Source organism: Salmo trutta, chromosome 33, assembly GCF_901001165.1.
Source record: "Salmo trutta chromosome 33, fSalTru1.1, whole genome shotgun sequence".
Classification (NCBI taxonomy): domain Eukaryota; kingdom Metazoa; phylum Chordata; class Actinopteri; order Salmoniformes; family Salmonidae; genus Salmo; species Salmo trutta.
Genome location: NC_042989.1, coordinates 22,496,481 through 22,619,989, shown reverse-complemented (window position 1 = coordinate 22,619,989; position 123,509 = coordinate 22,496,481). Strand labels below are relative to the sequence as shown.

General features: G+C 43.0%; 4 protein-coding genes across 7 annotated transcripts; 1 reads left to right on the top strand and 3 right to left on the bottom strand.

The window, feature by feature from the left end:
* Positions 1–4,419: 4,419 nt before the first annotated feature.
* On the bottom strand, positions 4,420–33,117 carry LOC115172663 (inverted formin-2). 4 transcript variants are annotated; one of them, XM_029730324.1, is made up of 23 exons: positions 32,899–33,107; positions 23,091–23,502; positions 17,989–18,104; positions 17,346–17,505; positions 14,701–14,734; positions 14,330–14,471; positions 14,072–14,204; positions 13,319–13,897; positions 13,029–13,171; positions 12,850–12,911; positions 12,661–12,763; positions 12,468–12,553; positions 12,155–12,255; positions 11,243–11,313; positions 10,262–10,369; positions 10,043–10,113; positions 9,816–9,936; positions 9,521–9,685; positions 9,280–9,382; positions 9,000–9,152; positions 5,990–6,775; positions 5,649–5,702; positions 4,420–4,825 (listed from the first exon to the last, which is right to left on the bottom strand). In XM_029730324.1, the coding sequence occupies exons 2-22, from the start codon at positions 23,485–23,487 to the stop codon at positions 5,650–5,652; spliced, it is 3,687 nt and encodes a 1,228-aa protein (XP_029586184.1). In that variant the 5' UTR covers positions 23,488–23,502; positions 32,899–33,107; the 3' UTR covers positions 4,420–4,825; position 5,649. The 4 variants fall into 4 exon arrangements, with proteins under 4 accessions (XP_029586184.1, XP_029586185.1, XP_029586186.1 ...); XM_029730325.1 differs by lacking the exon at positions 5,649–5,702; XM_029730326.1 differs by lacking the exons at positions 4,420–4,825; positions 5,649–5,702 and having other exon boundaries at positions 6,197–6,775; positions 9,056–9,152; positions 32,899–33,108.
* A 17,332-nt stretch (positions 33,118–50,449) lies between these two features.
* Positions 50,450–111,085, top strand: dnajc17 (DnaJ (Hsp40) homolog, subfamily C, member 17). Its single transcript, XM_029730320.1, has 11 exons — positions 50,450–50,659; positions 68,440–68,509; positions 72,349–72,407; positions 72,531–72,618; positions 72,747–72,823; positions 77,729–77,855; positions 81,259–81,308; positions 84,197–84,274; positions 86,365–86,445; positions 87,127–87,264; positions 110,665–111,085. The coding sequence occupies exons 1-11, from the start codon at positions 50,576–50,578 to the stop codon at positions 110,782–110,784; spliced, it is 972 nt and encodes a 323-aa protein (XP_029586180.1). The 5' UTR covers positions 50,450–50,575; the 3' UTR covers positions 110,785–111,085.
* LOC115172661 (cdc42 effector protein 2) lies at positions 98,895–102,682 on the bottom strand. Its single transcript, XM_029730321.1, has 3 exons — positions 102,301–102,682; positions 102,063–102,190; positions 98,895–99,800 (listed from the first exon to the last, which is right to left on the bottom strand). The coding sequence occupies exons 2-3, from the start codon at positions 102,085–102,087 to the stop codon at positions 99,106–99,108; spliced, it is 720 nt and encodes a 239-aa protein (XP_029586181.1). The 5' UTR covers positions 102,088–102,190; positions 102,301–102,682; the 3' UTR covers positions 98,895–99,105.
* A 2,179-nt stretch (positions 111,086–113,264) lies between the features above and the next one.
* On the bottom strand, positions 113,265–115,876 carry gchfr (GTP cyclohydrolase I feedback regulator). The gene is made up of 3 exons (XM_029730322.1): positions 115,743–115,876; positions 114,851–114,945; positions 113,265–114,482 (listed from the first exon to the last, which is right to left on the bottom strand). The coding sequence occupies exons 1-3, from the start codon at positions 115,776–115,778 to the stop codon at positions 114,353–114,355; spliced, it is 261 nt and encodes an 86-aa protein (XP_029586182.1). The 5' UTR covers positions 115,779–115,876; the 3' UTR covers positions 113,265–114,352.
* Between the last annotated feature and the right edge of the window lie 7,633 nt (positions 115,877–123,509).

The following is a 123,509-nucleotide window of genomic DNA, read 5'->3' as shown; positions in this document are numbered from 1 at the left end:
AGTCATTTACGACATTAACAATGTCTACACTGTATTTCTGATCAATTTGATGTTATTTAAATGGACAAAAAATGAGCTTTTCTTTTAAAAACAAGGACATTTCTAAGTGACCCAAACTTTTTAACGGTAGTGTGTGTGTATATATAGTACCAGTCAAACGTTTGGACACACCTACTTATTGCACACTATGAAATAACACATATGGAATCATGTAGTAACCAACAAAGTGTTAAACAAATCAAAATATATTTTAGTAGACACCCTTTAAAAGCCACCCTTTGCCTTGATGACAGCTTTGCACACTCTTGGCATTCTCTCAACCAGTTTCAACTGGAATGCTTTCCCAAAAGTCTTGAAGGAGTTCCCACATATGCTGAGCACTTTTTGGCTGTTTTTCCTTCACTCTGCAGTCCAACTCATCCCAAACCAGGTCACTCCATCACTCTCCTTGTCAAATAGCCCTTACACAGCCTGGAGGTGTGTTGGGTCATTGTCCTGTTGAAAACAAATGATAGTCCAACTAAGTGCAAACCAGATTGGATGGCGTATTGCTGCAGAATGCTGTGGTAGCCATGCTGGTTAAGTGTGCCTTGAATTCTAAATAAATCCCTGACAGTGTCATCAGCAAAGCACCATCACACCTCCTCCTCCATGCTTCACGGTGGGAACTACACCTACTCTGCGTCTCACAAAGACACAGTGGTTGGAACCAAAAATCTCAAATTTGGACTCTTCCGACCAAAGGACAGATTTCCACCAGTCTAATGTCCATTGCTCATGTTTCTTGGCCCAAGCAAGTCCCTTCTTCTTATTGGTGTCCTTTAGTAGTGGTTTCTTTGCAGCAATTTGACCATGGAGGCCTTATTCACACAATCTCCTCTGAACAGTTGATGTTGAGATGTGTCTGTTACTTGAACTCTGTGAAGCATTTATTGGTGCTGAAATTTCTGAGGCTGGTAACTCTAACTTATTCTCTGCAGCAGAGGTAACTCTCGGACTTCCTTTCCTGTGGTAGTCCTCAAGAGAGACAGTTTCATCATAGCACTTTATGGTTTTTGCAACTGCACTTGAAGAAATTTTCCAGATTACCTGAACCTTATGTCTTAAAGTAATGATGGACTGTCATTTCTCTTTACTTATTTGAGCTGTACTTGCCATAATATGGACTTGGTTTTTTACCAAATAGGGCTATCTTCTGTGTACCACCCCTACCTTGTCACAACACAACTGATTGTCTCAAATGCATTAAGAAGGAAAGAAATTCCACAAATTATATCTTAACAAGACACGCCTCTTAATTGAAATGCATTCCATGTGACTACCTCATGAAGCTGGTTGAGAGAATGCCGAGAGTGTGCAAAGCTGTCATCAAGGCAAAGGGTGGCTACTTTGAAGAATCTCAAATATAAAAAATATTTTTTAACACTTTTTTTGGTTACTAGATGATTCCATATGTGGTCTTTAATAGTTTTGTTGTCTTCACTATTATTCTTCAGTGTAGAAAATAGTAAAAAAATAAATAAATTAGTAGGTGTGTCCAAACTTTTTACTGGTCCTGTATATATTATTTTGCATTCCCTCACTAAGCTAACTACCTTCACAACCAAGAGGACATAGACAAACAGCCTTAGGTAAGTGTCCTTTTGTGTTGTAATTTCACATTTAGAAGGTGCATTGAAACTATTAGCATGATTATATCATTTCTAGCACAGCCAGCTAGCTACCTAGCAAGCTATATGAATGATGAACTAAAATGAGCTACTCTTGAGGGGATCACTATTGTTGGTAGTTATGAATAGCGATAACTTGATAATAATGGCAAAGTTGTTTCCTACAAAACATTTGCCTATTTTAGCAATGTCATCATATGTCCATGCCCCTATAGTGTAATTTAGATGAAACAGTCATTAGCCTCCGTCTATCACGACTTTTGGGCACCACTATGGCGCCGCCGGCAGAAGGCGGCTTGAAAACGTTCATAACAATGGCATGACGTGACCCAGTGACGGAAGTGCAAGCTATGAATAGCAACATTTGTCTAATTTCCCCAGCTTTCAAACTGTGTCTGTCTGTCTGTCTGTAGGAGTTCCTACTGGAGGAGTGGTTGTGGCCTTGGAGGGCAACTTTACTGGAGCACATGTGGGTGCTCATTGTCATGGAGTTAATCTATAACAGCTGATACAAGTAGGTATCCCATGTTAGCTAATATGCCTGTGCTAGCTAGCTAGCTGGAACATATGGATTTACAGTACTAACTCATATTTCATTAATGTACATGGTTCACTTTGACCCAAGAGAACACTCCAGACTAAGACTTTTCAAAAGAGGTGGAGGCCGGTGGGAGGAGCTATAGGAGGGCAGGCTCATTTTTATGCTGAAATATAATTAATGGTATGGAGTCAAACATATGGTTTCCATATGTTTGATGTTTTTGATACCGTTCCATTCCAGCCATTACAACGAGGCCGTTCTCCTATACCTCCTCCCACCAGCCACCACTGTGCAAAAGTTAAGATACTATTATATGGACAGAGTCGACCTGATCCTAGATCAGCACTCCTACTCTGATGGTAAATTCTCTCTCTCACTCATCCTTTCTAGAACTTTTTTCACCCCCTGTTCTATGATAAGTAGATGTGGGTGAGTGGACATACACATCTGGGACTAGCCTAGCCACAGATGTTCTTCTCGGCAAGGAGTATTTTGACACCCAATCACCATGAAATATGCTTTATTCTGCATTCAACACTTCTATTGCAGGAGAGCTGAGCACCTATCATATCCTCTGCTGTCCTTCACCCCTCGGTGCAGTCTGCTGACCATCGCTGGGGCCAGGAAAAAGTCTGTCAACTGAAGTAGGAGCCAAGTTTATCACCATGCAACACTCTACCGAGGTAGACTATGCTTTGAGTAGCAACTGACTGACTGACAGTCAGGCAGGCAGAGACACACTCAAATTTGACTTGACATTATATTGACAGAACTTTACTCAGAGATACCCCCACTCTAATTCATCTCCACCCTAGGTTCCAGGTGATCTCCCGTCTTCTTCATAGTGGCCTCAGCTGGACTCCACTGCATAACCTCTTGGTCAGCTGGAAACCCACCGCATAACCTCTAGCCAGGTGAATCAAGAGCTTCACTAGAGACGGAAGAGGAAGCGAGACATCCTGGCGTTCCTATGTCACTGCCTTATCCGCTTGTTGCCCTAGTACATTGTTTCCCTACTCCAGTCCTCCATCAGTACACATTTGTATTGTAGCGCCAGACAAGCACATCTGATTCAACTTGTCAACTAATCATCAAGCCCTTGAGTTGAATGAGGTGTGTTTGTCCGGGGGCTACAATGAAAATGTGTACGGTTAGGGGTACTTGAAGACCGGAGTTGGTAAACAACGAGGGAGTTCTATTAACCTGAGCCGCGGTGCACTGGTCTATGACCCACGACGTGAAAGGGAAAAAGCGGTGAGGGAAGAGTGCCCTTCTCAAATCTAACAGTAATTTGTGCCACTCTGTCATGTTGTCGACAAGGCAGCAAGGTGCATCTTTCAGAAACATTTTTTCCCATAAAATATGCTTCAATTTTCATTGTGATTGCAGATAATGCGTTTTTATCAAAAGCAATCACTTTCACATGTGAAAACACAGTCCTACTCATTACTCCATGTGCTTAGTCTAGCCTACAGTAGGCTATCTCTTTTCACCCGCTGCAAACTGCTCCCACTAGGGCAACCCAGGCCAATAATCGAATCCCTGCTCACATTTTAAGCCACGCCCACCCATACTTGTGACCTGTTGGGAGAGTTGTCCATCTGAACAATTTCTTGTTCCCCTTTTTGAAGTTACCAATAGAGTCCGTCAATAATCCCAGACTGCTGTTGCCTAGTTCTGGGTTTCCGAGACTACCTGGCTGGTGGCTTGCACTCTTCTCAATCAATACTTTAAATAGATTGAACGACAAAGCAATAAGTTAATTTACATTTCATAATCATAACAAATACCTTAGCGAAGCCACCATCACACCGAGGATGTGGATTGATGCTTGGGGCAAGAACTACAAAAACAACAATAACCGACAACCCTGAATGCAAGGCAAACTATGTTAGGATGGATGACTATGAGCTAGCTCCAACCAGAGCTCCGCTGTGCAGACATTTGCAGTTTGGACCGACAGCTTGATTCTTGGACCCAAGCGACATGGACACGCACCTGCTCCCCGCACTGACCTAACAGAGGTGCTCGACCCTAAACACATGTGGACTGACTACAGGTTATAACGAGGCAGAGGGCGTGAACTGCAAGGCGAGAGACAGACCGTAGTTAAAGGGATACTTTGGGATTTTGGCAATGTGGCCTTTTATCTACTTCCCCAGAGTCAGATGAACTCAGCTGTTATAGATGTTCAAATAATCTATAGTGTAAAAATAAGGGAATTTTCTTTTATTTTCAACATATATCATTCATTTATTTCAAAAGTGACAGTAGGTTTGCTGGGATTGAGGCTGTGCAGAGACCACAGACAGTAGTAGCCTCACGGAGCATAACAGGCTGCATGGGAACGTGTTCATGACTCAGCCTCTTGGTCGGCTACAAATCAACCTGGCCGGGGAACAATGGCAGCTTTTCAGTTGATTTCAATATCTTTAAAGAACTCAAAATCATCCAAAAGGAAGAAAGAACATGCTGATATCTTCTTGGAGGAATCAATTTAGTCCAACATAACGTAGACCTAGTCCATTGCAATGTGCACAAACCATGTATAGGAAAAAAACTAAAAATCATCTCAACATTTCCTTCCCTTTTGACTTCCTTTTCCGGGAATCGCCTAGGGAGAGGACAGACTGAAATTAATAGATTGCAGGAATCAAATGACATACCAATGACTTTAAAATAGTTTGCCGATAATATCCCAACATTTGTAGTTACTATTGCATTTGATGGATCAGAAAGAGGCTTGGCAGGGGTGAGAATGGACTTTTATTATGTTTCTTATGCCATTTCATTTCCAAAATAATCATATAGTGCTACTGGTTGCATCAGTCTCTAGATCATTAAAGCACTAAATTAATTTAAATTAAGACATCTTTCAGCAAACACAGACTTACAAAAGGACACAGTTTACAGGAAGCACAAAAAAAGTAATTGTGTTAGTAGTTTAAATAATCCATTTAGGTTGGGCAGTTCAACAACATATGGGTACGGAGGTACAGGAAACAAAGACAGAAAAACTCCTTCAAAAAAATTACACACAGAGCAGAAGTGCTAAGCAAGGTCTTCCCGCTGAGGTATGACATCGAAGTGTACTTGGATATAAATGATAAATGTTCAACTGTGGCGTTTATGAGGTGTCGGTTTGAGCTTAAGTAAGTCTTGTCAAGATAAGATTCAGGCTGACAAAAGGGCATAAAGTAGCAGCCAAGATGCCAGACAAAGTGGTTTATCTTGAGTTATTACAATTTGATGACCAGGGATTTTATAGATTTTTACTGAAGGAGTGTTAATAGCAAGACAAGACACAATCAGATTAAACCAGATCCCCGGTTAGACCGACGCACGTCTGTTAATTGAAATCATGGCTTGGTGCTGATGGGTTGATAAAAATGTCCCCGCTTGCACCAGTTAGTTTCCCATCCAGTCGTTTGACCTACCTCACTGCAACACACACCCCTTTTTACATTTAGGGTGTCCCTTTCCAGTGTTACCTTGTGTTTTAGAGAGTCAAAGAAAAAGAAAAAAAACACAAAAAACAAACTACTTGATGATCATGAAAGGACTCAATGCGATGTAAATGGGAGGCTTAAGAACGGTTTCCAAAAACAGTACATTCATGCTAAAACTTAAGTTTTAAAAACAGCACCAAATGATCAGACACGATATAAAACGTAAAATGCAATAAAACCACATAAAAAAAGGGGACAACATCTCCCTTTCATACACGTCAGGAGACCACAGTTCCAAACATCTTTATTAGAATGAATGAATACATTACCTTCATTACTCTTATTTTTGTTTCTTCTAAAGAGCTTCTGCTGTTTTTTATCCTCTGGTGTTAGGGGTCCCGACTCAAAAGAAGGCAGAGCTTCAGATCCCGATGAGAGCAGATCTTTAGAGTCCACTCCATCGTGCACATCGTAAGCCAGTATGCTTTGCGCCGCACTGACCAAACACTTGTTGCCATTGGTGTCTCGGTGTCCGTTAGTTACACCCTCATCCTGTGCCACCATCTTCACCATCATGTCATCCCCAGTCTCATCTGGTCTAACAGTCTTTACCATCATGCTGCTCCTCTTACCTTCAACGTCATCTTGGCCAATGGTTTTTCCCATTAGCTTGCTCTCTATAATCATGTCCATATCAGTGACAGCCATTGTGCAGGCTCCATTAAGTTGACCCTCTCCATTGCTCTGTGAGCACTCAGGCATCAAGTCCTCCATCACCAGGCCACTGTTGACATTCTGGTTGATTTCAGCCAGGTCTGTGAAGGTAGAGGGGCTTGGGGTGTTATTTATGACATCCATTCCTAGTATCGCCAGGGGTGGCGAATTGTCTGTGGGGAGGGTTGGCGGAGGCTCCCCTCCATCCTGGGGTTCAGCTGGGAGCCGGTTAGCTTTTGACAAAGCTGTTTTTTTGGGGTATTTTTCTTTGGGTTTGCTGAGGCATTCGTTCACTCCTTCTCTTGGTGCCCTCTCCTCTGCCTGGGGTTGGGTGGGAATGGGAGTGCTGGAGGCTTCTGAGACCGAGGCTTCGACATCTTTTACAGGCTTGACACTTGATCCTGCAGGTGAGAGAGGTTCTGTTAATGCTTGAAGAGAGGAAGAGCAGGTCTACTGTACTAGGCATTCCTAACATTCCATCATTCTTAATTAAGCAGGCAATGTTTAAATCTGGCAAGTGCTGTTAAATAAAATACACAAAGAAGCACAACCAAGCACACATTCTTGATGAAATTAAGCAAGTGTAATTGGTAGCGGCTGCAATAAAGCTAAAATGTAAGCACAGAGGATTATTTACAAAGTAATAGATCAATAATACTCTTAGCAAAAGATGTTTCTTTAATTTACAATTTGTAGAAACTGAGAATAGAAAGGTTCAGAACTTTTGTGAAACATCACGGCACAGTTGAAAAATATGAATCAAAACTAGATGGTGGTCAGAGATAGAGTGGAGGGGCTGAGGGTAGCTGAAGGGACTAAAAGCAAAACAACTATTGTAAAATATACTGTGTCTGTAAAAATGTATATAGTATGTATAAGCTGGAAGTAGAAGCCTAAGTGTTGTTGTCCATTAGTTTACTCCAATTAGGGGAGGTATGGTAGGGTTAGGGGAAAATATATGGGAGACTGGAAATGAAGCTGGCAATTACATTGATGAAAGCCACAATCCATCCGCAATATTAAAGCTAATCTTCCCCCCTAATATACAGTACCAGTCAAACGTTGACACTCATTCAAGGGCTTCTTTATTTGTACTATTTTCTACATTGTAGAATAATAGTGAAAACATCAAACTATGAAATAACACATATGGAATCATGTAGTAACCAAAGAAGTATTAAACAAATAAAAATATATTTTATATTTGCGATTCTTCAAAGTAGCCACCCTTTGCCATGATGGCATTCTCTCAACCAGATTCATGAGGTAGTCACCTGGAACACATTTCAATTAACAGGTGTGCCTTAATTTGTGGAATTGTTTTCCTTCTTAATGCGTTTGAGCCAATCAGTTGTGTTGTGACAAGGTAGGGGTGGTATACAGAAGATAGCACTATTTGGTAAAAGACCAAGTCCATATTATGACAAGAACAGTTCAAATAAGCAAAGAGAAACGACAGACCATCACTTTAAGACATGAAGGTCAGTCAATGCGGAAAATTGCAGTCGCAGAAACCATCAAGCGCTATGATGAAACTGGCTCTCATGAGGACCGCCACAGGAAAGGAAGACTCAGAGTTACCTCTGCTGTAGAGGATAAGGTCATTAAAAGTTAACGGCACCTCAGATTGCAGCCCAAATAAATGCTTCATGAAGTTCAAGTAACAGACATCTCAACATCAACTGTTCAGAGGAGACTGCGTGAATCAGGCCTTCATGGTCAAATTGCTGTAAATAAACCACTACTAAAAGGACCAATAAGAAGAAGGGACTTCCTTGGGCCAAGAAACACGAGCAATGGTCATTAGACTGGTGGAAATCTGTCCTTTGGTCTGAGGAGTCCAAATTTGAGATTTTTGGTTCTAACCGCCTTATCTTTGTGAGACGTAGAGTAGGTGAATGGATGATCTCCGCATGTGTATTTCCCACCGTAAAGCATGGAGGAGGAGGTGTGATGGTGTGGGGGTGCTTTGCTGCTGACACTGTCAGTGATTTATTTAGAATTCAAGGCACACTCAACCAGCATGGCTACCAGAGCATTCTGCAGCGATACGCCATCCCATCTGGTTTGCGCTTAGTGGGACTATCATTTGTTTTTCAACAGGACAATAACCCAACACACCTCCAGGCTGTGTAAGGGCTATTTGACCAAGAAGGAGTGTGATGGAGTGCTGCATCAAATGACCTGGCCTCCACAATCACCCAACCTTAACCCAATTGAGATGGTTTGGGATGAGTTGGAGCGCAGAGTGAAGAAAAAGCAGCCAACAAGTGCTCAGCATATGTGGGAACTCCTTCAAGACTGTTGGAAAAGCATTCCAGGTGAAGCTGGTTGAGAGAATGCCAAGAGTGTGCAAAGCTGTCATCAAGGCAAAGGGTCTTTGCCTTGATGACAGCTTTTATATTTGAAGAATCTCAAATATAAAATATATATATATTATATATATTTCATAGTTATGATGTCTTCACTATTATTCTACAATGTAGAAAATAGTAAAAATAAAGAATTGAATGAGTAGGTGTTTCCAAACTTTTGACTGGTACTATATATCGGCGAAGCCTGGTTATGGTTGAGTATAGGAGTGAAGCTGGAGACAGGACAGGGTCAGAGTCGTCTTGTCCTTACCGGGCTGGCCCGTATCCCTATTCATTTCACAAGAGAGGGGGCTATCCGTTTCGCACCTGGGCCGGGTCTTCCTGAGATGAAAGCCTTTCCGGATATCATTAAGGAGGTGGTCGATAATACAGCCATCGTCCTGTGGCGGGGGTCCTTTCCGGACTGGTGACAGAGGATAGAGAAAAAGATGTATTAAGATACCACATGGCAGGCTACTCTATCGTCTTAGTGGGAATACAAAACATAGACTCCTGACAGACAGGCGATATGGACCATCAGAAGAACTCACTTATTTTTCCGTTCTCCCCCTTCTGTCTCTTGGATTCCTCCTCCTCAAGCTGCTTCTTCCTTTTCTCCGCCTTCACAGCTTGCTCTTTTCTGCTCTTGTTTTCCTGTGGAAGTACATAGAACATTGGGAAAGAGGATTTGAGGCAACTTCATAACCAAACCTCTGTTTTCAATGTACTAGTGATGGAAATCAGTATGCATTATTAACATTTATATGTCTATTAGTGATGTGCTCCTCTGACCTTTAAGGCTTTGATGAAAAGCCCCCTGAAGGTCTTAATGGTGCCGAAGAGCTCTTCCAGGGAGAGTTGGTTTGCATCCTCACACAGGTAGAGGGCCAGGTCACCCTTCTTCCTCACAATCTCTGCAAACCGCTTTTCCAAATCCAGGCAGGCCTCCAGGTTTTCCTTGGGGAGAGAAACGAGGTTGAACCATTGCCTTTTAAAGAACACTAGTGTATAGTTGACCTCCAAAAGAGTTAAAAAAAGTAATTATTGGGAGGCAACCACAATAGAATACAATTCACTGGTTTCATACCTCAATGACCTTTTCAAACTGCTCCTTTACATCGTCCACAGAGTTGGTGACTTTCTTTGCCGCTTCTTTCAGTCGTTTTAGTAAGGCACTGGCTTCCGCCTGAATGGAGTCAAGGTTGACTCTGATGGATAAAAGTCAATATTTATAAATGTTAATGTAATTTAATCATTTGTTTATCAATTGCAGAGCTCTTAATAACAATTGTTTGAATAAAAAGGGTTTTATACCCAGCTGCCTTTTCACAAATCTCAATGTCGTCAGGAAGGTTCAACAGCTCTGGGTGGTTCAGCTCTGCCTCCTGTAAACAAGTCATGAGTTTATTTATGATTTCCAACTTTGATTTGATTGTCCATGTGAAGCATGTTTGGTTTCTGTGAGGAGCACTGACCAAAGTTGTTTTTATCCTCAGAAAAGCACTAAAGCGCTATTATTTATAATAGGGTTACCTCCAGAATGTGATGGAGCAGGGTAATGCGGCTCTTGTTGGCCTTAGTCTCAGTCAGCTTCAGCAGAGAGCTGATCTTAAAGCACTCAGCGTTCCCTGTGTGACTTCCCTGTGAGCAAGCAGAGAGTCAGGAGTTAGAGCTTTTCAGACTGCATAAGTGTTACATGTTTACAGGTGAGTGGAATGTCATCCTTCATCGGTGGGGTTTAACGATTGTTGACATTCAATATTAATGGTACATTACCACTACCAACTGGACTGGAGTATAAATCCATTATACTTTGTGATGCAAAAAGGGGAAAAAGGAAAAAACAAATTAGCCTGCCAACTAACCCTACATTCATTAAAAACCCACCACCCCATTCCACCATTTTGATTGACGGTCTGGGAGAACGGGACACTCCCATTCAACACTCCCTGTAACTCTTCTGCAGTAAAACCTCGTAAACCTAAGTACTTCTCTGCCACAACAGAACCTATTTTCTGTGATTTACGTTCCATTTCAGCATTACAGTTGATAACCATGGCAATGAACACCAAAAAGCCAACCTTACTGAAGCACATTTAATTAGTAGGCCTATCATTCTGTACTGGCAAAGGTCTACTACCCACTGGGAGCCTCTTATCATCCCTCAACATTGACCCATCTTCCTCTACTTTCTTCACTGCCTCAGGATACGACATCTTCAGTACAACTGACTGACCATCTCAACCTGTCTCTCTCGTACCGCACACTTCTGATCCTCAGCAACATGGGCACCTCGATAGTTAACGCATACCTTTTTTTTCACCAGTACTACACATTCCTTAGTCCTATGCCCTCCTGCACACATCTAGGAATCTCCCTACCTACTGCAAAATGACCATACGCTTGGCACCTGAAACACTTCTGGGTTTGGCACAAAAGCTATTACAGGTTAACTGATATCCTAGCATTACTTTGTCAGGTAGGAATGCCATCATTTGGAGAGTCCTTACTTACATAGTTGAGGAAGTTTCCCACATCAAGGATGAGCCTGCAGAAACTAGGCATGAGAGTGCTCATTCTGAGACCTGAGGAGACCACATTTTTTTTAATGAAACATTCTATGCAAAATACACTTTTAGTCATTTTGAAAAATCAACACTTGAGTAGTTAAAACATTTCCAGCACAAAGCAACAATTTGTTCTACATAGAACAGCATATAATAGTTACCACTCTTGACAATTCTAACAAACACAATTCTTAATAATAAACCTTACTGTGTCCTCTGCTAGCTTACAAAAATATGCAATGGATTCATAAGGCAATCATTGTAACATGAGTGTTTCAGTGGTGTAAAGTACTTAGTGTTTTTACTTCAAGTACTACTTAAGTAATTTTTTGGGTTCTGCATTTATATTTGACAACTTTTACTTCACTACATTCCTAAAGAAAAGAATGTACTTTTTATTCCATACATTTTCCCTGACACCCAAAAGTACTTGTTACATTTTGAATGCTTAGCAGGACAGAAAAATTGTCCAATTGACGCACTTATCAAGAGAACATCCCTGGTCATCCCTATTGCCTCTGATCTGGCGGACTCACTTAACACATGTTTCGTTTGTAAATTATGTCTGAGTGTTGGAGTGTGCCCCTGGCTACCTGTAAATAAAAAAAAACGGTACCGCCTGGTTTGCTTAATATAAGGAATGTTTTACTATAGATCCTTACGTATATCTTAGAAATGAAATGTACTTTTGATACTTAAGTACATTTAAAACCAAATACTTTTTCTCAAGTAGTATTTTACTGGGTGACTTTCACATTAGTCATTTTCTATAAAAGGTATCTTTTCTTTTACTCAAGTATGACAATTGTGTACTTTTTCCACCACTGGTGTTTATACAGGAAAGTTGCTGTTGACTTACACTGGCATGCTAATTCAACCACCTCTGCTTTGGGCTTGAGCATGTCCAGTACTGAGGTGGTCTCCTCACACAGCAACATACAGTCTATCCTCAGCTGGTAACTGTGGGTAGACACGAGAACGAGGATACGAAGTAGGGATGGTATGGCAGGGAAGAGAGATACCATTGGGAATTAAGAAAGACAAGTCAAGGAAGTGCCAAACAAAAACAGACACTAGATTCCGTTAACTATCACAGCCAGAGATTCTTCTCTACATACAGTATCCAGTGAGGTGGCAGGAATTATGAAAATGAGAAAAGGAACAGCAGTTACCATGGTACAGCCAGGAGAGAGATGTAGAATCGGTCTACATTGGCCAACTTTAATTTTTCTCCTTGGAAGGATTTCAGGTTATCTATCTAAATTGAGACAGAAAAGGGAGGCTCTTTAGTCAGACCACCATGTTTGCTGTATTAATAAAGGTGATTTGCAAACATTGTGAAAGTCTATCTGGTACCTACAGTACCTCATGTTTCTCAGGTAAGAGTTTAATAAGCTGCTTCAAGACCTCCACATCGAACTTAGAGCGATCCCCACTCTGAATCAACACCACAAACTCATCATGAGAGCTAGATAGAGAAGCATGGAGAAAAAAGTCAGCTCAATGGGGTAAAAACATTGAAATCAATACTGACTTAATGACAAATTACTTTACCATTTGAATTGCTTAAGAAATATGTTCAAATTCAAGTTCTTCTTTGCATCAATAAAGGAGATCTGTAGAGAGAAGAGGGGAATAGACATTTTGTTAGGGAGGTTGTTTTAGGATTCATAATGAGCCATGTTTTGGTGTGCTCCAGATACAAGAGCTGTAATGAGTGTTGACCAGTGCACCTCTTTAGGCTCCTTCTTGACAGGAGCAGCTGCCCCTTTGTCTTTGTGTTCGGTCACTGGGAGACAGAACAGCTGTTCAATGCTGGAGTAGTTGGGCTCCAGAGGAGCATCTTTCTGAGCTGAAGTCCACATGGAATGACCATCTGTGTGTATGTTAAAGGAGGGAGAGAATAACCACAACACATCTGGAATTACAACCAGACAATCTTTTCCCCTCCTACATAGAGCAGACTGCCTCTGTAAACACAGGGGAGGATCATTAAAGAGAGATGCCAAGGTTTTCCACTCACCAGTGACAGCTCTGAGTTTCTGCCAATTGAGCTTCTTCATCCTCAGGGTGGGGCAACGGCCTGCCTTGGAGGCAGCAGTAGACCCCAGGGACTGGCTACTCTGGGCCACCACAATGCCACCTATGCCAGGGGGAGGTGGTGGTGGAGGCGGCAGGCCTGGCATACCGGGCAAGGGTGGGGGTGGTGGAGGTCCTCCACCGCCCATTCCTGGTGGGGGAGGTGGGGGTGGAGGAGGGCATCCTGGGGAAACCTGCATCCCTGGTAGAGGAGTTGGTGGTGGGGGTACTCCACCTCCAATGTGTTGTAATGGTGGAGTGGAGGGTGGAGGAGGGGGAGGTGGGCACTGAAGGGGACCTGGTCCCATCATATTGGGATATAAGGAAGGTGGAGGGAGTAGTGGAGGAGAGGACACATTTATGGAGCATTTGGTCAGTCTTTCTTGGTCGTCGTCCACCATATCGGTCTGAACAGCCTTATCAATCTTCTTGGGTGGCAGACCATCCACAGCATCGACACCAGCTGTCCTGCGCTTTGAGAACACCAGGCGTTGCATAATAATCTCACGAGAGTCCATATGAGCTGGAGCACAGAATCACACACAAACACTCAAATCTACTGAATTTTGTTGATATGTAACCAAGACAAACATTTTTCCGACGCACTCTGTTCACCCAGACTGCAGTCCTTTGCCCATAACTCTCTTAGGGGACAGCCTATTGAACTATTGAATGTGTCAGGAGCGTGATGACTCACAGTCTTGATTCAGCAGAATGGCCCGGTTAGTGATGGCCTCCAGGGCTTGCCAGATGTCAGCCCTCTCAGGCCCCAGCAGCAGCAGGGCCTGTAGGATGGACAGCAGCTGGCGGGACGATGGAGAGCTGCTCACCTTGAGGTAGAACAACACACAACCAAACCTTATTTTGAGTGCACTTATAATTTTGTTGTTTACGGAACTAGCCATGAGTAGGTGACATGCAGTGTTATGGCAGTGCAGCTGACAGCTCTGCTCACTTTGTTGAAGAGGGTGATGAACACCTCCTGGTGACTGCTCATGTCTATGCCTCCATAGACCCTCAGCAGCTCCTCCTCATCCTCAGACATGGCCTCTTCAAACGCCTCACACTGAATGATCAAGTCCTCATCCTCCTCATCTCTGTCTCACACACACAATTAAAAAGGGCCTATTGAGCAAGTAGCCTGTTTAATGTTTATTTCCCACTTGCACATCAAATCAACAAAATTATTGACAAATGTGCAGGTAACAAAGGTTTTGTTTACCATTTCACTCAAACTATATTGTACTTGACCAATGCATGGGCATTTCTTATCTGCACATGACAAAAAAGTCACAATGAAACGAGGAAGTAAGTCAAGGCACTCACCTCAATTTGGGCAGTATATCAAGTAATTGTAATCCTATAAAACAGAAACACTGCATTTAATAAAGACAGTCACAAAAACAATGATCCAACTCCCAATTGATCAATTTCCTACTTTAAAGTAGGTTATTAAAAAGTTGGAACACTGCGGAATATGATCTGGAATCAGCGAGTGAAGTCAATTGCAGGTGAGCGATTAGGACATAATTATGGTGCGTTCAAGACAACTCGGAAATCTTCGACGTCAGACTTCAGTGCGTTCAAGACAACTGGGAACTCGAGTTGGATGACCAGCGTTCAAAACAATTTTTCCCAGTCGGAGCTCATTTTTTCCAACCCACTAAAGTCGAAAGTCTGATATTTCTGAGTTCCCAGTTGTTTTGAGCGTGGCATACAAGTCGAAAACTCAGGCATCATATCAGAGCTTTGACTTCTGCTGCATTCATAACCAAGTGGAAGGTGGGAATTTACCAGTTGTGAAGTTGTAAATACCAGTTGGACGCATTCATATGGTTTGAATTCATTGAGAAACACTGATTGGCTAATGGCCAACAAGCTGTGTAAACCATAAACTAAAAGTACAGCTATCATGCTTGTAAAGAAATTATAGTGTTCAAAAATTATATTAATAGATTGCATTTTATAAATAATGTTTTGTTGCTGCATTTAACTGCCAGAAATGCTGTTATCGAGGTAATTTCCTTATTAGGTGAGGTCAGAGGTCAGCATCTGGGAGAAGTGGGAACTCAGGATGATAGGCGAGTTTCCCACCAGTAATTACCAGTTGGAGGTCGTTCAAAGGAATTTTTCCCAGTCGTATGTGGTAAATTCCCCTTCCCGCTTGGTTACTAATGCAGCATTCTCTTACCTGAAGATCAATGACTTCTCGATTCCTCTCAGTCTGAGCTCGCTTTTTCGAGTTCCCAGTTGTTTTGAACGCACCAATAATGTATTTGTGGTAGAGTGGTGATGTGGAACGACTTCGAATAGGCTATTGCACATTTACCGTGAATAGCAAATTCACAAAGAAAGGGAATGGCGACTTGACTTCAGACAAGCTTTTGTTAGACTGCAGCCAGTAGGCCATTATAAAAAGGTAGGCATAAATCAAAGCCTGTTCATAGAGAATAGCCTACTTTAGCCCAATATAACGGTGCTTTCAAGACAACTGGGAATTCAAAAAAAAAAAAGGTTAAATCATGACGTAAGTGATCTTTAGGTTGACGCTCTAGAAAGATGCCCGAGTTTCTGACATGGAATTTTGAGTTGGATGACCTTTCGGAACTAGTTTTTTCCCTGAGTTCCCAGTTGTCTTGAACGCACTGAAGTCAGAAGTCGGAGATTTCCAAGTTCTGAGTGGTGAGTTCTGAGTTGTTTTGAACGCGGCATTAGACCGCTTTGGAATGCTCTTAGACTTCTTATTATTAATTAAATAAATAATCAGAGGTCTAATATTGGGGAAGACAATACTGTAAAATGTCAAGAACCATAATATTATGCATAGCATATATGACAGACTAGAGTTTATCAAATTCTGATAGGCCTATGCCCATATTTCTTCAACAAATTCAGCACACAAATCTACTGCATACTGTAGATAGGCCTAATCCTTGATTTCCCCTTCATTAAAACACATATTTTTCAAAAACTAAAAATATTCATGAAACACCATCTATGCCAGACACAAATGCATAATTGTATCCATGAATATGAGGTTTGCACAAGATTCAGTTGTTTGGGGACAGATTGAGGACAGGCATATACAGTAGCTAGAAGGACCCAGTAACATACACTACATGACAAAAAGAACGTGGACACCTGCTCGTTGAACATCTCATTCCAAAATCATGGGCATTAATATGGAGTTGGTCCCCCCTTTGCTGCTATAGCAGCCTCCACTCTTCTGGGAAGGCTCTCCACTAGATGTTGGAACATTGCTGTGGGGACTTGCTACCATTCAGCCACAAGAGCATTAGTGAGCTCGGGCACTGATGTTGGGCGATTAGGCCTGGCTCACAGTCAGCATTCCAATTCATCCCAAAGGTTTTTGATGAGGTTGAGGTCAGGGCTCTGTGCAGGCCAGTCAAGTTTTTCCACACTGATCTCGACAAGCCATTTCTGTATGGACCTCACTTTGTGCATGGGGCATTGTCATGCTGAAACAGGAAAAGGTCTTCCCCAAACTGTTGCCACAAAGTTGGAAGCATGGAATCGTCTTGAATGTCATTGTATGCTGTAGCGTTCAGATTTCCCTTCACAGGAACTAAGGGGCCAAGCCCGAACCATTGAAGAGGAGTGGGATAACGTTCCACAGGCCACAATCAACAGCCTGATCAACTCTATGCGAAGGAGATGTGTCGTGCTGCATGAGGCAAATGGTGGTCACACCAGATACTAATTGGTTTTCTGATCCACGCCCGTACCTTTTTAAGGTATCTGTCACCAAAGATGCATATACGTGTTCCAAGTCATGTGAAATCCTTAGATTAGGGCCTTACTCAGTAAAATCTTTTAAATTGTTGCTTGTTGCGTTTTATAGTTTTGTTCAGTATACATTTTGTCATTAACAATGTGCCACTGTGTGACCTTGCAGATGAACTGAATCTCTGCCAAGTGGCTGAGTAATGAAGATAAACAATGCGCTGTACCAATAAACTCCTTGCGCATCTTGTCTCTCTGTTGCAGGTCGTCTGTCCCAAAGATGATGGCGTTGATGACACTGAGGAGGGTGACCATGTAGGGCACGTTGTCTGTAGCCTGCAGCTCGTTCATGATCACACTGAAGCGATACAGCTGGGTCTTCACACCCTGCGGGACAAATGAACACATTAGACATACTGTATATCATTCACTCACACTGTGGGAGGACAGCCCCCCCCCCCATACATGGAATGGTTTAATATTGGTCAAAAAGTTACATTAATCAATGTATTGACAACTATGGATGTAACTAGATAACATAATTAAGTTACTTAGGCAGTCTAACATCTGTACACTAGAAGGCAGTGGTTATTCAGTAATGTATGGAATGAATAAAAATTACTTTAATTATCCTATTTAATTAGATTCTTTTGAGCTGAACTAGCATGTGACATTTTTTTTTGTCATATCTGATTTCAGTCAGCTTTCATCAAAATCACACACATTGTTATGTGTACTTTCCCCCCAGAATTTTTTTCTCTCATCTTCCTTCCTAAATCACAATCAGGCAACTTATCCTGTAGGTGAATGGTATATATTTCCATAGCCTCTGTCCATTAGTGACAGCTTGTCTGGCTGTATGGCACTTGCCTTGTAATGGTCCAGGGCATCCAGGGCCAGACGGTACCCATCAGAGGAGAACATGCTCAGGGCAGCAAGCAGCTCAAACACCTGCTTCTTCACCATGGTATTGGACGTGTCCAAGGCTGTGGTAAGACATTGTCACAGTCAGTGTACACATAGGGTGTATTCATTATGCTAACTGTGTTGCAAAACATTTTGTCTGTTGCAGAAACCATTTACTCGAAACGGAAAATGTTTTTCATTGAAAGTTTCTATTGGACAAATTCAGGTAGGTCCCTCCCTGTTTCGTTCCGTTTTCGCTGTTTGGTTCTGTTTGGTTTGATTTCAGTTGCAAGATGTAATAAATACAACCATGGTCATGGTCCTCATATTACATCCTGCCTGTTTCTTTCTCCCTTGTCTGGTGTCCTCTAGAATGTTATGGCTTATTTTAAGGAAACGTGACGTGAACTTTGCCCCTTTTCTGAAAAAGTTTTTTGTTTGTGATAAGTGTGTCAGTGTACGTGAAGATGTTGCAATGCACTGTCTCTCCACACAGTGTCTCACTCCATACATTTTGTCTGACATAATAGACTACATCTGACCTGAATTGTTCCATGTTGCCATTGTACTCCTAAATCTACAACTGAATAAAAATTCTTAAGGATTATGTATGTGCATTTATGCTCACTAAGGCCTTTATATTATATATACAGTACCAGTCAAATGTTTGGACACACCTACTCATTCAATTCTTTATTTTGACTATTTTCTACATTGTAGAATAGTAGTGAAGACATCAACACTATGAAATAACACATATGGAATCATGTAGTAACCAAAGAAGTGTTAAGCAAATGAAAATGTATTTAATATTTGAGATTCTTCAAAGTAGCCACCCTTTGCCTTGTTCCAGGTAGTCACTTTAAAGTAACTTTTAAAGTTTCTTCAAGTGCAGTCGCAAAAACCATGAAGCGCTATGATGAAATTGGCTCTCATGAGGACCGTCACATGAAAGGAAGACCCAGAGTTACCTCTGCTGCAGAGGATAAGTTCATTAGAGTTACCAGCCTCAGAAATTGCAGCCCAAATAAATGCTTCACAGAGTTCAAATATCAGACACATCTCAACATCAACTGTTCAGAGGAGACTGCGTGAATCAGGCCTTCATAGTCAAATTGCTGCAAAGAAACCACTACTAAAGGACACCAATAAGAAGAAGAGACTTGTTTGGGCCAAGAAACATGAGCAATGAACAATCGACCAGTGGAAATCTGTCCTTTGGTCTGAGGAGTCCAAATTTGAGATTTTTGGTTCCGACCGCTGTGAGAAGTAGAGTAGGTGAACGAACTTTGCTGGTAACACTGTCGGTGATTTATTTAGAATTCAAGGCACACTTAACCAGCATGGCTACCACAGCATTCTGCAGCGATATGCAATCCCATCTGGTTTGCGCTTAATGGGACTATCATTTAATTTTCAATAGCATCCAAATGGACAATTACCCCAAGCATACTTCCAAAGTTGTGGCAAAATGGCTTAAGGACAACAAAGTAAATGTATTGGAGTGGCCATCACAAAGCCCTGACCTCAATCCCATAGAAAATTTGTGGGCAGAACTGAAAAAGCGCATGCGAGAAAGGAGGCATACAAGCCTGACCCAGTTACACCAGCTCTGTCAGGAGGAATGGGCCAGAATTCACCCAACTTATTGTGGGAAGCTTGTGGAAGGCTACCTGAAACGTTTGACCCAAGTTAAACAATTTAAAGGCAATGCTACCAAATACTAATTGAGTGTATGTAAACTTCTGACCCACTGGGAATGTGATGAAAGAAATAAAAGCTGAAATAAATCATTCTCTCTACTATTATTCTGACATTCCACATTCTTAAAATAAAGTGGTGATCCTAACTACCCTAAGACAGGGAATTTTTACTCTGATTAAATGTCAGGAATTGTGAAAAACTGAGTTTAAATGTATTTGGCTAAGGTGTATTTAAACTTCCGACTTCAACTCTATATGTGTAAATGTCTGAATGCTTATGTGTATATATATATATATATATATATATTTACAAAAAAATTTATATGTTGGATAGGAAATGATGCAGACAATTACATTGATGGAAGCAACAAGCAATATTAAGCAATATTAAAGCTGATCCACCCCCTAAAAAAATAAAAAATAAATATTACAAATAACAAAAAAAAGAGTGCAAACCTGTCATCAAGGCAAAGGGTGGCTACTTTGAAGAATCTCAAATATAAACTGTATTTTCATTTGTTTAACACTTTTTTGGTTACTACATGAATCCATATGTGTTATTTCATAGTTTCTTCACCACTATTCTACAAATGTAGAAAATAGTAAAATAAAGAAATACCTTGAGTGAGTAGGTGTGTCCAAACTTTTGACTGGCCCTGTATATACACTACCGTTCAAAAGTTTCCTCGTTTTTGAAAGAAAAGCATTTTTTTGTCCATTAAAATAACATCAAATTGATCAGAAATACAGTGTAGACATTGTTAATGTTGTAATGACCTTTGTTGCTAGAAACAGCTGATTTTTAATGGAATATCTACAGAGGCCCATTATCACCAACCATCACTCCTGTGTTCCAATGGCACGTTATGTTAGCTAATCCAAGTTGATCATTTTAAAAGGCCAATTGGTCATTAGCCTCTCTGGGCTAGGTGGGACGAAATCGCGTTATTCAAATACCTTAAAAATGCTATTACTTCAATTTCTCAAACATATGACTATTTTACACCATTTTAAAGACAAGACTCTCGTTAATCTAACCACACTCTCCGATTTCAAAAAGGCTTTACAACGAAAGCAAAACATTAGATTATGTTAGAGTACCCAGCCAGAAATAATCAGACACCCATTTTTCAAGCTAGCATATAATGTCACATAAACCCAAACCACAGCTAAATGCAGCACTAACCTTTGATGATCTTCATCAGATGACACTTCTAGGACATTATGTTATACAATACATGCATGTTTTGTTCAATCAAGTTCATATTTATACCAAAAACCAGCTTTTTACATTAGCATGTGACGTTCAGAACTAGCATACCCCCCGCAAACTTCCGGTGAATTTACTAAATTACTCACGATAAACGTTCACAAAAAACATAACAATTATTTTAAGAATTATAGATACAGAACTCCTCTATGCACTCGCTATGTCCGATTTTAAAATAGCTTTTCGGTGAAAGCACATTTTGCAATTTTCTAAGTAGATAGCCCGGCATCACAGGGCTAGCTATTTAGACACCCACCAAGTTTAGCCCTCACCAAAGTCAGATTTACTATAAGAAAAATGTTATTACCTTTGCTGTTCTTCGTCAGAATGCACTCCCAGGACTTCTACTTCAATAACAAATGTTGGTTTGGTTCAAAATAATCCATAGTTATATCCAAATAGCGGCGTTTTGTTCGTGCGTTCAAGACACTATCCGAAAGGGTAAAGAAGGGTGACGCGCCCGACGCGTTTCGTGACAAAACATTTCTAAATATTCCATTACCGTACTTCGAAGCATGTCAACTGCTGTTTAAAATCAATTTTTATGCCATTTTTCTCGTAAAAAAGCGATAATATTCCGACCGGGAATCTGTGTTTTAGTACAAAGAGAGAGAAAATAAAAACATGGTGTCGCCTCGTGCACACGCCTGAGTCTGATTGTCCTCTGATAGACCGAAGGCGCTAATGTTTTTCAGCCAGGGGCTGGAATTACATCATTCAGCTTTTTCCCGGGTTCTGAGAGCCTATGGGAGCCGTAGGAAGTGTCACGTTACAGCAAAGATCCTAAGTTTTCAATAAACAGAGCCAAGAAGCCCAAGGAATGGTCAGAGAGGGCACTTCCTGTACAGAATCTTCTCAGGTTTTTGCCTGCCATATGAGTTCTGTTATACTCACAGACACCATTCAAACAGTTTTAGAAACTTTAGGGTGTTTTCTATCCAAAGCCAATTATTATATGCATATTCTAGTTTCTGGGCAGTAGTAATAACCAGATTAAATCGGGTACGTTTTTTATCGGGCCGTGTAAATACTGCCCCCTAGCCCTAACAGGTTAGAAACCCTTTTGCAATTATGTTAGCACAGCTGAAAACTGTTGTTCTGATTAAAGAAGGAATACAACTGGCCTTCTTTAGACTAGTTAAGTATCTGGAGCATCAGCATTTGTGGGTTCGATTACAGGCTCAAAATGGCCAGAAACAAAGATTTTTTTCTGAAACTCGTCAGTTCTGAGACATGAAGGCTATTCCATGCGAGAAATTGCCAAGAAACTGAAGATCTCGTACAACGCTGTGCACTACTGAGCAAGAGGACAAGTACATTAGAGTGTCTAGTTTGAGAAACAGACGCCTCACAAGTCCTTAACTGGCAGCTTCATTAAATAGTACCTGCAAAACACCAGTCTCAATGTCAACAGTGAAGAGGCGACTCCGGGATGCTGGCCTTCTAGGCAGAGTTGCAAAGAAAAAGCCATATCTCAGACTGGCGAATAAAAAGAAAAGATCAAGATGGGCAAAAGAACAGACACTGGTCACCAGATCTCAGCCCTATTGAGCTGTTGTGGGAGCAGCTTGACCATATGGTACGTAAGACGTGCCCATCAAGCCAATCCAACTTGTGGGAGGTGATTCAGGAAGCATGGGGTGAAATCTCTTCAGATTACCTCAACAACTTGACAACTAGAATGCCAAAGGTCTTCAAGGCTGTAATTGCTGCAAATGGAGGATTCTTTGACGAAGCAAAGTTTGAAGGACACAATTATTATTTCAATTAAAAATCACTATTTATGACCTTGTCAACGTCTTGACTATATTTCCTATTCATTTTGCAACTCATTTCATGTACGTTTTCATAGAAATCAAGGACATTTCTAAGTGACACCAAACTTTTGAACTAACACAACGTGCCATATATACTGTATATATATATATTTGTTTTTTTGTTTTTTTGTTTTGTGCACACATACTTGATATCCTGTCTCATAAGCCCATACGGGCTGGGCACCAATTGGTGTACGACGCGGAAATAAAATAACTAAATCATCAGTGGAACACATTTTTAAACACTGCATTTCTCATTCCTAGGTGCTGTAGAACCTTGGGAGAGTTTGCGGATGTAGCCCTCATTCTCCACGATAAAGTGGATCCCAGCCGAGGAGTTCATGACGGCCCGGACACAGCTGACACAGGTAAGCTGCAGCAGGGCATCTGTGATGCGGGAGCAGCCCCTCCCAGATAGCCTGTCCAGGGCCTCCAGCAGCAGGTCCAGCCCACTCAGCTCCAGGAACTGGACCATCCAGGACTCCTCGCTGCCCTCCAGACGACGCTTCAGCCCAGAGTAGTTGACCACACTGGGCACCTGGAGCATGCGGATGCACAGCTCTGGGTCGGCACTCTCCAGGTTGGCCTCCAGCTGGGTGTCTGAGTCCTGGGAGGAGCCCAGATGGCCCCTCACCGCCGCCCACTTCCTCTTCCCGTCCGACTTCACTGACATGGTGATGGAGAGGGTCTGTGGAGGGAAGTTAAGGTAGTTTAATTAATTAAGGGGGCAAGAGGTTCAGTTCAGCATCATAGTGAACATAAACCTGTTTACTATAAAGTGCTGAAAAGGGTGGAAAGTTAATTTTCTTTTGCCGTTCATGGTCAAACTGTTATTGGCATGGTTTTGTGCAAACAAGCCATTAACTATTTGACCTGCAGATGGACTTTTGCATAAATATGCAGGACAACTAGTCCCCATTAGAATAGTTTCAGGGCGTTCCTGTCTAAAGGATGCAGGCCTTTATCACAACATAGCACATTCATAAGAAATGACAGCTCTGCACATTGTGGGACAAGTTAATGATATGTCAGCAGTCCTGTCGTCATTAGTCCTGCCAAACATCCAAACTTAATCCTGCAGTGAGTGAAAGGGAAGCGACTCGCTGTCAGCTAATCAACAGCAAACACGAAGACAGGCATGACAAAGACAGTGCATATTTATGGGAGATATTATTCTGTGTATATACTCTATTTTCAATGACATCCAACCGTAAACAAGGTTTTGAGTAATAGTATCACTGTGAAGAGAAAAATACCACCCAGGATATTAATAAGCTCATCTGATCTTTGACCGTGAGTGGCTGGCATTGGCACAAATGCACACATTTTGATCACACAAGTGACCTTTTTTGGGATAGCCCCAGAACACTGCTCCCTCACAGTACCCTGCACCACTACCACATACGCACAACATCTCTTGCAATGTGTAACCAGCAGAGGAGGCTGGTAAGAGGAGGACGGCTCAAATTAATGAATAGAATGGAATGAATGAAACCAGGCGTTGGGTGTGTTTGAGACCATTACATTTATTCAGTTCCAGCCATTACTATGAGCCCATTCTCCCCATTTAAAGTGCCACCAGTCACCACTGGTAATCGGTGTATGCAAGTGCCCACACTGACTGGGTACGGATTGAGTCTAAAAAAGGGAGAAATTCTAGAAATACTTCATCTGTAGTTGCAAAGTGTGACGTGTGATGATCTAGCAATCTAATGAACAAAAGTAGAGGTAGAATTTTCTTCCCAAAATGCCTTTAATTATATCACACTTGCCAAGACTAACTTAAACAGATGGTATTGGAGAGGATAAATATAAACAACAGAATTGCAGCTCTGCAACACATGGCCTTAGCTAAGGAATCTGGGCTATGTAAATAATGTTTCTGTGTTGAGTTTAATGTAAAAGGCTCTCATGAACACTACGCAGAATAACAAAAGGGTAAAAACACTGGGTACTGATGATAAGATTCCACCACAGTGGGAATTTCGATGGAACTCAAGTCAACTCTGAAATGCAAGAAACTGTAAACTCCTACAATTTGGATTTCCATTCAGTTCTCAAGTTGCCTATAATTCAACAGGCAAAAAAAGGAGCTGTTCTATTCCAGACACGTTCGTGGCGTGGCTGATTCTCTCCGACTTGGGCTGCCAGTGTGACAATGTTACCGTGGCAGCCAGGCCCTTTCACAACAGGCCTTCTCATCCTCCGTCAAAAAGCTCTGTTCATTAGCTACAGAACGAATGGAATGTCTCCTGCTTCACTGGCTGCTTTCTGATATCTAATGATATTTATACTCAAGCATCTGAACACCTTACAAGGATCTACAATCTATTCAACTGTACTGGTCCATGGTAAATAGAAGGGTCGTTTCACCAATTCTGTGCCTTTTGAGTAGTGTAACTTCGTGATTTTTTAAATTGTATTTCACCAAATGTTACCATTCTGTCATAAAGAGCACATGTTCAATAAAAAAACAACATTTTCCCATCTCAGTAAGTGCCTATTAAGTGCCAAATAAAGTAACAGGGTTGATGACTTAAATCATCCACAAATCCCCTTGTGACAGGGGGAATCGAAGAATGTATTATTCTTTTATTTTATTTTTATGCTGCTGCAGTGGATAGTGGCCATTTTACGGGCTCCTGACCAATTCTGCTATTTCATTTTTTAATGCTAATCATAACTTTTTTTGTACATAATGTGTCCGCCATCACTTCCTATGACCCAAAACGACTTCTGGACATCAGAACAGTGATCACTAACCTCGATTTGGATGAAGATTTCCACTTCAACGAGTTGGCTGCTCTGGACGTTATGCTTACTCCAGACCAAGCTCTAATCCCCGGGACTTGAAAGAGGAGGCGGCAGTGAAAAAGAGGCCGGTGAGGCGGTCTCCTAACGAGATTAGTTCGGCAAACAAATAGACCGCCATTGCCCTGTGTTCTGTTGTCGAATGTACAGTCACTGGAGAACAAACTGGATGAACTCCGTTCGAGACAATCCTATCAATGGGACCTGAAGAACTGTAATATTATATGTTTCTCTTGGCTGCACAAGGACATGGATAAAATATACTGCTCAAAAAAATAAAAGGAACACTAAAATAACACATCCTATATCTGAATGAATTAAATAATCTTATTAAATACTTTTTTCTTTACATAGTTGAATGTGCTGACAACAAAATCACACAAAAATAATCAATGGAAATCCAATTTATCAACCCATGGAGGTCTGGATTTGGAGTCACACTCAAAATTAAAGTGGAAAACCACACTACAGGCTGATCCAACTTTGATGTAATGTCCTTAAAACAAGTCAAAATGAGGCTCAGTAGTGTGTGTGGCCTCCACGTGCCTGTATGACCTCCCTACAACGCCTGGGCATGCTCCTGATGAGGTGGCGGATGGTCTCCTGAGGGATCTCCTCCCAGACCTGGACTAAAGCATCCACCAACTCCTGGACAGTCTGTGGTGCAACGTGGCGTTGGTGGATGGAGCGAGACATGATGTCCCAGATGTGCTCAATTGGATTCAGGTCTGGGGAACGGGCGGGCCAGTCCATAGCATCAATGCCTTCCTCTTGCAGGAACTGCTGACACACTCTAGCCACATGAGGTCTAGCATTGTCTTGCATTAGGAGGAACCCAGGGCCAACCGCACCAGCATATGGTCTCACAAGGGGTCTGAGGATCTCATCTCGGTACCTAATGGCAGTCAGGCTACCTCTGGCGAGCACATGGAGGGCTGTGTGGCCCCCCAAAGAAATGCCACCCCACACCATGACTGACTCACCGCCAAACCGGTCATGCTGGAGGATGTTGCAGGCAGCAGAACGTTCTCCACGGTGTCTCCAGACTCTGTCACGTCTGTCATGTGCTCAGTGTGAACCTGCTTTCATCTGTGAAGAGCACAGGGCGCCAGTGGCGAATTTGCCAATCTTGGTGTTCTCTGGCAAATGCCAAACGTCCTGCACGATGTTGGGCTGTAAGCACAACCCCCACCTGTGGACGTCGGGCCCTCATACCACCCTCATGGAGTCTGTTTCTGACCGTTTGAGCAGACACATGCACATTTGTGGCCTGCTGGAGGTCATTTTGCAGGGCTCTGGCAGTGCTCCTCCTGCTCCTCCTTGCACAAAGGCGGAGGTAGCGGTCCTGCTGCTGGGTTGTTGCCCTCCTACGGCCTCCTCCACGTCTCCTGATGTACTGGTCTGTCTCCTGGTAGCTCCTCCATGCTCTGGACACTACGCTGACAGACACAGCAAACCTTCTTGCCACAGCTCGCATTGATGTGCCATCCTGGATGAGCTGCACTACCTGAGCCACTTGTGTGGGTTGTAGACTCCGTCTCATGCTACCACTAGAGTGAAAGCACCGCCAGCATTCAAAAGTGACCAAAACATCAGCCAGGAAGCATAGGAACTGAGAAGTGGTCTGTGGTCCCCATCTGCAGAACCACTCCTTTATTGGGGGTGTCTTGCTAATTGCCTATAATTTCCACCTGTTGTCTATTCCATTTGCACAACAGCATGTGAAATTTACTGTCAATCGGTGTTGCTTCCTAAGTGGACAGTTTGATTTCACAGAAGTGTGATTGACTTGGAGTTACATTGTGTTGTTTAAGTGTTCCCTTTATTTTTTTGAGCAGTGTATATATATATATTTATTTTGTATATCTTGCGGGTTTCTCCATGCATTGTCTAGACCAGACGGCAGCCTCGGGTAGGTAAGCATAATGGGGAGGGGGTGTGTCTCTTTGTCAACAGCAGCTGGTGCACAATCTCTAATGTTAAGGAAGCCTTGAGTTTTGCTCGCCTGAGTTAGAATACCTCATGATAAGCTGCAGACCATATTACTCACCAATTTTTCGTAGCTGTCTATTTACCACCACAAATCAATGCTGGAGCTAAGACCACACTCAATGAGCTGTATAGGATCATAAATAAACAAGAAAATGCGCATCCAGTGGCGACGCTTCTCATGGCCGGTGATTTTAATGCAGGGAAACTAAAATCCGTTTTACATCATTTTTACCAGCATGTCAGCATGACCTTTACTCCACACACAGAAATGCATCCTCCTGATGCCTACTTAAATTCAAAACAGGAAGTACCAGTGACACGCTCAATTCGGAAGTGGTCTGATGAAGTGGATGCTAAGCTACAGGACTATTTCACTAGCACAGACTGGAATATGTTCTGGGATTCATCCAATAACATTGAGGAGTTTACCACATCAGTCACCTGCTTCATTAATGAGTGCATCGACAATATCTTGCCCACAGTGACCATACTTACATATCCAAACCTGAAGCCATGAATAACAGGCAACATCTGCACTGAGCTAAAGGCTAGAGCTTCCACTTTCAAGCTGTGGGACATTAATCTGGACGCTTATAAGAAATCCCGCTACGACCTCCGACGAGCCATCAAACAGGCAATGTGTCAATACAAGGTTAAGATCAAATCCTACTATGCCAGCTCTGACACTCGTCGGATATGGCAAGGCTTGCAAACTATCACGGATTACAAAGGAAAACCCAGCCGCGAGCTGCCCAGTGACACGAGCCTACCAGACGAGCTAAATACCTTCTATGCTCTCTGAGGCAAGCAAAACTGAACCATGCATGAGAGCACCAGCTGTTCCGGACGACTGTGTGATCTCACTCTCTGTAGCCAATGTGAGTAATACCTTTAAACAGGTTAACATTTACCGCGGGGACAGATGGATTACCAGGACGCGTACTCAAAGCATATGCTGATCAGCTGGCAAGTGTCTTCACTGACATTTTCAAACTGTCCCTGACCCAGTCTGTAATACCTACATGTTTCAAGCAGACTACCATGGTCCATGTGCCTAAGAACACCAAGGTAACATGTCTAAATTATTATCGCCCAGTAGCACTCACATCTGTAGCCACTGTTGGGTTATGAGAATATGAAATATACTTATTCATGTCACTGAGGGAGTGCTTAGGTTTAGAGGGTTTACACCAGAAGTTAATGGTTATCTGTAGGAGGAAGGTATATAGTGTGTGCAATTAAGCTTGGAATGTGCTGAGTGCATGGAAGCGATCACATGTGGTAGGCATTGATTAGGGGAGAGAGCCATAGATTAGTGATGAAGGGGGGTCGAGGTCAGGTCAGGTCACATTAAGGGAGAAAGAAAATTTTATGGCCCATAGTATTTGCCAGCAGCATACCACCCTGCATCCCACTACTGGCTTGCTTCTGAAGCTAAGCAGGGTTGGTCCTGGTCAGTCCCTGGATGGGAGACCAGATGCTGCTGGAAGTGGTATTGCAGGGCCTGTAGGAGGCACTCTTTCCTCTGGTCTAAACAATATCCCAATGCCCCAGGGCTGTGATTAGGGACACTGCCCTGTGTAGGGTGCTGTCTTTCAGATGGGATGTTAAATGGGCGCCCTGACTCTCTGAGGTCATTAAAGATCCTGTGTCACTTATCGTAAGAGTAGGGGTGTTAACCCCAGTGTCCTGGTTAAATTCCCAATCTGTCCATCATGGTCACCTAATAATCCCCAGTTTCCAATTGGCTCATTCATCCCTGTAACTATTCCCCAGGTCGTTGCTGCAAATGAGAACTTGTTCTCAGTCAACTTACCTGGTAAAATAATGGATAAATAAAAGTATTTAGTGTCCTGCCGAGCAGTAAAGATACAATGTTTGTGCAGATGTGTAGGAGGAAATTCAGCCTAGGAGGAAGGGTTAAATATCAGTGCTTGTGTGAAAATGTTTTGTCTAATGCAGCTGTGTTGACCCTATGGGATGAATAAACTTGGTCTTAAGCTTTCATAGTGTTTGTCGAGTTTTACTCTGAGAATTAGAACCTAACACCACGAAATGCTTTGAAAGTCTGATCATGGCTCACATCAACACCATCATCCCAGATACCCTGGACCCACTCCAATTTGCATACCGCCCCAACAGATCCATAGATGACACAATCTCTATTGCACTCCACACTGCCCTCTCCAACCTGGATAAAAGGAATACCTATGTGAGAATGTTGTTCATTGACTACAGCTCAGCGTTCAACACGACACTGCCCTCCAAGCTCACTAAGCTCAGGACCCTGGGACTGAACATCTCCCTCTGCAACTGGATCCAGGACTTCCTGACGGGCCGCCCCCAGGTGGTCAGGCTAAGCAACAACACATCCGCCACAATGACTCTCAACATGGGTGCCCCTCAGGGGTGTATGCTTAGTCCCCTCCTGTACTCCCTGTTCACCCACGACTGCGTGGCTGCGTATGACTCCAACACCATCATTAACTTTGGATGAGAAAGCCTTTAGGGGAGGAGGTCTTACATTCAGATTTATAGAATTGTCCATGTGGTCTATAATAAAAGGCACTTCATTTAATATAACAGGCTTTTAAAATTCAATATTTGTGCACAATTTCTACTTAAAATATCAAATGAACGCAAAAGGCACTCGTTTCTTGGAATGACCCAGAATGTTTTAGTCTAGGTGAATTCCACAACATCAGTCATGAACACAGTCATGGACACATGAGAAATCCATGAACATCATGTAGGGTTTCCTAGATAAGTCAGCAGGACTTTCCAACATGGGTCAGGCAGTTTTCAGTTGGAACTAGGAAGGGAAGGAATTTCCTGAGACAGGAAACACAAGAAAAACATGCTGCCACAACAAGATTTGGTGTTCCTCTTTTTAAAATGTTGTTCCTCACACAATGCTGACCTGACCTCAGTTAGAGAAAGAGCTTATGTTTATAAACATACATCTGGACCAGTTGTGGGTAATCTAGATAAAAAGGGAGAAAGGGGCATTCTTTTTTAGCTTGTTGCTTCTGCACATTCTTAATGCTCAGTGACAGCTCCCACATAGCCACACTCACATTGGCTTACTCACTGCAGGTCAGGAATACCCCCCTGTGGCTCAGTTGGTAGAGCATGGTGTTTGCAACGCGTGTTTGCAACGCCAGCATGGTGTGTGCAACGCCAGGGTTGTGGGTTTGATTCCCACGGGGGGCCAGTACAAAAAAATGCATGAAATGAAATGAATGTATTCACTACTGTAAGTCGCTCTGGATAAGAGCGTCTGCTAAATGACTAAAATGTAAATGTAAAATGTACTCAAGGGAAGCAGCCTACATTAAAACAACCCAACCCACTATTCTACTGTAAAAACTAAGTGCTATTGTATAATAAAAGATTATCCCTATTGATTTCCTTGTAAGCACTCAGCTCACACATACAGCATAGAAAAATCTGTCTGTATTTTCAAAGGAAAGATTCAAACAATCTATGAGTTTGTTCTTATCACTTTGAGTGCAGGGGGCTGTTGTGTAAGCCCAACAGAAGAAAGTAAATAAACTACAACATGGCTGGGGTAAGAATAGAGCCACATGAAGCCCAGTTTTTATGGAATTTATCGTATTTGTTGTCACTGGAATGCCAGACTTGACCATGAGTGACAGACCCAGGTTGTCTCAGTTCTGTCTCAGAGCAAACATCGCTGCCTACAGTTTAGTTGACTGTAGTGTTTCCATAATGCAGACTTAATCCACCAGAAAAACGAATTCAAAAATATATAACTCTAAAAGATCAAGCTGGATTGCCTGGAAGTATCCTTTGATGCTCTATGTTGTTTGAGCATCTCCAATCAGCCTACTCAGCCTATAATAAATGTCTCACTATCTTCCTTGATGTTGCGAATTTGAAGAGGTTGAATTTAAACCTTGTTCATGTTATTGACTTCAATGTTAAGACCTGTGAGTTCAGAGCAGATGTCTGAAAGGAGGAGTAACAATCGTCAAGAATTATTGATGAGCTAATAGCGCAGGCGATGTGTTGATAAAACTTTGGTAGCGTTTTCCTCAGATTTGCTTTATTAAAGTCCCCAAGCTACAATAAATATGGTCTCAGGATATGCGGTTTCCAGTTTGCACAAAGTCCAGTGTAGTTTCTTGAGAGCCATCGCGGTGTCGGCGTGAGGGGAAAGATACACGGCCGTGACGATAACCCGAAAATAATGATCTGATATGGCAATGCCTTACAGTGGGAATTTGAGATGATTACTACAACTGGCTAGTCTAACTACCAATCTTAAAGCTGTTAGCTGACATGGCTGATTAATTCAGTGACTGACAAAACATGAGAGAAACTGCTGATCCACAAGGAAATGTAATTCTATATTTATTGAAATTATTTTGGTCAGGGGCCCCCTTTATGCCTGGATCGGGCCATGATGGTTATAATGATGACTTTGAGCATGCCTTGCCTTGAACAATAAATTCAGAGAGGTGCATACAACATTCCTGAGATCATGCTTGCATGAAAGGGCCATCAGAGAGTGATGTTAATAAGCAGAGCCTTATATAAACAGGGCTGAGGTTTCCAACTGAACTTGGACAGTGTATCCCAACCTGGTTACTGTTAAACAGTGCAATGCACAAGCATTATTTTATTAGCTGGATGTGAATATGTTAAAAATGCATCATAGGCTATATGTAGACCACATCTGTCTGTGTTTCTGTCAAAAGGGACCAACGGACTCCATTGATGTAACTTGACCTGCATCACCCACAAGCAGTCCTCGTGACTTTGGGAAACACTAAGGGGATGTTTGAAAATTTCCAAAATGCATTATGTCAGGATATTCACTCTTGTAATAATCTGTTAAAAATAAATAAGAGATAATGGGGGATGTGATTTCCATTAGATGAATAGCCATCTGTTAAATAATTATCAATACAGGTAGGCTAGACTTATGCCAGTAATATTACTCTTTGGAACAGATGTGAAAATGTGTTTCTGGTTGATAATCAAGTGAAGTAAGTACTCTAGTGCTACGGATTCCAATGTTGCGCACTGTCTTTATTTTGCGCTCTCGACGGCTCCCATTTTCATGGTGTCACAAGGGAACATAACGGGAAAACCGGCTTATAATGTCGAATTCAGATCATTTATCATTTAGATTGCCTACTGGAACGATTGCCTTCAAAAATTAACTTCGTTGTCTGAAGTTCTCATAAATAGCCCACCGATGCGCTAAAAGACAATTCCCTTTAAATCGCGCGTTTCCAGCTGCGCTGCTTACCTGATCTTATGCCAAAATAACCACTTGAAGAATCGCGTCCTCCGACTGCGGACAACGTATCTTTCCCGCTTCCAAGCGCCTTTTTCTTTCGTGCTTTACCAGGATACCTCTGTACAATGTATGTAGAGGTTAAGTGGAGAATGAGTGGGGATGGTTAGGGGAATTTCAGTTTGGTCGTGGACCTCATCGTTTACACATGAGTGCAATGTGATGACGCTGCAGGCACAACTGGCTGGCCCCTCCCACGCCCTGAACTCAGCTAGCCCAGCTGGACACCACGCTGTACTGTGTCATGGGGTTTTAAGATAGGCAGACCTCACACAAATGTAGAGTGCTTGGTCATTGTTATTACACAAGTGGAATAGAGACAAAAAAAACCTGATACCGACAATTATTATTATTACTTAGAAAAGAACATAATCTTGGTATAAATTATCTGTGAACTCCAGAAAGCTTCCCATGCTTCTTTTCATCTCTTCGAAGTTACTGTGATTCTATTTGATCTAAAAGTCTCACTAAACTTGGTCCAAGCTCACATATGTTGCGTTGGAAGAAAGGCTAGAGCAGGTGGCTGCCCTGCTCTTGCCTTTAGTTTGCCTCCTGCCCTTCCTATCGCCATGGGTACACTTTCCTGAAAACAATTTACATTTTACATTTACATTTAAGTCATTTAGCAGACGCTCTTATCCAGAGCGACTTACAAATTGGTGCATTCACCTATAATATCCAGTAGAACAACCACTTTACAATAGTGCATCTAAATCTTTTAAAGGGGGGAGGGGGGGTTAGAAGGATTACTTTATCCTATCCCAGGTATTCCTTAAAGAGGTGGGGTTTCAGGTGTCTCCGGAAGGTGGTGATTGACTCCGCTGTCCTGGCATCGTGAGGGAGCTTGTTCCACCATTGGGGTGCCAGAGCAGCGAACAGTTTTGACTGGGCTGAGCGGGAGCTGTGCTTCCTCAGAGGTAGGGAGGCGAGCAGGCCAGAGGTGGATGAACGCAGTGCCCTTGTTTGGGTGTAGGGCCTGATCAGAGCCTGAAGGTACGGAGGTGCCGTTCCCCTCACAGCTCCGTAGGCAAGCACCATGGTCTTGTAGCGGATGCGAGCTTCAACTGGAAGCCAGTGGAGAGAGCGGAGGAGCGGGGTGACGTGAGAGAACTTGGGAAGGTTGAACACCAGACGGGCTGCGGCGTTCTGGATGAATAAAGAAAGACATTACTTACATTCACAGGAGCAGCGTAGCACACACGATTCAGGCCCACAAACACAGCTGTGGGAACTTTCCTCAAATCCAAAGACAAAGAAGGGACAACATATAACAATGACACTATACTTTGCTTAAACCTATTTGTGGTGACTTCAAAATGAGGGGTGTTGTTGAAAGCAAAGTCATCAGACATTGGGTCACCTCGAACCAATCAGAGTATTAAAGCCAATTACGATAAAACATTAAAAAAAAAACTTGTTATGTGTGTTCTGGCTCTGGCCCAACCCATCAGTTTCTGGGACCATTCTGGTTTTCCATTCTAGAAATCGTTGGGGAGGTACTCAGACCCAGACTCATTGCAGAGAACAAACTAACGTCCGTGGCGTGGCATAGCGTTTGGTTTGGCCTAGTGTTTGGCCTAGTGTTTGGCCAGAGCAAGGAGTTCAGGTAGCGAGGCAATTGGATTTAAGGACTGACCATCCATAAGATTAAAATACAAATGTTCACCATGTTTTAAAGCTATATAGCGTTTGTGTACCAAGACTTCATTCATAGGAAAATACATTTTGGGAGCAATCTTCAGAACAATCTTTTGAAAGTTATTGGATCAATGCATTTTGGGCAATGGTGTTCTACACTGCCTTTTTTGTGTCCCACATTTATTTATATCAAAAACAAAGATGTTAACAAGTCAATATTGTTAATGTCGTGGAAAAGAATTTGCCATTTCTTCCTCGAAAACAATCCTGTCTCGGAGCTCTACGGACAATTCCTTCGACCTCATGGTTTGGTTTTTGCTCTGACATGCACTGTCAACTGTGGGACATTATATAGACAGGTGTGTGCCTTTCCAAATCATGTCCAATCCATTGAATTTACCACAGGTGGACTCCAATCAAATTCTAGAAACATCTCAAGGACAATCGATGGAAACAGGATGCACCTGAAATACATTTTGAGTCTCATAGCAAAGGGTCTGAATACTTATGTAAATAAGGTATTTCTGTTTGTTTTTTTTATATATAAATTTGCAAAAATGTATAAAAACCTGTTTTCCCTTTATCATTATGGGGTATGTAGATTGATGTGGGAAAAAAATGGTGAATAAGGCTGTAATGTAAAAAATATTGGAAAATGTCAAGGGGTCCGAATTCTTTCCGAATGCACTATATATCAAATAATCTGACAATGATCCACATCATATGTAACTATTAATAATGTAACTATTGCTAATCTAGGATGCAAACCAGTTATATGAATCACTGCTGATCTATCCTGTTCTGATCTAATGATATGGATGTAGGATTTTCTATGGCCTAGAATTGAGGCCTTTCACAGACATGAAGGATGAAGCTAGGCCACTCTTGGTTCTTATTGGCGAAGACTGAACTCAAGTTAAGGGTTATATGTTAGACTCTCCGATACCACTTTGCCCAACATGCTATACCCCAGAGGTGGTAAATAAACCCTTTTTAAGTTGATATGACTTGTATCATTATTATAGAGCTGTGAAACCCATTGCCAAATGGCCTTAGACCGAGCATTTCTTACTGGAAATTGCTGCTGACATTGAACATAGCTTAGGGTTAGGGTATTTTATTCATTTCAGACTCTCCTATACCACTATTCCCAACATCTTATACCCCATAGGTTGCAAATAAACCCTTTTTAAGCTGATATAACTTGTATCATTATTATAGGGCTGTGAAGCCCATAGCTGAATGGCTTCAGACTGAGCACTTCTCACCATTTATTTATGGAGAGCAATTACTGTTTTATAACAGGTAGTGTCCATTTATTTACAGTAGTGTGTTGATTAATTATTGCTTTCTTCTGTGGAAATACAGAATATGTATAAAAATGCCAAATATACCAAAAGCTCATAATCATTACTGAAACATGCAAACTACAAACAATTAACCAGTTAAAGATAATGAATACATGACAACTAGACAACTAGATACAACTAGGGTTGTATAAAAATAAGAATTTGTTCTTAAACTGACTTGCCTAGTTAAATAAAGGTAAAAAAATATATATATAAAAAGAAAATATAAATATTTTCTTAAAAATAATTGATAACAAAGTCAACATACACATAACCCCCGAACCACATAAAACAAATACCCCCTGCCACGTCCTGACCAAACTACAATAACAAATAACCCCTATTACTGGTCAGGACGTGACACCTTGTAAAAAATTGTTCCGAAGTTTGCCCTCCCCCAAATTAAGTCACACAAAAATGTGTGTCTTTTCACATGACTTAAGCAACACAAAAATGCACAAAAACACAAAATCTGCTGAAACTGTCACACCCTGATCTGTTTCACCTGTCCATGTGATTGTCTCCACCCCCCTTCCAGGTGTCGCCCATCTTCCCCATTATCCCCTGTGTATTTATACCTGTGTTTTCTGTTGGTCCGTTGCCAGTTCGGCTTGTTTGTCAAGTCAATCAGCGTTTTTGTTATCAGCTCCTGCTTTTCCCAGTCTCTCTTTTTCTCGCCCTCCTGGTTTTGACCCTTGCCTGTCCTGTCCTGCCTGACCACTCTGCCTGCCCCTGACCCTGCCTGCCGACCTGTACCTTTTCCCCACCTCTGGATTGTTGACCTCTGCCTACACAGAGCCTGCCTGCCGACCTGTACCTTCGCCCCACCTCTGGTTTACTGAACCCTGCCTGCCTTGACCTGTCTATTGCCTGTTGTCTTTTGGAATATTAAACCATTGTCAATTCGACGTGTCTGCATCTGGGTCTTACCTTGATTCCTGAAAGTACAAACTGGCCATGACTGACCCAGCAGACCTGGGCCAGCTGCGCAAAGCCAACTCCACCCAGAGAGCCACCATCGGTAGGCACAAGGAATTGCTTCGTGGCCTTGTGGAGGGGGTCCAAACGTTGGCTGAACCCGTGGAGAAATTCCACGGGTTGTCTGGTAGGCTGCCTACCATGGTGGTGACCCCACAGCTCCTCAGCTGCTAGCAGCGCCGTCTCATCTCAATGGAGAGCCGAACACCTGTCGGGCGTTCCAAGCACCTGAAGCTCAAAGCCCTTGTCTTTGAGCTTCAGCCCTCCTCCTTCCCCTCGGATCGCTCCAAGATAGATGTCCGGGAGGGCTTTCACCTGGGCCGAAGCTGTGTGGGAACAACAGCCGGCCATATGCGCTAGTCTGGAGGGGTTCGTGGGAGAAGTGAGGAAGGTTTTTGATGCTCCGTTCTCTGGGCGAGAGGCCACCCTGAAGTTAATCCAGCTTAGGCAGGACTCCCGCAGTGTAGCTGAGTATGTGGTGGATTTCCGCATGTTGGCAGCGGAGAGTGCTTGGAATCAAGAGGCACTGTTCGACACGTTCCTGCACAGCGTCTTGAAGGAGGTCAAGGACTAGCGTGCTGCCCGGGAGTTACCTATGGAGCTTGATTCCCTCATCGCTTTGACCATCCGTATCGATGGGCGATTACGGGAACGACGGAGGGAGAGGTAATTGGATTTCGCTCGTACGCCCAGGGATCCCACCTTGCCTCTGAGTCATCCCGGAAGCTCCCGATGGTCTCGTTGCCGAGAGAACCTGAGGCTTCCTGGCCTGCCCCATGAGCTGCTGAAGATGGCCGAGTCACCACTTCCTAAGCCACTAGGCAGAGCTGGGCTGTCACCAGCAGAATTTTTGATTTTACCTTTATTTAACTAAGCAAGTCAGTTAAGAACAAATTCTTATTTTCAATGACGGTGGGTTAACTGCCTTGTTCAGGGACAGAACGACAGATTTGTACCTTGTCAGCTTAGGGATTCGAACTTGCAACCTTTCGGTTACTAGTCCAACGCTCTAACCACTAGGCTACGCTGCCGCCAATACAGGATTGCGGGACTCTTGTCTATATTGCGGGACTCTTGGTCATTTCGTGTCCTCTTGTCCTTTAAAAAAAAAACAGGCTCACCGGTAGGAGCGAGTACTCTGGTGGGCCATATGGAGAACGTTCCTGCTTCCCTTGCTCGCACTCCTTTTCATGCCATTCTGCTGTGGGGAGACCAGTCCAAATCTCTCTGGGTTCTCATTGACTCTGGGGCTGATGAGAACTTTTTGGATGCTACCCTGGCGTCCGAGCTGAACATCCCCACTCAGCCCCTCTCCATTCCCATGGACGTTAGAGCGCTGGACGGGCGCTCTATAGGCCGAGTCACCCACAACACCACTTCCATCAACCTACGTGTGTCAGGGAACCACAGCGAGGCTATCCAGTTCCTGCTCATCAAGTCCCCTCTGATTCCCGTGGTATTGGGATTCTCCTGGCTCCATCGACACAATCCCCCCATTAACTGGTCTACTGGTGCCATCATGGGCTGGAGCCCGTTCTGCCAAACCCATTGCCTGAAGTCAGCACAACCTGCCCCGGAACATCTTCCTGGGGGCTCAGAAGGTGCCCGGACCTCTCCGCCATTCCCGCGGAGTACCAGGACCTCCGAGAGGTGTTCAGCAAGGCCTGGGCCGCTTCGCTCATGCTGCACCAACCTTATGACTGCGGGATTGACCTTCTCCCTAGCACGACTCCGCCCCGGGGACGACTGTACTCTCTGTCGGGACCAGAGACCAAGGCGATGCAGGACTCCCTTGCTGCAGTATTCATCCGCTCTTCTTCTTCTTCAACCGGCGCCCGTGCATTGACTACCGGGTTCTCAACGACATAACGGTGAAGAACCGCTACCCGCTACCACTCATCTCCTCGGCCTTCGAGCCACTCCAGGGGGCCACCGTGTTTTCCAAGCTGGATCTTTGGAATGCCTACCACCTGGTGCAGATACGGGATGGGGATGAGTGGAAGACCGCCTTCAACACGGCCAGTGGCCACTACGACTATCTGGTCATGCCATTTGGCCTTACCATTTGGCCTGTGTTCCAGGCCCTGGTCAATGATGTTCTCCATGACATGTTGAACCGGTTCGTCTTTGTCTACATAGATGACATTCTCATCTTCTCCCGTTCCACCCAAGAACATGGGCTCCACATCCAACAGGTTCTCCAACGCATCCTGGAGGACCAACTATTTGTAAAAGCAGAGAAGTGCGAGTTCCATCGTTCCACCATCCCTTTTCTAGGTTTCATCATCGCCGCAGGGAGTGTGCAAATGGATCCCGGGAAGGTGAGAGCAGTGGTGGATTGGCCCCAGCCCACTTCCACGGTGCAGCTGCAACACTTCCTGGGGTTCGCCAACTTCTATCGCCGCTTTATTCAGGGTTACAGCTCCCTGGCTTCTCCCCTGACCGCACTCACCACGCCCAAGGTTCCGTTCACTTGGTCTCCAGCTGCTGACCAGGCGTTCCGGGACCTCAAACATCGCTTCACCACAGCTCCCATCTTGGTTCATCTGGACCCTTCCCGTCAGTTGGTGGTGGAGGCCAATGCTTCTGATGTCGGACTGGGGGCGGTCCTGTCCCAGCGTTCTGCCCTGGACTTCAAGCTACATCCCTCTGCCTTCTTCCACTGCCTCAATGCCACACAAACAAACTACAATGTGGGGTATCGTGAGCTTCTCGTAGTGAAGATGCCATTGGAGGAAGAGGAGTCACTGGCTGGAGGGGGTGGAACACCCATTCATCGTGTGGACTGACCACAAGAACCTGGAGTATCTCCGCACCGCAAAGCGCCTCAACTCCAGGCAAGCCAGATGGGCCCTGCTGTAAACACGGTTTAACTTCTCCCTCTCGTACCGGCCGGGATCCAAGAATGTCAAGCCGGATGCACTGCCCTGCCGCTATAGCCCCATGGGTACCACCCCGGAGCCCGAGACCATCCTTCCCACCTCGTGCCTGGTGACGGCACTCAACTGGGGTATAGGGAAACAGGTCCGGGAGGCGCAGTGGTCCCAGCCGAACCCTGGGGGGCTCCTGATAATCAGATGTTTGTGCATGACGCTGTCCGCTCTGCGGTCCTGAAGTTGGCCAATTCCTCCAGGCTGCCTGCCACCCGGGCTCCCGTCGGACCCTGGCCTTCGTGCGACAATGCTTTTGGTGGCCTACAATGATTCCGGATGTCACCGCATTTGTCTCCGCCTGCACGGTCTGTGCTCAGAATAAGAGTCCCTGGCAAGCTCCGGCTGGTCTTCTGCAACCACTGCCTGTCCCTCACCGTCCCTGGTCCCACATATCCCCCCGTCTGAGGGCAACACGCCATCCTGACTGTGGTCGACCGGTTTTCCAAGGCCGCTCACTTCATTGCTCTCCCCAAACTACCCTCAGCCAAGGAGACGGCCCAGCTCATGGTGCAGCACATCTTCCATGTTCACATGTTCTCCGACCAGGGGCCTTAGTTCTCGTCCTGGTTCTGGAAGGCATTCTGCACCCTCATTGGTTCGTCGGCCAGCCTGTCCTCTGGGTTCCACCCCCAGTCCAATGGCCAGTCGGAGCGAGCCAACCAGGAATTTGAGACTACTCTGCACTGCTGGTCTCCGCCAACCCCATCTCCTGGAGCCGGCATGGGCCTCTCCATTTGAGGGTTCCCTGCGGTATCAGCCCCCGCTCTTCCCCGAGCAGGAGGAAGAGGTCGGCGTACCTTCTTCCCAGATGTTTGTCCGCCGCTGTCGTCATACCTGGAGGAGAGCCTGGTCGGCTCTCCTCAAGACCACCTCCAGGTATCGACGACAAACGGATCGCCATCGTACCCTGGCTCCCCGGTATCATCTCGGGCAGAAGGTATGGCTATCCACCCGGGATCTGCCCTCCGGGTGGAACCCCGCAAACTCTCCCCCCATTTCCCATCTCCAAGATTATTAGCCCCTCTGCTGTTCATCTTCTGTTGCCCCGTACTCTTCGTATACATCCCACGTGTCCAGTGTCAAACCTATGTCTCACAGCCCTTTGTCTCCTGTTTCCAGGCCCACCCCTCTCCCCAGTCTCATTGACAGTCAACCGGCTTACACGGTGAGGCGTCTACTGAAGGTTCGACCTTGGGGCAGGGGGTTCCAGTACCTGGTTGACTGGGAGGGTTATGGCCCGGAGGAGAGGTGCTGGGTCCCTGCCAGGTACATCCTGGACCCAGGCCTCATCACGGATTTTCAACGCTGACACCCCGGTCAACCAGGTATGCGCCAGGTAGGACGCCAGGTGGCGCCCCTAGAGGGGGTGGTACTGTCACACCCTGGTCTGTTTCACCTGTCCTTGTGATTGTCTCCACCCTCCTCCAGGTGTCGCCCATCTTTTCTGTGTATTTATACCTTTGCTCTCTGTTTGTCTGACAGTTCGGCTTGTTTGTCAAGTCAACCAGAATTTTTGTTATCAGCTCCTGCTTTTCCCAATATCTCTTTTTCTCGCCCTCCTGGTTTTGACCCTTGACTGTCCTGACTCTGAGCCCACCTGCCTGACCACTCTGCCTGCCGACCTTTACCTTTGCCCCACCTCTGGATTGTTGACCTCTGCTTACCCTGAGCCTGCTTGCCTACCTGTACCTTTGCCCCACCTCTGGTTTACTGACCCCTGCCTGCCCTGACTTGTCAATTGCCTGCCCCTGTTGGAATATTAAACCAATTCGACGTTTTTGCATCTTGGTATTACCTTACCATATTTGCACGAATTGATTGTTGCAACATTTTACAGCAATCTTTTTTATAAGTCACATGATTTCATGAGAAAAAAATGGTGTGTGTGTAATGCAAGTCAAGGTGTCCTGGATGAATGTCAACAAGATGCATAATCAGCATTGTTAAAATAACTTTTTTAGTTAGGCTAAATCGGACCAAACTAGTTCATGCTCTAAAAGCAGACAATGTTCAAATGTAGTCCATGAAGAGGTATTAGGATTACTGTATGTGCACAGGTATTCTGCTGTACAATTTCAAACTGCATTAACTACACATTTGGTCAAAATTTAAGACCGAAATCAGGCTTTGTAGTATCCGTTTTATCTTGTGACCTAGTTCAATTATCTTCCGTTTCAGAGAAAATGGAGGGTCACATTTGAAGTAACTACAAAATCCAGGTAAAAACCAGGGCAAACAGCAGTGAAGTTACAATGCAAAATTACTGCACTCTGGCTTTGTTCCACCGTGTTTGACTGCAGCTCGCCATGTTATTCTATCGGGCTCCGAGTTCAGGCGATCCCGATCACGACACACACCGTCACACACTACATGAGAAAGACAGTGATCCAGTTATCACCAGAATAAACAAGTTACAACCCAGCAGAAAAATTATGGTTGAACTCATATTGAAAAGCAAATACCCAGATAATGGTAAGAAATATGGCAAACAAAATATGTAAAAACTAGCTAGTCAAATATTTCTTAAAAGTATAAACATTCTCCGTGATGAAATAGTTCTTACCTTATGGGGGAAAGGCTTGAGAGTTACTTAAATACAACATTCAAAACATGAAATCATAACTACATAAAAAAACATTAAATACAGTTGGAATGTAGTTAGAACTTAGTTTCCATCAAATAATTTACAAATACAAGAAAGTTTGATCAACACATTTAGATTGTAGACACTGCATTTTGCTTTTGCATTACCCATATATTAATTTAAGGTCATACAATGGCAGAGTGCAGTAACAGTATTTTAGGGATCATAGGTCAGATCGGTGGTCATGGTTGATATGCATAAAAATGATTTCATAATAATATATTACATCAGTGTATCATTTATCTACCTACACCATACTTGGCAGGACAGCAAAAAAATGTTAAAAACATTTTTCACAGTTTCGCTGTTTGTATAGTTACTGCTCTTTGCCTTTCTAGGGCAGTATAGGCCTACACTACGAGCTGAATAATTAATGAATTTTAATGCATTCATAATCAAGGCAGATGGTCATATAGACTATGGTAGGACTACAGTAAACAGTTAGGTTGAAAGAAAGACAGTGGGGCTCATCACAATACAATGCCTGAGGCTAGTGATGCCCAGCTCGCTACCTGGATAGACACGAACAGAGGCTCTTGCATTTAAATACACATGGTATGGAATCAGATGAAATCAACTTTAATTTGTCACGTGCCGAATACAGCAGGTTTAGACCTTACCGTGAAATGTTTACTTATAAGCCCTAAACCAACAATGCCGTTTTAAGAAAAATAAGAGTTAAGAAAATATTTACCAAATAAACTGAAGTGACATGCTATTAGGTACTATACTATTAGGTTACAATTTCTCCTACATTAATTCTGTCATCCTCAGAAAGTTGGAGTGGATTTTCAGTCCATTACTACAAGACTGGGTTTTAAAGTATTCACTCGATGTTTCTAAGAATTACATGTTAACTTTGAAGAGCATCCCTTGGGATTTTGAGTCTGAAAGAAGACTGCCAACATTTTCCCAAGGATGTTCCAAATTATGTTCTGAAGTGTTTGAGGGTGTATGTTTGGGGTCTGTTTCAGAAAATGAGAGGTTATTGAAATGACTAACATGTCAGGACTAGTTCCTATTACACTAGCCCATATTAGACTCCTCTTATCACCTCTCAGCCACTCAGGAAATGCTGCAACAATGGGATTTACAGGAAAATGGCTGCATTATCTTCCCCTGCAAGTCCACATCCGGATATACAAAAGTGAAACCTGAACATATTATGCCATAATAAACCATATGAAATGTTCATGAATGTTCCCCGTCTGTTCTAAATCAAATGTTATTTGTCACATGCGTCGAAAACAACAGGTGTAGACCTTACAGTGAAATGCTTACTTACAAGGCCTTAACTAACAATGAAGTTTTAAGAAAAAAAGTGTTAAGAAAGTATTTACTGAAATAAACTGAAGTAAAAAATAAAAATATATAATTAACAAATAATTATGGAGCAACAATAAAATAACAATAGCGAGTCTATATATGGGGGTACAGGTACAGAGTCAATGTGCAGGGGCATCGGTTAGTTGAGGTAATTGAGGTAATATGTATACTACCGTTAAAAAGTTTGGGGTCACTTAGAAATGTCCTTGTTTTTGAAAGAAAAGCACATTTTTTTTGTCATTTTTTCCCATTTTTGTCCAGCTTCATTAAATAGTACCCGCAAAACACCAGTCTCAATGTCAACAGTGAAGAGGCAACTCCGGGATGCTGGCCTTCTAGGCAGTTAGCAAACCATGCAACTGCATGCCCCGAAAGACCAAAGCTCGACAATCTCTGCCTCATTATAGCATGATCAACTGTATCAAAAGCCTTAGCAAGATCAATAAAAAGAGACAGTGCTGTGTTCCTCCTGAAGCCTGATTGGTACAATGATAAAATAGAGTAATATACTATATATAAAAACTATTTTAGCTGTTCACTAACAAGGGTTTCAAGTATTTTCGCCAGGGGTGAGTGCTTTGAGATTGACCTATATTTATTTAAAAGTGTTGGATCCCCCTTTTTAAAAGAGGTAGGACAAATGCTGATTTTCAGATCTTTGGAATTTCATTACATTCCAGGGTTAGAGTGAACAGACATGTAAGTCGTTCAGCTATGAAATCAGCTGCCAGTTTTAAAAAGCAGGGATCAAGAAGATCAGTACCTGCAGGCTTTCTTTGATCTAAGGATTTCGGGCTTTATGTACCTCCTGCACTGAGAATGGCAAAAAGCTAAACGTTTGACCAGCTCTCACTGGTTCATCCACACAGGGTTGTACAGAGACAGAGGACACTGAATCAAACAGCCTACCAGATGATACAAAGTGCTCATTGAAACAATTCAGCATTTCAGTTTTGTCATATACAGCAACAGTGTCCTTCAATACACATGACGGTAATTAATTAACATTACTGTTACCAGACAGACTTAATAGCCTTCCAAAACATTCTAGGGTCATTCAGGTTATCAGTGGTAACAGACATAAAATATTCAGACTTGGCCTTCCTGAGAAGAAAATAACACTTGTTTCGTAACTGCCTAAAAATAAGCCAATCAGCATCAGAACATGAGTTCCTTGCTTTAGCCCAGGCTAGACTACGTTTATGAATACTACTATGGTGTTGAACGCTGAGCTGTAGTCAATGAATAGCATTCTCACATAGGTGTTCCTTTTGTCCAGGTGGGAAAGGGCAGTGTGAAGTGCAATAGAGATTGCATCATCTGTGGATCTGTTGGGGCGGTTTGCAAATTGGAGTGGGTCAAGGGTTTCTGGGATAATGGTGTTGATGTGAGCCATGACCAGCCTTTCAAAGCACTTCAGGGCTACAGATGTGAGAGCTACGGGTCGGTAGTCATTTAGGCAGGTTACCTTGGTGTTCTTGGGCACAGGGACTAGGGTTGCAAAGGGTCGGAAACTTTCCGGTAAATTTCCAGAATCTTTCTAGAAATTTTCCATGGGAAGTTAAGCCTGGGAATTTGGGTAATTTTGCTTAAATTCATCAAAAACGTTAGCTTATAACAGTGAACCTTTTTTTCGTGGGATAAACATAAGGCAATTCTAGGTCTTGTGGCATATTTTGGTTAAACTATATCCAATTAAAATTGGAATTGCAACCCTCTGCATGCACAGTGCATTCTTCCATCACATGTACAGCTGATTCTCAAGATCTTGCACACTAATGAGAAGCTATTGAGCCCACACTACTACACTGTCTGAGCCAAGGACTACATTATTTCTGGTAAGTTTTGATTACAATACTGGGTGGGGTGAATATATTTTATATGACATACTTTATTTTTGGTTAACTAGTAAATAGTAGCCTACAGCAAAGTGTGTTTAAATCATTTCTAATTTCTTAACAATTTCTACTAGTTAATTTTTGCTACCATGTGGGTTTTAGCTTGCTTGAGCCTGCTAACTGAGGAGTGTTAATTATAATGTTTCCATACATGTTCATTTTAAAACATTTATCTTACAAAGGAGTTGTTTAATCTAACTGCTTAACTATTTATCTGTACATGGAATTGTATGTTTTTTTTTACACATTTCTTTCCAATCTTTACAGGAAAATGCCACGGGCGCTATCTGATGTGTGGAAACATTTCACTGCAGCTAATGTAGAAGGAAAAGCTGTGTACTTTTGCAAATACTGTGCCAAATCATATGTGAAGAATGCAATAAAGATGCAGAATCATCTGGCCAAGTGCATAAAGTTACCTCAGTGCTCACAACAAGCAACCTCTGACAAAAGTCCCTCTACTTCTATTCGAGGTGAAAATTATGAATCAGACACCTTATAGATAGCAACAGCTCATGGTCCTCCTGGAATCAGAAGGTTTTTTGACTCAATGGAGGAATGTAGTCATAGAAATGCTGATGAATGTCTTGCTTGAGCTGTGTATGCAACTGGTTCACCTCTGATGCTCACAGGCAATGTGTATTGGAAGAGATTTCTGAATGTTCTTCGCCCAGCATACACCCCTCCAACCAGACATGCTTTATCTACTCATTTGCTGGATGCAGAGTTCAACAGAGTTCAAGTGAAGGTCAGGCAAATCATAGAGAAAGAAGACTGTATTGCAATCATCTCTGATGGGTGGTCGAATGTTCGTGGGCAAGGAATAATTAACTACATCATCTCCACCCCTCAACCAGTAATCTACAAGAGCACAGACACAAGGGATAACGGACAACCGGTCTCTACATTGCAGATGAGCTGAAGGCAGTCATCAATGACCTTGGACCACAGAAGGTATTTACACTGGTGACAGACAATGCTGCGAACATGAAGGCTGCTTGGTCTAAAGTGGAGGAGTCCTACCCTCACATCACACCTATTGGCTGTGCTGCTCATGCACTGCATCTGCTCCTCAAGGACATCATGACACTGAAAACAATGGATACACTTTAGAAGAGAGGCAAGGAAATGGTTAGGTATGTGAAAGGTCATCAAGTTATAGCAGCAATCTACCTCACCAAGCAAAGTGAGAAGAATAGAGCACCACATTGAAGCTGCCCAGCAACACCCGTTGGGGTGGTGTTGTCATCATGTTTGACAGTCTCCTGGAGGGGAAGGAGTCTCTCCAAGAAATGGCCATATCACAGTCTGCTGATATGGACAGCCCCATCAAGAGGATCCTCCTGGATGAGGTATTTTGGGAGAGAGTATTAAGCAGCCTGAAACCTATAGCAGTAGCCATTGCACGGATTCAGGGAGACAATGCCATCCTGTCTGATGTTCTGACTCTGCTTGCAGATATAAGAGAAGAAATCCGTACGGCCCTGCTCACTTCACTGTTGCTCCAAGCAGAGGAAACTGCAGTTCTGAAATACATAAAAAGCGTGAAGACTTCTGCCTGAAGCCCATACACACCGCAGCGTACATGTTGGACCCCAAGTATGCTAGCAAGAGCATCCTGTCTGGTGCAGAGATCAACAAGGCCTATGGTGTCATCACTACCGTGTCTCGCCACCTTGATCTGGATGAGGGCCAGGTTCTTGGCAGTCTGGCAAAGTACACTTCCAAGCAAGGGCTTTTGGATGGAGATGCAATATTGCAGTCGTGCCAACATATCTCATCAGCCATGCTTCCATCTTCCAAATCCCACCAACATCAGCTGCCTCAGAGCGCAACTGGTCCTTGTTTGGGAACACACACACCAAAGCATGCAACAGGCTGACCAATACAAAGTTAGAAAAATTGGTGGCCATCCGGGCAAATTTAAGGCTTTGAGCCTGACAACGAGCCATTCTCAACAAGGTTGGAAAGTGACAGTGAAGATGAGGCCTCAGTCTGATATTCAAGAGGCGGACATTGTGGAGGTCCAGGGAGAAGACATGGAAGCCTGAGAGGAAGACAGCCTAGAAACTAAAGCTTTGGTTATCATTTTACAGATGTACAGTATTTTGAAAATGTTTTTGGGAGATGCGATGGATCATTGGGGATCATTCAATGTTTCCTTTCTTTTGTTGTTCATTTAAATCATCCCATGTGAAGAGTCAACTCGTTTAATTAAAGTTCAATTCGTAACTAAATTTTTTTTTTTTTTTAATTTCTATTGGAAGAATTTAATAATTTGCAATTATGTCTACTTAGGACAAGGTAAAAGGTTTTATGTGTCTGTCTCCATATGATATGGTAAATATATACAATGCAAAAAACATCTACATTTAAATGGTATTAATATTAATTTGCATATATTTCCGTTAATTCCCATACATTCACGTTAAATCCAATTATTTCCTGTTAATTCCCGTGGAAAGTTTCCACATCTGAATATTCCTCAAAATGTGCAACCCTAACAGAGACTATGGTGGTCTGTTTGAAACATGTTGGTATTACAGACTCGGTCAGGGACAGGTTGAAAATGTCAGTGAAGACACTTGCCAGTTGGTCAGCGCATGCTCGGAGTACACGTCCTTGTAATCCTTCTGGCCCTGCGACCTTGTGAATGTTGGCCTTTTTAAAGGTCTTACTCACATCAACTACGTAGAGTGTGATCACACAGTTGTCCGGAACAGCTGATTCTCTCATGCATGCTTCAATGTTGCTTGCCTCGAAGCAAGCATAGGTTATTTAGCTCGTCTGGTAGGCTTGTGTCACTGGGTAGCTTGTGGCTTTGCTTCCCTTTGTGGTCCGTAATAGTTTGCAAACCCTGCCACATTGGACGAGTGTCAGAGTCGGTGTATTACAATTCAATCTTAGTCCTGTATTGACGCTTTGCCTGTTTGATGGTTCATCGGAGGGCATAGTGGGATTTCTTACAAGCGTCCAGGTTAGAGTCCCGCTCCTTGAAAGCGGCAGCTCTACCCTTTAGCTCAGTGCGGATGTTGCCTGTAATCCATGGCTTCTGGTTGTGGTATGTACGTACGGTCACTGTGGGGACGACGTTATCAATGCACTTATTGATGAAGCCAGTGACTGATGTGGTGTATTCCTCAATGCCATCGGAAGAATCCCGGAACATATTCCAGTCTGTGCTAGCAAAACAGCCCTGTAGCTTAGCATCTGTGTCATCTGACCACTTCCTTATTGAGCAAGTCACTGGTACTTCCTGCTTTAGTTTTTGCTTGTAAGCAGGAATCAGGAGGATAGAGTTATGGTCAGATTTGCCAAATGGAGGGCGAGGGAGAGCTTTGTACGCGTCTCTGTGTGGGGAGTAAAGGTGGTCTAGAGTTTTTTTTCCCCTCTGGTTGCACATTTAACATGCTGGTAGAAATGAAGTAAAATGGATTAAAGTTTTCCTGCATTAAAGTCCCCGGCCACTAGGAGCGCCGCCTCTGGATGAGCATTTTCTTGTTTGCTTATGGCCTTATACAGCTTGTTAGTGCCATCTCAGTGCCAGCATCGGTTTGTGGTGGTAAATAGACAGCTACGAAAAATATAGATGAAAACTCTCTTGGTAAATAGTATGGTCTACAGCTTATCATGTGATACTCTACCTCAGGTGAGCAAAACCTTGAGACTTCCTTAATATTAGATTTCATGCACCAGCTATTATTTACAAATGGACACAGACCGCCACCCCTTGTCTTACCGTAGGCAGCTGTTCTATCTTGCCGATGGATCAAAAACCCTGCCAGCTGTATGTTATCCATGTCGTCATTCAGCCACGACTCGGTGAAACATAATGATATTACAGTTTTTAATATCCCGTTGGTAGGATAGTCTTGATCGAAGCTCATCCATTGTGTTATCCAATGATTGCACGTTGGCTAATAGGACTGATGGTAGAGGGGGATTACTCACTCGCCGTCGGATCCTTACAAGGCACCCCGACCTACGTTCCTGATATCTCCGTCTCTTCTTCATGCGAATGACGGGGATTTGGGCCTTGTCGGGTGTCTGAAAAAAATCCTTCACGTCCGACTCGTTAAAGAAAAAATCTTCGTCCAGTACGAGGTGAGTAATCACTGTCCTGATATCCAGAAGCTATTTTCGCTCAAAAGAAATGGTGGCTGATTTTGTACTTATGTAAAAGAAAAACCACACACACACACACAATAGCACAATTGGTTAGGAGCCCGAAAACGTCAGCCATCTCTTCTGGTGCCATCATTCTGTTACCCTTGTTTTCCAGTTTTTTCAAATGTATGTTAATATAATATATGCCATTTAGTAGACACTTTTATCCAAAGCAACTTACAATCATTTGGCAAACATTTCACGTTCAGGTGGTCCCTGGAATCGAAACCAATATTCTGGCATTGCAAGCGCCATCTTCTACCAACTACCATACTGTACCAGACTGGCCAATATAATATTACTATAATGGCCAGTCTGGTAGGGTTTACATTTTACACATTGACTCCAAAAATGTAATTTATTTTTTCATTATTTTCAAAATGTTCATATAACAATGATATCTGAAACTGATCACATTAAAGCCAGGAAAAGTATTTGAATATACCAAACTAAAAAACATATAATCAAAATGCTTGCAAAGGTCAATACCTACAATTTTATTTCACAATTATCATGCGAGTCCGTATTAAATTTAGATCACTTTAACTACACCTCCCATGATGCATTGTTTTCAGGAAGTGAATGCGTCCGAGTTGAAAGTTCAAAACGTCCAACCCAAATGCTACAACAACAAACATCTTCTGGACGTTGATATTTCGTTTGTTTTGGTATTTTATTGTAGTAAATAAATATAAAATGACAGGAAATAAGGCGAAAGACCTTTTGCAGATGGACCTGTATGGTCTACTGGGTATAGAAGGCACAGCGACGGCGAAAGAGGTGAGTGATAGCTAGCTAACGTGCTAAAATTCTAACTACGCTAGCTAGTTAACGTTAGATCGCTTGCAAACTTTGACGCCTTGTAGCTTATTAGTAGTTTAGCTAGCTAGTTGCTTTGAAGTTGGTACAGTACAAATAAAACAATTAAAATGTATTCGTTACATGCTTCATAAAAAGCAGGTGTAGACTACAGTGAAATGCTTACCTACGGGCCCTTCCCAACATTTCGGAGATATAAAATAGACACATTATTGAAAGTGAAACACGTAACACGTTAATAATTATACACAATGAGTAAAACGATAACGGCTATATACACGCAGTACCGAGTCGATGTACGAGGTAGATATGGCCATAAAACTAGGAATAAAGTGACAGATAATGAACAGTAGCATCAGTCAAAAAAGTTAGTGCAAAAATGGGTCGGTCGATGCAGATAGTCTGGGGTAGCTGTTTGGTTAACTATTTAGCAGTCTTATGGCTTGGGGTAGAAGCTGTTCAGAGTCCTGTTGGTTCCAGACTTGGTGCATCGGTACAACTTGCCCTGTGTGTTCTACGAGTAAAGTATCTTCAAATGGCCACTAAGTGGCGGCAAAGTACCATTCACAATTCTATGTAATCTTGTAGTCCTATGAATGATGACGTTTTTGATTTAGCGCAGTGGTGGAAAATGTACCCAATTGTCATACTTGAGTAAAAGTAAAGATATTTTCTGTTAAGATGACACAAGTAAAAGTGAAAGTCACCCAGTAAAATACTAATTGAGTAAAAGTCTATACTTAAATATCACAAGTAAATGTAATGACTAAAATATACTTAAGTATCAAAAGTAAAATTAAAAAATCATCTAAAATACTTTATATTAAGCAAACCAGATAGCACCATTTTATTATATAGATTTTTTTTACAGGTAGCCAGGGGCACACTCCAACACTTAGACATAATTTACAAATGAAGCATTTGTGTTTAGTGAGTTCGCCAGATCAGAGGCAGTAGGGATGACCAGGGATGTTCTCTTGATAAGTGTGTGAATTGGACCATTTTCCTGTCCTGCTGAGCATTAAAAATGTAACAAGTAATTTTGGGTGTCAGGGAAAATGTATGGAGTAAAAAGCACATTATTTTCTTTGGAAATGTATTAAAGTAAAAAATATACCCCAAAAAACAACTTAAGTAGTACTTTAAAGTATTTTTAGTTAAGTACTTTACACCACTGATTCAGAGACAACAGAGCCAGCCATCTAGGTTTTCTGCAGGGATGTATTCATCCCGCGGATTCTGTTGCAAAACGTTTCTCAAACTGAAGCAAATGGAACAGGGAGGGACTTTTGATAGGGTTGCGGCGGTCATAAAATTTTGCCTGCAGGTTATTGTCATGCAAAAGACTACCGGTCTCATGGTAATTGACCGTTAATTAACATAAACACGTTTAGCATCTTCAGGCCTCCACACATACTAGCCGCTGATGTCCACCTTTGAAACATAAAGTAAAATAAATCTATTTAATATACATCATCATAATAAATCCATTATTTATTTCAGTCAGATCTAAAGAAACATTATGATATAAAGAAAATGTATCTCAGAAGAACAGAATGAGTTTGCCTACTGTAGGCCTATGTTATCTGGCTATACTCCCATGCCATAGGCTGTAGGCTTGTTAATTTAGCTGACAAGATATGCTTATAAGTGCTATTATTTTATCAGGTTAAATAGTAAGAAGAATATAAATTAATTTAGCTTATTAAAATACAAAGGATATTTTTCCCATTACAGAGCGAGTGCGCATATGAAGTGGCTATGTTGATAATTTGACACAGGTCCTATATGCTAGATTTAGAGTTATTTAGCAACTTTAGTTGTGAATTATACAAACCTTAGAATGCCTTAGAAATTAAAACGTATATGGGCTGCATGATGTGACTAGGCTATTGATGATTTGAGAAAGTAGCAACAAAAGCTTGCACTCTGCTTGCCTCAGGCTGACAGCTGTTTTCTTATCAAGTGATCATATTTTCACCCATCAAACTATTCTCAATTTAATCTTGTCTTTACTAATATGTAAAATAAGTTTGATGGGGTTGAGGTCAGAACTCTGTGCAGGCCAGTCAAGTTCTACCACACCGATCTCGACAAACCATTTCTGTATGGACCTCGCTTTGTGCATGGGGACATTGTTATGCATGCTGAAACCGGAAAGGGCCTTCCCAAACTGTTGCCACAAAGTTGGAAGCACAGAATCGTCTAGAATGTCATTGTATGCTGTAGCGTTAAGATTTCCCTCTACTAGAACTAAGGGGCCTATCCCAAACCATGAAAAATAGCCCCAGACCATTATTCTTCCTCCACCAAACTTTACCGATGGCACTATGTATTCGGGCAGGTAGCATTCTCCTGGCATCTGCCAAACCCAGATTTGTCCGTCGGACTGCCAGATGGTGACGCGTGATTCATCACTCCAGAGAACACGTTTCCACTGCTCCAGAGTCCAATGGGGGTGAGCTTTACAGCATTCTAGTCGACGCCTGCATTGCGCATGGTGATCTTAGGCTTGTGTGCGGCTGCTCAGCCATAGAAACCCATTTCATGAAGCTCCTGACGAAAAGTTATTGTGTTGACGTTGCTTCCAGAGGCAGTTTGGAACTAGCTAGTGAGTGTTGAAACTGAGGAAAGATGATTTTTACACACTCCGTGCTTCAGCACTTGGTGGTCCCGTTCTGTGAGCTTGTGTGGCCTATCACTTCACTTCACAGCAGCTACAGTTGACCGGGACAGCTCAAGTACAGCAGAAATTTGACAAACTTACTTGTTGCAAAGGTGGCATAATATGACGGTGCCATGTTGAAAGTCACTGAGCTCTTCAGTTAGGCCATTCTGCTGTCAAATCAAATTTGATTGGTCACATACATGTGATTAGCAGATGTTATTGTGGGTGTAGCAAAATGCTTGTGCTTCTAGCTCCGACAGTGCAGTAATATCTAACAAGTAATATCTAACAAATTACACAACATATACCCTATACACACATCTAAGTAGGAATGAATTAAGACTATATACATATGGACGAGCGATGTCAGAGCGGAACCGGACTAAGATACAGTAGAATAGGATAGAATACAGTATATACATATGAGATGAGTAATGCCAGACATGTAAACATTATTAAAGTGACTAGTGTTCCATTCCTTAAAGTGGCCAGTGATTTCTAGTGTATGCCTAATAGGCAGCAGCCTCTTATGTGCTAATGATGGCTGTTTAACAGTCTGATGGCCTTGATAGAAGCTGTTTTTAAGTCTCTCGGTCCCAGCTTTGATGCGCCTGTACTGACCTCGCCTTTTAGATGATAGTCAGGTGAACAGGCAGTGGCTCGGGTGGGTGATGTCCTTGATGATCCTTTTTGCCTTCCTGTGACATCGGGTGCTGTAGGTGTCCTGGAGGGTGAGTAGTTTTCCCCTGGTAATGATTTGGGCAGACCACACAACCCTCTGGAGAGCCTTGTGGTTGCGGGGGGTGCAGTTGCCGTACCAGGCGGTGATACAGCCCGACAGGATGCTTTCAATTGTGCATCTGTAAAAGTTTGAGGGTTTTAGGTGACAAGCCAAATTTCTTCAGCTTCCTGAGGTTGAAGAGGCTCTGTTGCACCTTCTTCACCACACTGTCTGTGTGGGTGGTCCATTTCAGTTTGTCAGTGATGGGTACGCCAAGGAACTTGAAGCTTTCCTTCTCCACTGCGGTCCTGTCGATGTAGATAGGGGGGTGCACCCTCTGCTGTTTCCTGAAGTCTACAATCATCTCCTTTGTTTTGTTGACGTTGAGTGAGAGGTTATTTTCCAGGCATCACACTCCCTGAGCCCTCACCTCCTCCCTGTAGGCTGTCTCGTCATTGTTGGGAATCAAGCCTACTACTGTTGTGTCATCTGCTAACTTGATGACTGAGTTGGAGGTGTGCTTGGCCACGCAGTCATGGGTGAACAGAGAGTACAGGAGGGGGCTGAGCATGCACCCTTGTGGGGCCCCAGTGTTGAGGATCAGCGGAGTGGAGGGGATGCTTCTTACCTTCACCACCTGGGGGTCGGCCCGTCAAGAAGTCCAAGACCCAGTTGCACAGGGCCGGGTTCAGACCCAGGGCCTCGAGGTTAATGATGAGCTTGGAGGGTACTATGGTGTTGAATGCTGAGCTATAGTCAATAAACAGTATTCTTACATAGGTATTCCTCTTGTGCAGATGGAATAGGGCAGTTTGCAGAGTGATGGCAATTGCATCGTCTGTGGATCTATTGGGGCGGTAAGAAAATCAAAGTGGGTCTAGGGTGGCAGGTAAGGTAGAGGTAATATGATCCTTGACTAGTCTCTCAAAGCACTTCGTGATGACAGAAGTGAGTGCTTCGGGGCGATAGTCATTTAGTTCAGTTACCTTAGCTTTCTTGGGTACAGTAACAATGGTGGCCATCTTGAAGCATGTGGGGACAACAGACTGGGATAGGGAGAGATTGAATATGTCCGTAAACACAACAGCCAGCTGGTCTGCACATGCTCTGAGGACGCGGCTAGGGATGCCGTCTGGGCCAGCAGCCTTGCGAGGTTTTTACTCACGTCTGCCATGGAGAAGGAGAGCCCACAGTCCTTGGTATCGGGACGCGTCGGTGGCACTGTGCTATCCTCAAAGCGTGCAAAGAATGTGTTTAGCCTGTCCGGAAGCAAGACGTTGGTCTCGGCGACGTGGCTGGTTTTCCTTTTGTAGTCCGTGATTGTCTGTAGTCCCTACCACATACGTCTCGTTTCTGAGCCGTTGATTTGCGACTCCACTATCTCTATACTGACGTTTAGCTTGTTTGATTGCCTTGCAGAGTGAATAACTACACTGTTTATATTCTGCCATATTACCAGTCACCTTGCCATGGTTAAATGCAGTGGTCCATGCTTTCCGTTTCGTGTGAATGCTACCATCTATTCACGGTTTCTGGTTAGGGTAGGTTTTAATTGTCACAGTGGGTACTACATCTTCTATACACTTCCTTATAAACTCAGTCACCGTATCCGTGTATGCGTCTAGATTATTTTCGCAAGCTACCTGTAACATATCCCGGTCCACGTGATCAAAACAATTCTGAAGCGTGAATTCCGTTTGGTCAGACCAGTGTTGAATAGTACGGGTACTTCCTGTTTGAGTTTCTGCCTATATGACGGGAGGAGCAAGATGGAGATGTGGTCAGAGTTGCCGAACGGAGGTCGGTGGAGGGCCTTGTAAGCATTCCGGAAGTTTGAATAGCAATGGTCGAGAGTCTAAGCAGCGCGAGTAGTACAGTTGATATGTTGATAGAGCTTCGGCAGCCTAGTCCTCAGATTTGCTTTGTTAAAATCCCCAGGTACAATAAATGCGTCCTCAGGATATGTGGTTTCCAGTTTCCTACGAAGTTTCCCAAGAGCTAGTCGCAAAGCTGCCATCTCCGTCAGCGCCATCTTCAAAGTTTGTCTGTGGAGATTTCATGTCTGTGTACTCGATTTTTATACACCTGTCAGCAACGGGTGTTGCAGAAAGAGCCGAATCCACTAATTTGAAGGGGTGTCCACATACTTTTCTATATATAGTGTATAAGAACACTTTCACTCCACGTATCAAGCACTGTTTGAGGAGCATGGTCTTCCTGCCCGACTGTTGATATTTCGCCCAAGCTCTGTATGTCATGGGCTTTCAAATCTTGTTCCTGCAGCAATCCAGTGCTTAATGTGGGAAACCAAGTGAAATCTGTTCGGGAACATCAATAGTAGCAAGTTTTCGCAACTTAACATATTTCACTAAACTGTTTACAATCCGTCTGTGCACTGAAGAAGGGAATAAAGGAGCGAGAGGAGGAGATGGAAATGCATGGTGGTGAGATTCTGTATAGCTGAACATAATGTGTCACTCAATTAATTCTGAAAATAAAATAAAAGTCCCTATTACTAGGCTACTCTAAATCAAATACAAATTCAGTAATTGTAGTCTAACAGTAAGCCACCCTGCATAATCAATAAACCAACAGCATCTCCTAGGGCTATGTCCTCTACCAGACTCATGGATAGACATTTTGGTGCACAAGGTAACCAGTCCATTCAGTATGCATAATAATACAGTCCTCACTCAAAAGAGATGACTCAAATTTGTTTAATTTTGGAGTATAGGCTAGACCAATTATTTACCAAATCAAAATTGATTTATGTTTTTCTTCCATGCATAATGTGCGGTAGGCTATATATTGTATAATGGCACACTCATAGTTAAAAAAAAAAAAAAATCGGCTTTGGGCTCATATGCCTTGCATAAGCTCTAATATGCATATGGATGTTTACATTTTTTAAATTATCACCTTAGAAAGCACTGTCTGTTGTGTTAGGCTTCGAAACAACATCCACAATAACCATGTTTTACACTGTTTCAACCTGCTGTTGAACTTCTTTCTTCAACTTGATTATCACAGTGAGGTGAGTTTAAAAAGTATGATAGGCCTACTAGTGTTTGATGTGAATTTCCATTGCATTGATGCCAGAGTGCTTCCTTAGAGGGACAATGGAGCCCTGAGTACCAGACTTAGGACCTGATGGTAGTTAGCAAGTTGGGCACTACCAAAGCATGTCCAGAGTGCGTAGAAGGAGATTATTGTGACTCAATGGTAACGTGCAATTTTACTGCGGTCATGGCTGCCGATGTGGCGGTAATACGGTCTCCGCAACAGCCTAAGGGACCTACCTGAATTTGTCCAATAGAAACGCTTGTTTTGCTGTTGCTTCCATTTGGTTCTTAAACGGTAAACGGTTTCCGTAATGAATACACCCCTGGCATAGCATATGAAGGAAACATGCAGATGCAGGGCAACACCACCTGGACCAGATGTCTTTTGAAATAATAAATCATGCTTATAAACTTAGCCAATACATCATGTTACCACTGTCTCTGGCAGCACTATTCTCTTAAGTTATTTCAAAACAGGACTGGTCGAGCCGGCATTTGGATCAATTCAAGAAACACATTATCTGCCTCAATATCTTTTGTTTGCAGATCATAAATTGTACTGCAATCTGCATGTTCAACAAGTACCATGTTTGATTGCTTGCTCAAGCAAAAGGCTGCTCCACCCAATTGAAACAGAATGTAACAGGTTAGTCTGATTTGATTTTATGTGCAGACATGGGTATTGGGTTTACTCTGGGAAGATTCCCCTTCCCTTGTCCCATCTTACCTGCTCAGATTCATGCTCCATGGGTGATAGGCCTACATGTGCGTCCCTAAATCCAGTAATTTTCACAACCACCTTCTTGTTAAGTTTCCAGCTCTCAAAATCCGCAGGCCAGAAGGAAATTAACATTGCTGCCAAATTGAGGGAAGAACTTAATTTCTTAATTGGATTTCAAAGTCCCATCCACCCCAGAGGAGTATGTTGGGGAAGTTAGTGGTTGTGGCTTTGACAGAAAGAGTCTCCGAAATGGCGAGTCAAGTTCTGTGAGGTCTACTGATGGTCAGGATAGATAGTTTGCTGTAGTGCGTACACAAGTGAGTGTGTGGGGACTGGAAGGCCTTAAAACCAAGTGGTGAAATCTATGAAGACAGCTACTTTGTCACAGTTGTTTTTGCCCAATGCTACACCAGCAGGACTGCAGTTTATCATTGAGAGAGGAAATACCCCTCCAGGAACATGTTAATGTGAGCTTACCACAACTTGTAAACCATTCCCTGACGTATCCCGGCTTCCTGTTACTCCTCCTGGTTTGAATGATCTGTCGTTATCTATGGTATCGAAATTCCTCTCATTTTGGGTTGCTGATATTATAGCCAAGCAGCTGGAGTTGGTAGCTTGGAACCTGTGGTTTATGCATATCACTGAGTGACTCGTTATCTGGACCCAGATAAAAAAAAAACGTTCTCCCTAGAATTGGTATATTACCCGTAATGTTCTTCTGTTTGAGTGTCCCGTTTTCTGAGGGTTAGGAGAATATTCCATCAATGTCCCACCAAACATACGCAGAACATGGTTGCCATGTTCTCAGAATGTAACATATTAATGTGCTAGACACGTTTCATGGGAATGATGCAAGAACATTTCAGTGTATCAGTTGTCAGGACGTTGCCTGATGGTCCCAAAGACACCATCTGGTTTGCACATATTTGGACTATCATTTGTTTTTCAACAGGACAATGAACCAACACACCTCCAGGCTGTGTAGGGCTATTTGACCAAGGAGAGTGATGGAGTGCTGCGTCAGATGACCTGGCCTCCACATTCACCCGACCTCAACCCAATTGAGATGGTTTGGGATGAGTTGGACCGCAGAGTGAAGGAAAAGCAGCCAACAAGTGCTCAGCATATGTGAGAACTCTTTCTGTTGGAAAAGCATTGCAGGTGAAGCTGATTGAGAGAATGCCAAGAGTGTGTAAGGGTGGCTACTCTAAAATATATTTTTCGTTTAACACTTTTTTGGTTACAACATGATTCCATGTGTTATTTCATAATTTTGATGTCTTCACTATTATTCTACAATGTAGAAAATATGACATCACATCAGAAAACATTTATAGCTAAACTGGAATTACTGAGTGTACCAGTACAGATATCCACTAAAAAATCTTTACATAAATTAGATAATCAAAAACACGTTGAAATATAGCATTAGGCTGAATTAGCTAGCTAGCTTTCTTACCTAAAAGAAGAAGCGCCTTGTGGGAAGTCCTCCATGTTGCAATGTGGCTACCGGTTAGCTACCTGGAGATGTAAACATGTTGATCCAGCCTTCCGATTAGCTAGCCAATCACTGGCATTGTAACTACAAGCACTGCTATGATTGGTCGATAAGGCTGGCTATCATATTTGAGTAACATGTCATTGTAGATTTGCAAGCACACAGAGATCATTTCATGCAAGCACAGCTACATTTCGAGAGAGCGCAGGCAAGTATACCGAGAAATGGGAGATGCTGTGCTCTACACTTCATTTCTTGCTCCTAATTCCACTTTCTGGCCAATCAACATTTGTGTCCGAGCTCTCAACTATATCTGTTCCTCAACATGATCCTCTGCACCCTTAAGATTTTTATCTGAACTTTCAACTCTCTCCACCCGCTCTCAACATTATTTTCCACGCTCTTGACATGCCCCCATGCGCATTCGAATTGTGAGACTGAAATGACACCATAGTTTTCGCTCACAGGATTGCCACTGACTGGATGTTTTTTGTTAGTCACACCATTCTTGGTAAACCCTAGACATTGTCATGCGTGAAAAGCCCAGGAAGGCAGCCGTTTCTGAGATACTGGATCGTTTTGCCCATTCTAACATTCAATCGGACAGTAACTGAATGCCTCGACGCCTGTCTGCCTGCTTTATATAACAAGCCACAGCCACGTGACTCACTGTCTGTAGGAGCGATCCATTTTCGGGAACGTGGGTGGTGTACCTAATAAACGGTCCAGTGAGTGTATAGTGCTAAGAATGTGACAGTAGGGTGACTCCCCTAGCGTGTCTCGAACCCAGGCCACCAGCACCAATGACTAACGCCCTAACCACTGTCCCAATAAGGGATATCTCTAGGGCATGTGCTTATTAGGCCAGTATAGTTAGGCACTGTACAGAAGAAACCCTAACCCCTCGTCCTTAGGCATTTCTGTAGATGTGAAACAACTTGATAGGTGTAAGCAATAGGGAAAATGCACTTTGAAGTGTACTTTTAACAGAGCTGAGATTTACTTAGGGAAATATTTTATTTCTAATAGTGATTCAAGAGTATTATTAAAACAGGTTAATATGCCCCACCAACTTTGGACGACTATACAGAATTCCCTTAAATTGCTGAAATAAGTGAATAAAATCAATGATGAGAGAATAGTCAGATTTAACTGATACCTTACACAGACAAGGTGGCGTAGCAGGAAGTTCAGAGTACCATGAACCAAGAGGTTGTGAGTTCACATCCCAGGCGAGGACATGTTGAATAATAATTATTGATTAATTGAACATGCAAAATGCAATCATGTATATCAAAATATGTAAAATATGTCAATTGAAAACACTGTATATTAATCACTGTGTGTGTGAGTATCAATAAACCTTGCCAACAGAAAAATGAATGGATCATTGGTTCACCAATCAGGGCTTTTATTGGCTCGGCAACAGTAAGACGTGATGTGTGTGTGTACACGTACATACATACTACCGTTCAAAAGTTTGGGGTCACTTACAAATGTCCTTGTTTTTGAAAAACTTTTTTTGTCCATTAAAATAACATCAAATTGATCAGAAATACAGTGTAGACATTGTTAATGTTGTAAATGACTATTGTAGCTGGAAACGGCTGATATTTAATGGAATGTCTACATAGGCGTACAGAGACCCATTATCTGCAACCATCACTCCTGTGTTCCAATGGCACGTTGTGTTAGCTAATCCAAGTTTATCATTTTAAAAGGCTAATTGGTCATTAGGAAATCCTTTTTAGCACAGCTGAAAACTGTTGTTTCTGATTAAAGCAATAAAACTGGCCTTCTTTAGACTAGTTGAGCATCAGCATTTGTGGGTTTGATTACAGGCTCAAAAGGGCCAGAAACAAAATAACTTTCTTCTGAAACTCGTCAGTCTATTCTTGTTGTGAGAAATGAAGGCTATTCCATGCGAGAAATTGCCAAGAAACTGAAGATCTCGTACAATGCTGTGTACTACTGCCTTCACAGAACAGCGCAAACTGGCTCTAACCTGAATAGAAAGAGTGCGAGGCCCCGGTGTGCAACTGAGCAAGAGGACAAGTACATTAGTGTCTAGTTTGAGAAACAGACACCTCACAAGTCCTCAACTGGCAGCTTCATTAAATAGTACCTGCAAAACACCAGTCTCAACGTCAACAGTGAAGAGGCGACCCCGGGATGCTGGCCTTCTAGGCAGAGTTCCTCTGTCCAGTTCCTCTGTCCAGTGTCTGTGTTCTTTTGCCCATCTTAATCTTTTACTTTTATTGGCCAGTCTGAGATATAGCTTTTTCTTTGCAACTCTGCCTAGAAGGCCAGCATCCCGGAGTCACCTCTTCACTGTTGACGTTGAGACTGGTGTTTTGCGGGTACTATTTAATGAAGCTGCCATTTTGAGCCTGTAATCAAACCTACAAATGCTGATGATCCAGATTCTCAACTTGTCTAAAGAAGGTTTTCAGCTGTGCTAACATAATTGCAAGCGGGTTTTCTAATGATCAATTAGCCTTTTAAAATGATAAACTTGGATTAGCTAACACAACGTGCCATTGGAACACAGGAGTGATGGTTGCTGATAATGGGCCTCTGTACGCCTATGTAGATATTCCATAAAAAATCATCCGTTTCCAGCTTCAATAGTCATTTACAATGTCTACACTGTATTTCTGATTTAATTTGATGTTATTTTAATGGGCAAAAAAATTGCTTTTCTTTTAAAAACAAGAATTTCTAAGTGACCCCAAACTTTTGAACGGTAGTGTCACAGTTGTCGTAGTGGAGAGAAGACCAAAATGCAGCGGGTATGTGGATACTCATTCTTTTAATGGAAAAAACGAAAAGCATCCACAGGAAAAACAAAACAATAAACAGTACTCACGACTAGACAGTGTAGCAGGCTCAATAAACGCAGTGCTCACAAACAATTACCCACAAACACACCCTACTAATATAGGACTCCCAATCAAAGGCAACTCAACACACCTGCCTTCAATTGGGAGTCCAATCCCAATTAACTCTACATAGAAAACAAACCTAGAACCTATACCCACAACTAACTAACTAAACCTAGAAATACATAAACATAGAGCAGTGCCCAAAACCCCCAGAATACATAAATAAAACAAATACCCTCTGCCACATCCTGACCAAACTACAACAACACATAACCCTTAACTGGTCAGGACGTGACAGGTAGGGTATATTTTTTTATAAACATGCTTTTGCAACTTTCTCATGAAATGTGTCAAGAACATTAATATCTTATGTTTTGAGAACATGGCAACCATGTTCTGTGTATGTTTGGTGGGACATTGATGGAATATTCTCCTAACCCACGGAACGGACACATGAATGTTCTTGCAATGTTCCCATGAAACGTGTCTAGATTTATTAGGATCCCCGTTAGCCGACGCCAATGGCGACAGCTAGTTAATATCTTAAGTTCTGAGAACATGTTAACCACGTTCTGGGTAATTTAAATTGGACACTAAGGGAATGGTCTCTTGGAAACATTCCTAGCACATCACCGGAACATTCCTATGAAATTGTTAGTTAATGACCTAATGTGACTCTTAAGGGGACATTCTCTAAAGTTGTGGGAATGTTGGTTGTTAGCTTGGGAGTTCCTTTTGCGCCACTGAGTTATCCTGTAGCCAACACAGTTAAACAGGCTAGCTATCACTTTTCAGCCACATGCTCCTGCATTTCAGCAGGGATAAACAAGTGGCTGTTTTTCTTACTAAGAGAGCAGAAGAAGGGAAAAGACTGGACACAGTTTAGGCACAAACAAATTCAATACGATTTAGCTACTGTATGTGGCTTGCTGGTGCTATTTCTGTTGGGTAATAAAGCACAATATACCGTAACTGTTTTATATGTGGACACAATCTAGCTGTCTGAGTTCTGTGCAGACATTCACCAGCAGATGTCTTTGTGGACGTTATCATGACACGCAGCGATTGCATGTGGAGCGTCTTCCTCTCATCCCTATCGCTCTTCGTGTCTGGCGCCCTGACTTCAGTAACGTTTGGTCTTCATGGTACAAACAGCTGTAACTCATGGTACTGTAGCGTAGCTAGCTGAGGGAGTGAGGGGGAATAGAGTGACACTTATCCTACCCTTGTGCTCTGCTGCCTGCATCCATGCAGAAGAAGACACTTTCCTTGGGTGTGTGGGTAACTCAGCTGGCCCTTGACAGGCCCCACTCACGCTAATTGTATCACTGTCCCAAATAAATGTTCCTGTCAGTGCGCATTTTGGAAGCTGAACTGCAATTATATCTTACTAGGCAGACGTACGCACGCACACACAGTTTCCACTCTATATCCCCATGCTCTGTAGCTCTTATCATTTTGTTTCTTTTTCCCTTGTACTCCTTCTCCTTCTTACCCTCTATCTTTTTCTCTAGCTGATAATTTCCTATAAAGGCCAGATCAGTGTGATTTAAGGAGGATGGCCCCATGGCAAAGCAGGCAGCTACCTAATCAACCACCCATGTGGGTCCTGTTGGGGCCCTGCTGGGGCAGTGCTGTGGTTTCTGGGGCCAGTTGTCAGCTGTAATAGTCACCACAGACTGGGGTAATGAGGACAAGATGTGGGCATGCAGTAAAGACTGTGGCAGGCAGCGGGTGGCAGAAAGCGCTTGATTTCTTCAGGCACCAACCATTTGGGCTACTGTGTGCCTGCTGGTACTGCAAGTAAAGTACAGTAGCCCACTGCTTAGGAGTGAGGGATGGGCTTGATTCTAGCTTGGGCCTCATTAATCTTATGGTTCATTGGATCCTTTAAGAGGTCTCTCTCATAATTGATTTAGGATATCCAGCAGTGGAAAAAAACTGTAATGAGCGGTAGGCTAGTAGTTGGCACAGTTATTGACCCTCCTCATTCAGGGAGGACCTGTCACTCAACCTGAGATTTCTACTCTCACTTAGCACTGAATTAGCAAACTCTAAACTTGGATCCTGGTTTTACCTCAATTAGGGCTTGCGTGTTACTGCATTGATGGGAGCAATCATGTATTATTGAACTAAATTCCGAGCTGGGGGAGCAGTATTCATGTGCCAGCAGTAGATGAGGGATAGCGAGATGAGGCGGGGGGGAGGTACGCATTCACCAAATGGGCTGTTATTAACACAGAGGGGATCTCTTCCTCCCCCTCCCCCAGGGAGGTGAGGTAGCCACTCTCGGAGGGATTTGATTGACTAGCGGTGTTAATTTCTAGTGGGAATGCTTTTCAGCACAGCGGCCTTGTTGACTGGCTGCGCTTGTTTAAGAGCTCTTTAGATGTCCAGACAGCTGGAGTAACCTACTTTGACCTTACACAATGACAGAGACACGTAATCCTATTAAATTGGTCTGATGATGGCAAAATCCGCTATGTGAGTTGAAGAAACGACCTGACCTCTTCAGCTGGCCGGGTGTTTCTCTTGGGCAGTGGCAGTGCTGTGTAACTCAGGAGCTCCTCATGTCGCTCATCTCGCTGCTCAACAGGACATCTGCCGCTGACTCACTCCTCGGCTGAGGCAATGTGCTGGCCATGTGCTGAACTCTGTGAAACAGATTATGAGGAGAGGTGGGGGAGGTCCAGGAGAGGGGATGAGACAAAAAAGACAGCAGAGCAGAAAGTGACTGACTGATTAGTAGAGGAAAGGAAAGGGAATTGAGACTGGTAAGTTAGATTTGTCCTTGTCACCCAGCTCTATCTCAATAAATTGTCTGAATTGATGAGATAATGATAAATAGAATAACTTTAAACATTAATTTGCATCCGTTTTTTAAATTGTATGATCCTTTAAACTACTACAACTAGTTTGACGGTTGTAGCCATCAATTGTGCCATTAACATCACCCACATTAGCAAACTTACTTCATTTCAAACTTCACATTTCTCTTGTATAGGCTAAAATTGTAATGAATGATATCAGCAAAATGCCTGCAATAAGTGGTCGGTGTCGATCATTTTCAGTTTATCCCAGTTTTACTGGAAGTCCAGAGTCGGAGGAGAGGGTGTAGGAGGCTGAGGGGGAAGTGTTGCTGCTTGAAATAGTTCCACAGACCTGCATATTACTGTATATAATATGCTCTCCTGAGAAGAATGTGTAGCTTCACAACACCATCCTACTGAACTGGTTCAAAAGTCACCATTAGGAGAGAGATGCACGTATGCTGTTCACTCTGCCAGCTCTGCCCCCATCCACCTCTGGACAGCACACCAGGTCCAGGTCAAGCTCAGACTACCTCAGGCCAGGGGAGGCTCATATCAGATAGTTCATAAAATGTCCTCTCTAACTGCTGATGTAAACTCATCAAAAAAAGGAACAGCCCTTTTTCAGGACCCTGTCAAAGATAATTCGTAAAAATCCAAGTCACTTCACAGATCTTCATTGTAAAGGGTTTAACACTGTTTCCCATGCTTGTTCAATGAACCATAAACAATTAATGGACATGCACCTGTGGAACGGTCGTTAGGACACTAACAGCTTGCAGATGGTAGGCAATTAAGGTCACAGTTATGAAAACTTAGGACACTAAATTGGGACACTAAATTGCAATGTCCGTACTGTGAGACGCCTAAGACAGCGCAACAGGGAGACAGGACGGACAGCTGATCGTCCTCGCAGTGGCAGACCACGTGTAACAACACCTGCACAGGATCGGCACATCCAAACATCACACCTGCGGGACAGGTACAGGATGGCAACAACAACTGCCCGAGTTACACCAGGAACGCACAATCCCTCCATCAGTGCTCAGACTGTTCGCAATAGGCTGAGAGAGGCTGGACTGAGGGCTTGTAGGCCTGTTGTAAGGCAGGTCCTCACCAAACATCACCGGCAACAACGACGCCTATGGGCACAAACCCACCGTCGCTGGACCAGACAGGACTGGCAAAAAGTGCTCTTCACTGACGAGTCGCGGTTTTGTCTCACCAGGGGTGATGGACGGATTTGCGTTTTTCATCGAAGGAATGAACATTATACCGAGGCTTGTCCTCTGGAGCGGGATCGATGTGGAGGTGGAGAGTCCGTCATGGTCTTGGGCGGTGTGTCACAGCATCATCGGACTGAGCTTGTTGTCATTGCAGGCAATCTCAACGCTGTGCGTTACAGGGAAGATATCTTCTTCCCTCATGTGGTACCCTTCCTGTAGGCTCATCCTGACATGACATTCCAACATGACAATGCCACCAGCCGTACTGCTCGTTCTATGCATGATTTCCTGCAAGACAGGAATGTCAGTGTTCTGCCATGGCCAGTGAAGAGCCCGGCTCTCAATCCCATTGAGCACGCCTGGGACCTGTTGGATTGCAGGGTGAGGACTAGGGCCATTCCCCCCAGAAATGTCCGGGAACTTGCAGGTGCCTTGGTGGAAGAGTGGGGTAACATCTCACAGCAAGAACTGGCAAATCTGGTGCAGTCCATGAGGAGGAGATGCACTGCAGTACAGAGGTTAATGCAGCTGGTGGCCACACCATATACTGACTTACTTTTGATTTTGACCCCCCCCTTTGTTCAGGGACACATTATTCAATTTCTGTTAGTCACATGTCTGTGGAACTTGTTCAGTTTATGTCTCAGTTGTTGAATCTTGTGTTCATACGAATATTTACACATGTTAAGTTTGCTCAAAATAAACGCAGTTGACTGTGAGAGGACGTTTCTTTTTTTTGCTGAGTTTATTACCATATCCTCTTCAGTTCATTAACAGTCAGTCAGTTGGTCGGTCTGCACAGTATGTTCTGGCACATTCCTGTTACAATAGTGCAAAACAATAGACACACAGGGAAACGTTGCATTTCCCAGAGTAGATGGCATCCAATGCAAAAGTTCCAGGCGTGCAGAACAGAAAGGAGTCCATGATCTATCCAGTTCCAATGTACGGGATCTGATTGATTGGCAGCAAGGGAGAGAGCAGGAGGAGGTGAAAGGGGGGAGGTGAAAGCATGCAGAATGCTGGCAGGGCTGATTACTACTGGGGTCTGTACTGAGGATAGAGGAGTGGTTTGAAAAGCTGGACGCTCTGCACTTCCTGTCTCTTCAGAGAGCTGCTCTCTCTCTCTCAATGGGCCCTGCTTCCTCGCTGGAGGAGTAGACTTTGCCTAATGAAAAACATGTCATTAACTTGTGCAGAAGGGCCGAAGAAACATTCCTGAGAACAACAGAGTAAAAAAAGAAAAGGACTAAAACCTCACTTAAGATTGCAGTGCTCCAAAGTATTGTTTTGTTTCCTAATTTGGTCGCTCGTATTTTAAAATGTTTTGGCTTGAGACCAAAGATATGAATGGCTGCCTTCCCAATTTCGTGATGACGATGGCACGCTGTTTGCATGTTATTGTAACTTTTTTTTCTGACCCCAATGAAGCTAATCTCATCCTCTCCTGCCGACACAGTCCACATTTATCTATCTTGAAAAATCATTGTCAGCATAAAGGTGACAGTAGTCAAGTCAATCTTCATTTAAAGTACATTATCACAAGCACAGCAAAGGATGGGTGCAGATATTGATGGGGCCCCCCAGTGAAACTAAACCTGAACTCCCTATCAACCACTGAACACTTTTCCACCCCCTGTAGTTTTATCAATCTTTTACTATTTTTATTATGTTTCCAGGGGACCATCATTTTTATGCACGTTTCGTGCCAGTGATGGCATGCAAAAGAATAATTGGTGTTGGAAATATATTTCAGCGATTCTAGATTGCCAAGCTGCATACAGCGGTTTAGAATATTCAGGAAAAAGAACCCTGTAGGCGATATTTTGAAACAACAACAGTATACAGTCGCTACCACAAAGTCCAACCAAGCTGAAAAAAAATGAACTAACTGTATGCATCTACAAAAATATTCATCCACTCTAGGGACAGTTTTTTTTGGCTGGAGGTTATTGGACAAGGGTGACTTGTTTTTTGGCTGGAAAATTCACCACAGATCAACATTTTTATGGTTTCAATAGACAACTGAACATAGTGGACTGGGACATAACAATGAGAATAATAATAATGTGCTGACCAAAGTCCATGCATACTAAAAAAGTAAATACTCGATAAATCTGATTTCATTTTCCCATTTTCTCCTGTAGATCAAGAAAGCCTACCGACAGAAAGCCTTGACCTGCCATCCAGACAAGAACCCAGACAACCCAAAAGCAGGTTAGTGAAAAAGACATGGCACAAGTAAAGCCTAGGTACAATGTCCATTTCTCCTCACCTTGTATGTCGGCTTTCTTCCTCTGTAGATGATTGTAAAACCTGAACACCATCACCACCAGCCACATCCATGATTCTGACCAGACGCACATTGAGAGAATAGCGTGTGTTCAGTGTCTTGCCTTCAGAAAGTATTCAGACCATGACTTTTTCCACATTTTGTTAGGTCACAGCTTATTCTAAAATTGATTAAATTGTGTTTTCCCCTCATCAATCTACACACAATATCCCATAACTACAAAGAAAAAATTGGTTTTTAGAAATATTTTCAAATGTATTAAAAATAAAAACTGAAATATCACATCACATTTACATAAGTATTCAGACCCTTTACTCAGTACTTTGAAGCACCTTTGGCAGCCATTACAGCCTTGAGTCTTCTTGCGTATGACACTACAATCTTGGCTCACCTGTATTTGGGGAGTTTCACCCATTCTTTGCTCCACAGCTATTTTCTGGTCTTTCCAGAGATGTTCGATCGGGTTCAAGTCCGGACTCAAGGACATGCAGAGACTTGTCCCGAAGCCACTCCTGCTTTGTCTTGGCTGTGTGCTTAGGGTCATTGTCCTGTTGGAAGGTGAACCTTCGCCCAAGTCTGAGGTCCTGAGCACTCTGGAGCAGGTTTTCATCAAGGATCTCTCTGTACTTTGCTCCGTTCATTGATCCTGACTAGTCTCCCAGTCCCTGCTGCTGAAAAACATCCCCACAACATGATGCTGCCACCACCATTCTTTACTGTAGGGATGGTGTCAAATTTCCTCCAGATGTGACACTTGGCATTCAGGCCAATAGTTAAATCTTGGTTTCATCAGACCAGAGAATCTTGTTTCTCATGGTCTGAGAGTCTTTAGGTGGCTTTTGGTAACCCCAAGCGGGCAGTCATGTGCCTTCTACTGAGGAGTAGCTTCCATCTGGCCACTCTAACATAAAGGCCTGATTGGTGGAGTGCTGCAGAGATGGTTGTCCTTCTGGAAGGTTCCCCCATCTCCACAGAGGAACTCTGGAGCTCTGTCAGAGTGACCATCGGGTACTTGGTCACCTCCCTGACCAAGGCCCTTCTCCCCCGATTGCTCAGTTTGGCCGGGCGGCCAGCTCTAGGAAGAGTCTTGGTGGTTCCAAACTTAGTCCATTTTAAGAATGATGGAGGCCACTGTGTTCTTGGGGACCTTCAATGCTGTAGACATTTTTTGGTACCATTCCCCAGATCTGTGCCTCGACACAATCCTGTCTCTGAGCTCTACGGACAATTCCTTCGACCTCATGGCTTGGTTTTTGCTCTGACATGCACTGTCAAATGTGGGACCTTATATAGGCAGGTGTGTGCCTTTACTAAATCATGTCCAATCAATAGCATTTACCACAGTTGGACTCCAAGTTGTAGAAACATCTCAAAGATGATCAATGGAAACGGGATGCATCTGAGCTCAATTTCGTGTCTCATAGCAAAGGGTCTGAATACTTATGTAAATACGTTTTTTGTGTTTTCTAAAAACCTTTTTATGCTTTGTCAGTATGGGATATTGTGTAGATTGCTGAGGATTTTTAAATGTATCCATTTTTTAGAATATGTCTGTAACAAAATGTTAGTCAAGGGTCTGAATACTTTCCGAAGGCACTGTATGCACAAACTGTTTCGAACTGTTTCGTTTGTGAAGTATGCGGACGCCTTAACCCTTAACTAGACTACCTGGGGCGGCAGGTAGTCTAGTGGTTAGAGAGTTGGACTTGTAACTGAAAGGTTGCAAGATCGAATCCCCGAGCTGACAAGGTAAAAATCTGTCTTTCTGCCCCTGAACAAGGCAGTTAACCCACTGTTCCTAGGCCGTCATTGAAAATAAGAATTTGTTCTTAACTAACTTGCCTAGTTAAATAAAGGTTAAAATAAAAAAAAACTCTACAGTCTGCTCCCCTCTGTGCCATGCTGCCAGACAGGCCGGCCACAGCCCTCTACAGACTGGCTAAGCAGAGCAGAGCCTTCCCACAAGCCCTCCAGCCACCTGGGCCAGTCCCAGCCAGACAGTATGACCAGTATGTTTGAGACGATATCCAATATTGCGATACTCGTTAGTTTTGTGACAAGGAAACAAAACACTTCGGATTTAACTTCTTTAGAAAAACAGCCCTAATGTTGGAAACAAACATCATTATGTTGTCATCCAAAGTCACATTTATTTTAAATACAGCAGGTTTTTAAAGGACCAAAACGTTTGTTTTCATTTATGCCATGGAAGAAATATCGCAATACTGGTATCGTCCCGGCCCTAATGACCACCGTTTCCCCAGTCAGCCCCCCTGGCCCATCGCGGCCTGTCACCAACAAACGTGTCAACAATCAGTTTTGGAAATTTCTATATAATTGTGCGTCAGGTGAAAAAAGAAAGGCAACCTGTGAGGCATGTTTTCAAGTGAGGTTTGTGCGGTTGCTGGATACCTTTTAACTATTCCTGATTTAAGTAAGAAACGGGAAACAATGGGGTAATAGGGGACTGAGTGGCATAAAATGGCTCAGTTTCACAGAAATGAAAAGTAGATGGTGAGGAATATGCACTTTCACATCACATGCAGTGATTTTATCCACTCACATGAGAGGGTAAGAGCCCTGAGACTATAGGAGTGCGGTAATGGGGCCGGTTATGGGCTGGGGGTTTACGGTTCTGGGTCTGGGGCTGGAAGGTTGGAGAGAGGCGAGCACCGGAGGTTTGTGTGGTACTCTTGATTGGCCCTGTGTCCCCTTAGGGCTCCCTAATGGGAGATGGATTGAGAGGCCCGGGTGGGTTTGTGGGAAAAGTGCGGGTGGATCATTAGAGGAACCCGATTTCGTGAGACTCCAGGCACCTTTTTAATGTAGGAAATGTCTCCGTTTATCTCAGCCCCGGGTCCCGTGTTGGCACAGAGACACCACACAGAGCACACGCCGGCTTGTTTCTTAACCCTGCCTCGTTTCCGTCCTTTCCTCCACACTCCACCAAGTCTCTCCCCTCCTCTGACCTCTCCCTGCGTGTTAGCAGCTCACTAAGATATCATTACCTTGTATTGTTAACCTTTGTTCCATTTGGTTGTTGTTTTTAAAGCTAACATTCAACACATAAACTATGGTCCCCTCGATCACATCTTACCTTTAAGTCCTCACTGAGCAGGAATATGAGATTCTAGATGTTTCTATGTACAGGTAACTGACAAAATAAAGGAAACACCAACAAAGTGTTTAAATGGGTGTTGTGCCACCACAAGCCGCCAGACCACATTCATTGTGCCTTGGCGTAGATTCGACAATTGTCTGGAACTCTTTTGGAGGGATGCGACATCATTTTTTCCATGAGAAATTCCATAATTTGGTGTTTTGTTGATAGTGATGGAAAATGCTGTCCCAGGCGCTGCTTCAGAATCTCCCATCACACACACACACACACACACACACACACACACACACACACACACACACACACACACTTTAATCCCCCTATGCTCCTTTGAGACCCCTCTTTCAAAGTCACTGAGCTCTCTCTTTCTATCCAGTAATGGGTAACTAGCCATTTTTATACTTTACCCTAAGCATGATGGGATGTTAATTACTTAATTCATTCAGAAACCACACCTGTGTGGAAGCACATGCTTTTACTCATTTACTCAAGTGTTGGCTTTATTTTGGCAGTTATCTGTAAGTACAGCGCAGTATGTATAAATGAACATAGAAAGCAAAACAATCACTTATAGAAAGCCCGGCTTAAAAGGTGGGTTTTCGAAAGTGGTTTATGACAGTGTCCTTGGTGTTTCCTCCCCAGCTGATCTCTTCCACCAGCTGTCCCAGGCCCTAGAGGTGCTGACTGATTCTGCTGCCAGGGTAAGACTTCTGTCTGTCTGTTTGTCTGTCTGACACACACCATCCATACCACCACCAGACCCTCTTTCTCTCTTCTCTCCAACTGTTCATCATATCAAACTGTCCTCCTCTCCTCTGTGTCAGGCTGCTTACGATAAGATCTGCGCTGCCAAGAAACAAGCGGAGGCGAGAAACAACAAGCTAGATGCTAAGAGGAAGAAGATCAAGCTTGGTGAGCCCTCAGACCTGTGCCTACTACAACTCAACAACCCTTCCCCTAAAAACACAAAACTGGCTATCAGGATGATGCTAACTGTATGTGTGCGCGTGTGTGTTACTGTGTGTGTACGGTTTTCACAGACTTGGAGGCCAGGGAACGCCAGGCGGAGGCACATAGTGCAGAGCAGTTCCAAAACACCAGAACACTAGAGGAGGAGGTAAGAAAGACACAACTTCACAGCATCCTAGTTTCCTACTCTGACCCTAGAACAGATCATACAGGCACGGTTCACTTTCATTGTCAATCCCTCAACCACACACATGGGCCTAGAGTAGTGAGGTGGATTAAACCATTCCATGCATCCTGGAGAATGGATAAAGTAGAACGGATGCTTAGCTCACGCTAACTCCTGAACACTGCACCACACACAGTCAGCCCTAGAGTACAGCTGTTCCAATCACTGGCTTAGTGAAGGTAAGACATACACAGCCACCTCTACTCTCCTCGACCCTCTCGCACAGCCACCCCTACTCTCCTCGACCCTCTCGCACAGCCACCCCTACTCTCCTCGACCCTCTCGCACAGCCACCCCTACGCTCCTCGACCCTCTCGCACAGCCACCCCTACTCTCCTCGACCCTCCCGCACAGCCACCTCTACTCTCCTCGACCCTCCCGCACAGCCACCTCTACTCTCCTCGACCCTCTCGCACAGCCACCTCTACTCTCCTCGACCCTCTCGCACAGCCACCTCTACTCTCCTCGACCCTCTCGCACAGCCACCTCTACTCTCCTCGACCCTCTCGCACAGCCACCTCTACTCTCCTCGACCCTCTCGCACAGCCACCTCTACTCTCCTCGACCCTCTCGCACAGCCACCTCTACTCTCCTCGACCCTCTCGCACAGCCACCTCTACTCTCCTCGACCCTCTCGCACAGCCACCCCTACTCTCCTCGACCCTCACACCCTCTCACACAGCCACCTCTACTCTCCTTGACCCGTCTCGACCCTCAATTGATTAACCTTTTATAACGCACTCTTTCACAGGTTTCCTTTGATTGATCTTGAAATTCACTAAAGATTCGAGCAAATAACAAAGCCGCAGCCATGTCTCAGAAACGTTTTCATTCATCAAATCAAATTTATTTATAAAGCCCTTCTTACATCAGCTGATATCTCAAAGTGCTGTACAGAAACTAGAGGTTGACCGATTATGTTTTTTCAACGCCGATACCGATTATTGAAGGACCAAAAAAAAGCCATTACCGATTAATCGGACGTTTTTTATTTATTTATTTATTGATAGATAAAAAAAAAATAATGTTTTTTTCCCTTTTTAATAATGAAAATTACAACAATACTGAAAGAACACTTATTTTAACTTAATATAATACGTCAATAAAATCAATTTAGCCTCAAATAAATAATGAAACGTTCAATTTGGTTTAAATAATGCAAAAACAAAGTGTTGGAGAAGAAAGTAAAAGTGCAATATGTGCCATGTAAGAAAGCTAACGTTTAAGTGCCTTGCTCAGAACATGGGAACATATGAAAGCTGGTGGTTCCTTTTAACATGAATCTTCAATATTCCCAGGTAAGAAGTTTTAGGTTGTAGTTATTATAGGAATTATAGGACTATTTCTCTCTATACGATTTGTATTTCATATACCTTTGACTATTGGATGTTCTTATAGGCACTTTAGTATTGCCAGTGTAACAGTATAGCTTCCGTCCCTCTCCTCGCTCCTACCTGGGCTCGAACCAGGAACACATCGACAACAGCCACCCTCGAAGCAGCGTTACCCATGTAGAGCAAGGGGAACAACTACTCCAAGTCTCAGAGCGAGTGACGTTTGAAACACTATTAGCGCGCACCCGGCTAACTAGCTAGCCATTTCAAATCGGTTACACCAGTCTAATCTTGGGAGTTGATAGGCTTGAAGTCATAAACAGCGCAATGCTTGAAGCACAGCGAAGAGCTGCTGGCAAAACGCACAAAAGTGCTGTTTGAATGAATGCTTACGAGCCTGCTGCTGCCTACCACCGCTCAGTCAGACTGCTCTATCAAATCATAGACTTAATTATAATATAATAAACACACAAATACGAGCCTTAGGTCATTAATATGGTTGAATCCGGAAACTATCATCTCGAAAACAAAACGTTTTTCTTTTCAGTGAAATACGGAACCGTTCTATATTTTATCTAACGGGTGGCATCCCTAAGTCTAAATATTCCTGTTACATGGCACAACCTTCAATGTTATGTTATAATTACGTAAAATTCTGGCAAATTAGTTCGCAACGAGCCAGGCGGCCCAAACTATTGCATATACCCTGGCAAGAGAAGTGACACAATTTCACCTGGTTAATATTGCCTGCTAACCTGGATTTCTTTTAGCTAAATATGCAGGTTTAAAAATATATACTTCTGTGTATTGATTTTAAGAAAGGCATTGATGTTTATGGTTAGGTACAGTCGTGCAACGATTGTGCTTTTTTCGCAAATGCGCTTTTGTTAAATCTTCCCCTGTTTGGCGAAGTCGGCTGTCTTTGTTAGGAAGAAATAGTTTTCACAGTTCGCAACGAGCCATGCGGCCCAAACTGCTGCGTATACCCTGACTCTGTTGCAAGAGAAGTGACACATTTTCCCTAGTTAAAAGAAATTCATGTTAGCAGGCAATATTAACTAAATATGCAGGTTTAAAAATATATACTTGTGTATTGATTTTAAGAAAGGCATTGATGTTTATTGTTAGGTACACGTTGGAGCAACGTGTACCTAAGCGATTATATGCAACGCAGGACAGGCTAGATAAACTAGTAATATCATCAACCATGTGTAGTTAAGTAGTGATTATGATTGATTGTTTTTTATAAGATAAGTTTAATGGTAGCTAGCAACTTACCTTGGCTTCTTACTGCATTCGCGTAACAGGCAGGCTCCTCGTGGAGTGCAATGTAAAGCAGGTGGTTAGAGCGTTGGACTAGTTAACCGTAAGGTTGCAAGATTGAATCCCCAAGCTGACAAGGTAAAAATCTGTCGTTCTGCCCCAGAACAATGCAGTTAACCCACCGTTCCTAGGCCGTCATTGAAAATAAGAATGTGTTCTTAACTGACTTGCTTAGTTAAATAAAGGTGGAAAAAAATAAAATAAAATAAATCGGCGTCCAAAAATACCGATTTCCGATAGTTATGAAAACTTGAAATCGGCCCTAATTAATCGGCCATTCCGATTAATCGGTCGACCTCTAACAGAAACCCAGCCTAAAACCCCAAATAGCAAGCAATGCAGGTGTAGAAGCATGGTGGCTAGGAAAAACTCCCTAGAAAGGCCAGAACCTAGGAAGAAACCTAGAGAGGAACCAGGCTATGAGGGGTGGCCAGTCCTCTTCTGGCTGTGCCGGGTGGAGATTATTACAGAACATGGCCAAGATGTTCAAATGTTCATAGATGACCAACCGGGTCAAAAAATTATAATCACAGGGGTTGTCGAGGGTGCAACAGGTCAGCACCTCAGGAGTAAATGTCTGTTGGCTTTTCATAGCCGATCATTCAGAGTATCTCTACTGCTCCTGCTGTCTCTAGAGAGTTGAAAACAGCAGGTCTGGGACAGGTAGCACGTCCGGTGAACAGGTCAGGGTTCCATAGCCGCAGGCAGAACAGTTGAAACTGGAGCAGCAGCATGGCCAGGTGGACCTGAGGCATGGTCCTAGGGCTCAGGTCCTCCGAGAGAGAAAGAAAGAAAAGAGAGAGAGAATTAGAGAGAGCATACTTACATTCACACAGGACACCGGATAAGACAGGAGAAATACTCCAGATATAACAGACTGACCCTAGCCCCCTGACACATAAACTACTGCAGCATAAATACTGGAGGCTGAGACAGGAGAGGTCGGGAGACACTGTGGCCCCATCCGACGATACCCCCGGACAGGGCCAAACAGGCAGGATATAACCCCACTCACTTTGCCAAAGCACAGCCCCCACACCACTAGAGGGATATCTTCAACCACCAACTTACCATCCTGAGACAAGGCCGAGTATAGCCCACAAAGATCTCCGCCACGGCACAACCCAAGGGGGGGCGCCAACCCAGACAGGAAGATCACGTCAGTGACTCAACCCACTCAAGTGACGCACCCCTCCTAGGGACGGCATGGATGAGCACCAGTAAGCTAGTGACTCAGCCCCTGTAATAGGGTTAGAGGCAGAGAATCCCAGTGGAGAGAGGTGAACCTGCCAGGCAGAGACAGCAAGGGCGGTTCGTTGCTCCAGTGCCTTTCCGTTCACCTTCACACTCCTGGGCCTGACTACACTCAATCATATGACCTACTGAAGAGATGTGTCTTCAGTAAAGACTTAAATGTTGAGACCGAGGCTGTGTCTCTCACATGGGTAGGCAGACCATTCCATAAAAATGGAGCTCCATAGGAGAAAGCCCTGCCTCCAGCTGTTTGCTTAGAAATTCTAGGGACAATAAGGAGGCCTGCGTCTTGTGACCGTAGCGTACGTGTAGGTATGTACGGCAGGACCAAACTGGAAAGATAGGTAGGAGCAAGCCCATGTAATGCTTTGTAGGTTAGCAGTAAAACCTTGAAATCAGCCCTTGCCTTAACAGGAAGCCAGTGTAGAGAGGCTAGCACTGGAATAATATGATCACATTTTTGGGTTCTAGATTCATTGCCATATCATTATTGATACACTTTGCTCGTGAAGTCAATGATAAATAAAAGGTTTGGGATGCTTTTCACTTGAGTCATGATGACTTGCACTCAACCTGTTAAATGCATGTAATTATGGACCATGTGTTGTGACTGACTGACTGGGAGTGATCACCAGTGGGTGGCAGTATTCTATTCTCAGTATAGTAATGAGCTAGTGGTACTGCACATTGGCTGGTGTTACTGCAGTCCATATGGTCGTGGATTACTGTCCAACCAAGTAAAAGACCACGATCCTTAATAGGCATAGTAAAAGCGCTGATTCATTATGATTTAAAGGACAAAACTGATCCTAGATCACTACTCCTACTCTGAGACACTTTGTGAATACTGGCCCAGAACCTATAATTGAGAGAAGGATGTTCCTTGTTGTTAACCATGAGGTAATTGTCCTGTCAGATTGCCCGTCTGCGAGAGGAGGGCTCCAGGCAGCTGCAGGAGGAACAGAGGCTGATCAAAGAACAGATCCAGAGGGAGAGAGAAGCACAGCTCCACCACTCGGGCACAACAGACTACACAGCTACAGGTACATTACTCAACCACACCAGTCACTCAACATTGCAGTACATTTTACTGTCTTGTTACCTACAGAGTTTGGATTACAATGTTCATTCTACTTCTATGGCTGGCACACTTACCATAAACCGTGTAACCGACGGTTATGGTTGAAGATTCATGAAAATAAAATAACCATCATAACCGGGGGAAAAAATGATAAAATCTATATTTTTGGAACGAATAGCTGACTGAAGATGGGACGGCCGAGTATTCGTGCGGTTGAGTCCGTTTCTGGAATAACATGGACTCTTAACAACAAGATGAAACTTTGTTGCTCCTTGCTGAAACAAGCAAGGTGTTGTAGCAAATGATTAATAAAATGGGCTTGGAACCTCTCACCCTGGTAAGGGTCACCCACCAAAAAAGGCATTCCATGACTAGGGCTGTTGCAGTGACCCTATTACCGCCACACCGGGGGTCACAAGTCATGAAGGCAGTCAAATTCCACATGACCGTTTAATCACGGTAATTAGGCTTCTCCAAGCTCTGATTCTGCTGCTGGTCATTAGTAGCCTATCAAACTTGCTAACTGCTTGGTACTCAGAACTCTATTGTCCCTCTAATCACTCTGACATCAATCCAAATGTATTCGGAAATCAAATCAAACACTTCATGAGAGCCAATGAGCTCATGTTGCACAACATTTCTATAGGCTATGTAATTGTGGGAGAAAACAGTATGATGGCTGCTAATAAAAAAATAAAAAAAACGAGGATCCCATCAGCTTTCTATAGGCTAGGCCTACTATATTTATTTCTCAACTTTCCTAAAATGAAGCACATTGCTTATCTTTACAACAGGAGTATAGCCTACCTGGCTGGCATGAAAATAAACTATGGGGAAAAGCTTCCTCCATTCACTATTTAAGTGCATAGATTACATGTATTTTTTCCCCCCACTGCCCCTGTTTTGATACAGGTGCATGTTAATGGTAAATTCTAAATCAAAACAAATGTCACATATATATTATTTAGAATATGTAAAGACAAGATTATATCAAGAATAGTCTGATGGGTGACAATAATAGCCTATCACTTGTGAATTATATATTATCACTTGTGAATGATGCCCAGCATAAGAAACAATGGCTTTTTTCCCGTTTTTTTTTTTCTCCCCAAATCATAGTCGCACATCTCATAGAGCCTAGCCCATAGGCCGATATGTTTTGATAAGGTTTGTATCACAACTAAAGTGGCCAAATAACTTCTTAAATTAAGCAAATTAATCCACTTTACAAGGGGTGTAGAGTCTAACCGGCATATATATATATATATATATATATATATATATATATATATATATATATATATATATATATATAAATAAGCAGCGCGTGAGTTTCAAGTTTGGGGAAGATCATTTTCACCATAAATGTTCCTTTTATAATAAAAGCATTACATGCATAATTGCATTTTTGCTCACTTTTGATAATGGTGTGTCCCACTCATGGAACATTCAGGCTTATAGCCTACTACCATGTGTGCATTGCTGTGCTTATAATGTGAAGAAATAGCCTAATAGTTTATCAACATTTTTAAGCTAAACGTTCTGATCTGTTTCATCAACCACATTGCATCAAAAAGTTTTTTTGATGCTAGTGGTTGTATTAATTTGGGATCTATCGCGTCCCACAACTGTCCCAGACTATGTTTGGAATATTTATTTCTTCCACAAAATAGAATAGGTTGACGTTTGTACTATGAGGGATAGTAGATTGACATAGGCTAGTGCTTTTGCTGTTCTTTAGGACTACTCATCTTGTTGGCTGACAAAAAGTTAATGTGGACAGTTCTTCCAATATCTTCAATATGCACCTCGGAATTGGATAAGGATGTGCGCAGTTGCGTCCCCGATGTGTCTGTCTTCACTTGTAGCCTGTGAGAAAGACCCGATCACGTGACAGAGAGCCATGTGAGTGAGAGATGTTTCTGATTGTGCAGAACACTCAAGGAAAAGGGCAAAATGCAGCACTCCGGGCCGCAAAAGGCATGGATTTTTTTAGAGTGCATTACGGACACAAAGGGGATGCGCCGTGAAAATCGAGGTATTATCAAGTGTTTGTCAAATTGAATGAGAGACTATTGGAGTCTGTACAGCCTGCGCAAAAAACAAAGCAGAGCTCATGCCTTTCAAGCAACTTTTTTCAAAATGTTTTTGCTATTTGAACGGGGTTAAAAAATATAAAATATATTTATATTTTTTAATTTGTTCTTAAACTGACTTGCCTATAATTATTTAACTAGGCAAGTCAGTTTAAGAACAAATTCTTATTTGCAATGCCGGCCTAGGAACAGTGGGGTAACTGCCTTGTTCAGGGGCAGAACGATGGATTTTTACCTTGTCAGCTCGGGGATTCGATCTAGCAACCTTTCGGTTACTAGTCCAACTCTCTAACCACTAAGCTACCTGCCATCAACCCCTTGAACGGCTATTACAGAGACCAAGGTCATTTGGCTGGCCAATTACTGTTATCCAAAATTCCATGACTATCACCGCCCTATCTACTACCTCTAATTATATGCTGTTGCACATGGTACTGTCTATCAGACCCACTGCTAAGTCTGTCTACTGAACTAGGCCAGTCAACAGGGCAGTGAGCGGCCAGTTGGACAGATATTACACAGTACACAGCTCGTCTGGACAGAACAACAACGGCATGTTCTTTGACTTTTAATATGTTATGTTGCTTAGAAACACAACTGTTTGGACTATTTGTAGGAAAGGCCTATTTTTGTTCATTAGCAAAGAAATAACCTGGCTGCATAATACAGATCTGACAGACGCATATAGCGCTTCATCATCTGGTCCACAAGGTATCCTTTTACATCTTAATATCATATGCATTTGGGGGAAAAAGATGCTTGTTCTGGGCTGGAGCCATGAGAAACCATGGATGGTCTAATAAAGGGTGATGGGAGTCAGCGTTGTGGGAGATGAGGTCTTGGCCTGGCCCCCTATTGCTGCTGCACATTAAGTCAGGCAAGTTCAGCACATTGTCACTGAGATCTTCTCTGCTCGCACGCTATTGGGCCTCTCCAGGCCTCTGCGGCGAGGCCTTCCTGGAACAACGCCCTGTTACGGCTCTGGAGGCACCCGGCAGGTCTGCAGGCTTGAGGTCGGGGCGAGTACAGTACTGCGGAGAGATGAACAACCCAAGCCTGATCATGTATGACCTGCGGTGATGCGAGACAACCGATCTCCCAACGGAGAGACAACAATGTCTTGACCACTGTGACAGAGCCCTCCCCGTCCTCGACCAACTGCACGTCTCATTCGTCTTTTGAGATTTTTTTGTCTGCTTGATTGAATAATTTTGAATAATTGTTTTCTTTGTCTTTCTCTCTCTCTCCCTTTCCTTCGCTGTCTTCCAGACGCAGCACTTGGAAGGCATTCCAAGAGCAATGTGACCCCCAAATTAAAAGTAAGTTCTAACATTGCTTTTAGTCAGGGGATTGGAAGAGGGGTCAGTATTTAGGGTTGAGATTCTTGGCGAAGGAACAAGAGAGGAGGGGGAAGAAGAGTCTTCATACTGGTTTCTTCCTGAGGAATCTCTGAAGTGATTGGCTGAAATCTCCTAAGGTATTTCATTTGTAAGTGGTTTATGATGGAAACCAAGACATTTGAGATCTAATGGAGATTACATACACTCCTCCTCCTCCGCCCTGTTCCTCTCCTGTACTGTAGGCCATCGTCAGGAGTGCTGTAACTATGTAAAAAGAGGGTTATTATATTTCCTCTGGAAACTATTCAATCCCCATCTATTACTGGGGATGTTAGCTAATGTGTTTCTGTATTTAATATTGTTAAAACGTCTGATACCCATCAAGAGCGGTGTATCCCCCAAAGAAGTTTGTGTGTTCAGTTAGGAAAACAAACGTCAGGGCTGAGTGTTGAGTCTGGCTACGGTATTAAACAAATTGTATTCACGTACTGTGCATGTGAATATTATTCCATACATTTACTCTGAGGGGCAGTTGTATCTGTTAGCTGGTAACACGCAATAATGTCAATATCAAAGTCAGACTTCAGTTAGTAATTTTGTTATAGAACAATATTGATAGATGTAAATGAATGACATCTGTGTCTTTTTTAAGCTACAACATTCAAGCGGTATTGTTCCTGGCCCTAGAGCTAGAGCGTTGTTCTTTCCCTCAGTATTCTAATACAACAGGCTCAATTCTGGATATGTTATCAGTCCTTTATCTTTCAATCTGAGACAGGAAAAAAATTTGCTTCATATTTAAATTTCCCCACAACAGAAATGTAATGTAATAATTTTCAGTAATATTTTCGTATTTTATTTTGGGGTAGAATAAAGTCCAAACTACTGGGGGACATTGACTCTTACGTTTCTAACGGTCCTCAAAGAGTAGATTTCAACAGTGCTATTTGGAAGTTGACCATACGCCATTCTTGTCCTCCCCAGTGTGGGGAGAGTGAAATATGACCGCTGATTATGCAGTTATTTTTTGTGTGAGGGTATTTGTTTTTGGTCTTACATCTTTAGTTATTTGCGGCTTGCAAGCGTGGGTATTAAATGTACCAGAGCAGTTGGGTACTGCCAGGGAACTCCAATCTCTTAAAAGGGGTTTAGAATGCCAGTAACGTACACCGTAGAAACGTGCTGGAGCGGCCTGAACATTTGGGTATCACCCAAGATCTGCTCTGCCTTGTTAGAAGATTAATGGGGTACAAGGTTATCGTTGGGTAGAGGAGATTGGCCTTGGAAGGAGAAAGCACATTTTGGAAATAAATGTTAAAAAAAGGTGTGGGTGGGGGGGGGAGCAATTCCCAGAAAGGCTCTCCCTGACAGTGAACAGAGTTCTGCTCTGGCCCTGGTCCGGTCACTCGCTGCTTGCCATTTATAATTCTGCTCCATTAGTTAGCGAGATACGGTCTTGACACTGCTGAGTTATGAATGGAATTAACCTGTTATGTAACATCTTACTCAGAGAGCTAGATGCTGGGCAGAAGAACCATTTACAATTTAAATGCTGTACAGTTAACTTTCAGCTGTCAGCCAACATTAGAGATCATGGCTTTATTACATGGTATTGGCTAATAATGACCAGAGCTAACCAGGAGTTTGCTCAGAATAACTCTCACATATTTCTGTGTGATTGAGTGACCCTCTCGTTAGCTGCGTGCCACACGTATATGTCTAGCAGCAGGTGAGTCAGTCTGGTGTCTTCGGTCCAGATCCCAGTCTGACCTGTCTTAATTTTAGCCCTCCCCTAAGCACGTAAAGCTGACTGGAAATTGACTGCAGGTCTCCCAGGTGGTGGTGGTGGGTATGCTCCAAGAGCTGAACAATGTCCCCCTGGAGCGCTGCTCTGCTCTGCTCCTCGGCCTGGCACGGGCTCAGTCCTGCTTAATCTACGCTTGTCATCAGAACATGTTTTTTTATTTTTTTCTCTTGGGGGCTGCAGGAGTGTGTGCTTCACCACTGACTATAAATTAAATATAACTGTAAGAAATCTAAGATATATCGGGAGCCCCGGATATATACCTTATATATCCAGTTCAGGGCTCCAGCTATGCATTTGGTTTGCTTACGTGCTAGCTAAGTGGCTAGATGTAAAGATCAAGCTTCTTGGTTACAGCAGAGATATTCAATCCCCTCTTGGATCAAGATCCCTGTTGCCCCAAAACAATTTTGTTTAAAAAAATTGCGCCCCTTGTGTGCACTTCCGGTAATACCGTATACCCCGGTATGGTACAGAAACTATATGACAGTATGAAAATCTATATACCGCCCAACCCTATCCATAACCCTAGACTGGCAGCTTTGGGGAACATTAGTACAGACCCCATGTAAGTAGGATTCATAACCCTAGACTGGCAGCTGTGGGGAACATTAGTACAGACCCATGTAAGTAGGATTCATAACCCTAGACTGGCAGCTGTGGGGAACATTAGTACAGACCCCATGTAAGTAGGATTCATAACCCTAGACTGGCAGCTTTGGAAAACATTAGTACAGACTCCATGTAAGTAGGATTCATAACCCTAGACTGGCAGCTTTGGAAAACATTAGTACAGACTCCATGTAAGTAGGATTCATAACCCTAGACTGGCAGCTTTGGAAAACATTAGTACAGACCCCATGTAAGTAGGATCCCTAACCCAAGACTGGCAGCTTTGGAAAACATTAGTACAGACCCAATGTAAGTAGGATCCCTAACCCAAGACTGGCAGCTTTGGAAAACATTAGTACAGACCCCATGTAAGTAAGATCATAACCAAAGGTGGGTTATCTGTTTCTCTCGGTTTTTCTTTCCTAACTTTTTTTTCCTTCTCTCTTTTCAGTTGAAGTGGAAGTGTAAAAAAGAGGATGACACCAACGGCGGCTACTCTCAAGACTTTATTTTTTGCCTTCTATCAAAGGTGGGTGCCTTGAACGTGAATCACCAAATATCACCATACGGCTACGATTCAAAAGGCCATCGCCATTAAGTTGGCACACAGTTTCTCACACCTGCTTCTCTTGGAAGGAGCTAAGACTCCTACTGTATGTCTCCTATCAAATGTTCTTATTTGAATGTGTAATGTCGCAGAAGAGACACTGGTTATGTAATCATACTTGTAGAATATTGCTCTCAAGCTATGTGGTGTAAGACTGTCTGTGATGGCTTGTCCCCTGCTGCATCACAGACCTGTATCTCTCTCCAACTCGCCTGTGATGAGACCTGCCTGGTGTCCAGCTCGCTTTTGAGCTCTGCATGACATCAGTGTTTTAGATGGTTTTATTTTTCCCTTTATAAAAGCCCCATTAAGTTTTGTAGCAGTGAAAGGGCTTAGGGCAATGCAGTGCCCTCTTAAAGTGGTGCACGCCATTGTTAGTGCCCCTGCTACTGGGCGGGTTTAGCAGTGCCAGGGGAGTCGCTAGGAAATGTGCTCTTCTCATGCAACCGTGTACCACCTCGAACTGCAACCAGCTAATGGGAGTTTTGGTGGGGCGTAGGTAGTGCAGGAATGAGGATAGGTCAAGTCCAAGTGTCACTGACGTCAAACAGAAGGAAAAAAATGTAAAACTTAGAATTTTTTCTCCGCACGCACTCAATGTATCGTCAGGCGTGGGAGGCTGGGTCAGAGGATTGTGGGAAAAGGAGTGTTGTTGTTTTTGCTGAAGTAAAGAGAGACATTTTAAAAAATAACTTAACGCTATTTGCAATGGCGAGCTTCTCCGATGAGTGGCAGGTAATGCTTGAGTAGGAGTAGCTGCTCATGTGTGGGAAAGGGGACTGTGTGTGTGTTTTGGACTCACGCAACCTTACGTCTGCTCTGGAAGGGAGAAAAAATACATATTAAAATATTTGGATTTATGAAATAGGGGTCTACAGAGACTCCCGTTTGTCACTGTTGGCACGCTGTAGAGTGTCCACGTCCATTAGCATTCCTGGCCTGTCCTTTTCCCAGCGAAGCAGATTCCTGGTAAATGGGATTCTCAGAGGCCTCCTTACTGAGACTGCTCTCTAGAAGTGGGCTTAATGAGAGAGGCCCTGTATTTCAGGTGACATACTGTATCAGCCGTGGACCCTGTCTCTGCTGCAGGCCTTTACCCAGAGGAGCCCAGCCTCCATCAACATCTATCAGCCAAGAGCCTCTGTAATTATAAGTGCAGCTGAGAGAGATCAGCTTTTACTGCTGTCAGACCTAGTCCAAGTCCTGTCTCCACTTTCCAGCTCCTCTGTCTCTGTCTCTCTCTCTGTCTCTCTCTCTCTGTCTCTCTCTCTCTGTCTGTCTGTCTCTCTCTCTCTCTCTCTGTCTCTCTCTGTTTGTCTGTCTGTCTGTCTCTCTGTCTCTCTCTCTGTCTGTCTCTCCGTGTGTGTGTCAGAGGTCAGTGGTTGACCCAGGCTGGACTGTTCCTCCCCTGTACTCCCCTGCATCTGACGTACTGGCAGGCAGCTGGACAAGGGCCTTGGCTAATTTCAGTTTATACCAAAACATGTTTTATAGAGTTTTCTCATCACACATAGAGTACACTTACTGAAGAAGTCCAGGATGCTGTCTTGATACTTGGAACATGCTAAAAGTCATTTATGTTGACGTGTCCCAGACATTTCTGTTAGAAATGTTACCGAGGTTGATATTTTTCTGGAAATTAATCATAAAAAAAATACATTAGGGTTCATGTCATTTTTAAAATCACATTTAGGGATGATATGTTTCTCGTTCTCTCTAACAGTATGGGTCCCTCCCACTATCTCTCAAGGGACCAAATCACAGGATGTCCTACGTATAGTTGTTATTGTGTAACTTGAAAACTCAGCCATTACAAGTGTATACTCTAACATTGTCATTGGAGGTGGTGGTCCATAAACTGATGTGCTACACTGGAATTTAAGCTTTAGAGTCCTGTCTGGTCATCTGTTGGGTTTTTCTTGCTGATTTAATGATGCCCATTTTTCTGGTTCTGTGTTCTACTTTGAGAATACATTGTGTACTAACTGTCTCTGTTTCTGTGGCTCTTTCAGTATGGCGACGTTTTAAATGTTCTCATATCAAGGAAGAAGAGAGGAAGTGCTGTGGTAGAATTTGAAACCGTAAAAGCAGCTGTAAGTATTCTGGCTCATAAATTATACACACTCATCTCATTTCCTATTGAAAAGTCACTGAAATCAATCAATACCCACCAGCTTTTACGGATTGGCCATTTTTTAACCATTTGGTTTGCACTGAGCATTATGCGTCTCAACAACTTCCCAGCCCAAGGCCCCTAGTTTTCCACACACATGATGACATTCTCATCATCTTGTAGTGTGTGTCTGTAACAGAACAGAGGAGTTGACAGAACAGAGTGTTCTGATGGGAACCAGGAGGATAGAATAGCTGAGCCGCCTCATTGTTCAGACCACCTGAGTCCTCTGCCCCTTTGCTGTCGCATGCTGTTTTGTTGTGGGCTTTGGTGCGATGTGTGGTTCCCCTCAACAGAACATTTCTGCTGTCCCCTGCGGAGCCAGACTCTGGGCCTGCGGTCGCCTTCTTGCTGTCTGGAGATCTCGGGGTCCCTACGCTGCTTGGGGGGTTGGGGTATCTAAAGTTCACCTCACATGTGCGTTTCAAATACACAAGGCAAAACCCCACACAACGGCTGGGGTGGAAGACACAACTAACTCTATAGAGCTGAGAGGAGTAGATAGGTTGATGTAGCTCCATAGTGGTGCTGGGGGAAAGAATGGCCTGTCAGCAGATCATGTCACACTGGGGTCTAACCTTACTCCGTTGTTTCCCTCCAGGAATTGGCATATAAGAACGAGAGTGGCCTTACAGCAAACCCACTGAAGATCTCTTGGCTTGAGGGACAGCCTGAAGTCATCACCCCAGTGGTGTCGCAGGTTCAGCAAACATCTGGACAGTACTTCCCACCTAAACAGGTATGTAACCAGGGGCAACCACCACCACAAGTAGGGCAACCCCTCCCCAATGTGCTTAGTCCTAATTCTCCTTCACTCCCATCAACGATAATGTAAGCCCTATGTTGCCAAATATCTCCACGTTGTTGGCTTCCAATCCAAATAACATTTCCTAAACACCATCCCGCAAAGAGAGGTATGTAAACTTCTGCGGTTTTATTTTTGTATCAGCGAGAAAATATTGCCCATGCACTTGCACTCTCCTTGTCTGGCCCAGAAAAATGTGTTTCGTTAAATGGTCTTAGGTTTGTTTTGCTTGGAGAAGCAGTGTGTTGGCCCGGCGCTGGTCCGATCCCCTGGCCTGTCCCGCCTCTCATTAAGGCCTGACCCACCCGGGAGACCAATGGAATGCCTCACTCCATGAGAATCACACAGTAACCCAACACGACCAGCGTGAAGGCAGGCACGAGAGGGCTTTCTCTCTCTACCCAGAGTGGTACTCACCCCAGTCTGCCCACCTTTTTGCTAACCTCCTGGTCGGCTTTCATAACACGCATACTGGCCGTTTGGAGGCCTTTTCCAGTCAGAGTAATGTTGTAGCACAGTTGGGAAATGTAGGTGGACGATGAAGGTGATCTGAGTCAGTTTGAGGAGTACAGGAAGTTTAAGCTTCTCTCTGGTCATGAGCTAGACATGACTCAGTCTCTGTGTCCATAATCACCATTACTTAGTTTCACTGCTGTGGTCATTTAGGCCTAATAATAATAATAACGCTGACTTTGTTTATAAAGAGCTTTTCCATACATTTGGGCTCAGGTCTGCATAGGTTTAGACCAGCAGACTCTCCCTCCCCAGAGCTGAGGATGGACTGTTTCACCTCAGCACAGTAACTCAGGCCCCTCGTCAGGGTTAGCACACCACGCAGGGTTCACAGCCCGGCCCGCGCATTGGGACTTGTCAGAGTAATGTAATTATGGTAACTGGTTTTACCGGTTAAAGCTATCCGACACAGATTGCTTCATCTCTCGCAGAGCTTTTCAGGGCAGAGAACGAAAACAACATGATTATGGCAGTGTAATTTTCACATTAGCCCTCAGTGAGTACGCTTCTCACTAAAGAGGCCCACATGACATAATGGGGATCCAGTGAACATTGGTAATATTGTCCCACATCTGGCCTGGTGTCAGTGGATACTGGGGAGAACCATGGAGGTCCTGGGCAGGCTGTCTGGCCTGGGGTCAGTGGATACTGTTACAATCTCCACCCGGCACTGCCAGAAGAGGACTGGCCACCCCTCTGAGTCTGGTTCCTCTCTAGGTTTCTTCTTAGGTTCCTGCCTTTCTGGGGACTTTTTCCTAGCCACCGTGCTTCTACATCTGCATTGCTTGCTGTTTGGTGTTTTAGCCTGGGTTTCTGTATAGCACTTTGTGACATCAGCTGATATAAGAAGGGCTTTATAAATACATTTGATTGATTGGGGAGAACCATGGAGGTCCTGGGGAGACTGTCTGGGATCCAGAACACTGCTTCTCCCTCTCTTCTCTTTTTCCCTCCGCTCCCTCTCTTTCTCCCTCTGCTGCCTCTCTTTCACCCTCCCCCTCGTTTTCTCCCTTTCCCTCTCCCTCAGTGTGACCTGCTGCGATCACATAGGAGCAGCAGTGCTGATACCTGCTTCTTTAACCTCCATCAATCCAGCACCAGCACAGCAGGGAGCCCAGGGACGCACACGCCTGACTTCACACTATGCACCACTCTGTTTAATAAGAGTATCTGCTTACACTGGTCTGGGACCTGCTGCTGCACCTGGGCCCCCAAGTCTCCACAGGCCCATGGAGGCCCCTAGTATCACACACTGTAGCAAAGTTGGAGAGACATGGATGAGCCCTGTTGTACTCCTGTGCTGAGTGATTCTCTAAGTTTGTGAATCAAATCAAATCATTTGTCACGTGCCGAATACAAGAAGTGTAGACCTTACCGTGAAATGCTTACTTACAAGCCCTTAACCAACAGTGCAGAGAAGAGTTAAGAAATTATTTACCAAATAAACAAAAGTATAACAATAACAAGGCTATATACAGGGGGTACCGAGTCAGTGTGCGGGGGTACAGGTTAGTTGAGGTAATTTGTATATGTAGGTAGGGGTGAAGTGACTATGAAATAGATAATAATCAGCGAGTAGCAGCAGTGTACAAAACAAATGGGGGGGGGTGTCAATGTAAATAATCCTGTGGCCATTTGATGAATTGTTCAGCAGTCTTATGGCTTGGGGTAGAAGCTGTTAAGGAGCCTTTTGGTCCTAGACTTGGTGCTCCGGTACCGCTTACCGTGCGGTGGCAGAGAAAACAGTCTATGACTTGGGTGACTGGAGTCTCTGACAATTTTATGGGCTTTCCTCTGACACCGCCTAATACATAGGTCCTGGATGTCAGGAAGCCTGGCCCCAGTGATGTACTGGGCCGTACGCACTACCCTCTGTAGTACCTTATGGTCAGATGCCGAGCAGTGGCCATACCAGGCAGTGACGCAACTAGTCAGGATCCTCTCGACGGTGCAGCTGTAGAACTTTTTGATGATACAGGCCCTCTGTCAGACATGGGTGTGTTGGGTCAGGCGTTTAACCAGTAGGGACACCATGCAGAGACAATACTGTAGGGGTGGTGGTCCATTCACAACGTTCTTCTAAACATAAATAACCAAGCAGGGTAAGGAACAGAGGCCCTGTCCCAGCCAGGCCATGGTGCGGAAAATTGCTCCCCATGCTCCAGACTAAACTCCCTTGTATTTCGATAGGATCTAGTTTCACCTCCTGAGTGTGCAATGTTTTGTATCACTGCACCGTGCCATAATAAATTATCATAATGAGAGGCTGTAAAATATGTATGGTAAATCATTCTGTGCTTGTGCTGTTTTTCAAACAGTCGGTCTCTGTTGACGTTTGATGTCAAGTTTTATTGAATGTCAGTGTGATGTACACAGTCAGATGTGTGTCTGTTCCTGAAATACTGAGTGGATTACGTAATCTGTTAAGAATAGACTATACTGTTGCTACATAGATGGATGGTGGTTTGCATGACAATGCGAAGTACACAGTTCAATTATCGTGGATGAGGTGTTCAAGCTGTCCCCCCAGAACTCTTCACATTGCTGCCAGACTACAGTGATTCACACAATGTCAATATGACTCAAAGTTGTTAAGCCCTTACCTACAAGAATCTCTCGAGTTTGGGGTCCACATCCAACCATTTGTATCCTCCCTATCAGAAGAACCTTTAGCATAATCATGTCTTTGGAAGTCATAAATCATTGTATCCCCAATTTAGAACAATTGTTTAGCATATTGTCTTTTTAGAGTATTTATTCTGATAAAGACGTATCGCAATACTTGATACGACTCTGTTTATTTAATCTTTGAGGAAACTTAGACTTGGAGCCTGTCACAACATGAACCAGATGTAGCTTGTCATCTGTTCTGGGATGTTTTTTCCATCATATCGGACCGGCTAGCTTCCTTCTGCTAAAGAAAGAGTACGCTCACCTAAAATAGCCCCGAGTCTTTCCGGGTCCTGGGATGCTGTGCATAGTCCTGCTACAGTTGGCAGCTGGCTGCAGCACTGTACTCTTTCTGGACGGAGATAACTTCTAGTGTTCTGACTTCCTGGAAGAGTCCGTTTAGCGACGAAAGGACTAATGTAACAGATTGGTTAATTTACAGCTGTTGCCAGCTGTTGTTATCAGCATCAATTCATTTAACTGGGCTTTAGCTTAGACAGGGAATAGAGAAGGTGGTGAGATAACTGGACTATCTTAACACGAGGTCTGGGAGCAATGGAGACCACTGCATTTTTCTTCATGGGACAGTTAGGAGCAAAAGGCCATGGGAGACTGTTTTTACATTGCTGACTCAGTGTTTTTCCTCTGTGGACTAAAGTTGAATTGAATCTCCTCAGACTTTTGTGCTCCTCTTCGATCTACTGTAACACATTGCATATGAACTTGATCAAATAGCTTGCTAGTTTTAATCAGCGGATGTTAAACTTTTGAGATCTTTTGATGGTTTTGTCTTCTTCTCAAGGTTTTACGATGCCCAAGTGTATCATGGATATCATGCGAAGCAGTACTATTGTGAGCTACCTTGGCCCTAAATGTGTTTTTAAAATGGGGGAGAAATGTGTGAATCGGTGGCTCTGTAATGTGTCCTGACACGATGCAGAGTTCCATAAACAATATCAGTTTCAGAAACGGAATGTCTCGGTTGTCAAAACAATATTTCCACCCCCAAAAAATGTCAGATTTATTTTATTTTTATAAAAGCCTCTGTCTTTTGTAAGATGGCTTTCGTGGTATTCTGTATGATGGTGAGTTTGGAATGTGGGGGAAAAGTGGTACCAGATATGATGGGGTACCTCATAGTTTAAAATGTTTTGCCAGTTGGCACTGTGCCAAGATAATTTGTCTTCCAATTACTCTTTCTTCTCACATCAGCCTTGTGAGTTTGGGTGCTTGTTGAGAATACATTTGTGACTTCTTATGTGGAGGAGCCCAGTGCAGACGATGGGGTGTTGTACAGTCCAAGGACAGTCTGCGTGTGGGTGCTCTGTAGTTCTGTCTCTGAGCTCTGGCTGGGACAGTGGGACATTAGTCCCACTGTTCTAGAGGCGTGTTATGTCATTGAGGAGAGTCTGGATAAGAGGTAATGTAGATTTTAGGCACCAGGTTTGACAATGAAGTTATGGATGCTGATGAAGCATGCAAGGTGGGCTTTCATAGGATTAGGTGAAAGGTGGGAAAGGAAGAGGCATCTTTTCTGGGCTTTGACAAGAATAAGGAACCATAATGTATGGTCCTCCTTTCCTGTCCTGAGCAAATTATATCAAGACTCGTTAACCTAGAAAGCCAAGATGTCAATCTGATAAGGCCCAGGGAAACTGTCTGTTAACATTCCTTATGAATGGATTACTTGTTCTGCTGGTCCAGGATAAGTGGGGAATAAAGGTTGACTTCATCAAGCCCAACTTCATCTATTCAATAACCTTGCTGTGATGCAGGTGTGGTCAACACTGTGCATCATAACCATTCAGTACTTCCCTCAAGCTCCAGTTCATTGTATTAGCAGTATCAAAGTGAAACCTGTGAATGAGTAGATGGTTTATTTGGCTTGGAATGTCTGTCTGTACGTGCCCATGTGTAAGTATCTGACATGGACTACTTTAGCTCCAGCTGTCTCATGTATTGTCAGGGTGTAATTTCTCTTCAAACAGTAAGTGTAAAGTGTGACAGACAGGGCTTTAATATGGCCTCTATTAGAGGTTGACCGATTAATCGGAATGGCCGATTAATTAGGACCGATTTCAAGTTTTCATAACAATCGGTAATCGGTATTTTTGGCCACCGATTTGCCAATTCTTTTTAATAAAAAAAAAAGTATACTTTTTTTTTAATTAAAAAGAATTGGCAAATCGGCCCCCAAAAAAATTGGCAAAAAAAAAAAAAACTTTAAATATTTAAAAAAAAAAGTTTTACACCTTTATTTAACTAGGCAAGTCAGATTAAGAACACATTCTTATTTTTAATGTCGGCCTAGGAATGGGTGTTAACTGCCTTGTTCAGGGGAGATTCAGGGATTTGTTTTTGCAACCTTCTGGTTACTAGTCCAACGCTCTAACCACCTGCCTTACATTGCACTCCACGAGGAGCAGGCTGACTACCTGTTACGCGAGGGCAGCAAGAAGCCAAGATAAGTTGCTAGCTAGCATTAAACTTATCTTTATAAAAAACTATCAATCTTAACATAATCACTAGTTAACTACACATGGTTGATGATATTACTAGTCATCTAACGTGTCCTGCGTTGCATATAATCGATGCGGTCCCTGTTAATTTCTCATCGAATCACAGCCTACTTCGACAAACGGGTGATGATTTAACAAGCGCATTTGCGAAAAAAAGCACTGTTGTTGCACCAATGTACCTAACCATAAACATCAATGCCTTTCTTTAAAATCAATACACAAGTATATATTTTTAAACCTGCATATTTAGTTAATATTGCCTGCTAACATGAAATTGTGTCACTGCTCTTGCATTCATTGCCTGGCTCGTTGCGAACTAATTTGCCAGAATTTTACGTAATTATGACATACCATTGAAGGTTGTGCAATGTAACAGGAATATTTAGACTTAGGGATGCCACCCGTTAGATAAAATACGGACCGGTTCCGTAAATTTCACTGAAAGAAAAAAAACGTTTTGTTTTCGAGTTGATAGTTTCCGGATTCGACCATATTAATGACCTAAGGCTCGTATTTCTGTGTTTTTATTATATTATAATTAAGTCTATGATTTAGTAGAGCAGTCTGACTGAGCGGTGGTAGGCAGCAGCAGGCTCATAAGCATTCAGTCAAACAGCACTTTAGTGTGTTTTTGCCAGCAGCTCTTCGCAATGCATTGCGCTGTTTATGACTTCAAGCCTGTTAGCCCATAGAGGTTATGTGGGACGCAAGCGTCCCACCCCTGGTACACCCTATCAACAACAGGTGAACTGTCAAGAGCGCCAAATTTGAAAACAATTAAATGTCATAATTCAAATTTCGCAAACATACAACTATCTTACACCCTTTGAAAGATAAACATCTCCTTAATCTAACCACGTTGTCCGATTTCAAAAAGGCTTTACGGCGAAAGCATAGAGTTAGATTATGTTAGGACAGTACATTGAAAATAGCTGTGTGTAATGTTTTGTCAATGCAAAGACACGCGTCACCAAAAGCAGAAAACCAGCTAAAATTATGCACTAACCTTTGACAATCTCCATCAGATGACACTCCTAGGACATTATGTTAGACAATACATGCATTTTTTGTTCTATCAAATTCATATTTATATCCAAAAACAGCGTTTTACTATGGCGTTGATGTTGAGGAAATATTTTCCCTCCAATACTGCCAGTCAAATCAGCACAACAAATTAAATAATTACTATTCGAAAACATTGGTAAAATATTATATTGTCATTCAAAGAATTATAGATTTACATCTCTTGAACGCAACCGGATTGCCAGATTTAAAAATAACCTTACTGGGAAATCACACTTTGCAATAATCTGAGCACTGCGCCCGGAAAAATACGCTTTGCGATACAGACTAACCGCCATGTTGGAGAGATCTAAAATCGAAAATACTATGTAAATAATCCATTACCTTTGATTCTCTTCATCAGATGTCACTTCCAGGAATCCCAGGTCCATAACAAATGTAGTTTTGTTCGAAAAAGCTCATAATTTATGTCCAAAAAGCTCCGTGTTGTTAGCACATGATCTATGCCCGCCGGACTTGTCTTCATGAACGAGGGGGAAAAAAATATTTACGTTCGTTCAAACATGTCAAACATTGAATAGCATAAATCATTAGTGCCTTTTTCAACCAGAACATGAATAATATTCAAGGCGGACGATTGCATTCTCTTTTAAAACGTATTGGAACGAGAGTACCCAACATGAACTCGCGCGCCAGAGTCTTATCGGCCACCACCGTTCCAAGGCTCTTGTTCGGTCAGATCTCACAGTATAAGACTCAAACCACTTTGTAAAGACTGGTGACATCTAGTGGAAGCCATAGGAAGTGCTCAACGATTAATAAGCCCCTGTGTGTTTCAATGGCATAGGCTTAAAGGTAATTCAACACATCAGGTATCCACTTCCTGTCAGAATTTTGTCTCAGGGTTTTGACTGCCATATGAGTTCTGTTATACTTACAGACACCATTCAAACAGTTTTAGAAAATTCAGAGTGTTTTCTATCCAAACCTGAACAATAATATGCATATTCTAGCTTCTGAGTTGGTGTAGGAGGCAGTTAAAAATGGGCACATATTCTTTTCAAAATTCTCAATACTGCCCCCTAGCCCCAACAGGTTTTAAGGCTGATTTAGACTGGTGTAACCGATGTGAAATGGTTAGCTAGTTAGCGGGTGCGTGCTAATAGCGTTTCAAACGTCACTCGCTCTGAGACTTGGAGTAGTTGTTCCCCTTGCTCTGCATGAGTAACGCTGCTTCGAGGGTGGCTGTTGTCGATGTGTTCCTGGTTCGAGCCCAGGTAGGTGCGAGGAGAGGGACGGAAGCTATACTGTTACACTGGCAATACTAAAGTGCCTATAAGAACATCCAATAGTCAAAGGTATATGAAATACAAATCGTATAGAGAGAAATAGTCCTATAATAACTACAACCTAAAACCTCTTACCTGGTAATATTGAAGACTCATGTTAAAAGGAACCACCAGCTTTCATATGTTCCCATGTTCTGAGCAAGGCACTTAAATGTTAGCTTTCTTACATGGCACATATTGCACTTTTACTTTCTTCTACAACACTTTGTTTTTGCATTATTTAAACCAAATTGAACATGTTTCATTATTTATTTTATTGATGTATTATATTAAGTTAAAATAAGTGTTAATTCAGTATTGTTGTAATTGTCATTATTACAACAAAAAAAAGGCAGATTAATCGGTATCGGCGGGGTTTTGGCCCTCCAGTAATCGGTATCGGTATCGGTATCGGCGTTGAAAAATCATAATCGGTCAAGCTCTAGTCTCTATGGCACCTTATGACTGTTAGAAAACCAAACATATGTCAGTCCGTCAAAGTGTGTAAGCAGTATTATACAAGCCATCTAAAATGTTGATGCGAGCAATTCTATCCCCAACCACTGATCTTGGAATTTGACAAGAGTAAAAGAAGTTGGTGTACACACTGGTCTAAAAGAGTGTTTCACAATGTGTTATTATTCTCATAAAACATACAATATACTGAAAGCCATAATTCGTTTTACTGAAAGATGCACAAAACATATGCAGTACAGATGTAACCACAAACATCAGTGACTCCATTAGATTGTTAACATGCTATTGCTAACGCTGTTTAACTGTTTGTTAGCAGCAGGACACTCATGGCTAGTGAAGTTCTCTGTAACGCCTCAAGGATCCCTGGAATGTAACAGCTTTTAGCTTTGCCCCACCACTTTCCTTTCCTGACAGCCCCCTGCTGTGGTGCTGGCTGTGGCTCTCTCCCAGCTCCCCTTGCAGGTGGGTAAGTGGGCCCAGGACTGGGGGTGGTGGGCAGTTCATCAGGCCCTGTTTGTTCAGCAGGTAGTGTTTAAACCCTCATCAGGAGCCTTGCAGGTAATGGATGGCTGTGGTCCCCAGCCTTCTTGGCTCCAGCAGCACGTGGAAGGATCACATTACCCCTCGCCACCTTCCCCTCTCGCGCCACTCACCAGAGCGAGGGACTCCGATTAACATTTAAGAAAACGGCGCTGGGGTTTTGGGGCACGGACCTGTGGCCTGAGTTGCAGCCCACCAACCACTGGCTTTATTGGAAGCAGAGCTAAGTGTTTGTTTTCATTGTGTTGTTGGAAAAGAGAAACGGGGGTGCCTTCGTGCACCTTCAAGTGGGGCCTCTGAGATGCGTGCGGAAGAGAGATTGCCCTCCCCACACAACGGAATGGCAAGGACGCCAAGTCGTCACAGCTTCAGGACCTTGGAAAACTAAGCCCTCGTTCTTTTTTCTTTCTTTAACATAACATTTTTAAGTCTAACAATCCCCTCGAGAGCTCTGGAGGAAGGAACTGGGTTTAATCTAAGAAGGTGAAAAAGCAGCCAACTGAAAATGCCCACTTTACTTTGAACAGCTTGAGATAAAAAAAAAAAGTGCTAAATTATTAACTAGACTATGTAACATTTTATCTAATGCTGCAACGGGTAATGCTAGAAGAACATGAACTTTGCCCTTTAAAGCGTATGCAGTTTAACCCTTCAGAGGGAAGAATTCCAACGTTGACTCTTAAACATCACAATAGATAATATACACTCATACTGATTCTATTGCTGTATAATAGAAACAACAGATGGATATGATCAAAAAATGTTCAACAAATTAGCGTATAACTCAAACATGACGTTCTGAAATGATAATCTACTGTAAATGAGAGAAGGAATAAGTTGAAACAGAAGTCCATGTTCTGCCTCTTATTGTCCATGGTTTAGATCAGTGTTTCCTAACCTTTTTTGGTTACTGTACCCCAAATCACATTTTGATCTGACCGGAGAACCCACAAAGTACCCCCTCGTGCATTTTACCATTAGGCCAATGGTCTTTTGAGTCTTCCCCACGTACCCCCTGTGGATAGCCCAAGTACTCCGAGGGGCATACTGTGCATTCGGAAAGTATTCAGACCCCTTGACTTTTTCCAAATGTTGTTACGTTAAACCCTTATTCTAAAATGGATAAAATAAAAATGTCCTCATCAATCTACACACAATACCCCATAATGAAAAAGCGAAAACAGTTTTTTTATAGATTTTTTGGGGGGGGCAAATTTATAAAAAATGTATTCAGGCCCTTTGCTATGACACTCGAAATTGAGCTCCGGTGCATCCTGTTTCCATTGATCATCCTTGATGATTCTACAACTTGATTGGATTCCACCTGTGCTATAATTCAATTGATTCGACATGATTTGGAAAGGCACACACCTGTCTATATAAGGTCCCACAGTTGACAGTGTATGTCAGATCAAAAACCAAGCCATGAGGTCGAAGGAATTATCCGTAGAGCTCAGAGACAGGATTGTGTCGAGATACAGATCTGGGGAAGGCTACAACAAAAATTCTGCAGCATTGAAGGTCCCCAAGAACACAGTGGCCTCCATCATTCTTAAATGGAAGAAGTTTGGAACCACCAAGAGAGAGCTGGCCACAGTAAAAGGCACATGACCGCACGCTTGGAGTTTGCCAAAAGGCACCTAAAGACTCCTAGACCATGAGAAACAAGATTCTCTGGTCTGATGAAACCAAGATTGAACTCTTTGGCCTGAATGCCAAGCATCACATCTGGAGGAAACCTGGCACCATCCCTACAGTGAAGCGTGGTCGTGGCAGCATCATGCTGTGGGTATGTTTTTCAGCGGCAGGGACTAGGAGACTGGTCAGGATCAAGGGAAATATGAACAGAGCGATCCTTGATGAAAACCTGCTCCAGAGTGCTCAGGACCTCTGATTGGGGCTATGGTTCACCTTCCAACAGGACAACGACCCTAAGCACACAGCCAAGACAACGCAGGAGTGGCTTATGGACAAGTCTCAGATCGAACATCTCTGGAGAGACCAGAAATAGCTGTGCAACAACGCTTCCCATTCATCCTGACAGAGCTTGAGAGGATCTGCAGAGAAGAATGGGAGAAACTCCCCAAATATAGGTGTGCCAAGCTTGTAACGTCATACCCAAGAAGACTCGGCTGTAATCGCTGCCAAAGGTGCTTCAACAAAGTACTGAGTAAAGGGTCTGAATACTTATGTAAATTTGATATTGGTTTATTTTTACATTTGCACAATTTTCTAAAAACCTGTTTTTGCTTTCTCATTATGGGGTATTGTGTGTAGCTTGAAGATGGGGGGGAAACGATTTAATCCATGTTAGAATAAGGCTGTAACGTAACAAAATGTGGAAAAAGTCAAGGGGTCTGAGTACTTTCCGAAAGCACTACGTACCCCAGGTTGGGAACCACTGGTTTAGATTACCTCACATGAAATGGAGGAGGATCTCTTTGTAGTTAGTTCTGTCCACATCTCATCCATTACTCTTTGAGTCCATTGCATCTGATATAATTTAGCCACAGTCAGCTAATCCAAAGATCGAGATTGTAACCCCATGGTGTTTCAAATGTTCTGACATTGTTTCTTTCAGTCAGGAGTTTTTTTTATGTCATCTGTTCATATCCTAGGACAGTTTAGAGTGTTCTAATGCCAGTCACATATAATTATGTCAGTGAAGTCTCTTGGTGAGGACCCATGTTTGTCTGGCTGTTCCTCTAATAGTGGAGCCTGTCCATGACCTGCAGCACGTCATCCAGGATGGAGGGGCCCAGGTCCAGGCTGAAGGAGAAGCTGTTGTCCACCTCATCCAGCTGCAGCGTGTCCTCATGGCAGGTCTGAGTGGAATCTCCATCCCTGCCAGAGCTCAGACTGCCCCGGCCAGGACTGTGGCTTCTGACCATGACCCCGTGGCTGGGGCTAACACTGGCCTCGATCGCCCCCTCGCCCTCCTCACTGTCCAGCATGGGCAAGGAGCTGTACTCCTTCCTCCTCTCGGAGGCGCTGTGGCTCAAGTGGGCCCTGGTCCACTCTGGGATCTTTAGGGCCTCGGCCTCACCCAGGTTAAGTCGTGGGGGTTTGGGTGGAGGGTAGCAGGCCAGGAAGAGGTTATGTTCGCTCTGAGAGCTGTGCAGTATCAGGCTGTGGCCCCCCTTCAGAAAGGACAGGTCCCCGAAGCTGTCACTGCTGGCGTTGCTCCCGATGTGGGCAACGTGGCAGAAGTCGGCCAATGGGAGGCTGATCATGTTGACAGAGAGCACCTCCCTGCGCTTCTGGGTTCTAGACCAGCGGGCCGAGGCTGGCTTACGGCACAGAGACGTCTTCAGTGGCATCTTACCTGGTCCTGTTGATGTCCTTTGGTTCACTTCTGAGATTAAGCCTAAATGCAGTCTACCATCTTCGAAAAAAAGCTCTGTTTTGGAAAAGATAAACAAATAATTTATTTAAATAATTTCACTTTGAGGTTAGGTTCATGTCAGATCAAGTGGTTTCCCATCAAGAACATATCATACATCTCTGATCTAAATGTCCAGGTTTACTTTCATCATTCTACAACATACAGGATGTGCACTATTTGTTTCCCTCTGCTTTCCAACAACAGATGTAACCTTATGATTATGTCAAGTTTGATGTGAAAAGGCAGCAGTTATTATTTAGAGAATGCACCTGCTCTGCTTGGTTTTGTATAAATACAATTCTTCAACATTTGGCTCCTGGGAAATAGTCCAACATGTGCTTTGAAGTGTTTGATTTTAAATGTTTACTTTTCAAATCCAGTTTTCCCATTAATGCAGGTGTGGTCTGCTGAATGCACTAAAGGAATGTCTTAGCCTGATTCTGACTTTCAGTAACTGTGCACCACATATGCACATTTTAGAGCAGACCCAACATCCTGTATAGAACTCACCAGCTTGTAGTCCTAAAAAACGGAAATGAGTTAGCCATGGCTCGTTGGTCAAAGCCTATGTGGAAATACTGTTTTTGTTTCGTAGAGTTTTTGGATAAATGTCCAAAATAAGGTCTGAGGTTAGCACAGGCTATGGAGATATGATACGTTTTGTTCTGTGAGATAATATGATTCACTTAACACCACCGTTATGAATTATTAACCTTTTAACGTGTTTTGTGTGAAGAGGCGACTCTGGGATGCTGTCCTTCTAGGCAGAGTTGCAAAGAAAAAGCCATATCTCAAACTGGCCAATAAAAAGAAAAGATTAAGCTGGGCAAAAGAACACAGACACTGGACAGAGGAACTCTGCCTAGAAGGCCAGCATCCCGGAGTCGCCTCTTCACTGTTGATGTTGAGACTGGTGTTTTGCGGGTACTATTTAATGAAGCTGCCAGTTGAGGACTTGTGAGGCGTCACTCTAAACACTCTAATGTACTTGTCCTCTTGCTCAGTTCTGCACCAGGGCCTCCCACTCCTCTTCCATTCTGGTTAGATTCAATTTGCGCTGTTCTGTAAAGGGAGTAGTACACAGCGTTGTACGAGATCTTCAGTTTCTTGGAAATTTCTCGCATGGAATAGCCTTCAGGCAACTACAACTACAGAATGGGGTGGAATTTGCTACATGTTGAGACAAAACCCAGATTCTTTCAGACACAGTATGCAAATTCATCTTGTTTTATTTCTCCTTAACTTTGGATCTGTTGAGCTGGTTTACTGGTCACAGACAGTTAGTCAGCCTTTCCTGTTTAACATGCTGGATCCACAACTCTTATTTGAGAGAGGTGTGGCGATACCTGACATGATTTGTTATGATGGTAATATATGTAGAATTTAACTGGAATATGACTTTCACATACTGTAACTGGTGTCAAACTGTTGTCAGTTTTTTAGATCTCAGACAGAGCACTTTGTACAATGGTCATTTAGAAGTTAATCTGTACAGTTTCAATCTCAGTTAGCTGTAAATGTTGAGCCTTGAACAGCTACCACCCATTTAGAAAGCAAGGGCATAAAACTTTTTACCTAAGACAACTGAACACACTGAGGAAAGTGTGGCTCTGAAAAGATTAAGTCCATTATAGTTCATGTAAGCTCTAGGCCCAAAGCGCAAAATAAAATGCACCATATTCAAATCTAGTTGAGTATGGTTCCAGTAACTTAGTCATTTTATTGAGTAACACAGAATGCAGTTCATCATCTCTGGCTTGTCAAATGGACAATCTCAGTGGTCTCTGTGATTTTACGGGCTCCTAACAGCTTTGCCCATATAATATCTGTGTTCGTGACTTGAAACACTCACTCTGTAAATTTGTAAGGCACTACGGCAAACATGTTTTGTTGGCCCATAAAGGTTTTACTGGCACTTTAGTAGCAGCGGGAGATGGGGAGAGTGTGGACACAACAGCATTCCTTTCCAAACATGTCAGTTGGACGAGGGAGTGTTAGAATTGTAGCGGTCAGGATCACGCTAAGGAAACACTTATCTTCCAAGTCCAAATTAAAGAAGTAAAAACTGCTTTGTCAAGACCATTTACAGTTACTAAATAATCTTCCTCGTCAAACTGCCTTGGAGACTGTCAAATGAGTTGGCCACCTGTCCAAATGGAAATGCCTAAAGTATATTCTCAAGAGCAGGTGTTGGTTAAGTCTCTTAAAACTACTAATTTTGATATATTGATCGATAGAGTTTGTAATAATATGTATGATAGATCTGTTAGCTCTTACCTGTACTGCTGTGTACACAGGGCATCTGTATCCCACACCCACACGTCTGTCTCTATCAGGAAGCCAGGCTAGGGCTGATACCTGTAGACTGTGACACTGTTTCTCCTGACATGATGGGGCTTGTTCGACTGCAGCGGGAGAAGCACAGTGAACAACCTTGAGATAGCGAACTGGTGCCACTTCCCCAGAAAATTCTCTAAATCCCGGATTTAACAGCCTAGCCACTCTTGTCTCTTACCTGAGTCTTATAATCCTTATCAGTAGAGACCCTGTCAGGTTTGTTGGTTGAGAAAGTGTCCTCTGTAAGTAACCCAGGTGAGGTGAGTGTAGAAGAGGGATAAGACGAGCAGGTGGGTTTTTTTTTCTTTTTTCTCCCTACCTAACGGCAGAGAGTGTGTTTTCCCTCTGGTGATGTAACTCTTCCTGCTGTGTGAGTCTGAATCATGGGCGTAAATCCCGCTGGCTGCACCCACTACCTGAGGGAGAGGGCAGAACAGGAGCTGTCGGAGTCCCCAATGATTTACTGCTTGTAACACGGATGGAATTGAACTAGGGAAAGAGCACAGCACATTCCTCACACAGACAGGGCCACAGTGATGTGTGTGTGAGAGAGATAGAGGGGGGCAACTTGCACTCCGATGGGGTTAACCGATCACTAATCTCCATGGCATTGTCTCTACTCTACTGATTTCCTGTGCTCTGTTAGCTTGTGTAAAGCCCCGGGGCAACGTAGGCCATTCTGGCTGAGTGGAGGCCAATAGGCGGGGATCTCGGATGAAGCCACTGACTAGCATACAGATATGCATGTGTAGAATGGCTGAGTTGCAAAAGATAACCTGTTGCAGTTCCAATTCTCACGCCTCCAGCTGCATGCTTGTTTTTGTTATTGGAATGTTGTAGGAATACTGTAGTCATAGTAGAATATGAATTGGCTTCTCAGTATTGCTAGACTCCAGTCAATGCCACTATAGGCCCAAATGTAAATGTCTTGTAGTGTCAGTCTGTGTGTATATTTTTGGTCCACCTTAGATGTCTACTGTAGTGTACTGTAATTTAACCATTAGGCTTATTGATAATCACTGTTTGTATGCTGTGTGTTTATGCTATTGACAGACTTACTTTTCCCTTCAGAGATAAAGCTTTAGCAGTGGCCAGAGGCCTACACCCCACTCTGCTCAGCTTCTAGCTAGTGTATACATGTCTCTGGGATGGTCTACATCTGGTCTCAGCAGCAGTCATACTCAGTGCTCCACACCAGCATCCTCCCAGTCATTGTGCCTCCTAGCAACGTCTTTGACCTTGAGAGAACGTTAGTGGCCATCTGTTTGTCTCCAGACAACACAACACTCTGCTCCAGGGTCTCTGAGATGAAACATCCTGTAAAACAACACATTTCACTGCACTTATCTAGTGTATGTGACAAAATAATTATATATAGATAGATGGATATATACAGTGCCTTCGGAAAGTATTCACACCCCTTGACTTTTTCCACATTTTGTTACGTTAGAGCCTTATACTAAAATGGATAAAACAAACAAATCCTCAGCAATCTACACACAATACCCCATAATGACAAAGCGAAAACTGTCCAACTCATCCCAAACCATCTCAATTGGGTTGAGTTTGGGTGGTTGTGGGGGCCAGGTCATCTGATGCAGCACCATCTCTCCCCTTCTTAGTCAAATAGCACTTACACAGCCTGGAGGTGTTGGGCCATTGGCCTGTTGAAAAACAAATGATAGCGCAAACCAGATGGAATGGCGTATCGCTGCAGAATGCTGTGGTAGCCATGCTGGTTAAGTGTGCCTTGAATTCTAAATAAATCACTGACAGTGTCACCAGCAAAGAACCACCACACCATCACATCTCCTCCATGCTTCACGGTGGGAACCACACATTCGGAGATCATCCGTTCACCTTCTCTGCTTCTCGCAAAGACACAGCAGTTGGAAACAAAAATCTCAAATTTGGACTCATCAGACCAAAGGACAGATTTCCACCATTCTAATGTCCATTGCTAGTGTGTGTTGGTACAAGCAAGTCTCTTCTTCTTATTTGTGTCCTATAGTAGTGGTTTCTTTGCAGTAATTCGACCATGAAGGCCTGATTTCACGCAGTCTCCTCTGAACAGTTCATGTTGAGATGTGTCTGTTACTTGAACTCTGAGGCATTTATTTGGGCTGCAATCTGAGGTGGTTAACTCTAATGAACTTATCCTCTGCAGCAGAGGTAACTCTGGGTCTTCCTTTCCTGTGGCGGTCCGAGAGCCTGTTTCATCATAGAGCTTGATGGTTTTTGCGACTGCGCTTGAAGAAACTTTCAAAGTTCTTAACATTTTCTGGGTTGACTGACCTTCATGTCTTAAAGTAATGATGGGCTGTTGTTTCTCTTTGCTTATTTGAGCTGTTCTTGTCATAATATGGACTTGGTCTTTTACCAGATAGGGCCATCTTCTGTATACCACCCCTACCTTGTCACAACACAAACTGATTGGCTCAAACGCATTAAGAAGGAAAGAAATTCCACAAATTAACTTTTGAGAATGCACATCTGTTAATTGAAATGCATTCCAGGTGACTACCTCATGAAGCTGGTTGAGAGAATGGCAGTAGTGTGCAAAGCTATCATCAAGGCAAAGGGTGGCTACTTTGAAGAATCTCAAATATAAAATATATTTTCATTTGTTTAATACTTTATGTGCTATTTCATAGTTTTGATGTCTTCACCACTATTCTACAATGTAGAAAATAGTCAAATAAAGAAAAACCCTTGAATGAGTAGGTGTCCGAACTTGACTCGTAATGTATATACTGAATTCGGTCTCTAAGATTACTTTACTGATCAGATCTTTTAAAATGGCTCCAATAAACAAATTCCTGCCACCTTTCCTTCCCCATTCACTCCCTAACGCCAGAGCAGATGCAATTACTCACGCAAATGTACTAACTGCCTTATCATAACATTTATCCAAGACTGGAACTGAGCATTTCAATAACTCCCAATTCAGTATTTCTTTTCTCCACCCCTACCCCATCCACTATTTTGTTTTGTTGGGAAGCCATGGTTTCATGCTAGCAGACCGTCAAGGGACAGGATAGCGTGCTTTATCTGTGGTGATGTGGTCACACAGGGCTAGGGTTGCATAATTCTGGGAACTTTCAATAAATTCCCTGGGGTTCCAGGAAACCTGGTTGGAGGTTTCCAGATTTCCCGCTTATTCCCTCCTGATTCTGGGATCCTCCAACCAGGATTTTGTGAATACCTGGGAATGTATTGAAAGTTACAGGAATTTTGCAACCCTACACAGAGCTCCCCATTAGACCAGGGATTTGAGGTGTGTTTACTCTCATGTTTGTGTTAGTACATTGTCCAGACTGGGGTGATTACATTGTCCCCGGTCCCTGACCATAAGAGCAGAATGGGTGTCTGACTGCCTTCTTCTCCATCTCTCCCTTCTCAGAGCAGTGTTGGTACTGTGGTCTTTCTGGTCCGACTATGTTCTCCCTCAAACCTAGGATGCTGCTTGTTTTTATAATAGGAAAAAGTGCTTACAGATACTGCTTTGACTGGCTCTATAAACCCAAATTGAGGCTTTTGTGGATATTCATTTGGGCCTTTTGTGTGTTCTTGTCTTGTGAGCCACAGACAGAGCAGTGTTTCACTGCGTTAAGATGTTTTCTCTCACATGGAATACACAGCAGTTCGGTTGTGGCCCTGATAGTGTATGATGATCTGTACAGGATTGAAACAATGGATGCAAACCAGTGAAATCCATCACTAGACAGTGAGAGAGCCTGTGTGGTAACTGTCGCTCTACAATGATGAGTGAGTCAGACAGTGATGAGCTTTGTGGCAGAGCTCCAACTGAAACTCACCTGACTGAATGGATAGACCTCTGTCCCTCAGGATAGGCAGTTTAGTTGCATCTGAAGAAGTTTCATTGTGTAACATGACAAAGTTCTCTTGTCTTCATGTATAGTTGTGGACCAAATTCCAGGGGTGGTCTTATACCATCCCATACATTTTACCTAGGCAATCTTAACAGATAACAGACGTGAATTACATCATGTCCTCTAATAAAACAGTCTGTGTCCATTTCAAATGGAACACACACTGACTTCTTCTCCACTGTGAGATTTGTAAAAGTAATGCTTCATTGCCATATTTGCAGACTAGCAGACCAGACGTGTGTGTGTGCGTGCGTGCGTGCGTGCGTGCGTGCGTTCTGTTCTCCGTGGGAGGTCAGGGAAGTCTGAGAATGTTTACCTGCCTGTGTCTCCTGGCACTGAATTATTTGTAATTATTAAATGAAGGGTTTGATATTTGGGGTTCTTTGAACGTCTGGGCTCTGAAGTAAACAGTGTGTGGACTGCTGCATTCCAGTTGCTGTTTGTTCAGCACATTAAGCAGATAAGGAACCATAACACATGCTCAAAGCAGCAGTACAGACCTCTCATCAGGCGGCACACCAGACACACCCAAACCACCAGCTTGTTCAGATGCACGCGCACACACACACAGTAGAAATGTTTTATGTGTATTTGCACTTTAACCTTTGTTTCGCTTAATTTTTTTGTCATGTCTCTTTTGGGATATTGAGGGTTTCAATTCTACATTCTTGCTGGTTCAGTGGCCCCAGTGTTTTAAAATCAAATCTGTTGCAATCAGAGGGCTTTTCCCGGAAGGCCCTGATGTGAAAGACATAATTCTGGTATTACAAAGATGTATTGTTGGATATTACATAGCTGAACAGCCCTCTCCCCCATCTCTCTGTCATAGAAACCCCCAACACATCCATCATACAGGGAAATGCCAGAGCACAGGGAGTTCATGTCTCAACTTCCATTTCTCTTTCATTTTGTTTATTTCCTTTACGGGTTTCCAAATACACCCTCTCTATCCAGCAGGCTCAAATCCTGCCCTATACAGCCCCCCCCCCCCCCCCCCCGAATCCAGTGCTGACTGGCTCTTCGTTCACACTTTACACTACTCACGGACCAGAGCTTTCACCTAGACACCAATACCCCTTCATGTAGCTTACTAAATAACCACCTGCACACAGCTTACTCAGTCAGTAGGTTTTAGTAGCTATTGCGTGGTTTGGCCCTGTCAAAGCTGTTAAACCTCATTCAGAGAAGTCCATTGTCTTCTCGCTACATTTCAGCAGTTATTAGGGACCAATTACATCAATACAGTATGTTCCTGGATCTATAGGTTAGCTTTCCTTCTCAGGGAAAGGGGCCTTTGCCTGTGAATGGCATCCATAAACCAGGTGTTCAGGACTAATTCTGGAAATTACTGAACAACACAGGAAGTAGACTTGGAGCCTATTTTAATAGCTGTTATTGCAGTATTATGAGTTTGTATTTGTTCCATCATTACAAAGAGTCTGTCTGTAGACCAGGATCTTTTTGGTTAGTTTTGTCTGTCCTCAAAAAAATTATTGATCTTCTCCCATTTATAAAAGCCTGAATTTACTATTGTGAGGAATCTTAGTTTGGCTGTGGCATATGCGATCCTCCTGCCCAGTGTGTGTTTGTTTGAGTTAGCGTGAGCGTCTGGGCATACACTCTTACATATCACACACACCCCTAATGATCTCTAAATAAGTGTTTGGCTCCTATAAATCACCGGCTCCATAACCCACTGACACACACACACACACACACACACACACTCGTGCACACACACTGCAGAGAAATGGCCCCTTGATTAGTTTCAACAGACGGCAGTACCATCTGTATTACTGTACACTTAAAAATAAAAAATCCACATCTAGACCTAGCAGTAATTTACCTGGACAACCACTATGGTTTGGTAGAAGTACCGTAGTCTATAGGAGGAGCTGTTGTAAAGAAGATAGGTTTAAACGCTACGTGTGAACTATTTGTCTCAGACACCTTGGAGCAGGATGTCTCGTTGCTTGCAGTGGATCTTGGTGAGAGGGGGAAAGCAAACTGGAGCGAGGCGATGTGGATCAGAATGTTCTGCAAGAAGGTGATGGTTTAAAGTCATTTTCAGGCTTGTCTAAATCATTCAAACACTTCTATGTTTATCAGTACTGTACACAAACACATTCACTGCTTTTAAAACTTTATTTAGGTTAATGAGGGCTGTCGGCTGATGGCTCCTAGTCTGTTTCTGGACAGGCAGTTAGGCGTGCAGACCACCTCCGTCTCAGGTCCATGACACATAATAGGCCTTCATGACATCATCAGGTCCTCATAGCCCCCGGGAGACATACTTCTGTCATGAGCTGGGGAGAGAGCGATTTTAGGAGGGGGAGAAGAAGAGCTGGAAGTCTCTCTCTCTCTTATCACCCCCATGCTAGCTGTGCATTGGCCATCTGACTGGGGATGTAGATAAAGGGCCTCATTGCCAAAATCTTGAACTATCCAATTAAGGAAGGAATACAGTCCTTGTGTGATTATTTGCCAGATCAGATACCACTTTTCAACAGTGAGAGAACTGTGTGTAACTCAAGACACACACACACACACACACAGAGACAGGTGGGTCTAATGTAGAGCAGATCTCCTGATCCCATCTGTCTGTGGGGGAAAATACTGTGCCTGGCCACCTGTAGCATAGCCTGCCGTCTCCTGTGGAGCACCCTGACTCACCACCCTGCCTGGCGTATGGTGATGTTACGGCTGGCCTGGTGTCAAGTTGTAGCATGCTGTTGGGAGGCTCCGGGCGGTGAGTGATATCAGTGCTGTTAGTCAGCCCTGAGCGAGTGAGCATGGAATGGAGCAGTGTGTGTTTGTGTGTTTGTCATCCTGCCTCTGTGCTGGCCTGGTCCTCTTTGTTGTGGGCCCCATTGTTTATCTTATGTGGTTTCCCTAGTCTCTCTCCAGCCCCTGGTGTGTTTATGGAGCAACACACACACACAGACAAACACACCTCCTCAAGTGTTAAGTTAGTCAGGGATGCACAGGCTAAACGCGTACGTTGAGTGTGAGCCCACCAGGCAAGGAAACGGCTCTCAGCTAGGGAAAACTGTCACTCTCCTTAGACCCCTCTTTGTGTTCAGAGCTCACCTCCTACATGGGAAGTGAACCAATAGAAACTCTATTGACCTTACATGGGAAATAAATAGAGACAAACAGTATCACTGTCCATATAAGCCTAGATTTTCATATAAGCATTTCAGAGAATGGCCGGTAGAGGTCTGTGTGGAGTAAAGGTGGAAGGGGGGGGACTGCATTCCCTCCAGCCCACAGTTACAGCCTTTGTTTTGTATAATTGAAGATGCAACAGTTGTTTATTTACTTAAGTGAGCTTGCGTGATATTTCATGGTTACATCTTAGACAAGGACTTGATCTCACATTACTGGAATGATAATCACAGCTATCTATCCAACAGCATGGAGAGGGAGCCTGCCTCCCCACGCCATCCCTCTTTTTCTCCTCCTCTCTTCCTTCCCCTCTCTCTCGTACACACGGGTGGATGCTGGAGTCCCAGTGATCTCTTCCAGATGGTTTACCTCACCAAGCCACTCTCTAACCCTCCTTCATTCTCTTCACTTTCTCTCTCTCCCCCTTTCTCTTCTGTGTCCCACTCTATCTCTCACACATTCACACACTCACTTCTCTCCGCTCACTGTCTTGTTAGGGAGACACTTCTTTGGCACAGCAGACTTCCTCCATCTAATCCTATAAAACAGGTTTATTCTGTGGACACCCCCCCCCCCCCTCCATTCAGGATTAGGGGCAGTGTGTGTGTGTGTGTGTGTGTGTGTGTGTGTGTGTGTGTGTGACTGACTGACTGTGTGTGTGCACACATGCATCAAATCAAATTGTATTTGTCACATCTGCCAAACACCACTGGTAAGCGTGTGTCTTTGCATACTTGTGTGTGTCAGCTCCTAGTGCTTACCGTGCAGCCTAGTGCTTACCGTGCAGCCTAGTGCTTACCGTGCAGCCTAGTGCTTACCGTGCAGCCTAGTGCTTACTGTGCGTGTGTCTCTCTGTCTGTCTGTGAGAGACTGATCAACAACTACAGGAAGCATTTGGTTGCAGTCATTGCAGTTAAAGGTGGCACTACCAGTTATTGAGTGTAAGGGGGCAATTACCTTTTCACACAGGGGAACTGGGTGTTGCATAATTTTTTATTAAATAAAATAAGTATATTTTGGGGGGTAAACTCAGGTTTTGGTTGACTGAAGATCTGATAACATTCAGTATCAAAAATATGCAAAAATAGAGAATCAGAGAGGGGGTGAACTTTTTGGCACTGTATGTCTGAAACTGTCCTGACCTCTCTCCCCCTCACCTGTCTTGTCCTCTCCTCTCTCTGGTCCTGTCGTGAAAAAAAACAGACAGCAGCCGCCAGTGACGGACAGTTATCATTTGGTCCATGCACTGTTGCACACTTATGTCACATATAGAGCTTGTTTTTGTATTTGCACTGTGTTATCCCATTATTAATGCAATGGCTTAGCATGGTTTGCTTCTTCATATTGACTGTTTTACACTGGTAACTAAGGTAAAGGCGGTGAAATGACTATGGTAAAGATCACAGGTTGTAAATGCTTTGTACCTGTCCTTTGTCTGCCTGCCTGTCCCTGTTGATCTGACTGTTTGTCTACCCCTACAGGGCGCCCTGAGCAGTGAGCGGGACTATGAAAGCGTGGTGCTGATGAATATGAGACAGGCATCAGAGAGACAGAGACTCATAGAGGAGATGCAGAGAGAGGACGAGGAGGATGCAGCATAGTACCAGCCCAGATCCAGTCTCAGACCCAGGCCGGGATTCAATCCAAGGTGTTTTCTGTAAGTGTGCGGTGCTTGACATTTGAAGGTAATTTCCGTTTGAGCTGTCATCTGCACCCTATACCGTGAATGCGATCTCCGCACTTCAATGTGCCTTTGAATGAATCCTGGCCCCAGACCCAGTCCAGCTCTTCCCAGCCACAACCCAACTACACTTTACTATACACCTGATGCTTTAGTTTCATAAAGTACATCTTGTCTGTGTTTAAAAAAATGATCTGTTTGAATAAACATTTTTTAAAGAACGGGTGTGTTTCTGGTTTGTCATTAACTGAATTACTACCAGCTACTATTGTAATGTAAACTCAACCAGTGTACTTTTTCATCCAAACCACTTATAAGACGAACAGGGGAACAAGACGTTTATACTAACAAGGGATGTTATCATAGTGTATTGCAAAAGATCCCAAAGAGATGGGCCATCCAACACTGCTATACCACATCTAAATGATGCAATCATGTAATTTGCATCTGTCAGTATCACTTTCTCCAACTGTAAAACGTTTGTTCATTACCCTATCTTTGCAGCAAAGAGACTGAGTCGTTTCCCTTTAATGCAATTTAAAGTTGTCTTCCAACAGTGAAACCACAGACCATGTGATTAGAAGATGAGGAAATCATGGCTATTACATTTTTAACTGGCAATCAGCCTGGGATGGGAGTGGTAGTACTGTAGGCATGTTTTTAAGGGAATGTTTGTGGGCTCACGTGATGCAAAGGGAATATACTCTAGAGGCCCTTTATTATAGCAGTGATGGTTATGATGATTGTTTGAGTTTTGTATATCTAAGGCTTTGCATCAAATTACAGAGGCCCCATGTACTGTACAACTTCAAGGCTGTAACTTGATCTGAAGACTTTAGTACCACCCGGCACTGAACTTTTACATTGTAGTTAGCATTCAAAATATGCCTATTCTAAGTGCAATTCACCCTTGTATCCTTTGTCAAATCCTGTTTACTGGTTGTGCTGTAATAAATACATCTGTTCCTTGAAACTATCATGAAGAGATAATCTGATGACTAGTTGGTCAACCCAGTGAAAACAACTTAACTGAAGATCAAATGTACACGTCCCTTAAGTCGTTGGCATTCATGAAAGATATATTCATACAGTATCATGACCGTTCCTCTCTTGCCTGAATGTTGTGGTTTCAGATGAGTTTCCCCAATAGAGGCTGTTAAAGGAGTTGCTCATGGAGGAAGAGGTCTCCTGATGTCACAGCCAAATACTGGGATGTCTGGTCCACTTCCATTTAGGACCTGACACACTGAGCTAGACTACAGCCACTCTGACGGAGAAACAAACATTTAACAGTGCCTTCTCTCCGTGGGACATCCAAAAACTAAATAATGTATGTTGTTGTCCCTCAGGGGACTATGGTATAATGTAGTCTCTATTCCTGGGGTTGTGTGAAGTTTCCTCCTGTCATTGTGTTATTTTGGAGACTCATAGCCAGCTGGTTGGTCCAACCCAGTGATCCATCTCCCCGGCACTCCCAGCCTGCCGCAGCTCTCTTACACAACAGCCAGCTGTGGTGCGGTGTGAGCCATCTTGTCCCTACACTTCTCTCCTCACACTCTCCTCTCCTACTGCAATATACACTAATCAGATGGTTCTGTTTATGCATTTGATGGACGGCCTGTCATACCAGAGAGAAAAAAGCTGAACATTGAGTCCAAATTACAAGAGGGAATACAATTAGTTCCAGAAACATCCTGACCGTGCCGTGCCAGCGGATTGTGCTGCATGCAAATGAAACGGGAAGATGTGACGTCCCAACAAAAGCCATCCAATCAACAGGAGAAGCCTCCGGTGACATCTTCACAGCATCCTCCTCTTCCTCAGATCCTCTGTCCGTGTGGAAGCTGGCAGCTCCTCAGATGCCAGCGGAACCTGAAACCGACCACAGTTGCACACGCATGGAGAAATTAGGGGCCCTTTCGATACTTGGGTGTAAATTGTGGCCAAGTCACGGCAGCAGGCCTGGCGAAGGCTTAGTGATCTGGGGTTAGCCTCAGACACGCGCTGGCAGCCCAGAGACTAATGAAACCACCCAGTAGCAGCAGAAGTGCTGGCTCACATGGTCTCCACCAGGCATGCCTGCAGCACTCTCGTCACACTTACAGGACCTGACTAACTTTCCCCTATGTACGGAGGTCTGACTGGCCCACTTTGAGAGTCTAAAAACCACCTATATGCTGCAGACATGCCATATTTCCCCTCAACCTGAGGTGGGAAGGCACAGTTCCAATGGCTTGTTTAGAGTTTTTTTTTTTTAAGAGAGCATGATGCTCATTTGTCCAACAAATGTAATGCTTACCATATTGTACTGACAGATGGCAGACAGGGAGATCAGACTTCCAACCTGTCCTTTTAAGTGTACTCTACCTCCTTGAGAGTTGGGACATGCCACGGAACAAATGACATCAAATCACCTTTATTATCATTTCTTCACATGCATCTAATTATATTACCAATGACATGAAAACTAACACTCACTACATCAATAGCTCCTTTTTGCACCAACTTTTGACAGTTTTATTATCTGTCACTTATTTGTACATATCTACCTAAAAATGCATGAAATGAAATGTATGCATTCACTACTGTAAGTCGCTCTGGATAAGAGCGTCTGCTAAATGACTAAAATGTAAAAATGTAAATACCTCAATTACCTCATAACCCTGCACATTGACTCTACTGGTACCCCGTGTATATAGGCGAATTATCATTACTCATTGTGTATTTATTACGTGTTATTAGTTTTCCATTTTCTTTCTCTCTGCATTGTTGGGAATGGCCCATAATTAAGCAGTTCACTTAAATCTACACCTGTTTACAAAGCATGTGAGGAAAATGGAATAGGATTCAGGATAGAGGAATATTTGCATGCTAGTAAAAGTAATATTTGCTTGACCTAAAGGCAATGTAAAACTTTGGAACTGATTCATCATACTCTTGACATTCAGATTCAGTTAGTAATGAAGTGAAATACATTCCATACTCATGGAAAATGAATATTGAGGATTTGGTCATTTGCGCTGTAATCCTCTCTGGAATGTACTTTTCTTGACATTGTCCTGTTTCCCTGAAGTCTGTAAACCCATTGCTATGATAGATTATGAACAAGCCACTACACACATTATTTGGTAGCTGCTCCATCACATTGGAGTGAGTTTGAATGGGAGTACAAAAGATTTTGGACAAGTAGTGTCATTATACAAATTCACACATTTGCTAATGAGGCAAATAACGATCTAGAGAATTGATCCTTCAAAATTCAGTAATCTGCACCCCTTTAAAAAAAAAGAAAAAAAGAATGGAAGACAAAGGACCATTACATCACAAAGAACAGTAGCAAAATGAATGTATAGAACCCATCCATGATTTGTGATGTAATATGTACAATATAGGTTTTAGCTCTGGCTCCTCATTGGACAGAGAACACTACCACCACCACCACCTTGTGGCCCAAGACACACTATCAGTGTCATTGATCCACAGTCAGGTCACTCAGTCTCCTTGTGCATGCACCACACCAGCGTTTGTCCCACGCCTGTCATCGTCACCATGCGGAAGCCAATCTTCTCCAACTTGTCCAACACCAACCGCGGAGGTTCGTCCACGTGGTACTCCGAGCTGCAAGGGGCACAAAGTTTAGTTTTTTTCTCAGATGTAAAATGTCAAACTCATTCTGTGAACTCTGTCAGGAGTGCGAACACATGCAGGAGACCTCCGCTCAATGAGCCAGGATTGTGTTTGTAATTATTCCTTCCACACCTTGGTTGATTTCCCAAAAGCACTTGTGGCAGATCCGCAATGACAACACTTCCCTGTTCTGTGTTCGATCAGCTCTGCTGGTCTGCTCCCAAACTACAGAGCAACAGCCTATGTCCTGCTCTGGTTCAACTTGTACCACTACTACACCATTCTTCCGTGGCTCAGAAGTTTGTCATAATCTTGGCCGTAAGGATGGAGACATACAATGAGATATACTCAACACTCACAAATTGTTCCCCAGCATGGTGGTTTTCCTGGCTCCCAGGTAGTTCATGATTGCTGGGTCAGAGTATACATCTCCTACCATGGTTGGCCCAGTCTCCTGAAAAACAGATATTCAGGTGTGTGCACAAATGCTATACGCGGAGTGTACAAAACATTAACACATTGCTAATATTGATACACAATATTAGGAAGGTCCTTTCTTGATACACACAGGAAACTGTTGAGTGTGAAAAACCCAGCAGCGTTGCAGTTCTTGACACAAACCGGTGTGCCTGGCACCTGCTACCATACCCGTTCAAAGGCACCCTCTGAATGGCACACACACACAATCCATGTCTCAAGATGTAAAAATCCTTCTTAAACCTGTCTCCTCCCCTTCATCTACACTGATTGAAGTGGAATTAACAAGTGACATCAATAAGGGATCATAGCTTTCACCTGGATTCACCTGGTCAGTCTGTCATGGAAAGTGCATCTGTTCTTAATGTTTTGTACACTCTGATGCATTCTTGAAATAAATTGACAAACACCGAAAATATGCATGGCATGCCATCCACAATCTCGATAACAATTGACCACATATGCACAGAAATAGGCCTACATACTTTATCTGACCGAGCAGTGAACATGTTTTTAATTTGGTGCACTGTAGAAAAAAAAGAAAAAAAAACACGCGAGCTGCTATGCACTAGTTCGAATTTGTTTCGCTTCCATTTTTTGCAAATGTTGCAAAACAGGACATAGGTTTCAGCTATGTAATAAGCTACACGTCAAAATCGGCGACATTGTTGCAGAGCCTTCCTTTACAAAATCGTTAGTCTCTATAACATTTCGTTGCGCGCGTCAACCGCAAGGATGCAGTCTGTGTGCTATGACGGGAAGAGGAATACCAACCAGCCGGATCTGAGTACTAACGAGTACATAGGGCATCCTGGATCTCAACCGTTTAACGGGTAGTCCCCCGGGAATGGATAATAAGATAATTACTTAAGAGACACGACAGTGCCCTTTCCAAGTTGCACTCGCACTGACAGCTCACAACAGAATGCGGAAACACCCATCGCAATGGACCAATCATAGCTCTCTCAGCAACTTGTCAACAATGCTGGTGCATGCACAGTGCGCGTGCTTGTCCAATATTATAGTAAAAGAAAAAGCTATTCATTTAGGCACACAATATTACTTATTTTGCGTATCAAACTGGAAAGAATGTGAACATGTTTTATATAAAAGGCATATCTGATGTCATATGTATGGCTTTTTTGTCAGACCTATTAAATCAGGGCCACTCATAAATGTAGCAGCACTATTTGTTTAAAGATTATACACTCCCCTCTGTATGTATTTGGACAGTAAAGCTAACCTTTTTAATTTGTCTCTATACTCCAGATTCTTTTTGTGGATAAAATGTTACAAATGAGGCGAGAGTACAGAATGTCACCTTTACTTGAGGGTATTTTCATATCCGTTTTACCATTTAGAAAGCACTTTATTTCTGGACCAGTTCACTTATCGTGTATTAAAGTTAGTATTTGGTCCCATAATCCTTGCACACAATGACGTTGCAGTCACACAAAGCTTGTGACTGCAAATTTGTTGGATGCATTTGCAGTTTTTGGTTGTGTTTCAGAGGATGTTTTGCCCGATACGAACTAAATGGTGAATAATATATTGTCATTTTGGAGTCACTTTTATTATTATTATTATTAAGAATAGAAGATGTTTCTGAACACTTCTACATAAGCTGGAGGCTACCAGTGTAGGTTGGTTTACATTTCATGCGGATGTTATCTGTGAAGTGAATGTAGGTAATGTTGAAATCAGAGAACCCAACCCAATCACTGTATTGATGAATGGTGACAGTATTTCCAGGTGCTAAATATGGGCTATTATGTTGCCTTTCCTGTTTTGTTACAAATTACTTTTGGATTCAATCCACATCACGTGTTAATACACAGTCCTATAGCATATACTGTGATTTTGTATGCATGCAGAACTCAACCATATTTTTACAGTCTGGAACTATGATTTCCTTTTCTGAGATTTATTCATTTCCCTTTCAGTGCAGCAAAAACTAATTTGGATTAGTCTTTTGAGGCTGTAGGGGAAATGAAAGACATAACCCATATCCTAACAACAATGGAGGGGACATTGATTAAATCAGCAATATGAATGTAATGTCCTTTTGATGCCAAAGAAGACTTGACAGACAATCAGTTTGGCTTTGCATGTCATGCTTATTGGAGCTGGTAATTTATAGTGTGATCACAGCTTGATATTGCTCTGATGGGAAGAGATATGGGAGTAAACCAGACCTTATTCATGGTACACAAAACCCATTCCATGCACTTTGATACACCAGTTGCAGACAATTTGTTTATGTGGTTTGGAAGTTGTTATTGTGAAACACATACATACATTCAATTGATCAGATAACAAATTTTGGTTTCTGATTTTATGTGATTATTGGAACTACATTTTCTTAGCATGTGTCACTTGTATGGTACATCAATCCCAAATTATAACCATGCTGTTAAATAATATGACTGTCTTTCTCAAGCGTAATTTATGTCTTTATCAAATAATGTTTTCTACGCTGCATTACACAGTCATACAAACTCTAACAAGCTGATAAGTACAGGCTATGCGTTCCGATTGACACAGGTGGGAGGTTTGGTGAGAAGATTGCCACCTGCTGGCTTTGTAGACCAATGTCACCAGTAGGCTTCTTACCCACTCATCTGCACAAAGGAAGTTAAAAAAAGAAGAAATAAAGTAAGGGTCGTTTCCCAGAAAGTGTCTTTTTCGTATTTTTATCGCCACCCAAAGAGCACAGGAGACCTGATTCAGGAAGGAAAACAGGAAACCAGTGGGGCTGTCGCTGCTGTACTCCAAAAACAAATGAAATACCACTTCTGCCAAAAAACACTCTCTTAGAATGTATTCCTGGGGCCCTCGGAACGTCCTGTGGTCCTCTGAGGAACTTCCTGATCTAGCTCATCTGCTGTGCATTATTAGAGCCCTGGGTCGCCTTTACAGTGACCTGGAGGGACAGCAGGGCTCATCCCTGGAGCAGCCTACCCAGCCACAGGAAGCAGTTTGCTGCTGTGACAAGGGCCTCTCCTTCACCTCACCACTGAGAATTCGTGATGAGGGGAGAGATACTATTTACTGTCTGAAGAGTACTTCCCCACAGGCAGCAGTAAGAACACATACTGCCACATAATGGGAAATACAAGGCTGCCCTTGACCCTGTCGGGCTTCAGCAACAGGGAGTTTCATTTATCAAAACAGCAGTAGCTCTGTCAATCTCTGAATACTACACACTCTCTCACACACACACACACTCAATTGTTTTTTATTCGCTGAATGCAGTGGAAATCCATATGCCACCTACAGTTCCAGTTTCTAAATGTGTGCCTGTACTATGGTCGCAAAACACACATTTATGTTTTCCATCACAAAAAAATAAATACACCGCTGTCCTTTGCGGAAGTATGATTTATACCAAAGGCATTGCAATGATAATCAGTTGATAGTTGATCACCTGGGGTTTATTGGTGTGCGGTTATTAGTATTGTATTGAATTAGCTAAACAGCCACTCATACCCAATTTATCATTAGATTGTTATCGCTATGTAAAATGATTGTAATAAATGCCTATTAGAATGCTCCTTCAGATTCCTGCTTTGCCTTGGACCCTAAGACATCTCCAAATGAAAGTCACAAGGATTGGATATAGGGAGCACTTCTATAGTTTCCAAACCTACCCTACAGACCTAACACAAAGGAATGTTGTTTCTTTCAGAAGCCTTCACTGATTATTGTTCACCAGTCTAGGAGACATGGAGGAATAGTACTATTTTGTATGAGTTTAACAATTCTCTTTAATTGATTTGCTTCATCCTGGCATCTTCCTTTGGACAGAGGTCGCAGCAACCCACACAAGGTATTGAGCAATGCATGAAGTCAATGGCTGAGGGATTTATTTGCTGTTAGGATCAGTGGGTGAGGACCAGAGACAAAGGTAACATACTAGAACTAGCTGCTAAAGCAATCTCTTTAAATCATGGAAGTATAGTGTGGGCTGGATGAATTATGGAAGACGTACACTAAGTTCTTACAGAAAGAGAAATCAAATAGTAAGCAATAAGTATCGAGCTGCCAAATAAGATATTCAGTTATGGTTGAATCAACAATATTTCCACATCATTTCAACAACAAAAATGTATGTGATGATGTTGAATCAACATGGAAAACTAATTGGGTTTGCAAAAAGTCATCAACGTAAGAGAATTTCATATTTACTTCACCCAACTTTTAACCTCGATTTTTTGTTAATTTCACTTTTAACTCATGTTAGTTGACAACTCAACCAAGTGTTTTATCAAAATGAAATGTTTAATTGACATATGTGCCCAGTGGGGAGAGTACATAAGGAGGCAAACCTCCAGTTGTATGGTGATACTCCCATAATTGGAGTAAAATAATGGACAACAATACTTAGGCTTCTATTGACAGCTAATACATACTACAGCTGAAGTCGGAAGTTTACATACATCTCAGCCAAATACGTTTAAACTCTGTTTTTCACAATTCCTGACATTTAATCCTAGTAAAAATTCCCTGTCTTAGGTCAGTTAGGATCACCACTTTATTTTAATGATGTGAAATGTCAGAATAATAGTAGAGACCTTTTATTTCTTTCATGACATTCCCAGTGGGTCAGAGGTTTACATGCACTCAATTAGTATTTGGTAGCATTACCTTTAAATTGTTTAACTTGGGTCAAACGTTTCGGGTAGCCTTCCACAAGCTTCCCACAATAGTTGGGTGAATTTTGTCCCATTCCTCCTGACAGAGCTTGTGTAACTGAATCAAGTTTGTAGGCCTCCTTGCTCGCACATGCTTGTTCAGTTCTGCCCACAAATGTTCTATAGAATTGAGGTCAGGGCTTTGTGATGGCCACTCCAATACCTTGACTTTGTTGTCCTTAAGTCATTTTGCTAAACATTTGGAAGTATACTTGGGGTCATTGTCCATTTGGAAGAGCCATTTGTGACCAAGCTTTAACTTCCTGACTGACGTCTTGAGATGTTGCTTCAATATATCCACATAATTTTCCTCCTTCATGATGCCATCTATTTTGTGAAGTTCACCAGTCCCTCCTGCAGCAAAGCACCTCCACAACATGATGCTGCCACCCCTGTGCTTCACGGTTGGGATGGTGTTCTTCGGCTTGCAAGCCTCTCCCTTTTTCCTCCAAACATAATAATGGCCATTATGGCCAAACAGTTCTATTTTTGTTTCATCAGACCAGAGGACATTTCTCCAAAAAGTACGATCTTCGTCCCCATGTGCAGTTGCAAACCGTAGTCTGGCTTGTTTATGCCGGTTTTGGAGCAGTGGATTCTTCCTTGCTGAGCGGCCTTTCAGGTTATGTCAATATAGGACCCGTTTTTACTGTGGATGTAGATACTTTTGTACCTGTTTCCTCCAGAATCGTCACAAGGTCCTTTGCTGTTGTTCTGGGATTGATTTGCACTTTTCGAACCAAAGTATGTTCATCTCTAGGAGACAGAACGCATCTCCTTCCTGAGCGGTATGCCGGGTGCGTGGTCCCATGGTGTTTATACTTGCGTACTTGTCACATTCGTCATAGGAAGGAGACCAAAGCGCAGCGTGGTTATCGTTCCACATCTTTTATTTCAATGTGAAATGTTGCAAAACAAACAATAAACTACTATTTAAACACAAACCATGACGAAAGAGGTGCAACATGCACTAACTCAAAATAATCTCCCACAAACACAGGTGGGAAAAACAACTACTTAAATATGATCCCCAATTAGAGACAACGATGACCAGCTGCCTCTAATTGGGGATCATACAAAAAACCCAACATAGAAAAAAGAAACTAGAACCAAACATAGAACTAAATAAACTCGATAACCCCCCAGTCACGCCCTGACCTACTCTACCATAGAAAATAAGAGCTCTCTATGGTCAGGACGTGACAGTACTATTGTTTGTACAGATGGACGTGGTACCTTCAGGCGTTTGGAAATTGCTCCCAAGGATGAACGAGACTTGTGGAGGTCTACAGTTTTTTTTCTGAGGTCTTGGCTGATTTCTTTAGATTTTCCCATGATGTCAAGCAAAGAGGCACTGAGTTTGAAGGTAGGCCTTGAAATACATCCACGGTACACCTCCAATTGACTGAAATGATGTCAATTAGCCTATCAGAAGCTTCTAAAGCCATGACATCATTTTCTGGAATTTTCCAAGCTGTTTAAAGGCACAGTCCACTGACCCACTGGAATTGCGATACAGTGAATTATAAGTGTAATAATCTGTCTGTAAACAATTGTTGGAAAAATGACTTGTGTCATGCACAAAGTAGATGTCCTAACCGACTTGCCAAAACTTGAAAAATGAGTTTTAATGACTCCAACCTAAGTGTATGTAAACTTCCGACTTAAACTGTATATACATTTTATATTAGTTTTATTTTCTTGTTTTTTTTATTTTATTTGTTTTTAGTCCCACCCTACAGCTACCCTCAACCACTCCCATCTATCTCTGAAAACCATCCAGTTTTGATTTCAAATTAAGGGATAATGCCCGAGAAGCCGGCGTTTGGAGGATATTTTGGCCCAGTTGTTGTGAAGCCCGAGACGAAATCAATATATCCTCCAAAAACTGGCTTCGAGGGCATTATCACTTTTATACAACGGGTTACTAACATATTCAAATAGGGAATTTACATATTTTAATTAAAAACTTTATTTTGATTAATTATTTTTACTATTTCATCCTTCCACAAGATATAGTCCCGATACAAATCTAGGGTTGCCACCCAAGTCGGCTGGTCGTTCGTTCTATCGGTTCGGTTGCTAGAGATGTGACCCAGTCATTCAGTCTTTTTGTTCTATATCTATGGACGCGTCCCAGTAGTTCGTTCTAAATGTTGCATTACCATACTGGCTGGCAATGTTCTTATCCCTTGCTTGCTAGCTTGCCAACTAATAACAGCAAAGTTGCTGCATTTGCCTTTGTTTAAGCTGTTTTCTCGTGACATTTATTTGGATACATCCATAACAATGAGCTAATGAGGTGTGATTTCACCTGGCATAGAAAATGTGCTCACTCATCAGGACACTGTTGTTCAGAGGAGCTAGCCAACAACACAGCTACAGTAACACACTCACTTAAAACTGAAGCTGGAAAGACAGCAAACTAGATGCACTTTGTTTAGTTTCACCTCTTTGCAATTGACATTTCTTTGTATGTATCCATAAAAATGATGCCAGCTGATTCATGATTTATGTGAAACGCTGCCTGTCTGTCTCATCCCGATTCCCGACATGTTCATTTCCATGAGACAGCTGGAGATTGTTTCAAAATTCAAATTCAATGTTGCAAATGTCGGAGAGACAGACAACAAGGTTTATACAAATCTCCGCTGTTGAAAACAATATGTTAGTCTAAAAGAAATGTGAGATAATGTCTATATGCTTTTTATAGTGGAGATCAAGTTTATAAAGTGCCTGGCTGGGCTGATGAGACAGTGGATTGCTCAGTCAGATGGAACAGAGTAAATAGGCATTTTAACGTCATAGCTTTAAGATTTAGCTGGTGGTAACTTGTGGAATAGACACGTCTGGAATGCAGTTTTAACCAATTGACATTTGGGATTATACCCGTTGTATAATTGGCATATGTCTTTCAACTGTGCTGTAATGTTTCACAAAAGTTCTGAACCTTTCTATTCTCATAGTTTCTACAGATTGTAAATTAAAGATTAATATTTTTACTAAAAGTATTATTAAATTATTGATAGATTGACTATGGCTTTTCAAGTTACCCAGCAGTGCTTTTTGCAGAGTTAGCTCCAGGTAAATGTTGCAATTCTTGAACATTCCTGAACCTGCAGCCAAAAACAAGCAACATACATACAAGCAGTACCAAAACAAGTGAACTAATGATTCTGTCTCTTCGCAGCAAATGTGGATGTTGTATCCCCCATATACATGCAGTGCCTTCAGAAAGTATTTAGACCCCTTGACTTTTTGTTACATTATAGCCTTATTCTAAAAATATATATATTTTTAAAATCCTCAGCAATCTATGTACAGTACCCCATAATGACAAAGCGAAAACAGGTTTTTAGAATTTTTGCTAATTTATACCTGACAGAGCTTGAGAGGATCTGCTGAGAAGAATGGGAGAAACTACCCAAATACAGGTGTGCCAAGCTTGTTGCGTCATACCCAAGAAGACTCGAGGCTGTAGTCGCTGTCAAAGGTGCTTCAACAAATTACTGAGAAAAGGGTCTGAATACTGGGGTATTGTGTACAGATTGATGAGGAAAACAATACAATTGAATCAATTTTAGAATTAGGCTGTAACATAACAAAATGTGGAAAAAGTCAACGGGTCTGAATACTTTCCGAAGGCACTGTAACATTCTATTGGTTACAATAATTTTGTATAATAATTTCAATTGAAAAACTACGTTTTGAATCTGGCTTTGTTTTGTGTATCAGTTCCATGTGCCATGGAATCGGCACAATCTCTTCCAAACTATTTTGCAACCTGTATGGCGCAGCTGTCAATTTTTTTGTCCTTAAATTAAACTGATATACTTTTTCATTTATC

What these genes read in the sequence shown, in the direction of transcription:
- gchfr (XM_029730322.1), bottom strand. Translation starts at nt 115,778, where the DNA reads ATGCCCTATGTACTCGTTAGTACTCAGATCCGGCTG. An exon ending in TTAGTACTCAGATCCGGCTG is followed by an intron (nt 114,946 to 115,742) that starts GTTGGTATTCCT and finishes TCTGTTTTTCAG; the next exon opens with GAGACTGGGCCAACCATGGT. An exon ending in ACCATGCTGGGGAACAATTT is followed by an intron (nt 114,483 to 114,850) that starts GTGAGTGTTGAG and finishes TGCCCCTTGCAG; the next exon opens with CTCGGAGTACCACGTGGACG.
- LOC115172661 (XM_029730321.1), bottom strand. Translation starts at nt 102,087, where the DNA reads ATGCCCTGTGTACACAGCAGTACAG. An exon ending in CTGTGTACACAGCAGTACAG is followed by an intron (nt 99,801 to 102,062) that starts GTAAGAGCTAAC and finishes TTTCCAAAACAG; the next exon opens with AGCTTTTTTTCGAAGATGGT.
- dnajc17 (XM_029730320.1), top strand. Translation starts at nt 50,576, where the DNA reads ATGACAGGAAATAAGGCGAAAGACCTTTTGCAGATGGACCTGTATGGT. An exon ending in GCACAGCGACGGCGAAAGAG is followed by an intron (nt 50,660 to 68,439) that starts GTGAGTGATAGC and finishes TTTCTCCTGTAG; the next exon opens with ATCAAGAAAGCCTACCGACA. An exon ending in ATGTGACCCCCAAATTAAAA is followed by an intron (nt 81,309 to 84,196) that starts GTAAGTTCTAAC and finishes CTCTCTTTTCAG; the next exon opens with TTGAAGTGGAAGTGTAAAAA.
- LOC115172663 (XM_029730324.1), bottom strand. Translation starts at nt 23,487, where the DNA reads ATGTCAGTGAAGTCGGACGGGAAGAGGAAGTGGGCGGCGGTGAGGGGC. An exon ending in GAAACTCAGAGCTGTCACTG is followed by an intron (nt 13,172 to 13,318) that starts GTGAGTGGAAAA and finishes ACATACACACAG; the next exon opens with ATGGTCATTCCATGTGGACT. An exon ending in GGGGGAGAACGGAAAAATAA is followed by an intron (nt 9,153 to 9,279) that starts GTGAGTTCTTCT and finishes CTCTGTCACCAG; the next exon opens with TCCGGAAAGGACCCCCGCCA.